The sequence below is a fragment of the Siphateles boraxobius genome, unplaced genomic scaffold, assembly GCF_051911475.1.
Source record: "Siphateles boraxobius isolate OS27281-9 unplaced genomic scaffold, OSU_SipBor_1 11, whole genome shotgun sequence".
Lineage (NCBI taxonomy): Eukaryota > Metazoa > Chordata > Actinopteri > Cypriniformes > Leuciscidae > Siphateles > Siphateles boraxobius.
This window is the reverse complement of record NW_027508711.1, coordinates 15,179,617-15,322,105: the sequence shown is the minus strand read 5'-3', so window position 1 is coordinate 15,322,105 and position 142,489 is coordinate 15,179,617. Positions and strand designations below refer to the sequence as shown.

General features: G+C 37.0%; 2 protein-coding genes across 3 annotated transcripts; one reads left to right on the top strand and one right to left on the bottom strand.

Moving 5' to 3' along the window:
* The first annotated feature begins 33,232 nt into the window (after window positions 1-33,232).
* tmem164 (transmembrane protein 164) lies at window positions 33,233-71,553 on the top strand. Its single transcript, XM_077197418.1, has 6 exons — window positions 33,233-34,299; window positions 45,554-45,603; window positions 58,261-58,327; window positions 62,151-62,229; window positions 66,422-66,522; window positions 70,099-71,553. The coding sequence occupies exons 1-6, from the start codon at window positions 33,862-33,864 to the stop codon at window positions 70,309-70,311; spliced, it is 948 nt and encodes a 315-aa protein (XP_077053533.1). The 5' UTR covers window positions 33,233-33,861; the 3' UTR covers window positions 70,312-71,553.
* A 75-nt stretch (window positions 71,554-71,628) lies between these two features.
* ammecr1 (AMMECR nuclear protein 1) lies at window positions 71,629-137,624 on the bottom strand. Of its 2 annotated transcripts, XM_077197401.1 has the most exons (7): window positions 137,276-137,350; window positions 128,737-129,817; window positions 118,443-118,553; window positions 100,125-100,239; window positions 85,218-85,308; window positions 84,984-85,080; window positions 71,629-76,214 (listed from the first exon to the last, which is right to left on the bottom strand). In XM_077197401.1, exons 2-7 carry the CDS (start codon window positions 129,207-129,209, stop codon window positions 76,100-76,102), a joined length of 1,002 nt encoding a protein of 333 aa, XP_077053516.1. In that variant the 5' UTR covers window positions 129,210-129,817; window positions 137,276-137,350; the 3' UTR covers window positions 71,629-76,099. The 2 variants fall into 2 exon arrangements, with proteins under 2 accessions (XP_077053516.1, XP_077053522.1); XM_077197407.1 differs by lacking the exon at window positions 128,737-129,817 and having other exon boundaries at window positions 136,237-137,624.
* Window positions 137,625-142,489: the final 4,865 nt, after the last annotated feature.

Here is a 142,489-nt window from a genome sequence, read left to right as displayed (position 1 = left end):
AATTACATTAGCTAGCAAGTATGTCTAGTCAGTATTATATGGGACTAACAATAGAAGAAAACAGCCGTTACTTGGACAAACTTAAATGTGATAACGTTACACTACCAGACCCGTTCAACAAAATTTTGAGGCAAACATTTTTTTCTACAGACCTGTCTGATTTACCGGAGGTCAGTCAGGTAAATATATTTGAATACTTAGTCGAGAAGGAATGTGTGTACACAAGGGAGGCGTTCAAGGCATATCGTAGCTTGGATGCCTATAACTATTTTCATTCCGGAAAAGTTAAACAAATTCTAACACACATGGATGGAAATACCTGTATCGTTTACGGGGAAATCGAGGCGGGTCAGACGCTTTCAAAGAGCTACTCCGCCTGGATCATTGCGATGAAGTCTGGCGAAAATCAGAGTGGGCATTGCACCTGCATGGCAGGGTAAGTATGGCTGGCTAGCTAACGTTACATGTATTCATGTATTTCAGTACTTCAAATTAAAAGGTGAAACTAATATATTTTGTGTATATATAACTATATACATATGCATGATTATACTTATCAGAGGGTCGACATTTCTGTATTTAAAATCCTTTTTTTATTGATTTCATGTAATATTCTAATTTTCTGAGATTTTGAATTTGGGGTTTTCATAATAATCAAAATTATAACTTTTGCACGATATTCTAATTTTTTGAGTTTCACCTGTATTTTAGGAAGTTGTGCCAGGCTGTGCTCTCTTTTCTGCCATGTGTGACAGCAGTGAGACAGACACAGCCTCTGAGTCAGGTAGTCAGGAAGAGCAGGATGCTCAGGGAAAGGAACTCTACGTGTTCAGCAGCTTAGCTCAGCCCCACAGTGAGCATGGTAGTGCTCTGTCCTGTCCAAAGTGCACAACATTTTATGATGCCTTCATTAAACTGAACCCAGATCAAGTGGTGGAACTAGAGAGAAACACTAGAAAACAGAGCATCGAACCACTCTGGCATGATGCGCGCAAGCTACGCATAACAGCAAGCACAGCCAGCAAGGTGCCTCAGCGTGAGACAACTGACCCGGCTAAGTTTCTCACTGAACACCTCTTCCCAAAGTTCCAGGGGAGTGTGGCCACAAGGCATGGGAAGGAAAGCGAGGGACTTGCTAAGGAGCATATTAGGGAGAGGGGCTGCATAGTGATGGACAAAGGGTTGGTAGTGTGTGCAGGAGACCCATGGCTGGCAGCAAGCCCTGATGGTATCATTGATGACAAGCTGCTAGAAGTAAAATGCCCTATCACACTCAGTGCTTGCACATCCCTTAATGATGCACTCACTGCCACAAACCAAGGCATAAGAGTGGAGGGTGGGCAGTACATTGTGAACCCAAAAGGCCCCAGAGGTTACTACAGGCAGATACAGTTAGGGATGCACTGTCTCGGGCTGAAAACATCCTGTCTTGTTATTTGGACCCCAGCAATGGTTTTGTCTCCAAATATATGCAAAGGCTACGTAGCTTTTACTTTAAACACATGCTGCCAAAAGTTGTGGATGCATTTGTAGAGGGAAGACTGCAGTTGAGTGACAGCTACATGAAAATAGTCTCAAAAGCAGCTTAATAGTGCTGATCTGAAATCAGGTTTACAAGAAAAATAGTTATTTTTCTTAAAGCATAGGTTGTTCCAGCCTTTTTGAGAACCAAGCTTTTTCACTTTTTACATCAAATACATAAATACATTAAAAACGGATATCGTAGTCTACAGTACTTTATTCATCAGTCAATAAATCAGTTACTCAATAGTTGTTGGTGTTCATTACTGCATATATAATTTCATTTTATAATTACAATCCATGTGAAACATTGTGATACAAGTGCAACACTACAAATATCAATGCATGTGTTTGGTATTTTAATATATTTAATAATAAAAAAGTAATCCCATAGGTAAAAGTATCAAATTAAAGGGTTAGTTCACCCAAAAATGAAAATTCTGTAATTAATTTCTCTCCCTCATTTCGTTCCAAACCTGTAAGACCTTCGATCATTTTTGATGAAATCCAAGAGCTTTCTGTCCCTCCATTGACAGCCTAAGTAATTAAAAATAGCTTAATTTGTGTTCCAAAGATGAACAAAGGTCTTGCAGGTTTGGAACGACATGAGTGTTTTTATAGGTGAACTATCCCTTTAAGTTGTGGTTAAGTCCTGCTTTATTTTGGTACAAGTGGTTTCCCCAGATTTGAAAGTGCTGCACAAACAATTAATATTTTATCTATTGTGCAAAGACTGTTATCATTTCTCCGTTTGACCATACTGACTGGCAGGGTGTTCCGCAGAATTCTGAATGTCTTCAGTTTTCCTATAGCCCTTTCCACGTGGATTCTCACTCGGGACAATTTTCTGGAGTGTGTCACCTCTAATCCTGTCAATTGTTTTCTTCCCTTTGTAGATGCTGGTACAAGAAGACGAACACATTTGGTGGCAAAATATTCAGGAAAATTGAAGCCTAGATCAGCCATTACATGGTCTCCTTGTTCAAGAAGGTCAATTAACCCTGAATTTTTTGTTATAACCTTGTCACTAGCACGACCACCCCAGACTTTTGATAAAAATTTAATAGCTCCAGTTGGACTAATACCAACAAGGAACTTCACAGTATTATGTGATTTGTAGTGGGAGTATGTGACTGCCCTTGTTTGCAAACTAGTTGGCCTCTCAATGAACACTTCAGTACAGTCTATTATACATCTAACTTGTTGGAAACCTGTAGTCTTGAAGAGGGTGGGGAGATTTCTTCTGATATCTTTCCTGGATGGCCACCGGACAAGGCATTGTAACTCTTTAGCCATTACATCGAGTCATTCATGAAAGATCTTTGAGACAGTTCCACAACTCACTCTGAAGCGAAAAGCGAGGTCTTGATGAGTTAAGCCTAGGCGAAGCTTCATCAGGACCACAAGTAACTGCTCAGGAAGGGTAAGTATGGTTGATGATGCGTTCCATGTTGTTGTCAGGTAAGTTAGGAGGGTGAAGAACACAGAAGCAGATGGTAGACCAGTGTAAAAATGACTGTGCTTGTCATCATTTAAAATAAAATCGGACGGACTGCCAAACATATGATCTTGTAGTCGTTTTTCTTGAGATTCCAGTTTCTTCTCCAGTGAAGCCATTTTTATTTTTAATTCAACATTTTCATTTTGTAGCTGGTCAATATCTGCCATTGACAGATCTGTACCCACAGTGCATCCTTCTTCAGGGTCAGCATGGGTGACCTCTAAGGAAGGTGAATCCATAGACTCAACCACAGATGGTCTCCTCTGTCTCTGGTATCGGTCCAACTTCTGTGAACCATCAATGGTGTTTTTATGAGCGAAAATTGATGGAACATAATCTGGATGGCATGGGTCCACTGGTGGCGCACCTAAAATAAAGACAAACAGTGTGTGTTGACAGTATTGCACCTTGCTAACCATCATACATGCATGATTTGCATAATCCATAACTTTTCTGATTTCATGTGCATTTCTATGATATTGATTACAACTTATTCATTAAAAAAAATATTAGTAGCCTACTAGTACAATGAAATTAGGTCAAAGTCAAATTTATTTCACAATGCACATTGTTTTAAAGCTGTTTTACAGATAAAATGTATAAGTGAAAATGTAGTAAAAGTCCATATTTAGTACTTCATTTAAAGCTTCATTACAAGAGCTTTATTCAGCATTATTGTATTTATGTCACCAGCGAACAAGCCTAAGGCGACTGTTATTGGTAAATGTATGTAGGTTATTTGTAAAGCATTTATGGAAAAACATTGTGGCTCTTATGTTTGATAGATATTAGGTATCATAACGCTAGTTTAAATCATAGCTAAAGCGTATCAACTACAACATTGTCGTTGCTGTGTAAAATTAATGTATACAATGTTAGCTACGTGTGTAGTAATCAATTTATTTAATACATAACTATTGCAGGTTTGTTACTGGTCAGCTAGCTGTGCACTTGTAATGACACATCAAGGATGTTAAGAGGCTAAAAGCAGGTTTAAAACTTGCCCCATTTAAAGCTGCAGTAGGGAGTTTTGAGAAAATGTTGACTTAGCCTGAAAATTTTAAGAAGCACAACTTACAGGTCCAACCCCCTTGCTCTCTGCTGCGCTACAGCCCTCCCTCCACAGCTCCTCCCTCCACAGCGGAGCCTGCCGTGAACGCGCAGGCTAGTAAGCAGGACCACCGATGACGGCGGATTATAAACAGTTATGGAACATTCACTAATAGGGACGAAACCTCAACAATATGCTTTACATTGACTATGGCCTGCCCATACTTTGTCTACAAACTTGGTCCTCAAATCATTATGTATTTTGCAATACATGTAACTTTATAAGGTTGCACTCTTTCTATAAGTTATAAATAGCTACTAAGATAACGTTAAAGGATTAGTTCACTTTTAAAAACAACTTTTGCTGATAGTTTACTCACCCCTATGTCATCCAAGATGTCCATGTCTTTCTTTCTTCAGTCGAAAAGAAATTAATTTTTTTGATGAAAACATTCCAGGCTTTTTCTCCATTTAATGGACTTCAATAGGACACAAACATTTCAAGGACCAAATGACAGTTTCAGCGCAGCTTCAAAGGGCTTTAAACGATACCAGACGATGCATAAGGGTCTTATCTAGCGAAACGATAGGTCATTTCAAAAATAAATAAAAAACTTTACGTTTTATAAGCACAAATGCTCGCCTTGCTCTGTTCTGTGATGCACGTTCGTGATCCTGTTTGAACTCGTTCATCCAAATGAACGAATCTTTTTTCGAGTCATTTCGTTCGTTGAATGAACGAAATGAATCGAAAAAAGATTTGTTCATTTGGATGAACGAGTTCGAACAGGAGAGTCACGAACGACGGTACGCGCTCGCGCTGTGCAAGAGAGGGGTGATCAGCAAGTACACGAGCGTGATTGACACTGCTAAGACATTCCTCCTGGCTCTGATTGGTTGTTTCTGACCGGGAGCTGTGTATTTCTGCAAATGGCAATAGGGCCACTGGGAGGAGCCAGAGGAGCTTGATTTTTTTCACAGATTATCTGTCTCATATTCTACTTTCAGGACATAATGACAGTTTTAACAAATATTTGTTTACAAAAGCTACCTACTGGAGCTTTAATTCAACAGGGTGCAAATTTTAAAAAGAGGATAACACGGCGTAGGCAACAGTGATGCGCGGGTTGATCCAAAATGAGCGGGTGCCTAGGGTCACCCACGGTTACGAGTCATCCAAATATATTTTTAATGATATTCGGGTCGCGGTCGGTCAGATCGTTTGAAATAAAGATGCCAATTAAACCTTTAAACGCGGGACAAAATGCCCGATTTCCCAACACGTTGAACTGAGCAATGCCATTGTACCATTTGAATAGGCTACTTTTAAATGCATATAGCTCAGTAATGTCAGTTTTATGTATTTTCTGAGAGGGGGCGGGATTTTTGTTGGGAAAGTCGGGGGAGAGACGCACACTTCGATAAGACTGGATAAACACATGCAGCATCTTAATTGTTAAGAAAATTAAATGAAATAAATGAATAAATCAAGCCTTTATTACATAACACTAGGCTATATCATACAGCATTCAGAAAAAGAACAGTTTGCGCTCCTAAGGGCTTTCACACTTTTCTCTCAGTTGACCTGCTGATGAATTCTTCAAGCAGGGTCGAAAGATAAACATCGCACACCGCACCCCTAGTTACTACGTCTATGGCCCAATGACGCTACAATGAGCATTTACATTTATTCATTTAGCTGACGCTTTTATCCAAAGCGACTTACAATTGCTATATATGTCAGAGGTCGCACGCCTCTGGAGCAACTAGGGGTTAAGTGTCTTGCTCAGGGACACAGTGGTATCTCACAGTGGATTCGAACTGGGGTCTCTCACATCGAAGGCATGTGTCTTATACACTGCGCCATCACCACCCAATTTACTACTTTAAAAAATGCGGGTTGGGTACAATATTTTCTTTCTTTTTTTGCGGTCCGAGTTGCGGGCGGGTTAGTTGAAAACGTCGGTCGGGTGCGGGTTGTTTATACATTGACCCGCGCATCACTGGTTGGCAACACCGATTTTTGTCGTTGTTCTCTGTACTGACAGCACTCCAAATTTACAAAAAAATGAGCTCAATGTTAAAATTGACCGGAGTTCTCCTTTAACCTATTTAAACTAAATATTATTATTATTATGATTTCTGAGACAAAAAATTTCAACTCTTAACTCCTAGAGCTTTAGTGCTAAAAGCACCTAACAAAGACCATAAAGGATCTCACCCAAAAGACATCCAAAAATGAGAAATATGCCCATGATTTACTCACCCTCAAGTCAATCTTGGTGTATATGACATTCTTCTTTCAGACGAATACAATCGGAGTTATATTAAAAAATGTCCTGGCTATTTCAAGCTTTATAATGGCAGTGAATGGCCGTTTCTGTTTTAAGTCCATAAAAGCGCATGCATCTATGATAAAAGTAATCCACATGGCTCTGGCGGGGTTATAAAGGCCTTTTGAAGCGAAGCGATGTGCTTGTGTAAGAAAAATATCCATATTTAAAACTTGATTGACTAAAATAACTAGCTTTAAAATAACTAGCTTAACATACATTTCTTTCTGCTTTTGAAGTAACTAAAACGTACAGCTTCACTTATAGGAAAGAGACGCTGCACTTACAGGTATGATTAATTCACTCTAGAAATAGTTATATCGCCAATGCATTCAAATGCAGTGCTACTTTATCTGTATCTGATTTAAAACAAGCAGAAATCTTTAAGAAATGTAACAATCCATAGACAATATAAGCGCTGTTAAGTCAGAGCAATAGCCTTGTGGGCAGCGCTGTGACATGCTGGAGCTGTGCTCACGGCGATCTGAGTTCGAGTCCTGGTTCGAGGTTCAGGGTTCTCAAGCCAACATCAACGTTTGTTCACATAATTTAGCCTCTAGTTGTGTTATTAACATGTGGATTAAGTATATTTTTTAAATTACAGAAACAAAAAAGATACTCACAGTGTATCCCACAGAATGACAGTGTAACTGTGGCGGCTTGGGGCTGCATCGATATTGACAACCAGCTATATACAGCATGCTAACCTCGAAAATGCAGCTGTATTCTAACAATAACTTAGCTCTCCTTATTAACTAGGCTCATTGCATGCTGGCTAATAACTTTTTTTAAAGCTGGGTCTCCAACATTAACAGCGCTGTGTTGGACTGATTTGTGCAGCGGTGTTCCATGAGGGAGAGAGAGCGCGAGAGGTAGTCCTGCGCGAATGCGCTACGGCGCTCTGCAATCAAATACGATTTTAAATGGGCTTAGTAAAAAAAATAAAAACATTAAAAAAATAAACTGTCGAAATTCAATGTGTGGCGGTCAGCGTTTATATTGTGGCGGGCCGCCACAAATAAATGAACGTATGGGAAACCCTGACTCATAAGGTATCATATTTATACTTTCAATAAATTAGTCTTTACATAATTTCTGATTACTAATTAGGCTGGCTAATTTTGAAAGTTTTCAATGTCAATATTGCTTGTGATCTTAATATGTATGTATTTGTATTATTTCTGTTTACACTGTCGCATGATCTTCTTTTATAGGCTATGAGGAAAAACTCTACCATGCACACAGAAAATAGACTTCAATGCTGCTAACTGGGAGAGCAGCTGGACTAGAAGAGAGAACGGTAGAACACATTAATACAGATGACTGTATTATTCTTCTGCCAGAACCAAGACAAGCAAAGACGGATGATGAGGGCTCTGACCAAACACAGCAGTCAAGATGTATGATTGCACATTGGACTTTACAGAGTTCTTCATTTAATGTTGGGCATTTACTGTACGCAGAACTTCTAATAATTTATGTGGATGCCATTTATAAACCTGTTAGATTTTGATGTTTTAGTTTTGAGATTAATAAAATTGTATGTTTTAACAATGTTATAGCTACGCATTTTTTTTGTTTAAGAGAATATTTTGGGAACAAAAATAAAACTTCCCGCTAAAAACTTTATAAGAATGTTAGGGGATGTAATGCTCTAAAAATGTTATGATTAAACCTTTATAGAAGGTCATCACAAAACATTTTTAGAGTGTTCTTAGAGAATGTTATGCCATCTTTTAAGAGAATATTCTGGGAACAAAAATAAAACTACCCCCTGAAAATCTTATAAGAACATTAGGGAATAATGTTCTAACAATGTTAGCATTAAACATTTTTAGAATGTTTTTAGAGAATGTTATCCGATCTTTTAAGAACATTCTGGGAACAAAAAGAAAACTACCCGCTGAAAATATAAGAACATTAGGGAATAATGTTCTAACAATGTTAGCATTAAACATATTTAGAATGTTTTAACGAATGTTATTCGAACTTTTGAGAGAACATTCTGGGAACAAAAAGAAAACTACCAGCTGAAAATGTTATAAGAACATTAGGGAATAATGTTCTAACAATGTTAGCATTAAACATATTTAGAATGTTTTTAGAGAATGTTATCCTAGCTTTTAGGAGAACATTCTGGGAACCAAAATAAAACTACCAGCTGAAAAAATTATTAGAACACTGCATGGTAATGTTCTCAGAACATTTTTAGAACAAAAAAATTCTAGCTGGGGAACATGGAAGCGCTGCACTGTGTTCAGGTTTGAGGTTAACTTTTTCCCTCACCAGCCAATTTGGCTACTAAATTTTTAGGTTACTGGCCCTTCAGAACTTTTACTAGCCAAAAAGAATGAAAGTTATAAACCAGATTAACTACGTACAGCTATATATATATATATATATATATATATATATATATATATATATATATATATATATATATATATATATATATACAGGTCCTTTTCAAAAAATTAGCATATTGTGATAAAGTTCATTATTTTCCATAATGTAATGATAAAAAATTAAACTTTCATATATTTTAGATTCATTGCACACCAACTGAAATATTTCAGGTCTTTTATTGTTTTAATACTGATGATTTTGGCATTCAGTTCATGAAAACCCAAAATTCCTATCTCAAAAAATTAGCATATTTCATCCGACCAATAAAAGAAGTGTTTTTAATACAAAAAAAGTCAACCTTCAAATAAGTATGTTCAGTTATGCTCTCAATACTTGGTCGGGAATCATTTTGCAGAAATGACTGCTTCAATGCGACGTGGCATGGAGGCAATCAGCCTGTCGCACTGCTGAGGTATAATGGAGGCCCAGGATGCTTCGATAGCGCCCTTAAGCTCATCCAGAGTGTTGGGTCTTGCGTCTCTCAACTTTCTCTTCACAATATCCCACAGATTCTCTATGGGGTTCAGGTCAGGAGAGTTGGCAGGCCAATTGAGCACAGTAATACCATGGTCAGTAAACCATTTACCAGTGGTTTTGGCACTGTGATCAGATGCCAGGTCGTGCTGAAAAATGAAATCTTCATCTCCATAAAGCTTTTCAGCAGATGGAAGCATGAAGTGCTCCAAAATCTCCTGATAGCTAGCTGCATTGACCCTGCCCTTGATAAAACACAGTGGACCAACACCAGCAGCTGACATGGCACCCCAGACCATCACTGACTGTGGATACTTGACACTGGACTTCAGGCATTTTGGCATTTCCTTCTCCCCAGTCTTCCTCCAGACTCCTGCACCTTGATTTCCGAATGACATGCAAAAATTGCTTTTTTTCTAAAAATTTGCTTTTGTCTAAAAATATTGGAATCCGTTATAGAGCCAATTGCCCTGTGTGGCAGTGAGATGAGGGGTCCATTCATTGACAAATTCAAATCAAGAATTATAAATCCCTGCAATACCAAGAGTTGAGCAAAGGAACCAGTCCCCTCTCTCTGCTGGTCCAGAGCTTCAGTCCTGATGATTTTAACTTCTGCTGACATCTATCATAATGATAATCTGGACCAGAACAATACTGTCAAACTAATTAAATCCGGACAAATTACAGCACAATTGAAACAAAATTACATCACTCATTGGCAGGGGCAGTTCTAGGCCTTTTTTAGGGGCCCCTATCTGTCGTCTCAGCCCCCGTAAAACTATAATCACCTATCTGAATGATCGGGCCAGTGCTGCTTCCTCAAGAAATTTTATAATGTTCACGTGTTTTTAAGTCTTGTCGGTTTAAACATTCAAGTGATTTCAAAGGGTTAATTCACCCAGAAATTAAATTTCTGTCATCAATTACTCACCCTCTTGTCGTTCCAAACCCGTAAGATTGTTGTATATCTTCGGAACGCAAATTAAGATGAAATCTGAGAGGTTTCTGAACCATCCATGGGCAGCAACATCATTGCTAATTTCAAGTCCCAGAAAGGTAGTAAATACATTGTTAAAATAGTCCATGTGACTACAGTGGTTCAACCTTAATGTTATGAAGCGACGAGAATACGCTTTGTGTGCAAAAAAACTAAAATAACGACTTAATTCAACAATCGCTTCGCTTCCACGTCATTCTCCTACGCTGTTCACATAGTAAACAGTGCAGAGCTTTCGGGTTCTACGCCAGAACGCATAAACAAGTATCCACATAAACACATTCTTAACTAAGTTTAAACAGTTAAGAAAATATCTGATATGTCATGTGTGTCAATATAAGGTGACATCATTAGATGTTAAAGTGACAGTATATACCTTCTGTTTTAATAATGTTAATCAAACAACAAAGGGAAGAGAGATAATCCCTCTGTCACACAAGGTTGAAGGAAGAACAAGAAGATGATGATCAAGTTTCAAAAGTCTTTAATAATCCACTTCAAAGGCAATCCAAACAGGCAGGCAAACAAAACAACCTCATGATGACCGTAATTGGAAGTAAGAGCTCACTCAGAGCTCACAACTAGGTTTTCACTGTTACTCAGCCTTTTCCTGTCTGCCTGAGTGAATTGCATTTGCAGCTCTGTATAACTTTGTTTTTAAATTCTATTTTCTATCTTTCCTGCCCTTTACATTGCTTACTATAATTTAATCATCATAATATAGCTGATATTATCTAATATTGTCTGTCACATTGATCTGACATCGCTAGCTTTAATCTAAACCCATTAGAACATCAAAGGGGTTCTCCCCACTCAGTGATGCACTCATTGAGAATCCTATTGAAAGTGCCCTAGTGATTGGCGATTCTATTACACATAACATGAAAATAGAGACACCAGCCACCATAGTCACATGTTTGACAGGAGCCAGAGCGCCTGACATCCAAGCTAATTTAAGTGCTGGCTAATGCTCATTGTAAATTCTCTAAGATTATTATTTACGGCACTAATGATGTTCGACTTTGCCAGTCAGAGATCACTAAAATTAACGTTAAAGAGGTGTGTGAACTCGCAAGTACAATGTCAGACACTGTACTATGCTCTGGCCCCCTTCCTGTTCGCCGGAGTGATGAGACACTTAGCAGACTGTCCTCACTCATTGGCTGGCTGTCTAAGTGGTGTCCGCAAAATAATATAGGGTTCATAGACAATTGGAAAAGACCTGACCTGTTGAAAAGAGATGGTATTCATCCCTCCTGAGATGGTGCCGCTTTTCTCTCTAGTAATATGGCACATAGTCTTAGAGCTCAAACATGACAAATTGGGGCTCAGATCAAGAAGCAGACAGACTGGCTAAATCGACCATCTGCTAGCTGTCTCACGTCACTGAGGTCAGATAAATCCCATCACATAGAGACTCTTTCACCTAGATATCATCATATAGAGACTGTGTCTGTTCCCCAAATTAGGAAGTACTAAAAACTCCCAAACCCATTTAAGGGTAAAAATGTAATTGATGTTGAACAAATAAAAAACAGATATAATACAGATAAACAAATGATAAAGCTGCTGAATATTCAATCCCTTACTTCAAAAGCACTTATTGTTAATGATATAATTACAGATTATAACCTAGATGTGCTGTGTTTGACAGAAACCTGGCTAAAACCAGATTATTACATTACTTTAAATGAGTCCAACCCCCAAGATTACTTTTATAAACATAAGCCTCGTCTGAAAGGCAAAAGGGGAGGTGTTGCTGTAATTTATAGTAATATCTTCAGAATTACTGGAAAGTCTTTTTTCAAATATAATTATTTTGAAGTGTTGGTGCTTAATGTAACACTGTCTAGTGTAAATGATATATCCTGTGTGATATTTGTGCTGGCTACTTTATACAGGCCACCAGGGCACCATACAGACTTTATCAAATAATTTTCTGATTTTCTATTAGAGTTAGTACTGGCTGCAGATAAAGTCCTAACTGTTGGCGATTTTAATATACATGTAGATAACGAAAAAGATGCATTGGGATTGGCATTCAGAGACATTCTGAACTCTTTTGGAGTTAGACAACACGTGTCAGGACCTACTCACTGTCGTATTCAGACTTTAGATCTAATATTATCTAAAATTACATTATCTAATATTATCTAAGATCTAATATTATGAGTATTTTTTCATATACTCAGATCATTATCTAGTCTTGTATACTTAATTTAGCCAAGGCTGCAAAGCCGACTCTGTGTTAGAAATATGTTAGACCTATCTCTTCTGCCACTAAAGATTGTTTTAATAATAATATTCCTGATCAGTTTCTGAATATTCCTATCCCAGAAAGCTTAGAAGAACTCGATATTGCAACAGAAACTTTTGACTCTCTCTTTTCCAGCACTTTAGACACAGTTGATTCTTTGCGCTAAAAGAAACGTGGTACAATGAGCACACTTAAGAGAGCAGACAGAAAAATGGTGCGCAACTGGAAGAAAACAAAACTTCGCATTTCAAGGAGAGAGAGCACGATTGCATACAGAAAGGCCTTAAAAATGGCTAGATCGGCTTATTTTCAACTCTCTTAGAAGAAAACAAACAAAACCCTAGGTATTTACTTGAAACAGTGGCTACATTAAGGAGAAATAAAGTTTCAACCCCAAATGTTTCCTAACAGCACAGCAGTAATGACTTTATGAACTCCTTTACTTACAAGATTGATAATATTAGGGAGAAAATTATAACTATGCAACCGTCTACTACAGCATCGCATCAGGCAGTGCATTGTAGTCTCCCTGAGACTGCACACGAAGTGGCCTAAGGCCTAACGCCTTGTCCACACGGAGAGGCGTTTAGCTGTATACATACACATTTTTTATCGGATCGGCGTTTCGTCCAGACGGATCCGGCGTTTTGGGAGACTGAAACCGCTATTTTTTGAAACCGGGTCCCAGGGTGGATAAATCTGAAAACGACACCTTTGCGTTTTCGTGTGTTCGGCCAATCCGTATATTTTGTGAAACGATGATGTCATCACCCCACGTGTCGACTAGTCAGACACGCTAAATCAGTAGTCTAACAGCAACAACAACTGCGACTACTTGCTTGAGTTCATGCTTCAGAAGCTACTGAGCCTCTTTTAATTCTTTATTATTTAGGCCTACTTTAATGTATTTTTTTGTTTTATTTCTTCATTTTACTTCTTTATTTATTTATATTTCTTTCTTATGCTATGATGCTTGTGTTTTGACGATAGTTGACAACAACTTTCAAATATTCGACGATCGCTCGGAATTATTTGATTATTATTCAAAAAACGCCCCTCTGCCCCTCTCACCGGTGACACGGCGTTCGCTCCGACATTAAATTTCTCTGTACTGTAGGCCTACATGTTATAGCCATTAAAGAAAAGTTAGTTTCATATTTATGTTTAAATAATATGTTATTTTTTCCATTTCATATATGTTGATTATATGAAAAGTTAACAGCGTGAGAAGCCTAATCATAAGATGCGCAATATCGAGACACATCATTTTGACCACTTCATTAAGTTTTGTTTTGTATAAAGCCTTTCTTTAAAGTGAATTTCGTTTTGTATAAATTGTATCTTAATTTTAATCAATGTTTCATCAACCATTTGCCTTGATATAATAAATAAGAAGCAAATATAGCAGACAATATACTATAATCAGGACATGGAGGCGCCGACGCAATATAACTTGCATCGCACGTGAACTGGAGCTTGTCTCATAAATGAACAGAAATATATCTAAGCTTGAAATGTCTACTTTTAAACAAAACAATTTTAAACGACAAGAAACAGACAACTTTAATAATCCGTATGGAGTGTGCATTTCTCTCTATAGGCGACTTCACAACACTGCGAAGGTGGCGAGTCAGCATCGTCACAGAAAACACTAGTTTATTAATAAACAATTAAAATGTCTCCTTAATATATTTGACACATACCGGTTCTTTGTGGCAAGCTTTATGCGTCTGCTAACTAATCGAATATCGTGACTCATCCCTATTTTGTAACTGGCCATTTATGGTTTTTCATATTGTTCAAAAAAGTTCTTGGTAAAAAAGAAAAGAAAAGAAGCTACTGTGCCTAATACTGTATATTATTGTATAAGACAATTCACCATGACGTCACAACAGTAATAGATGTTCTTCCGGGTTGCAAAAGCCAAAGCGTTCCTATGGCAACACTAGTAAATTGCTTGGAAGGGAGACACACCGTGGGCCAGGTATGTGTCACTATGGGTCCTGCCCCTTGTAAACTTCATGTTGTGAGTAATGGAGAGTTTGATGCATCCTCTGGTTTTGCTCTCTGGTGTGCACTGGCTCTTGCATTAGCTGCTAGTGTGTTGTCTCGTAAGCGGTGGCATTCTCATAAGGCGAGTGACGATGTGTAGTACAGTGCTGCAAACCTCCTGTGGTGCGACAATGTCCAAGGGTACCTGTGATTTATTTGAGGGCGGGATTTAAACCTTCTAATGTGACTGCAGTGCTGCTTTGCCTGGGTCTCAATTGAATGCTCTTGTTGGCGAAGCTTGCTTTATTTTTATTGTTTTGAGTTTTGTCTAAACTTGAGAATTTTGTTTCTGATCAAATGTATTTGTTATTTTGGTTTATGAATGTGCACTTTTGTTTTACAAGTATAGAATCTTTTGTATGTCAGTAGTTTGTGTATTTTCTTTCCATTGTTTCATTGGATCGCTGAGTGGGAGGGGTTGGCCGTGGTTATAATTTGATTTTGTGTATTTGCACATAGTGCGTTTAATACTTTATCACTGTGTGTGGGTATTGAGTGTGGGGTGGAAATCCAAAGTGTCTCTGCTGGCCATCTTCCTCTTTGTGTCTTTAGTAAATGTTGTTATTTGGTACGGTTTACTAGTGAGACTTGGCATTAGGTATTGTATGTCTTCATTCTTGTTCTTTTGTATTTTAATAAAGTGACTTGTGTATTTAAGTCCACCCATCCTTGCTCACCCCTGCATTTGGCAACGAACCTGTGTGCCCTGGAATAGGGCTGTTATTTTCCTGGTGTATTCCAGGTGGCGGAGTCTAGCATTGATTATAGGATCTTTGGTCCCTTTGCAGGTATTATATATTTATTTTCAAATGTCCTCCGCTTCGCCACATATATAAACATTTCATACACAGTAACTGCCTTTCATAAAGCTCTTACTCTCTAACTTTTGATTTCCATCTCTTTTAGTTCAGTTTTATAATTTTTTTCTATTATTTAATCCAACTGATCTTAATGGTTAAACAATTAATCGTTGAGTACACCTATTGATTACAGATTCAATAGATATAGTTCCTACTTGTTTGCAGTTTACAAGATGGATAACCAAATGTAATGAAAATAAGTGATTTATCTTAGATGCATCAGAATTGCATTTAATGCATTGTTGCTTTTAAATGAACAATTTTTCTCAATCGATTTGGCACATTTCTCCAAACTCAGGTCACTGTTCTCAAAACAGTTTTAACACCGTAATCTGAACACTTTGTAATTGTCCTAAAGAGGTTGTAAATTTTCCTTCATTTCATGCAAATCACATGCACCATTTTCTCAAAACACTATGCATAAAATTGTCAAATATTTTCACAGTAGTTCATACAGCCAACCAAAATTTTAAAATATCAGGAAAAAACAATTGCATTTCTTTTAATTCATTTTACAAAAATCACAATCATTTGTGCACCATTTTTCCAAACGCAACAAACAAAACTCAGTTATTTGTTAAATTCTCAGTTGCACATGAGATGTTCTCAATTAGCCCCAAATAAATATCTGCTGAGTCAGTAATGCAACACAACACAGGAAATGCCAAATTCCTAATTGTTTCTCAATTACAAAAACTATAAAAGGGGAAAAGAAAAACATAACAAAAAAGAAGAATGGGAAAAAGAAGGGGTGTAAGAGTGAGATGTTTTGGAGAGGATAGAGAACGGTTAATATTTAGAGGGAGAGGAAAAGTGGAAGAGGTAGAAAGATATGAGAGGAAAGGAAAGGAATAAATGGTGTAGGAAGATGAGATGGAGCAAGAAGAGTTGAGGATGTAGGAAGAGGGAGAAGAGATGGTAGAGTGGCAATGGTATTAGTGGAAAAGGCAAGAGTGTCACGGTGGATGTATTCGCTGGTTCCTTCTAGTCTTGTGTTTATGTTGTTGTATGAGTGCACGTGTGCAAGGGGCGTGTCTGTATGTCATTACCTGATCCACTCCAGCTGTTCATCATTACAATCACCAGCTGCAGTTCATCTCACCACGCTTCTTAAACTCACCGCTGTTCTCTCACCTTTGTCAGATCGTTGTTTGATGTTCCCCTGTCTTCTGGTTCGTGTTCCTGCCTGGTGTTTCCTGTTCGTCGTCTTCCGTGTGGATTTGGATCGTCTCACCGTTTGTCTGCACGTCACCGGTATTGACCATCGAAGTCCCTGCGTCACCTATCTCCACCTGGCTCACTGCACCCTGGACTTGTGTGTTTTGTGCTAAAATAAAAATTGTATTATACTCGCGATTGCTTCCTGTGTTTCTGCTTAACATGACAAAGAGAAGAAAATATAAGACATGTACAGAGGGGAAGGGGAGAGCAAGGTGTAAGAGGAGGGAGGAGAGTTATAAGGATAGGATACAGAAAATCAGAGCCAACCTAATTGACCATGATATAAATTATGGTCTTTCCTTGAGGAAAGCTGGACAGAGAGTTCAGCCCAATATAAACATTGGGCCATAATGTCCCTGGAGAACAAGTGCTGCAGTCCACTGGTGTTGTGGCACACAACACTGTCTTTGGGCCGCACAATACAGAAGGGCTTCTAAGGCTTCTCAAGGCTTTATAAAATCCCTCAATGAAATCCACTTTCCGCTGGGTGATCAGGAGCAAATTGAGGGAAATTGTGTAGTTGTTTGGGACAATTTTCAGTTTCACAATTAATCGCTGGAATTGTGAAATCACTGGTTTGAGCATCATCCACATTTAAGGATGGTGTTCCTTCCAGCATATTCTCCTTCCAGTATATGATCCCAACCTTTACAACCAAGTAAGTCTTCTTCAAGCGATGGAAGAGGCCAGTGGAGAAGTTGGCACAAGGATGGATCCAGCATTCACAGGTTGTTTTCTTTTTTTTTTTCATGATGCATGACTCGTGGAAATATATGCTGTGATGTTGATGAAATTCTTTGACCAGATGCAAATGAGAGGCAAGATCTATACATTTTATTTTTTGGACGAAAAATTATTGTTATACAACTAAACTCATCATTAAAGAACTTTGAAGAGGACAATTAAAGAACACGAAAAGCATGTATTTTAATTGATGTATTTGTCTATCTACAGAGAGCACACTTGTAGTTTTGATGTTACTATTTATTTTTGATAAATGCATTACTAGAATAAAATGCAGTGCTTCATTATGCAGTAAATGTAAATGAAATGTTTTGCCACAATAAGAGTGTGTTTAGTTTGCTGTGTTAATTGTTTTGAGAGCAATTACATTAATTTGGAGAAATGTGTCAAATCAATAAAGAAAAACTGTAAAAGTTCTAAATTGAAAGAAGATCATATTGTTGTGTTTCGGTGATTAAACCAAATGTTAGCGTTACATATTATAATAGTCATGTGTTTTGAAACAATTACGTGGACTGAAAATGTGTACACCTGTAATGAAATCATGGGATCAGGTTTTGAAAGAATAACTAGCGTGATCAGTGTGATCAGTTTGGATTTTTGTACTAAGAGTTTTGAAAATGCACACCTTACTTGTGAAAATAGTCCCAAGGCGAAAAAGAAAAAGAAAAAAAAACTTAACTAAACCATAAAAAGGGTTTCTTGAACGTTTGTCTGTGGGACAGCGTTTTTCTTAAAGGAATGACTATAAGACTCATTTTTGACAACATTTTATTTTGTTACATGAACTGGGTACTAAATCATTGATTATAAAGCATAATCTTACAGAAGCAGTCATTGTTTGCCTCATTCATGTCAGTGCGAAAAAGAAAGAAAGAAAGAAAAAAAGAAAGAAAGAAAGAGGTACGAAATATAATTTCTAGTTTTTTTGAAGAACATTTGATTGAAGCATATGAAATCTTTACTGACCCAGTAATCAAATGTAGCTGCATTTTGATATCAAACAGACTCTACACTGAGTACTGAGTGAGCAAATGACATCAGTGCAATCCTCCACCATACCCAGTACATACTCGTTTCCCACGTTAGATACATTCAGAACAATAGTGAACACAAAAAAATTCAATTAAAAGATTAAATAAATTACTCATAGAAGCATCTCCCATGTCCACGAAACATCCTATAATTATGTCATTATTGTTTTATAAAATAATTTACTGGTCCACTCCAATAATTCAACTTGACAGCAATTAAAGTGTCACACTATTCTTCTGTGGCTTTTTTTCTTTTTTTCTTTTTGGTTTCTCTTTGAAAGAGCTGTTCAGAAAAAATGAAACTGATGGTGTCTGTAAGGGGGAATACCATGTCCTAATTATGCATGTATATTAGGTTATTTCCAAAAGCATCCACACTTACTGGGTACAAACTGAACATAAAATGTGAAGTAATTCATAATATTTGTGACAGAGTAGACATTGCTTATATGTTGCTTTTATAGCATTCTTCTGGAAGACTTCTTTCTTTGTTTATAAACAAACAATTTCACTTTTTAAATATAGCTGTGTATGAAGTTAACAAAGAAATAGTTACAGCTGCAGGTAGCGGTAATCAATAGAGTTACAAAATGCACAATAGACAAACAACAATTTGATAACTAGCCCCTACATTTTCAATTTTAAGTCTATCTAGAATTGACTTACTTCATCATGAGCCATTCATTGTTGCTTCTTGTGTTGCTACATCTTGTTCCTGCAGCGCTGCACCTCTCTGAGCTCTTCAACAGACATGTTCAAACACTAACAAAGACATTTGTTGGCTCAGAAACCTACCTGTTGTACAACCACACCAGTTTCCACTGAACTCCTCACTTGACGTCTCTAGCAAACTGTCTATTGCTCCACATCCTTCCTCCTGCTGCATGTAGTCTAATCCGAATTCTAAGAATACGGAAAAAAGTGACTTCCTTGGTTGCAGAAGCGCTTCAGCATGTTTGTCTGCACATGGTAGACGTTTGTGCTGGTCTGTACGTCTTTTTGAGAGTGTGTCGGGTGTGCGGGTGGACAGAGTTTATCAGCCTTCTATAAATTTCCCCTGGGTCTCTCCCTTCACCTGGCTGGGAATTGTGTGTGTTAGTCACCTTACCAGGGACAGTCCCTTTAGACCATTTCAATAAGCATCTTAGCTCACAGGCAATACCTGGGACAGGGACACTTGCACAATTCGAAAGACTTTGGTTTGTTTCTAATTTATTACATTTATTACATTTTATACCCCAAATATTGAACAATAAAAGACAAACATAAGTACATAAAAATTGATACATGGGTAAAAAGTCATAAAAGCAACTATAAAATCATCTGAACCCATGACTTCATGTGTCATACATTTTGGTGCATACATTTTTTGGGTGAATAAAACAAATAATTAAAATGAAAGATTTTAAATACAACAAATTCTTTTTTTAGGACACAATTTTATTGAAAAAGAAGAATTGTAATAAAAAAAAGAAGCTTTTCATTAATTTTTCATTCTCATTTGGTATGAAATTAATTAATATTTCATTATCTCATCAACTCTTTTTATTTGCTTATAACTGATAAATGAGACAACAGAACAATTTAGAGCCAAAGATATTTTATAACAATTTCTTTTAAAAAAACAGTTGTCTATTGTGTGTGATGGAACAAAATGATGATGAAAAGCAGTTTCAATAATGAAAGGCAAGGAAAGCATGTGAAACAGTTATATCTGGTCAAGTCAAGTCAAGTCACATTTATTTATATAGCGCTTTTTACAATACAGATTGTTTCAAAGCAGCTTTACAGAGATAACAGGAAAATAATGCAAAAAAGTTTGTTTCCAGAAGAAAATAGCGTCACAGTCCAGATTAAGTTCAGTAATGTTTCATTTTTGTTGTAAAAAAGTTATTAATATAGTTCATTTATATATACATCCGCTCTGGAGAAAACCGTGATGTAATCGTCCAGCTCAGTTCAGTTCTCATATAATGGCGTCAATGACGGCAGATCAATAATATTGTTGAATATTAAATTAAAATCGAACGTATGCCTTGAGAGCATTACATCATTCTGTATCTCATTCTGTTCATGTACTTATTTGACCTTCTGTGGGTTCTGCACTGATGTCATAATTTTGCTGTCCCCTAGAAGGCTTCTATTTGCATAAACATTTTGGTGAATCATAAAGTACCTTGCCATCTAAAAGAGGGAGTGTGGCATACAGGAAGTCAAAGCAAAATGTGCGTGTATTGTGTACAGGAAGTCAGCGCAATGTTCATCACCACCCATCCTCCTAACTGGTAGATGGGGCTTTTTTTCATCTTTGATGTTGCCTGGTCAGGTCTAAAGTCAGGATTATTTGGATAATCATTACCGGTATCTTGATAGAATGATAGTAATTTGATAGTAATTTGATAGAATGATAGATTTTTGATTAGTTCTGTCCCCCAGTGAGGAAGCTAGAGGCAATTGTGGCAAGGAACAGAACTAACAAAACAAAAAACAAAAAATGGTGGAGAAAGCCTCATGGGATAAAAATTTTGGATGACCCAGGCTACACTGAGGGCCAGTCAAAATTAGTTAGCTTCAGTATCTTGACGTACGTACAGTATCTACAGTAGCTGTACAGAATGGACCATAAGAATTAAATGTCTGAAATTTGTGAGGTTACACATGAAAGACTGAAAGGGCATGCAGACAAATAATCCTTGAGATATGACGGCCACTTAGCACAGGTTGCAATTGTAGTCATGGGACAGAGATATATAGTAGGGAGAGTCCTCATTTTTTGTTAACATGGTTTCAGTTTCACACCTGTTCCGTGTTTCATTGATCATCATCCCTGTGTATACACGCACTTAGTTTTCTCAGTTTCGGAGTTGTTAATGGTAGTTGTGTTGTGTTGTTAAAGTATCTTGGTGTTCATTATAGTCTCCTTGTTATTTTATTCTGCGTTTATTGTGGATCGCACTACACAGCCCGTGACACATCGCTGACAATAATTCTCCTTGAGGGCATGTTAATATTTTAAAGTAATTGTCAAATGACATCAGAGGAACATCTGGGGAAAAGACTGAATAGTTAGTTTAGCATAGATAGTTTTTTCTTTAGCTGTGTTGAATTGACTGTACTGTAAATGCATCAGTGGTAATCATGACAGCTTAGGCTAAAACTAACAAAATGAAGAAGTAACTATCTGCCCCTAAAATTTCCCAGCTCAAAAGTAGGGGGCAGAATTGTGGTTTCAATGAATCTACATTGAAAAGCAAAGAAAAAACACAGTATTCTGCCCACCCTAGAGGAGCCAGTAAACTCAATGCAAGTCATCTTTACTCTTGAAATAACTGACTTCCCACCATTTACAAAGATATTTACTTGCTTGTCTCTGCAAAAATAGCATCTGCAATCGAATTCAGTAGTAAATTTCTTCAATAAACCGACACAGTCTATCCCAAATATACTCTACACACAAATTGACATGTATCTGCTACATATATTATGCTATACTATATTATTTTAGTCAAAAGATCTGCACTTGCCACTTAACAAATAAAGAATAACATCTTTAACAATAAAATTAAAACAGCAGTGTGTAACACATATAAGGAATTTATATACCCGCACAATGGAATTTAGACTAAAGTGCATTCTAGTGAAAGAGGTGAAAAGAATGTAAAAGAATGCTGTATATGCTCTCAAAAAAAAGAAGCAAACAGTCCCTCATGCCTTTCCAAACCCGTAAGACTTTTGTTTATCTTCAGGAACATAAATGAAGATCTTTTTAATGAAATCTGATGAGCATTCTGTCCCTCCATTGACAGCCTTATTATTACTACCACAGAAAGGTATTAAAGACATCATTAAAGTAATCGGTAACACATTACAATAAGGTTTCATTTGTTAACATTGGTTAATGTGTTAACTAACATTATTAACTAACCACGAGCAATGGATTTGTTAGGCTACTGTATTTGTTAATCTTTGTTAACAGTAGTTAATAAAAAATACAGCTGTTCATTGTTTGTTCATGTTAGTTCACAGTGCATTAACTAACGTTAACAAATACAACTTTTTTTAAACAATGCATTAGTAAATGTTGAAATTAACATTAACAAAGATTATAAAATGCTGTAGAATTTCAGTACATTATTAGTTCATGTTAACTAATGTAGTTAACTAATTTTAACTAATGAAACCAAATTGTATTGCCAAGTAATTTGACTCCAGTGGTTTAACCTCAATTTTATGAAGCTTTCCGAGTGCTTTGTTTGCGAAAAAACAACAACAAAAAAACATAAATTAATAAACTATTAAGCTCTCAGATTTCATGAGGGTGAGTAATTAATGACAGAATTTTTGTGTGAACAAACTCTTAGAGTGGTATAGGGATCCTCCATAGGGAGAACCTAGTTGCCACTTCAGCACTGCATTGTCATCAGGTCCAGGCGAAAGTCCTTCGTCAGATCTGGAAACGGCCTGGATCCGGCAGGCTGCGGGAAAACCTCGGGATAAACAAGACACTAAAATTAGCGTAGATGCCATTCTTCTTATGATGTAACGAGTACATCAGGATTTAAGGGAAGTGTTCCCAGTTCCGGCTGACCTAATCTAAACAGCCTAATATTGAATTATAGAAGTCTATAGAGTGTTATGTGAATGCTAGGTCAAAGAGATGTGTTTTTAGTCTAGCTTTGAACTGACAGACTGTGTCTTCTTCCTGGACAATGTTAGGAAGATTGTTCCAAAGTTTTGGTGCTAAATAGGAAAAGGATCTACCGCCAGCAGTCGATTTAGATATTCTAGGTATTATCAACTGGCCAGAACTTTGAGATTGCAATAGACGTGAAGGACTATAATGCGTCAAGAGCTCGCTCAAGTACTGGGGAGCTAAACCATTTAGTGCTTTGTAAGTAATCAGCAATATTTTAAAATTTATACGATGTTTAATAGGGAGCCAATGCAGTGTTGACAGAACCGGGCTAATATGGTAATACTTCCTGGTTCTGGTAAGAAATCTAGCGGCTGCGTTTTGAACTAGCTGTAGTTTGTTTATTAAGCGTGCAGGGCAACCACCCAGTAGAGCATTACAATAATCTAGCCTTGATGTCATGAACGCATGAACTATTTGTTCTGCATTTGTCAACGAGAGCATATGACGTAATTTAGATATATTTTTAAGATGGAAAAATGCGGTTTTACAGATACTAGACACGTGACTTTCAAATGAAAGATTGGTATCAAAGAGCACACCCAGGTTCCTAACTGACGACGAAGACTTAACAGAGCAACCATCAAGTGTTTTTATATCAACTATGCATTCCGATAATTTTGTGAATTGGTGAGTTTCGTTATGTTTGGAAGAAATATAGAGCTGAGTATCATCAGCATAACAGTGAAAGCTAATTCCATGTTTCCTAATGATATCTCCTAAAGGTAGCATGTACAGAGTGAACAGCAGCGGTCCGAGAACTGAGCCTTGTGGTACGCCATACTGAACTTCTGATCGATAAGACATCTCTTCATTTACTGCTACAAACTGATAGCGGTCAGATAAATATGATTTAAACCATGCTAATGCAATTCCACTAATGCCAACATAGTTTTTTAGTCTATTTAAGAGAATGTTGTGGTCAATGGTGTCAAATGCAGCACTAAGATCAAGTAACACTAATAGAGAGATACAACCATGATCGGATGATAAGGTCAAATCATTTGTGACTCTAATGAGAGCTGTCTCAGTGCTATGGTGCGGTCTAAATCCTGACTGGAAATCCTCGCAAATATTATAATTTCCTTCAAGAAGGGAACACAGTTGTGAGGATACTGCTTTTTCCAATATCTTTGATAAAAAAGGTAGATTTGAGATCGGCCTCTAATTGACTAATTCTGTAGGATCAAGTTGCGTTTTTTTAACAAGTGGTTTAATCATAGCCAGCTTAAAGGTTTTTGGTACGTATCCAATAGAGACAAAGACGAATTAATGATGTTAAGAAGAGGATCTATGACTTCTGGAAGCATCTCTTTCAATAGTTTAGTCGGTTTAGGGTCTAACATACATGTTGTCGATTTAGATGAATTAACGAGTTTGCAAAATTCTTCCTCTCCTATGGCAACAAATGAATCAAATTTTACCTCAGGGAGACTATAATGCACTCCCTGATGCGATGCTGTAGTAGACGGTTGCATAGTTATAATTTTGTCTCTAATATTATCAATCTTATAAGTGAAAAAGTTCATAAAGTCATTACTGCTGTGTTTCTTGGAAACTTCTGGGCTTGAAGCTTTCTTTTTCGTTAGTGTAGCCACTTTTTCAAATAAATACCTAGGATTATGTTTATTTTCTTCTAATAGGGTTGAAAAATAATCAGATCTAGCAGCTTTTAAAGCCTCTCTGTAAGCAATCGAGCTCTCCTTCCATGAAATCCGAAATACCTCTAGTTTTGTTTTCTTCCAGTTGCGCTCCATTTTTCTGGCTGCTCTCTTAAGGGCCCGGGTGTGCTCGTTGTACCACGGCGTTGGACTATTTTCTTTAATCTTCTTTAAGCGCAACTTTAATGCTTATTTAATGAACCTATGTGTGTTGCATGTTTTAATTTTCTGATCCAATAAGTTAAAATACAGAAGTTTACCATTGAAAAGAATGATACATAGGCCTACTCCTGCTAAAAAAATAAGATTAAGTCATCTTCATCTTAAACCAGTTTTTAGCTGCTCACATCCTGGTCAAACTGGTGTAGCTGGCCAGCCAGGTGATCACAAAATCCCTCTGCAACCAGCCACTAACAGAAATGATTACAGCTACTCATGAAGAAGGTATCTCACAACATAGGACTCCTACAGGAAGCTGAAGTCACACAGGACTCTTACAATCTCCCACTGGAATCTTACAAGAATCCTACAACAATCTTACATATATGTAACAGTGATGTTAGTCTCCTGTAGAACTGAGAGGAGGCAAGGTGCTGGCCACTATGCTGAAATAAATAACCATATAAGAAATAACCGTATCGGAAATTATATGTATTTAATTATTTATTAAAGTTTCACATAAAGCCGCAGAAAAACAAAACTGGAAACAAAATAAGAAAAAAAAAACATTTAGTAGTGGAAGCAAATAATTAAACTAATAAAGCAAATAATTGTTATATGTTCTTTATGACATGTTTATCTTCTGTCTTGTGTGCCATGTTTGTAGTTTTTTTTCTTGATTTCCCCTTGATGGTCTCCCACAGGTGTTCCTCATTTCCTTAAGCGTGTTACCTTCTGTCTATATATACTCCAGTGTTATATGTTCATTGTCAGATGTTGACCTGGTAATACTTTAGAATAATGGTTCATTAGGTGTCGGTCAGGTGTTGGGTATGTGAAAGGATCGAGGACTCAAGTGCAGGACAATGGGTATTTATTAGGTACAAAATTAAAACAAAACAAAAACTACCCCATGGGGGGAAACAAGACAGGTGGAAAGACTTCAACTAGACTCGACATGGACAGGAAACATGAGTCAACGTCAGACAAGGTTGGACACCCAAACCAACACAGGACTGAAAACACAAGGGCCCAGTCCCAATTCGCCTACTTATACTACGACCTAAAAGTATGTACTCTTTTTGTGAAGAAAGTACATACTTTTGAGTGTGTAGCAAAATAATGGGCAAGGTTTGGGACATACAATCACGTCATATTTAATGGACAGATCTGTTGCGTGCATCCTGTAACTGTAAACTGCCCTGTCAATCATCTTGTCACAGTTAAAATCCTCCATTCAATCTAATTTGATTTCCTACAGTTTCGGAGAGCACGTTCACCCGCCAGTCGTGGGTCTTTCATGTGTTTGCAATTTTAATATTGATGCATTTAAAAGGTAATGGCTAAACATCTTTACCAAAGTTCACAATGCTGCTGCAGATGCAATATAATGTAGACAACGTTGAATAAATTTTCCTCTGGTTAGATACTGATAATTAATCATTCAAACCCCTTCATCTAAACCTCTCTACATAACCGCGTCCTCCATGTCTGTAGTTTAACACTTCACTCGTGTTTGTAGTTCTAACCGAATCCTCGTCCAACACGTGATGGGTTGTGGGCAATATTAGCAGTTAGAGTTCGGATTCTGACCGGAAATAGTAGACCATCCGGGTATCTTTGGAACACTCATTTCAACATAATACGATTTGGGACGTACCAATTCTATTTTTGAATACTATTTAGGACGGATAGTATGCAAATTGGGACTGGGCCACTGAGAATAAATAGGTGCTGCGTTCCAAACCGCATACTTCCCTACTATTTAGTATGGGAAAAGAGTAGGCGAGCGAAAAAGTATGTATTAATCCAAAAGAGTAGGCGGGAATTACCTGGGTGACGTACCAATTATCGCGAGATTTGGACTTAAGTGCGTTCGAATGTGCCTACTTTCCTACTATATAGTAGGCGAAAACAGTACGTGAAGGAAGCAGTACGTTCGAAACATCAGGCTTGTTCGACTTGAACCGGCGCTGCACAGACCGATCGGTTGATGACATCAAAGTACCGCGAGAGCGATTAGAGAGCAGACGGCTCCTTATAGGCTTGTTCGACTTGAACCGGCGCTGCACAGACCGATCGGTTGATGACATCAAAGTACCGCGAGAGCGATTAGAGAGCAGACGGCTCCTTATAGGCTTGTTCGACTTGAACCGGCGCTGCACAGACCGATCGGTTGATGACATCAAAGTACCGCGAGAGCGATTAGAGAGCAGACGGCTCCTTATGCTTTTGAATCGCTCTCGCGGTACTTTGATGTCATCAACCGATCGGTCTGCGCAGCGCCGGTTCAAGTCGAACAAGTATTCATAAAAGAGTAGGGGAGAAGTTCCCGGATGGCTTACTGCTTCCGGCCCGATTTTTGAGTGCTAAACCGATGGATACTCCTCTATCCCAGGAGGTCACGCGAGAGCATACGTCATTATCAAACATCACGGAGATCAGCGACGCCGGGGGTTTTCAAATGTGAGTAAACACGGTTCCTTATGTGTTAAACTACAATAGAGTAGACGTTTTAACTGTTGAAGGTGTAAAGTAGTTAGACAGTATAGTATAGTTGTGATTTTGCTGTAAAAACATGTTTTGTATAGCTAGCTAACAGGGGAGCTCTAAGCACACGTAACGTCTCTAAATTGGATTTACAAAACCATATACATCTTAAACACGCTTATTTAAAATGTCTATTTACATCTGAAAGGAAAATATTGTAAGTATTGACATATTGCAGATGAGCACATCACAACATGAAAAAGACATCTGAGTGATGTATGTGTGGCATTATCATAGGATAGGATAACGTTAATTCACTGTTGTCAACACTGTTGACATTAGACTAATGTGCTGTAAATAAGGTAAATAAACAAATCTATAAAGTAACTAAACATGTTTTTATTCAGACTGGTGTGAGCACTGAGGATGAGGAGCCCAGAGCTGAATCCTGGAAACGGTGCCATGGATGAGACTGTCATAAGATCTCTCCATCTGCCCTTATCGCCTCAGATTGTGAAGCGAAGCGAAGCGCAGCAACAAGCTCCGGCACGAAGGCACGGTCACCTCTGGTGAATTCATCAGAATAAAGCCGCAGAATGGGAACCGCTGTGTTGAGATGGCAGTAGGATGTGGGCTTCAGCGCCCAAATACATGCTTGTAGTTTGAATAAAGATTTGTTTCATGTGCATGCATTTGTTTATTGTGTGATGGTTACTTTTATTTGTTCTTTTACTCATTTATTCATGTTTCTTATTGTTGTCAGTATATAAATATAATTATTTAATGTATGCATTAATTCATTGCTTGACTGACAATTGAGATGTTCACGTGTATTCATTCATAACTCATATGACAAAACAAATTACATTTTGCTTGTTTTATTAAATTATATCATTTTTAGTATATAAAAAAAGTAATATAATTAAGTATTGGTCAGCATTTAATATTATTTTGTTTAAGTTTTGGGGTGGGCTAACAATGCAATTCATTCTGAGGTAATATTAATTTTTTATGAGCGATACTTGCATTTTTCGAGTATAAAGTCAACAGTTTCTCCAAAGGAGATCTTCGAGCAGCGGCCCGTCTCCTTGTGCACTGCAGACAGTAAACGCAGAGGAAAACTGTTCTAGGTTGTGCTGTCGAGTTACTGATGTTATGAAGTGTTAGTGCACCTGTCGCTCAAATAATTTAAACTTATAAACTTATTACATAAAGATCATGGAAAGATACTAGTTGTATCTAACAATGAACAATCATAATGACAAAACAGAAAACATAAAGATCATTGGTTTGTGTACATCATAATATGATATTTATACACAGGAAAAAAGAACAATAACAAGGCTAAATATCTTTAAATATAAATAGTTCTTCATAATACATTAAAAAATAGTTTTGTTGTTATTGTCTGAGGGATGAAACGAGAGGTAAATTCATCAAGAAAAGAGGAAAACTTGAAGGAGAAACTTTTGGGGTATAAAATAAAGAAATTAACAACATATTCAAGAGATAACGATTTTGGGGTTTCTTAAAAAATCGTTATAAGGAACTGTGGGTCACATTAGAAGGGTTTAAAATATAACAACTTAAATCAACCCTAAATGTATTCACAAAATAAATTGGCAGCTGTTTCTTCAACAATACCACAAAATGAGCAAGTTTCATCAATATCAAGATATTTACAGATAGATGAATTAAACGTGTCGTTCATCTTTTAAGTTGTTGCGTTTGTGATAACGTGTCGTAGGTCACATGATAACGTCAACATGGCGGATGATGTCCGGATCGCATTCATACTCAACGAGATTTGGCTATAAAGTACCTACTCTTTTAGCGCTCGTTAAGTAAGTACTCATTGAAATTAAGTAGCTACTCATTGAGTATGCGGTTTGGAACGCAGCCAGGGAGAGCAAACAAAGCAGGTAACAAGGGAGGACAGGTGGGTTAAATGAATTACCAGGTAACAAGATGGGAGGGGCTAGACCAGGTGTCTCCAACCCTGCTCCTGGAGAGCTACTGTCCTGCAGATTTTAGCTCCAACCCCAATCAAACACACCTGGACCAAGCTGTTCAGGGTTGCTTGATAATTATAGGCAGGTGTGTTGGAACTGAAGTCTGCAGGACAGTAGCCCTCCAGGAGCAGGGTTGGAGATCCCTGGGCTAGACAATCAACACGGCACAAAGAAACATGCCCACACAAAACACGACTAGAACACAAGCTTATGGCCAGTAAAACAAATCACAAGCTATGTGCTCACATGACATGAACCAATAAGGACAATCATAAGCCTCATGTTCACACAGAACATGCACACTGCTAAACAAACTATGTGCTACAACACACAAATGAAAGCACAACACACAGACAGAAGAGCACACAAGATTGAGCAAATAAGCACTCATTCATTGCAAAGTCTTTAAAGGAACTGTATAGGGTGATGGGAATAGTTCAGGTAGAGTGAGGGTTTGGTGAGCAAACAGAGTCTTGGTCAGAAGACACCAGGTGATACGAGAAGGCAATGTTTTTTTTTTCCAACACCAGGAGTATTTTATTTTATCATTCAGGTTAACTTTGGTTCAATGCATTGTCTGTGTGCTGCATCAGGGAATAAAGAAATAATACGATTAGTAGTCAATCAACACAAATTGAACAATTACACAAATGAACAAAGGAAATGTGAGTTTACTAATCACAGCTGAACAGGCTTTAAAACATAATTCAAACAAACAATCTTCCCACATGGCTCATGGCACATGTCTGGCAAATAAAGGAATCAATCAGCAGTGCACATGTCAACAGAGTGACAGTAAACCATAAAAAAATAAAAAATAATAGATGGATTCACGTTAATTCATAAAGACACACACAGTATGCATCAAAGTGCCAGTAGAGAGTGCAAAGAAAGAAGCAAAGGGTTCCAAATCAATTTATAGGCAACAAGCGAGGCGGGCGTGGTCAGATGGCAGGTGGCAAAGGTATCCTTGAAAGAGCGAAATGGAGCAGAAAGGGAATGGAATGGCAGGAGTCTTTTCGGTCTTGTTATTATGAGAGTTCTTTCCTTCTTTTCTTTAGATTACCTTGTTTGCCTGTGTTTCTTGGACCTTGTTGTACATGTGGATCGTTTTTTGTTTGTTTTTTTACCCTGTGCCTGTTTATGGATTACGACTGTGGATTACCCTAAATAAAAGCTGCATTTGGATCTGTGCTTCAGAGCAATATTGTAACTATAGGTAACTATGCAGGACAAATTAGTTACATTAACACTTCAGCTACTACTATTAACACATATGGAAAAAAAGCTTAACTAATCAGTCATTAATATCAAATTTAGGACTAGGAGTTCCTTAATTAATAATTTCTGATTCTGAATGAAATTGGCCTCATTAAGAATTAATAACTAATGATCACAAATTATAAAGAATTACTAATTACTAATGATCACAACATTCATGTGTCTGAGATGTGAGTAATTGTCTTTCTTTTTTTACTCTCAAATTGGTCATAAAATGCATCAATAATTACTTAACTTTTTTCATTTTAAAATAATCTTCCAGATCGCTAGTAGTTTCTGCATAGTGACTAGGTAACATTTGTGTAATTAGTGATGCATTTACTTACTGATCGTTTCCATATTAGTTTTAAGTAGTAGCTGAAGTGTTTAATGTAGTACTGCTCATTAGTCCTTCATTACGTTCTGCATAGTTACCTATAAATGACGGATCATTGTTATAAAGTGTTACGCTTGTCCTTATCTGGATGTGCTGTCTAGTTCAGTACCTGTTCATCTCTGTTCTTTGCCGTTTCCTTCGTTTATCTTGTTTGTAATTTTTTTTATTATTATTTGTAAGTTTTGTTAATAAATGTACATCTTGTGCATAGATCTTGTTCTCTCTGGTTTTCTATACTCATGGCGCATTACAATAACATAGATCAGGGGTCAAATTCAATATCTGGAGGGCCACTGTCATTCAGAGTTTAGCTCCAACCAGCCACAAAACACTTGCTTAGAAGTTTCTAGGTTACAGGTTTGAGTAGCACTGTTTTAATGCATTGGTTCTTTTAAAGATGGGTTATGGGCTTATAAATCATAAACCTCCACTTTAAAACCCATTTTTTATTTTTTTTATTTTCCGTTTTCAGTACATTGTTGTTGTGTAAACGTACCTTCAGTTCAGTTCACTGATCTCTCCTTATGAGCTAATGATCTGAATAACAGCGACACCTGCAGGTAAAGTCACGTGAGAGGAGGCAACGCCTCCATCAGTCTCTGATTGGATATGATTGGTTTGAGCGATTAATCACTTGTTCCCCTACCCACTTAGATATCACCGCTTTATATCACGTCACAATCAAACTTGAAATGGCCTCAAAAGATGATGACTGTGGGGGGTTTAGTGAGCAATCACATACACAAAACATACTTTTTTAGGGGATGTGAAGTAATTACTTATTCAAAACAAGTACCTACTCAAAAGAGTATGTGATTTCGGATGCAGCCAGTGTCTTTGTGAGTGAGTCATTGAGTTATTAGCTAATTATTTATTAAAACAATTTGTTAAAGTCTTTTTCAAAAGCAAGTGGAGGCCCCTTGTGTTGCAAGGCCTGTTTCAGGTGAAACGGATGAAACATAGCAAAGGCCACTACTGTTAAAGGTAGGCCTACATCTCTGTGTCTGTGAAAAGTTTTCGGAGCTTGATGACTGATGATCTGAAAACAAGTTGACTATTTAAAAAAAAAAACAGCTGCTAAATTGTTACTGCCTTTAGTTGTTTTTCGGAATAAATATAAAAATGATTAAAAAATACTTGATGAGATACTTGGTTTTAATAAACAGAAAATTATTTACATTGTTGTCATGTAGTTTACATGTAAAGTGATGTTTATTTAACCAGGAGAATGTGACAACATTAAGTGTAACTAGGGCATGAATTACATCTTATTAAAAAAGGGGAGCGAACGTTTCAGTGCCCTGGAAGGATTCTGTGACTGATACAGCCCTTAAAATGGCAGACTCCCTGATCAGCGCCCTGACAACTGAATTAGGGAGCTGATTGAGACGCACCCTTTGCTAATGTCTTCCTGGTTTCCCCTGTGCGGATTCTGTTCCTGTCTCTGTTTTGGATTATTCTGGTTTGTGTTTTTTGAATAAACTGTTGCTGCACTTGGATTTTCACCTCTCCTCATCCCTGCTTAAAGTGTAACAAAATGAAATCTAAAAAGGAACAATTTTATATATTGACATAGCTATAAATCAAGCCAATGTAAATATTATGTTAATGTGTATATATAATATATATTTTGAAGTATACACATATTTTTGTATTAATGTGTAATGTTCAAATTACACACATGCATATTGTTTACATGTGACATATAAGTCATATATATATAATTTTAAATGACATCTTTGTATAAATGTGTAATGTACAAATCACACAAATGCATAGCCATTGTTTACATACATTTGACATTTAAGTCACACACACACACACACACACACACACACACACACACACACACACACACACACACACACACACACTGTATATAAATATATATATTTTTTTCATATTTTATACAACTGACATGTCTCTGAATAAATGTGTAACATACAAATACAATACAAATACTTTTTATGCCTCTCCTTTCAATTAGTGTGCCCTCCACATTTTTTATTTGTGGGGACACTGTATCATTTTAGAAAATGTGACCCTAAAAAGTACAGCTACACCGGCAGTGAGAGAGTTAACAACTTGTGGAAAAGAAGGAGGGGCCACCGCACTCAACCAGACCGATTCCAGGAAATGTGCGGCAGCACTCAGCCACATCAATATGCTGATGGTTTTCGGGGGAAATAGCGCGCAGGCGTGTCGCAGTGTGGGTGCTGGGTGGATGTGGGGGCCCGCGTGAACAGGGCGGCGTTTCTATGGTTTCTCTTTTATTCGTCACATGGACCTGGGTATATCGCATCTTCTGCATCTGCTTTTAACGCATTTTATCGGATGATAGGTTGCAGCAGCGAGCTAAGTTACACCGAACTCTGTTACAACGGTCTCGGTCGTGTTTTACAGTGTTATTGATATATTTAAGGCCTCTCGCTCGGAACAAGAGCCTCTTTTAAGCTTTTATGTAATGGTCCGCTCTGGCCAGGAATATTCTGGACTCTCCCTTTAGCGAAGAAAACGTTTCTAGTCAAGACGTTACGTTTGGAAATGCTTCTTCATCCTTGCATACAAACTACAGCGCTGACGATCATCTGTGAATAACACACCGCATCAGAGTGTGTAACGTTAGGTCTCTACCACAGGTGTCTTTCACATAAAGGATGCCGATATGTTGAAACCGCTGAGTCCGCCCTCCTCCTTGACCATTTTATTATTCTTGCACCGAAGACAGATTTGAAGTTAATGTTTCGCCAGGAGGTTGGTGTCTTGTCCTTTATACCGTCTTGTTCGTACCTTTTTCAATACGAGCAGAGGAACATGTCTCGGTATAATATCTACAGTCTGCTGGACTGGATCTATGGAGGTGTGGACCCCATGTTTGAGGGTAATGGAGGGCCAGAGTGCGCAGCCTTCCTCTCTCCACAGCAGAGAATACTGGAGACTCTGGTCATTGTGTTGTTCTCTATTCTGGAAGTGGTGGTGGCCATGAAGAAGCTCAATGTCCCTAAAGAGGTCCGAGATGTTGGGAGAGATGGCAGAAGGAGCAAGGAAGACAGCTGGGGCAAGAACCTGTTGCTTGTGGCTCTGTGCATGACTTTTGGTGTTGAGGTTGGCTTTAAGTTTGCCACAAAAACGGTGATCTACCTCCTCAATCCATGTCATGTAGTCACAATGGTGCAAGTAAGTTTATTTATGAAACAATCATAAACTATTTTAAATTGTGGAGATGTGGTTCTGCTTTTATTGCATATGATTTGGGCTGGTAACTGAAAAATTGCAGGTTCAAAATCCCAAGAGGGTTTGCTCATCCATCAACCCTGTGGCCTTGAACAAAACACTCAACTTACCCCTATTTAGTGTATCATAAGTTGCTTTTGTTAAACTAGTTAATGATTTTGAAGTAGTGAAGGCTTGCAGCAATTTATTTCCTTTAGTTTCCAAGCTATGAGTGTCATTGGATGCACTGGTAATTTAAGATTTTTTTTTTTTAATTGCATACCACAAAGCTAGAGGCGAATTATAACTTGTTACCTCACCATGGCTCTCAAAAACACAAGAAGGAAATGATAGATCGGTTGTAAAAAGGAGGGAGTATACATTTTTGCAGCGGTTTAAACTGGTGTATAATTTCCCCTCAGAAATTTTACTAGCTGAATGAAGAGGAAATTTGTTTCCCATATAGTCATGTTTTTGTTTTGTTTTTTGCTTTTTTTCTCAACAGGATGTAATAACTACATTCCAAAAGCAATAAGGCACTCAAGACCTAACTATATTAGTGAATAATTGCCATTCGTCTATAATAGTCACTTAAAGGTACAATATGTAAGAATTTTGCAGTAAAATATCCCAAAACCACTAAGCCAATGTTATATATTTTGTTTAGTTGATTACTTACAATATCCCAAATATTTCCAACTATTTGTAAATCGTGAGAAAATTCCGATTTCAACCAAGGAAACGGGGCGTGTGAGCAGGGGTGAGGAGTCGCCAGTCAATGACGTCATATCCGCGTTACCCTCAGTTTCCGCCAGGTTTGACCATGCACTGCCATAGTAACCATGGCGACAGACGTGGACAACTGGGTTATGCCCATTATGCCTAGCAGGACGCTCACGCTGTTGTTGTTTTGTTCAAACATTATGGACCATGGCAAGCAGACTTTGAGACAAAAAAAGGACTAAAACAAAGATCAGCATCTTTCGAGATGTAGTTCAACATGATGAAATGTTAGAATATGATCTGTATGTTATTCTAATGTTGATCTAGCTTAGTTAGTCTCATACAGCCAACACACAACCTAACTAACAACATTCAACACACTCAAATGCCGTTTAGTGTGATAGTGTAACTGTTAGAGCAAGTGAAACAGCGCTGCGTTACCTCAAGTTTAACTCGTTTAATAAACTGACCTGTGTGAGTATTAATTCAGCACTTGCGTGTAGTTCGGTAGAATGAAATGTCCTTATTCCTTTATATCCGAGGGACTCACGTTGTGTGTGGCGCTGGTATACGTCTAGCAATCGCGCCCTGCTTCACACCACAGTCTTCTTAAAAACATCAATGTATTCTCTCATCCATAAAAGATCCATCAGCTTGACGACAAGATCCATACTTGCGCTTAATGCGGAATATACGTCATCAATATACGCCTTTGTTTCTGTAAGAGGTTAGCGACCCATGGTGGCGAAAAATCCTTGCATATTGTACCTTAAACCGCAGTCTTTAACTTTGACAACATTCACTATATAATATTACATCTCGTTCCTTATTGTTATAATAATAATCCTTAACTTTCAGTTTGATTAAAAAAAAAAATATATATATATTTATCTAAACTTATGTCCATGTTATTTGTGATTGATTTATGCCTAAATATATTTGTCTAAAGGTCAACAGTGGTAGCACAGATGTGTGTAGGTTGACACTGGACACATATGAGTCCAAATCAGGGCTTGCCTCTACAATTTACGGTCCAATGTGATGTCATTTACAGGCCTACAGTTATAGACTCCCAGCACAAAGCATTCAGAATATTTTGACTGTAGCACCTTTAAAGCTGAGCTCTATTACAACCCCTCTACAAACATGTTTGTTAATGCTTCAACGACAGCTCTGTTCATTATTGAGAACCGTATTTCTTTCATACTTGAAGTAGAAATTGTGATGCAGAATACCCTGAAGTAACGCATCCATGTAACTGGCCCAAATTTGTATACAGTAGTCAACATTTGAAGCGGATCAAAAACTTTCATCAAAATTATACATGAATTTTGAACAACACTCGTTCTTGTCTTTGGACAACTTTGATAAACTTTTTTGATCCACTTCAAATGTTGGTCTACTACTGTAGTTACTGGTCCAAATTAAAATATGAATTGTATGGCCCAACCAGATGGACATGACAGTCGAAATAAACATTTGTGATGGCCTTCCTGCAAAGTTCAGCTTCAACCCTAATCAAACACCTGAATCGGCTAATTAAGATTCCCAGAAACAGTTGATAATTGCAGACAGGTGTGTTAGAGAAGTGTTGAAACTGCACTCAGGAATGTCCGTACAGGATTGGGCACTTCTGGTTTAAATGATCTTGCTGTGTGACTAATGCAGTTTAAAAAGTACAAATATTCTATGAAGTGGTACAATTAGTTTTACAGAGTGTCCAAATAGCCCATCTTGTTGGCAAAGGCTATTTTTAGACCATCTCTGTCTTGGTTGAGCCACACAAAATTGCAAAAGGAATTAAACCGGTAACTGGGCAGTGATTGGAACATTAGATTTAGCTTTTGATGCAATGGCCCGAGTTCAACTCTTTTCCTGATCCCATTCTTCCCCCTTTTCCCAATGCATATCATCTCAGAGAACTGTTTATTTTAAATAAAAATGAAGAAAATATTTGAAAAGTGGATGTTAAATGCATAACGGCTATTTACTAAGCGTATAAAAGAAATTGGAAGTGGTGTCCTTGTGTTGATCGGACATCGGCCATAATTTTTACATTTTACTGAATAATCACACTATATGTATTCCATACTATTTTATAAGTACTACAATAACACCGAGGTGCAAAAAGTATTTGCAATAAAGTATAAATACCATCTAATACTATTTTTACAGTGCAAAGAAAAGACTCCAATTTTCACTTACCGGTAGTGTAAATAGGATCTTTCACCACTGCCTCAATTTTAAGGTTGTGAAAACCGCGTACTGTTATAATTCTAAAATTAGATAACACTATTTTAGATAAAGTATAGCATCTCACTGCTGTCCCTGTCATCTACACATTACTGATGTATTATATACGGATGTTTAACCATCATATATGCGTCTTAAAATATACTCTTAAAATATAGATGATACCAGAAACATAGTTTCTATAAACAGTTTATTTTTATTTTTTTCACAGCCAAGCTCATTTGGCAATTGAAAAGGGCTGGTACTGGTAGTAATTCCTCTTTAACCTCTCAAATATAATTTGAACTCAACTTGTTCTGTTTTTGGTTAAACTGGCTAAAAACAGAAGTGGTTAGATACAGTGCCTATTTGTAAGGAGTTGTTTGTTTTTTCAACAGAAATTCTTTGAGAAGTTTTTTTTTTGGACAAAGATAGCTAATCTTTTCACCTTTGCTGTAAATGATCAAAGTGGTCTGTGATTCAGTTGAACTAACAATGAGTTGATGAATAATAGGCTATATTTAACATTATCAACAAATCATATCAAATGATTAACAAATAACAAATCCCTGGGGGTTTGTGAGGGAACTGCAGGGGCTTCAGTGCAGGGGCTTCATTATCATGCTAATTATTACTTAACATGTAACATTAAAATAAACAAATGCAAAATGAATTGAATTAAAACTGAAATAGTAATATTTATTTTCAGGTTATGTGACCTTTAACCAAAATTAGAAAACCGTGAGGATGCAAATGTGTTAAATATATTAAAATATTAACTTAAAATACCCTATACTTTAAGTAAATATTTAATGGTTTTGGGGGGAAGCTGACAAAAAAGTTTGGTAACACCTGACCTGGTTCAAACCTTATGCGCTGTTTGTTTAGGGTCTTTGTAACAAAATAATGTCGTCTTTTTTTTTAAACAATGATTTTAAAAATTATTTCAATCATTTTATTAATATTTATGAATTTCATTTTTACTATACTGTCGTACAGTTTTGGGAGGTTTATTGTATCTTTCGCCTCAATTGGTATCAATGGTATATCATTTATTTGCCTTAATTTGTAATTATTTAAATATGTTCACTTATGTAAAACTGCAACATTTTATGTAAAATTCACTTTAAAGAAGATCTACATTTTTCTATTTCATTCATGTGATAACATGAAAAATGTGCCATAGTTGATAATAGTTAACATAGTAAAAAATAATTGCTGCCATCTACTGGAAAACGAACACTTTTAAATTGAAAATAACATGAAATGTCAAGTGCAGCCAGACTGCAGAGTCTCAGTGTCTCATATGCCATTACCAAGTTTTCATTTAGATTTGATTAGACATTATAAAATCCTTATTTTAACAATAATAATGGCTAAAATAGTAACTAAAACTTAACACATACCACATGGAAACTTATGCAAACAATTTCCAGTGATGGTGCAAACAAATAGTTATGCTAAAATACGTATCATTGCTAAAACATTTTAATATATGAAAAATGCCACATGCAAACTTTTGGAACATCTCTCTGTCTTAATGTTCTCATATTTAATGATAACTCATACTACAAAAGACAAAGATCGCAAAGCTAGTCTAATGACAAGCGTTTTTAGGATATGTAATGGACAAATGAGAAGCACCATCAAATTCAAGTGTTCCTTAATTTTATACTATCAGCTATATTAGGTGTAAATACTTGATATATTACCCAGTCCTTATCAGACATAAGCATTTTTTATTGTAAGCATTTTTATGACTGTTTATTGTAAAAAACCTCACATAGATGACAGGAACATTCTCATAAACATGAGAATGTTCCTGTCGTCTATGTGAGGTTTTTTTGTCTATTGAGCAACTAGATCAGGAAATCCTTGTTCCGTTTGCGCAGCCCAGCCCCCGGTTGCCCGTCTTTCACTGCACGCTATGATGCCTCTTTACTAGGCCTCCAATATGTGTTCTCGCCTCGGCACGTGTTCTCAAATGCAACATCTCATAGTAACTTCATAGTTCCACTAATGTCAATAAACTTATTTGTGCAAGTCTTGCAGTATTTGAACAAGGTCACAGTCTTATCATCTGGTAAATAGTAAAGCCAGAACAGTGTAAACAGATTCAATGAAGTGCAAAACCAGTAATACGTATCCACAAGTAGTTAAGGGAGAGTAACTTGCTATATAAATCCTTCGGTGCATACAGAATTTAACTCAAACATTATAGACTTTAGCAATAACAAACTTTAAAAAGTAAAGTACCTCCTTCCTCCAAACCTTATTGTCATGATATTTTCTCTTCTGTCTCATGAAAAACAAAGCAATCTAATTGTTAATTTGACAGTGTAATTGCACCAGATAGCAATAATAATAAATGCAAAGCAGAATTATATCAGCCTCAATAAATGCCAAAAAACGGAGCAGGAGTAGCTAAAGGTGTAGTAGTTAAGGAGACGACACTGATGTACAGTAAATGCATACAAGGACTATAGATAGACAACAATTGCTTTGTGTTGTTGTTGGATGAGATCAGTAGGCCCTACGCTAAGTTTCGGTTCATTTATGAGACGAGCCCCAGTTCACGCACCGGCGCCTCCGTGCACCGTGATATCTAGCTACCTGCTATATTTATTTCTTATCTATTAAATCCAGGCAATTGGTTGATGAAACAAACATTGATTAAAATTAAGATTCAATTAATACAAATCGTAATTCACTTTAAAGAAAGGCTATGTGCATCTGTTTGATGTCTCTGTGAAAGTTTTAAAGCAGTCTTTCAGTGCCGCTTTTAGAGTGGTTACGTCCGTAACATTGTTTTTTCCTCATAAATGCAAACAAGAAAAATAAAATAAAATAAATATTTTATGTTCTGTGGAGAGCCAACCCTTCTTCATCCGTAGGGTATTTTGGTTTTCGCAGTGTAGCCTAATTCACAGAAGTACTAAAAAGTATTTGGCCTAAAAGTTAAATATTTTTTGTGTCAAGCATATTTATTTCCCTCATATTAAATATAAAACGCATGTGTAGATAGATATGTTTCTAATGTCTGGACTCCATTATTAAGGGAGTATGTATATATAAACAGACGTTTCAATATATTGGTATTAAATTAATTTTCTGAGAATTTATATTTCAAGTTTTTACTGCAAATGTCACGTCCAGAATGCTGGAATTGCTCAATTTTAAATAATTATTCCTCAACTAGTTTTGTGGTGTAGGTCTACGTATTTTATAATGTTAACTTCCAATAATACTAATAGTAATCTAAAGATGTGGTAGCGTTGGATCTGGACGGGAAGGATAACTCTGGGAGTTGGAAGGGGTGTCTCACGATTCTGCCTTCTCACACGCGACACAAGGTCATGGATCTGAGTGTCGCGATTTCAGTTTCATATTGCATATCCTTACAGCCCTGTAGCAAGTAGCCTACCTGATACAACTATAAAATAGCAAGGTGACCAGTAGAACTACAGCAGACGACTACCCATGGCTAATAAAAAAATAATAATAAAAAAAATAAGATGCTTCTTCAGGTTGGAGGTGGAGTCTTTGGACGCTGAAAGGAGGATTGTTGCTTGCAAGCAGAGGTTGCACTGCACAGTTATATTTGTTCTCCCTTCTCTTTCTTTAATGTGAAATGCTGTTTGAATTTCCAAGATAGAAACGCATTCTTGCCCTGGCTCTGTTGTTTTGGCTCCATCTCTACCTCTAGCTCCTGCTGCTCCTCTTCCGACTCCATGGGAAATGCATGGAGTTGCCTTAATTTAATTACAGAGTGAATAAACTCATGAAACAGAGAAGTATCATCATGTAATCCATTGATTTCAACAATGTAACTGTATTCTAAATACCAACTATTTAAATTGTAACTGTAACGTAATACAGTTGCTCATAATTTGTATTCTGAATACGTAACGCCGGTACATGTATTCCGTTACTCCCCAACACTGGCTATTGATAACTTCCTTGTCACTATTCAATTCTAATCTTCTCCTTCATCAAAGCTCTGAAATATCAATCATGTTTGCACATATTCAAATAGGCGCAAACATCATTGGTGTGTGATCTCATGTCTCATAACTGTCATGACACTGACATTCAAATGACACAAATTTCAGGATATATGGGTAACAAACCAGTTTTATATTCTTTTTATTTTGTTTAACTGAAGAGATTGACAGACTCTGCTGGCTGGCTAACGCTGAACACCATAGGCCTATAAAAGGTAGGCTATAGCCTACTTGCCTCACAGAAATGTCTACTTTTAAACAGAAAAATTCAAAACGAAAGAAAACAGAATGCTCTCTGTTTATGTAATCCGTATGAAATGTGCATTTCTCTCTGGCGTGTTCACTAGACTGCTGCGAAGATTGCGGTCAGCATCGTCAGCTTCATCTTTGCAGCCGGCACTAACATATTTAATCATTACTTGTGCCGGTTCTTTGTGACAGCTTTTAGGTGCTTTATTGGCAGCGCCACCCTTACATGTTACATGAACGCCTCACCATCGCATCGCCGCTCCGGTGACCGCAACATACACTTATAGTCTTTGTTCTTCTATAGCAAATTATAATAGCATATTGCACTTTCAGGCAGACATGGGCCAAACACATTCAGCCAGTTGGAACAGAAAAACACACCAGTATAGGCCTGGGGCCTGTACCATGATGGTAGTTGAACAAACTCAGGGTTACAGGATTAGTTTAGAGTTGACAAAACCAAACCAATCCAACCAGGCTTTGTTGGTACCATGATGCTGATCATGAACTTTCTCTGTCAACTCAGGCTTTGATCCTGAGTGTAGGAGTTTAAGTGTGACATCAGTAGCAAACAGCCAATCACATGTTGAGAAAGAGTGAAACTGAGATTAATTTCTCGCGAGAGAAGCAGCGCAATTCACTTATTAAATAAAAGTATTAAAATAGTACGAATTAAACAAATTAACACAGCAAGAAGAAAGCAGCTGTCTATGAAAGAGGACAACTAAAAGAAAAGGTCTTGCTACTGTATATCAGTGCAAGTAAAAGTTCTGAAGTTATTTTATACAGCTGATAAAGGTAGAGAGAGAATTGAACATTTAAGCTCACATGTAGTCATTTTATAGCTTCATCTATTGATGCTAAAGCGTATTTATATTACCTTTATATATTTATTAATTTAAACTGCGTAATAATAATTGATGAACTAAAATTGTACATGTGTGATTGATAAAGGGTATAATAATTACATAAATAATATCTAAATCATACAAATTTATTATTCTAAATAAGCATCACTAAAAACCAGACGATTTTGTCTGTAAAAATCATTTGCTATGTAGTGACCTTTAATTTGGAGTAGAAACAGGTTGGAGTGACTTTATCGCATCAGACATGTGTCACTTTGCTCACAGCTGATTGGTCCAAGTTCGGTTTGCAACCTCTTACCTAGAACATAACCTGCCCCGGACCAGGTTAGCCGTGGAGTGTAAGTTACTATGGCGATGAACACTGCTAAAAGCCAAACCACTTTCATGGTCCCTAAAACCCAGGGTTGACGCAAACTAAACTGAAACATAGCTGGCTAGCCACCTAAACCGGCTTCATTAATTTTTGAATTATTATCGTTAAAAAAATATATCTGCCGACATTCGGACTGCCAAACAATACGGCTCGCACCTCATGATGAGAAATGGAAACAATGAGCGCAGTTCACACAAAGAAACTTTGAAAATACACCGGATAAAAGATTCATGTGGAGTTTTTATATTTATAACGTATGATACAGTTAAGCAACATCACAGGACCACGAGTGCTGAATAGCCTACCGTCACAATTGAAAATGTGACACTGATTTCATATGACAGTTCAATAAACAAGTAATTAATATCAAGTCACTTACATTTTAGACACAATATTGACTGTTTTTGTTCTATTTAAGCAGCGAAAATAGTTCAAAACAAAGATCACAGCAGAATCACAGCGCATCTCATCGGAAAACATAACCGAATTACTGAATGATTCGGCGCTTTGAATGAATCGGTTGAGTCAAAGATTCAATGACCCATTAAAAAACTGCCTCATTCCTGAACGATTCAGCCGTTTGAACGAATCATTTGAATAAATGACTCAATAACTCACTCATTAGACGGTCACCTGCTGCAACCTACTGGTAGTTTAGTTTCGTGTTTAAAAGTAGCCGATCATTCTTTCCAATATATCATATTTGTAGATTCAAAAAATATTGAAAACAGTTTCAAACGTTATTTAATGCAGTTGTAATATTTCAGTGTAAATGTATTAATTTGATTGGTAACAGCCATATAGTTTCTTATTATTTCAATTTAATTTATTGATCAAATTTAAGAATTTAAAATGAAAGATGAAGCATATATTTAACCAGATTATGGAAAAATGCTCTTTATAAAGGTTAAAATATCATAAATTTGCAGATTTAAATATGTAAAAGCTGACTGAACACTGATGAGAATATTGCTTCAGAATAAATTGTAGGTTATTTAGCCTGGCTACAACACAAAAAAAATCCAATTTTTTTCTGGACAAGCAATTTCTTTACTTGGACAAGTGAATGACCGATTTACTTGTTCGAATGACAAGCAAATGAAATGCCTTAATGTTGAGCCCTGAGTTATATTTTATATAGTATTATGTTTATGTGCCGAGCCTGAGTATAGTTTTACACATCAGCCCAGTCTATTCTGTAAAGTTAGTGATACGCCGGGTCAACAATGTCAACCTGTGATTTTATTAACCCTAGGGTCTATACCATTAAGCCGGTTTAGGGAGCTAGCCCAATACGTTTCAGTTTAGTTTGTGCCAACCCTGGGTTTTAGGCACCATGAAAGTGGTTTGTCTTTTAGCGGTGTTCATCGCCATAGTAACTTACGCTCCAAGGCTAACCTGGTCCTGGGCAGGTTATGTTCTAAGTAAGAGATCTCAAACCGAAATTGGACCAATCAGCTGTGAGCAAAGTGACACATGTCTGATGCGATTGTCACTCCACCTGTTTCTACTCCAAATTAAAGATCACTACACAGCAAATGATTTTTAAAGACAAAATTGTCCTCCTTTTAGTAATGCTTATAAGTAATTCTTATACAAATTAATAATAATTTTGTGTGATTTAGATATTATGTAATTATTGTACCCTTAATCGATCACACATTTACAATTTTAGTTTATCAATTATTATTATGCACAGTTTAATTGAATAAATATCTAAAGGTAATATAAATACGCTTTAGAATCAATAGATAAAGCTATAAAATGACTACTTGTGAGCTTAAATGTTACATTTTCTCTACCTTTATCAAATTTATAAACTAATTTCACAACCTTTACTTGCACTGATATAGCAAGACTTTTTATTTTAGTTGTCCTCTTTCATAGACAGCTATTTTCTTCTTGCTGTGTAAATTTGTTTTAAATTCTTTATATTTTTCCATCTCTTAATATTCTGTAGTGAATCGCGCTGCTTCCCTCGCGAGAAATGAATCGGTTTCACTCTTTCTCAGCATGTGATTGGTTGTTCGCTACTGTCACACCTAAACTCAGGATCAAAGCCTGAGTTGACATAAAGTTGATGATCAGCATCATGGTACCAACAAAGCCTGGTTGGATGTGTTTGGTTGTGTCAACTCAAAACTAATCCTCTAACCCTGAGTTTGTTCAACTACCATCATGGTACAGGGCCCTGGAGTGGCTCACAGCCATCCTTAGTTGCCTTTATCACTGAAAGAAAAGACTGCATGGACCACATTCTCATAGTGTTCGTAACCAACAAAATTGTTTTATCATATTTATCTGAAATTTATTTATGAAACATCAGAAATAATTCTTGAAAAATATTGTTTAAACGGCTCTATTACAAATGCAATTTTATTTTTAGATGTGTAATTTTAACAGTTTTTTTGCTGATGGTGTTGTTGAATTGGTGTGTTTGTATTGCTACATGAGAATAATTAAGTAAAATATACTTAATAGGTATATTTCTGCCATAATCAAAGTGCTACATAATCCAAGTTGGTTTGAAAGTAGTTCTGATGCAACACTGAACTGGTTCAGAATGGTGTTGTAATCTTCAGGTATCCATTTTTCAGTAGCCAAACATCTCTTTGATTAACACTTACTTAGCCACTGAATATGAGCACAATATGGTCCATAACTTGAGCACAACTTGGCCCATGGTTCAAAGATTGCTTTTATCTTTTATCTATATTTTCTTTTCTGAAAGGGTCCGTTATTGAGCTTTATTACTTCCTCTTTTGCAGATCTTCCTGCTTGCATGTCCTCCCTGTAAAACTGCAATGGTTATCTTTAGGTAAGTACTCAGAAAGAGGTTGCACTGCAGAGAACTGTGAGCTTTCTTTGTCAACTTCACACTTGGTCTTGTGCAATGTGATTCTAGTGACAGTAACTAATGTAACATGTGGCCTCTCCAGCTTATGAGGAATTCAAACCTATGTGTATCACCAGAGGCTGTTCTTAAAATATCCTTTGAAACTTTCAACAACTTTTTCTGTGGATGCTTAGGACAATCTAGGGCTGCAAGATTGACAAAAATCATAATTGCCGATTATTCCCTTAAAATTGTAATTGCGATTATTAATTATGATTATCACAATTTACATTGAATGATGATTTGAATAGCTTTATACCATTGTTTGAAGCAACTGTATGCCATATTTTTATATAAAAATTAAAAAAACAAGCTGAAAAACTCTCCCTAAAAAACTTTAATTGCTTTTATAGCAGTAAGCCTCAAATGTCAACTATACATTGGTTTGGTGTCTTCTTTAAATAATAATAAAAATAAAATAAAAAGTAAAAATATGCATGGTATAATAATAGGGGCTTTCGCATTGGGTAATTCTAGGAACTTAGTTATAGGATCTAGCCACCAGGGTAATTCCCTAAGAACTAATGTTCCCCTTTGGCTATTTTCCAAACTCTTACGAACTCTACACTTACGTCACTGGTAGTTTCTATTGTGCTGGGTTCTCTGAAGTAGTCGTGATTCGCCTCTCACAACGTAACAAGCTCTAAACACACCTTATGAACGCAGAATAATGTAAGTGGACTTTTTTTTGTAAACGCGCTTTGAGCGATATTTAATTGTGGCATCCGTAATTGTAATCGCGATTAGAAATTTGATTAATTGTGCAGCTCTACTCTTAGCTAGTTAGCTCTTAGTTAGCAATGACTTAGTTAGCCATGTCAGATTGAAACTATATCTCTTATGTATTGATGACTGTGGTGGCGGCAGTCTAAACTTTTAGGGTACGTTTACACAGCAACAATGTACTAAAAACAATTTTTCCTTTGTGTCAAAATGTTGTCAAAATTATCTCTGTTCACACGGATCCACGAAAACGATTAAAAATGCTGAATTGTGCAAGCCAAGCTGGGTGTAGCAGGTGATGTCACTTTGTAAAGAAACAGTACACACCTATCTAACTTTTTCCTTACGCCCATGATAATTAGCGCAAATTTTGGAAGTAACTTCCATTAAACTGTAAACAATGAGCGAAAGGTTCATTCTATGAATGCAATAAAATCTATGAACGCAAGCTTTTCAAAAACTCGGTACAAGGAGATGACATTATTCAACTCACCCTCCAACCATCTAACATTAAAAGGAAATTTAAAAATCTAAAAGCATTAACAAATTACTACAACAGAATAATGAATGTAAATAAGTGATTAATGTTCTTTTAAAGGGTGAGTAGTTTTATTAACATCTCATTGCACCAAGGTTTTTGAAAATGCTTATTGCGTTCATGGAGCTAACCTTTCACTGATTGTTTACAATTTAACAGAAGTTGCTCCCACAATTTGCGCAAAGTGTCATGAAACAGGAAAAAGGTGGATAACGCATTACAATTACACTTTCAACTGTGAACATATTTCTCACACATGGTTGTTACTGCCCCTTTTTCAAATAGGTTAGATATTTGGACCATTTCTTGTAATATAAGTTTAGTTTGTCAGTCTGTTTAAGGTTTCTTCAAATGCATCCACTCAGTTCTGCTCAGTTCCTTGAAAAGACTTATCTGACTTCCAGCTCTAAGAATTTTTTCTGCCAATCATTAAACTGGTTTGGACCTATTATCTTACATATTTATCTCTCAATGTCCACCTAATATGAACTGTCTAGGACATAGTGAAACATTAATATCTAAAACCACACAGATGTGTTAATGAACTGTGAATAATTTTTTTTGTACACAACCATAGAGCATAAGCTAAATCTCCATCCTCTGCCTTACATATCCAGAAATATGGTGTATCTTTTAACCCATGCCTAAACAATCTGGAAGAATCTAGTAAAACGGTGCATTTTCTTAAATGGTATAAGGTGTTCTATTGCAGGGGTTTCCAAAGTAGGGGTCGCGACAGCGTGAGACAGCGAGGGAGGGTCGCGAGATGATTTCCAAAAAAAAATATATATATATATATATATATATATATATATATATATATATATAACGATTAGAAATAGCATATTGTATCCATAATTTAACAAAATACAAAAATAGTAATTAAATAAAAAATTAAAAAACATCAGCCTTTTAATTTTCCTTGACCGTTGGTCCTGAGCGGCTCCGAGTGGCGGTCTCCAAAATTAAACCAAGAATGGACTTGCTGTGCTCCAAGCATTGTGCCCATCCATCTCATAAGGTGATGTTAATATTTAAATGAAAATAATGAGTAAATTACTATAAAACCATATTATATTTTTTGATTGTTGTGTTCTTTTTTGTTTTAAACATGCTCGTGTTTAGACCGTTCTATTTATGCGTGTGCGCAACGGAATTGTTCCCACCCATCTCATTAGGTAATGTTAATATTTAAATGAAAGTAATGAGTATATTACTATAAAACAATATTAGGGGAGGATTTTTAGTGTAGGCCGATAGTAGGCTGTGTAATGTATCCTGATTGACTTTATGATTAGTTAAATCTGTTTTGCACATGCATCGCCACAGAGTTAACCATTTCAGACAGCCTCTGTCTCGTTCACTTCACGTCTCTGGGCGTTACGCACAGCTCAGTGTGGCCGCTCCAATTTTCCTTCAATGAAATCTAACCTTAGTGTAATTGACAGAATTACTAAAAAATATTTTGCTACCTAAAAGTTAAAGATTTTTAATAAAACTCAAGAGATGGTTGATGTGTGAAATTTCATGATTTATGAGTGACGTTAGTAGAATTTTCAAAAAAATATTTTGCTACCTCAAAGTTAAAAATGTTTTTGTGTCACGCATGCATGCATGTCTATTTCCCTCATATTAAATATAAAACGCATGTGGACTGATATTTTTCCAATGCCTGGACTCCTTTATTAATGGAGTAGGCCTATATAAACAGACGTTTCAATATATTGGTATTAAATGCAGTTTTTACTGCAAATGACAAAATGCGCGCTCTCTGGTCCATCAGTGCTTGAGTCACCATATATCGGAAAACATTTGGAATGGGTCAGACATAATTCTGACCACTTATTAAGTTTTGTTTTAAGTAAATTTCGTTTTGTATAAATTGTATCTTCATTTTAATCAATGTTTTCATCAACAATTTGACTCGATTAATAAATAAGAAGCAAATACTATATTAGACAATACAATTAGGACACGGAGGCGTTGGCGCGTGAACTGGAGCGCGTCTCATAAATGAAACGAAAACTGACAGAAAACACTTGTTAATTAATAAACAATTCAAATGTTTAATGCATAATCCTTACTTTGGCCGGTTCTTTATGGCAAGCTTTATGCATGCGTTGAGATGCAGAATAGGCAATATTAAAATGCTGTCATTATAAAAGGTTTCTAGTGTCGATGTATTGCTTGTTTTTCTGTTTACATTTCATGTTGTGACACTTCTCTTCTCGCGAACATAATGCTGCTATGTCAGAGCGGCCAAAGCGTCAACAAGTTTTAACAAGCGTCAACAAGCTTCAACAACCTTCCCCGTACTTTTTGACAAGCGTCCTCGACAGAGCGGCCCACAGCTTCTTTGCCGCTCAACTCGGCGGCGGTGTGAACGTACAGTTATGCTTCTTGTACGGACTTTTGGGACTCAGTTTTGAACTGGTGTCAAGGCGTAATGAATGAAATGCACAAATGGTAATTAAATAGAACCCCTGAAATGAACGAGGGAGAGCTGTGTTTTATTTTTCACAACATTTCATATTGTGTGGAACATTTACAACACGTGAATTCATCCACTCCCGAAATACTTAAAAGTAAGTGGCTGGTGAACTGGGAGAAGAATAGAGTAAACATTAGAGTTACTTACACAATGTGTATCTGATATGAATAAAACGTGTCGATAATGGAATAATGGAAATGATTATTATTACCTCTTCCATAAACATCAGTGTGTATTTTACAAACTCTAAATGTATTGTTTTTTTAGTACTTATGTGAATTTAGGGGGTGGTATTTATTTAGAGGTATTTTCCACCTCCGAGGATATAGGGGTCGCGAGTCACTCGCACCTTTATTTTGGGGGTCGTGGGCTGAAAAGTTTGGGAACCCCTGTTCTATTGCATCCTAGTGTTTTCACCCTTGAGTCCTCTTTAAAAGAACCGAACTCAGACCCCTGAAAAAGGATCAAGTGTGAAAACACCCCTAGATGCTGTTTTAACATTATTTAAAATTGCATTCCATTCCTCGCCATTGAATATCAGGTTCAGATCTCTTTCCCATATTTCCTTAAAGGGGTCATATAATGGTCCATGGACTTTTACAAGTTGATTGTACTGAAATGTGTGTTGGCAGTGCCTGTACACAACCATCATTTAATGATAAAAATCCATCCAGTGTTTTTGTTTTAATCTCCTTATGTTTTCCCCTGCCTCAAATTGAGGCGTTTGATCTTTTGACGTCACTAAATCGGACGCCCCTCCCACGATTCTCCCACAATAGTAGAGCAGCGTTTCAACACAGACCCGCCCTGAGTGAGCTGTCATCGTAGTCCGCCATTGTTGATACGCTGGAGCAGAATGGCGCAGAGTAGTTCACTGATGGTTCACGACCCTTACCATATGCCGATATTACCATACAACAACCCAGGAAGTAATCTTTGCAAATCGCTTGCACGCTTCACGATGAATGCGGCTAATGTTTACACTCAGATATTGCCGCATGTTTTCTATGGAACGTTGCGACGTTCTCAATATAATTCATAATCCCACGTTTATAATGAACAACGCGTTATGGTTAAGGTGTTATTAAAAACCCTGCTAGTACAAACAAAAATAGATAAAAGTGACATTACGTTAACCAACCATTCAGAAACGTCCTGTTCGAGAATTGTCGAACTTCTTCGAGGCCGTCATCTTGTTCCGGGTCCGACTCCGGTTCAAATTTATACAGTTGCACAGATGTGTCCTCAGAGACTCCCGCTGCCATTCTTTCTCCAAAATATATCCTCAACTGTTGTCAAGGCAACACTCCACCTGTGGTTGTGTCAAAACGCCCCAAAGAACAGAGGGGCGGAGTGAGCAAAGCTCATTATCATTTAAAGGCATAAGCACTGAATCGGCATGCTGAAAACAGAGCGTGCTGAATATTTTTAATAAAAGTATATTACAAAGTTTTCATTTAGACCGTAAAAATTCATATTAACTTGTATAAAAATGGCATTATATGACCCCTTTAAGAGCTAGTAAAGCTCATAAAGACTTTGAATCAACCACGAGTAGTTCACTGATGCTTCACGACCCTTACCATATGCCGATATTACCATACAACGACCCAGGAAGTTATGTAGTAGAACCAAAAGTTGTACTTGTACATAGTAAATGTTGTAACTAAATAGCGGGAACAATTGAGATCTAGATATGACATAGTTAGGGGTGGGAGATATGGCAAAAAATATACCCCCCCCCCCCCAGAAAAATCAAGATTTTAACTCGATTCTTTTTCATGTTGGTTTTACTATTTTGCAAGTGACTGAGCATTTCAGCTAAATAAATGTCCCCATTTTAAAAACAAAGCCTAACAAAGTAACAAAAATATAAAACAAAAAAGAATGGCATACATTTAGGCCGAAGTGGCGAAGATAAAAATCTTTGTCATTATTTTCTTATTAAAAGATAAGAACAACGATACACATTACATATACACAACATGCAATATACAAAAGAAATAAACAGTGCTTAATTTTTTCATCTACAGTAGGTGTATTTAACAGCATTCAAGAAAGATATTAAATTAATAAATATAAAAAAAACACTACATAGACTTCACTGGATATTATACATTGACAAATTTAAAAGTAGTTTTAATGAGTATCAGTCAAGAGCAGTGAGTGATTCTCTTTGTTTTTTGTTGTTTTATTAACATTAAATGGATAGTTCCCCCAAAAATGAAAATTGTCATTTGCTTTCTCAAGTTGTTTTAAACCCAAATAAGTTTCTTTCTTCTGTTGAAAATAAGTTATTTTGAAGAATGTGGCTAACCAAACAGTTGCTGGTCCCCAGTGACTACTGACTACTATGGAAGTCAATGGGGACCAGCAACTGTTTGGTTAGCCACATTCTTCAAAATATCTTCTTTTGTGTTCAACACAAGAAAGAAATTAAGAAATTATAGGTTTGATATTAGGAACAACATTAGAGTTAGTAAATTAGGACAGAATTTTCATTTTTGGGTGAACTATCCCTTTATGGACAAGCGGCAGCACATTTACTATTAGGCTACTGTCACTTTAAGACCGGCACGCATCTAATATACATGCAAATGACACGCACCCGATTTTCTCTCAAATGTTTGCTTTCACTTTAGACATAATCAACTGTGTTTATGTAAACCTGGTGTGTTTTTGACAGTATTAACCCAATAAGACTCAAAAGATAACTTAGACCAGGCGCTGTTTGACAGGCTTTAAGTGCCTGAGCGCTTTGGGTGTATGCTCTCAGAAAAGCACATGTTAGAACAGCGCATCAGCTCACGAATTAAATGTTTAATCGTCAAGGGTTTAAAGCAAATGCAAATAATGAACTTTTGTTTATTGCAGTGTCCCGTGAGTGTAACTCGCACCTCTGCATTAACATGTGATGTGATATTGTACAGCGCTACTGAAAACCATTTTGAATTTTGGCTCTTTCCCCGTCATTGATGGAATTTTCCGACATTTATGGCACGACGCTTCTCCGCCAGGTAGGGGGCGCTATTACACATCTTCTAAAAGAATACAGAATCTCTGGATCAAAACACGGGTGAAGAAGAAGCAGAAACAAGTATCGTATCTCGGCCAGATTGCGTTCGTTACTAGGCTACATAGATGCGCGAACACACGGAAGTCGGCGGAACATTCTCGGCCACTGTACGTTCTTAACTAGGTAACAAGTAACATTGCGAGAACACACGTCGTGATGGAGAAGGTAAGTTGGAAGAAAGCTTGTCTAACATTTTTAGACTAGAACATTTAATATATAGCCCATCGTATACATTATTATTGATGCAGTCAAAAACTCTACAATTACTTTTCAACCAGGCCAGAAGCTTTGGCTCAGTTTGGCTAGCTTACGTTATCTGAAACTAAGGGAAATGTTAGTGGGTATGGGAAGGAATGAAGATGTATTTCTTCATTTTATTTTAAATTTTATATTATACTGTATTAATAGTCATTCTAGTTACATTAAGGCTAAATGTATTAAAGCAGAGTGCTCTGGGTAATATTTTATATCACACAATAAATCATTATACCATTTCGACTAGACACATTCAAAATGCAAAAAGATTTGTTTTTCCAAACTGTTTGGAGCAATTTATTTTTGTAATTTTTGTATATTTGTAATTTGAAATATAACATTAAACAGTATGTTTGATGTGATGAATTGCTCTGTCATTTATCAGATTTACCAATTGTTATAATTTCAATTTGTGCTGGTTAATTACGAACAATAGGTAAAAGTGGGGGTGGGGCTCCATTTGGGCTCCTCCCCTAACCGCATGTGATCTCACTCCAAGCTTTTGATAAAACTTGAGAACCCTGTACATGTCAATTAAAGGAAACAATGTTCTTCTAACTGTGAACTCTATGTAAGCAAACAAGTCTATTCCATGAATGGATTATCGGTCTAGAGTGTGTATTTTGAGTAATTTTAAAACGATTAACATTTGTAGTTAATTTTGTGGTCATTTTTCAGCCATGTCGCGTCTGGTGTAGACAGACAAAATGCTTATCTTATCACATTGTGTCTGGATAGGACACAAATGTAAATCTGGTTTGAAGTGGATCAGTGTTGTATAAAGCGATATATAAATAAACATGACTTGATAATCAACATTGTACCGCAAGTGCTGTCCATTAAGCCTAACTTGTATTGAAGCCGCATTTTCCCTAATTCTTCCGCTGGAGAATTTAGATGTGTAGATTCAGCCATCGCGTCTGTTATAGAAGATGTAGACAGCGCATTCATTTTAAAAGAGGAACAGAGAACCTCGATCAAGGCATTTGTCGATACAGTTTAGTGCTGAGGCATTTTCTTTCCTGGTTCGGTTGAAACGCCCCATAATCACAGCACAATGGAGCATAATCATACTCACATTCTGACTCGAATCTGAGTATGACGTCAGGCTAGGTAATGTCACCAGATGTCAATAAATAATAAATAAGCTCATGGATGACCTGAATTTTGGATTAGTCGAATTATAAATTGATTTCTTTCAAAATGGAAAACGTGTGCTTGAATCTAGCCCCCTGAAAAACTATAGCACGTACTGGAGACATTTACCTCTTTAGTGACTGCTGCGGCTAAACATTTTGAAATAGATTGTGACCCTCAACTCTTGGGTGAGGGTTAATGCAATTCAACATTAATTCACCAAAACACCGTCAAGGAACTCTACTGGGTGACAGATTAATGTGTGTTTTTGCATGTAAACGTGTGTTCATGACATCAGATGCCTGTTAGCTTGCATTTGCAAAGGACGTTTTTGGGACAAGCATATTGAAACTGACTTAAACTCAACACCAGAGATGTTGTTCATGTCCCTAACGTGGTTTCAAGAAATAGTTTTAACCAAAGTCCAACTTCAAATGTAAAGAATTTTGGAAAAGATAAATAATATTACTTCTTTAATATTTAGTAATTTAACTGAATTATAGGGATACATTGATCATGATTTTTCATGGCCAATTCCGATTGGCATTTTTTTTTTTACAAGGAAATAGCAATTGCTGTTGTTATTTTTTTTTAAGCAAATGCATTTGTTTATTTGCTCTCTTACAGGCCAAACTGACCTTGAACAAAAACATTTATAAAATGTATCATTTCAAATTTTGGAATGGCCTGACTTTCAGCTTTGTGAAATTATGCTGCATAAAACATACCTGCACAAAACAAAAACAAAACAGCAGATGAACTGAATGAAAATGCAAATGTACTCTCTGACAGTACTGTGATATTGTTCCCTTGGTTACCGCTGTACACAAAGCAGCGCTGCACTTACTGTACAAACACTACTGTAATAGGCATTATACGGAAACAGGAAAAGAAAATGGCATCAAAACATTTCGTTAGACTGTCAGTTCCTATCAAAGATGCATTCAATTAACCCCCAATATTATATATATATATATATATACTGTGTATATGTGTGTGTGTGTATATATATATATATATATATATATATATATATATATATATATACTGTGTATATATATATATATACTATATATTATATACATGTATATATATATATATATACTATATATTATATATATACTATATATTATATATATATACTATATATATATATATATATTACATTTATATTTTTTTTATTCAAACATCGTGAACAGTTAGCTTGCTGTGCCTGGTACATCCCTCTTTTTTCTCTTTTGGCACACATGTGCTCTCCTCTCCTCTTCTCACATCTTCAGCTTGTCCCGTCTCTGGCCTGTGTCAACGTACGGTTTACAAACTTTCTAATATTTCCACACAGTTTACATTTTGCGACATGATTGCAATGCAGTTTGTGTGCAAGTCCGAAACTTAGATCGGCCTAAATGAAACAAGCAAAAACCTTCCGGTTCCAATTGATAGCCAGTCAACCGGTGCATCTCTGCTGAATTTATTTTCTCTATACGCATTTAAAGCAAATGGGGTGCCTACGTACTGGCTTTTGTAGCGTATTTTTTCTTCAAGCAAGTCGTTTAATAAAAATTGTGCGAACAAATAATACTGCAGTGGCTGTTGGTGACTATTTAAATCTAGCAGGTTTGGAGTCTCGTGTTGCAAATCCAATGACGATTGGTAGTGACGATTCTCTCTGACCAATCATTTATCTGTAGTGTTGTCACATCACATTTTAGTGTCGGTACGGTACTCTTGGAACCTCAACAGAGGTGGTACCATTTAAATCGAGCCGTACCATGCAGTGGAAAAGCACCACAAAGTGAGCCGAGCTGCACCATACCATGCAGTGGAAAAGCGCCATTATAAAGACCCTCAGAAGTGACCACTTAACCACTGCATTTCACAGTCCCCCCTTTGAGAGTTCTAATATCTCCTCACACAATGCAAATTTAAACCATAAGTCCATTCGCCTATGTTTTTTTAACATAATCTCCATCTTACAGTCTTGTAACTTTAAATAGTTGCAGGCACATACAACTTTTTATGCGTCGTAGAGTTTATTAAAAGATTCTATGGATACTTTAACAAACTGTTTACAAATTTACAACAAGGTGTGGTAACACATCATGTATACCTTGCTGATGACACAGAAAACCATGAAGCATGAAAGTGGAAGCACTAAATATCCATGAAGCGTGAATAGCTGTGAAGTCTGTCTTCTGTGAGGGACACTTCTTGTGTCAATGCAGTTTTCAATGCAGAATCGCTATGATGATTCTTTGTGTCCCTCATGATGCTTGATCATGGATGTCTAAGGTGGTATTCTACCCAGGTAATCTACCCCTCTTAGGGCATTTACGTTTTTGTTTGTTTTCTGGGTTTGATTTATTCAAGGATGCTGCTGCAATCTTTACTTTTGCTTTAACATCTTTCACAGGTGAACTAATTTGAAGTTAGTTTGAAGAGATGCAACAGAACATGTGAGGTTTATGTAGGACAATGCATTCTGTACTCTGATTAAAGGCCGTCAAAACAAGTAGAGACTAACGGACCATTGTCAATAGCCACTATCAGTCACTAATAGCCAGGGGTTTTTGGCCTGCTGAATGCCATGGTCCAAAGCACCAGCTGTGTCTGAAATAACTTCCTATTGCAATCCAATGGGGATTCTGATCACCAAATATGGCAGAAATATATTTAAATGCTATGCCAAAGGCTACTTATGTTAACTATTGCATAATAAATACACATACACGTATGCAAAATAAGTTTTAAGAACTTGGACAAATCATATGATTACATTCTTATATTTGTTTGGTTTCATGTTTCATTTGTTTCTTCCCTGTGCCTTTCTGACTTGATTTATACTAGACTTTTGCATCCGCATATATCATAAATTACATATACTCTGGTTAACGTCTTGTTTTCTGTCTGTGAGCTTCTTCTGTTGTTCTGATTGCAAGTATAACAGTATAAGTTACATGGGAGAGATCACTCAAACTTCCTTAGATCTCATAATTTTGTGGAAAATTAATAGAAGTTTTCATTCTTTCTAAAGATATGTGATGTAAACATGGTATTTTATCAATATTTTTCCATCTAAGCCTTTGGACTTAAGTCTTCATAGAGTTGTTTTGTGCGGTTTTCTGTGATCACAAATAAATGGAAGCAGGCGTTTCTGAATAGGTACTGCATGAGTGTTCTCTTTATGTGTGAAATAATGATAAATACTCTTTGATTCAGCATTATTAATGTGTACTCCTGAGGCGTGTAAAGGGCGGGGTTTAGAGTAGCACTGTGGGGCCGGAGAAATATTAAAATATTTGCTTAATTATCAGAAAAGCTCTTGTCTATTTTGGTGCAGATCATTAAACTGTTTTGCTGTCCTTAAGAAATCCTTCCAAAATCAAGTTTTGGGAGGTACCTTCATGCGTAAAGAGTTCAGTTTGGCTAGACTTTATCAATGATAGCCTGTGATTTGGTTAGTTTAATGTAATTATTGAAAACGTTAGGGGTTTGTTTTACTTTTCTTCGTTTTTGCTTAAATAACAGAAAACATTAGCTTTACTGTTATGTTGGTGTTTCTAATCATTCCCACTTTGTTCTTATCAAATTTGTGCTTGAAATTAATTTTGTTTCATGATAACTGTAGAAGAAATTTGAAACTTAATTTTAAGTTCATGGTAAAGGTGGACATTTGGGTGATGATTGTAAGAATAAGTGCATGTTGATGTCACAGTGCAATGTGTCTTGAATAAAATGGGCCTTTTTTATATAAGGTGCAATGTTTCTCTTTCTTTTTGAAGTTTAACCTTTTTAACACTGTTTCATTTCCTTGGGTTCCTGAGGTTTTTAAACCCGTAGTCAAGATATAATGTAGCCTATTTGTTATTTGTCACGTACGTATGTCTAAAATCAGGAATTTTTCTTTCTGGTTCCGAGTTCCGACTCCCCCTTGACGCAATAATCTGCGTAATGTAACTGCTGTTCACCTTCTGGCAAAGCAGAGTATCTATCTATCCATCTATCTATCTATCTTACTATCTATCTATCTAGGCTATCTATGTATCTATCTGTTTGTTTGTCTGTCTATCTGCTTCAAGGCAGCATAACTGCTGGCAATGGCAAGCCATATAAATGGGTTTGTTTGTGATGAAATAATTTTTGTGTTGGAATTTCTTCTGGCCTATCATAGCCTCAGGTTTTGAATGACATTTCTGATATTGTCAGTTTAATGATATTTCTTAGTCAGTTTAATGTCACTGTTTTCCCTTGTTTGGCCTGTACTGTATTTAGAACTGTGTGATCCAGTAGTGTTGATGTAGATGCAGTCTTGCTGTGAGCTTTCTACTGTAATTTTTAACAATCTTTTCTGTTTTGAAGACTTCAGGTCCACATGCTGAATGGAGCCCTTCTAGCTCTTCTTTTCCCAGTAGTCAACACTAGACTGGTGAGTATATTCATTATAATAATGTAAAGTTATTAAATAAAGTTACCAAGTTACTTGATTAAAATTACTCTATAGTAGTTGTTGAAAACACTTCAATTGCCAAGTATTCCTCACTGTAGACTGTAGCACGATGACGTTGTGTAGTGACGTAACGTATGTTTAAGTGCGCATTTGCAATCTGCCAAATGGTGTTGTAAGGTATATCTTCAAAATGTATGCGCCATATTGGCTTTTACTATTGGCTTTTGGTTTTAATGCACATGCACAAGTTAATTTGTAGCCATGCTTAATGTTATGTTCAATAACAAGGATGGACAACAGAGACAGTCAATGAGCATAATCTGTTTATATTCTAAATTAAAATTGATTTTAATTTACCAGTTGTTTATATTCCACAAAACCTAGAACCCAGTATTTGTTTTGTGGCTAGTATTCTTTTCAGGATTCTAATGTTTTTAATGATAGAGGGGAGATCCATCTTGAAGAGCAGGAGATAAACTGAATTTTTTAGTTTTTGTTGCTGTTTTGGATGTTTATTATATTTTAACAGAATAGGGAGGACACTATTTTTTCTGACATTTTAGACATAAACGGGAGATTTGAGATAATCTGTTCTCCTGGGTCAAGCTGGGGCTTCTTGATAAGGGCTTGATTACTGCCAGCTTGAAAGTTTTTGGGACTTGTCCTAAAGAAAGGGAAGAGTTAAAGGGCAAATTTGCAATCTTCCACCTGCTTTCTTAAGAGCATGAGTGTGCATTTTTAGCAATATTTGGGGGGTTTCTCTTTAACTTTCTTCAAGCAGAGGGGTGCAACACTATCCAGAGTCTTTATTCATAGTTTCTATCCTCACATCAAGTTCTACAGATCTTTTGGGCACTGTACAGTAAAAAGTAAGCACACTTCAAGCACTTCCACCACTGTAATATTTCACTGGGCCAGTAGTCAGAGAGATAAAATTGTGTGTATTTATTGCCACTGTCTTGTGGAGGTGGTGATGGTTATTTTGATTGACTACCTACATACTAGGTTAAATTGGTGCTTTATGTTGATGAAGGCTGATCACATGTTCGACTTTTATTGTTTTCCTAGAGCCGCCAGGTGGCGATGGTACCGTAGTGCTCATCACTGCTTGCATCGATACTATATTTTTACTGGTTTAGCTGTTTGTTTAGGGATGGGCAATATGGCCTAAAATCCATATTGCGATGTACATTGCAGCCTCATGCGCAACTGATCTACGGCTGTGCGACAAACACAACATTTATCCTCCATTTTTTATTTCAAATCTCTATTTTTATTATTAGTGTTTTTTTATAAAATAATATAAAAGTTTCACCATTGCGATTCTATTTGTACACAGACAGTAGGCTAGTAATACGTCTACACTCTTTCACAAGACTTAGGCTATTCACGTTTAAACTTAATACACTTAAACTTATTATTACTTCTATATAGATTTATATATTAAGTTGCTCAAGCAAGTGGCAAAACATTTATACATTTATTTTAAGATTTAACACAATTGACAAAAAACAGCTCTCTCGTACCTTTTCTTTTGCATTTTTTACAAGAAATATTGCGGTCTCAAAAAACTTGTTTTTCCACCTCCACGAAGAGACAGGTGCATCCATTATTGGCGCTTTTCCACTGCATGGTACGGTTCGGCTCGGCGCGGTACGGTTCGGCTCGCTTTGCTTTTCCGCTTAGTGGTACTACTCGGCTCGGCACGGCTCGGTTCGCTTTAGCTCGGTTGCTTTTCCACTGCAGTTAGTACCTAGCCTGGTTAAAACCAGATATTCTCAGTTGTAACTGAGTTATGGTCTGGCAAAGCGTCATAGACAAATCATTTCCAGAGGGGCGTCACCAACAGACGTCGCGGAAAGACCTAAAACCAATCAGAGCGATGAAGGAGATTACATATGCAGAGCGGCGGAGAAACATCTCCGAGTGTTGTTCTTTGCTCTGTTTTTAACAAAAAGGAAACGTTCAAATCGCTTAAAACAGACGCGATAGCTGATTCGAACGAGCTATGTTCAACGGCGGCATCCATCTTTGTAATGTAGGCTACAAAATCTGCTTGAAAATCCCAGCGCTGTCGTCATCGTGTAAATCCCGCCCCAACGTTTCTGATTGGTGCCTCGATTTCGACGGATTGGAAATGGGTTTGAATGAGCTCTTTGCCGGACTAATTTTCAGAGCAAATCTAAATTTGCTGGAAGTTGTCTGGGTTTTCCCAGGCTAGTTAGTACCGCTTCAAAGAGGGTGGGATTATGACTGATCGTTATAGTTTATCCGCTCCTCGGCAACTAACAAGAGGAACGTCTGCGCTTCTCGTCCACTGACCACGATTCAGCCATTTCTTTTTTGGAAGTTTTTTTTCTTCAAGCAAGTCAAGCAAGTAGTTTTAAAACATTGAAGGCTGTTACTGGCTATTTAAATCTAGCGGGTTTGATGTTCCGCAAATACAATGACGCTGGTAGTGACGATTCTGTCTGTCTGACCAATCAGTGATCTACAGTGCTTCCACGTCACATTTCAGTATCGGTACGGTACGCTTGTGGCGCTTTCCCACTGCATGGTACGGCTCGGTACGGCTCAGTACGTTTCGGTTCGCTTTAGCTCGGTTGCTTTTCCACTGCAGTTAGTACCGCTTCAAATTGGGTGGGATTATGACTAATCGTTATAGTTTATCCGCTCCTCGGCAACTAACAAGAGGAACGTCTGCGCTTCTCGTCCACTGACCACGATTCAGCCATTTCTTTTTTGGAAGTTTTTTTTCTTCAAGCAAGTCAAGCAAGTAGTTTTAAAACTTTGGAGGCTGTTACTGGCTATTTAAATCTAGCGGGTTTGATTTCTCGCAAATACAATGACGCTGGTAGTGACGATTCTGTCTGTCTGACCAATCAGTGATCTACAGTGCTTCCACGTCACATTTTAGTATCGGTACGGTACGCTTGGAACCTCAACAGAGGTGGTACCATTTAAAGCGAGCCGAAGCGAGCCGTACCGTACCGTACCATGCAGTGGAAAAGCGCCACAAGTGAGCCGTGCCGAGCCGTACCGTACCATGCAGTGGAAAAGCGCCAAAGCGTGCCGTACCGAACCGAACCGAACCTACCGTACCATGCAGTGGAAAAGCGCCATTGGAACCTCAACAGAGGTGGTACCATTTAAAGCGAGCCGTACCGTACCGTACTATGCAGTGGAAAAGCGCCATATGTCATGTTGTTGAGGTACTGTGTAGTTTTCCTTGCTTTAATTACCCCGAGCTTAAAGTTAAAAAGAAAATGACTGAAAAATAGTATTATAATTTAATTAAATGCATTTAAGAAAAGATTACTATATTTTCATATCAATCCATGTTCATTTTGACAATGAACCATACGCTGTCACTTTAATTCAGCGCGTGTAGCACAGCAGAATTAGACTGCTCGTCGGATGGCTTAAATCTGAACCAAGTCCAAATAATGGATGTTGCACCGGTCGTTTTCACCAGCTCCTCCGTTTCGCTTTCAGCCATGTTTACTCAACATTTGTGAATACGATGATGCGTTGCAGCCGGTTGCAGCTCGTGGCTCTAAATTTTGCGGGTAGATTGCGTAAGATACATTATCGCGATAATGCAATAGAATTAAAATCAGTATCGTAGGCCAATTTTGTATCGTTTATATTGCATATCATTTCTATTGCTATGTTTGTTTAGATGCTTATTGCATAAGCATATACAGTAGTAATAGTGAAACATGCTGACACCAAATAAAACTAGAATGCAAGGCTCTCTGTATGTTTTTGTTATCTAAACATACTTTTTTCCCCATCACAGCTTCCATTTGAAAAGGAGATCTATTATATTCAACACTCCATGCTGTATCTTGTGCCTATCTACCTCTTCAGAAAAGGAGGTGAGTTTCTGAAGTTTGGTCAAACAGTAGTCCTGGGGGGTATTCCAGAAAGCAGGTTATGTGTCTAAGGGCAAGTAATCGGATAACCTCAATTTTTGGTTCCAAAAGAGAGATAGCTTTCAGGCTATGCAAGTAGCCATAAGAACTTTACCCCTGAAACATGAGCTGCTCAGAAGCAGGTTATGTTCAGAGAGTGTTTACTTCAGAGAGTGTTTACTTCAGAGAGTGTTTACTTCGGAGGTGTTCAGGGTTAGTTTACTTCAGAGGTGTTCAGCACATGCGTGATCTATTGATGAGGCTCCAGTGGGCGTGACAGATTGTGCTCAATATTTTATATATATATTTATATAGTTATATAGTTAAATTGATATATAAAGCGCTATTAAAACAAGGTAATGTTAATTTTATTATAATATAGCTAAATAATTATCATCTCACACATCGTTGATCTGCATTCAGATGTTTTTATTTTTCTATGCTAAAATGTATTTCTATAATAAAAGACATAAATGATATGATCTGATATATCTTACCTTTGAAGCAATGTTGAAGCAAAATGACTAAACAAAAAATAAACTTATACAGCCATGTTATCTTTACAAGCACAGACTGCATTTAGTTTAATCAGTCTTTCTTTTTTATATAATTAGTATCAAACAAAAATATAGTTCTTATTCACAGTGATTAAAGATTGAAAAATTATTGCACAACCATCAAATAGGTCAAGTCACATTTATTTATATAGCGCTTTTTACAATACAGATTGTTTCAAAGCAGCTTTACAGAGATAACAGGAAAATAGCGTCACAGTCCAGATCAAGTTCAGGGATGTTTCATTTTTATTGTAAAAAAGTTAATTTAGTTCATTTATATAGCCGCTCTGGAGAAAACCATGATGTCATCGTCCAGCTCAGTTCAGTTCTCATATAATGGTGTCAATGCAGGCAGATCATTAATATTGTTGAATATTAAATTAAATGTCCCCAACTAAGCAAGCCAAAAGCCACTGGCAACAAAGGTGAAAAAAGGCGACAGTGGCAAGAAACCAAAACAATGGGCGCCGCCATGACGACGACTCCGGTTGCCTATTTCCGGTTCGTACTGTATTAGCATTGAGAGAATGAGTTCAGGCTCTACATGTGCTGTTGTTGGTTGTTTTAACAATTCAAATAAGATAAAAAACTTTTTATAAACTGGGTGCTTTGAGCATAAGATAAAAAGGAGAGAATGCCTATGTCCGGTTCGTATCAGCTACATTCAATACCAGAGAGTAGACGTTTTTGGTATTAAGTATGCATTTCTGTCTATAGGCGCGTTCACTACTGCGAAGATGGAGAGTCAGTATCATCAAATTTATCTTTGCAGTCGAAACTTACAGAAAACACTAGTTATTAATAAACAATTAAAATGTTTAATGCATAATCATTACTTTTGCCGGGTTTTTTTGTGGCAAGCTTATGCGTGCGTTGAGATGCAGAATAGGCAATATATTACGAAAACGCTCATTATGGTTTAGCATTCTCTCCCATATAGTATACATAACTCCCAACCCAACTTCAGTCGTGCACGGGCATGGGCAGCCCTACTTATTTCACATATTTTCTAACCAGCACATCACTGCGGCGTTCTGAGCAAGCGGTGCTCAATCTTCATAATGCCTCGAACCGGAAAAGGACAACCGGCTTCCGGTTCAAACCCGCTATGAATCATGGGTAAATTCGCTAACCAGGAAAAAGGTGGATAGCGTGTCTATTCTTAGCGTCCGTTTCCATGGTGATTCGTCGCTTTGTTGAGAATGTCTGGTGTCTTAACCATGAACATACTCTGAGTTGGATGAACTTATTCCCGGGAGAACCAGCATATTGTACCTCTAGTAAGCAAGGGTTGGTTGAATCAACCTGAGAGTTCAGGGTATGTTTGACGGTAAGATAACCTTGCTTTCTGGAATACACCCCTGGACCCTTTTACCCCACTGATTATATCTTCCATTGTCCACATGTGCACCACAATGTCATTTTAGCTTCGCCTTTCAGGTGAAAAATGAGTGATGTAAATACTATTGAAATCAGTAGCACGTTATTTATAGAGCTCTACCAACTGCAGATCTCCGCCACAGTTTTGAGGAAACAGCTGAAAACTCGTCTCTTCCGTGAGCACTTAACTGTAGCCTCCTAAAAAAACTATTCTATTTTACTACCTCTTTCCCTATCCCTTTGTCTATGCTCTCATTATTTCTTAATCCCCCAAAAAAATGAATAAATGTAAATTTAACGGATATGTCAAATTTGAAATGTTGATGTCCGAATGGTCTTCATGATCTCATAGTAAAAGATACATGAGTATAGCAATGACGCTCAGAGAGAAATAAGTAAACCTGTAGTGTCTCCTAATGTTCAGACAGGACAACTACAGCTCCACAGTTTCTGGGATATCACAACTACAGTTCCACAGTTTCTGGGATATTGTGTGAAAGAAGGATTGATAATGTACAATTATTTTTTAGGGGAAAAGGGTATCATTAATTAAAAGTATTACATTAAATATTTAGTTGAATAATGACAGGTATATCAAATTACACAATCTTAGTCTAAGAGATTCTTCTGAATTACATTATATAGGCTACAGCCCTATTTTTTTAGTTGATAGGATATAATACATTTAAATTTACATTTATTCATTTAGCTGACGCTTTTATCCAAAGCGACTTACAATTGCTATGTATGTCAGAGTTCGCACGCCTCTGGAGCAACTAGGTGTCTTGCTCAGGGACACATTGGTGTCTCACAGTGGATTCGAACCCGGGTCTCTCACACCAAAGGCATGTGTCTTATCCACTGCGCCATCACCACCCCATAATAGCAGTAATAGTAATAATAGTAGTAGACTATTCTGATTGAATGATTCTCTTTAGTTGGACTGTAGTTTATGATGAATAATATATGAGATACACTTGTATTTTATGGAAATATTATATAATAATTCCCTGAATTTTAATAATTATTAAATATAATTATGAAAACATGTCACTGTGGGCCGCCTTGCCCAATTCTATCTGGGAATGAACCTCACTTTATCTTTTCACTTCAAAATAAAACGGTAATTATTACCATCATACCCTATACATCTTTTTTTTATTTTTGAAGTACTTGAAGTTGAAATTCTGTGTGGTAACAGATTTGGTACTTTGTAAATTGTACTGAACCCAGAATATTTCTTCAGGTCATGAAAATAAATCCAGCACTAAGCATACTACTGTGACTGGGAGAGTCCTGGGTAGGGTTGCACCAGCCGTTCCAAAGCTCTTTCTTAAATTGGAACGTAAAGTCCACACTAGAGGCTTAGTAACTACTAGCTAGTTTGTAACTAACTCTGTGCTTAATTCCGTTGCACCATTTGTTCGTAAGGCAGAACGTAGCTAGTAGGTCTTAAAATCTCTGTAAAGTAATGCGTAGTCGCATAATATGATGTTTAGCCTCGATGATCCAATAGCAGCCTTCAAATACGTGAGCAGAAGTTGTTTAAATGCTGGGAATTTCAGTTTATCCTTTATTCTAACTTCTTTTGCCTCACTTAACTAACAGTAAAAATACGTTTCCATTACATACTTAAACATCTTGAATTACATAAGTGTTTTTATATGTAAATAACATTTAAAACCTGTATTTGAAATTAAATTATTATTATTATTGATAAATAAATAAGTACTGATACAAAAAAAACCCATAAGAAATAACATTTATTGATTCTGACTGATTTTATTTGCCATGCACAACACAGACCGATGGGACCGATGCACACCACGGTGCTGTAGGACAGGTTGTGTTGATGAGCCGCTAACAAAGTAATCTATTCATATATGATAATGCTGATATTTACATTCGCTTACATTTTAGGAGAGAGAACATTATATGTCTAAAGAATTGAAGTCTCAGGTAAAAGAAGAGGTTATAGATGCAGTTCAGTCTGTCTGCTATTTTATTCCAACCGTTATCGGAGGCTTCCCTAAATATTTAGTTTATTCATAGTTACGCTTCAATGGTGCAACGCAAAAATATTTAGTAGTGTGTAAGTTGTATCTTAGTGCCCATTTACATCAAAACTAAGCTAAGTTGTAACTTCTGCACAGCTGGTGCAACCGGCCCCTTGACTTTACATGCATTTTAACATCTGTGTCATGTGTCTTGTTTGTCAGGTGTGTATAAGCCAGAGCCGCTGGGTGACATGTGGTGGGCGCTGCTGTCCTCAGGAATCCTCTTCCTCTACCACTTTGTATTCCTCCAGGGCCTTGGAATGGTACGACAATCAATCGCTATTGCAGAATCCAGAATAGCACTCTTACTGTTTCTACCTTATCTTTGAATGGCAGAAATACAAAGAGTTGTATGGTAGCTGATGTCAAACATGGAATACTAGCTTACTACTTACTGAATTGCCTCACAAAGACACACTGCATGCTTCCCACTGTTTTTAAGTAAGTGAAATAGCTGACATTTTTCTACAACATTCCACTACATTGTGACATGACCTCATCACATTGTGGTTAATTCAGCAAGTGGTTATTTAGCATTTTGAATCCAATATTGTGTAAAAATGTCAACTTCTGGCAGTCTAATCAAATAACATGTCAATTCATCACTTCAAGTGGCATTGTGGGACACAATATTCAATTCAGTATGCTGTTTTTTACTGTTCATTTTAATAAACTTATTAGATTATCTTGGTATTTTATGAATGACAATTTGCATAATTTACATATTTATATATATATATATATATATATATATATATATATATATATATATATGTGACAATAGTAACTACTACGGTTCCAGTATGTTAGTATAGTATGTCTGAATATAGCCTTCATTACTAATGTATCTTGCACAGCAAGCAAGGTGATAAGATGATCAACTATCAGCTAATGACTTCCCGTATATGCTGAAAATGTCCTTAAATATTTCTATGGCTGTTCCTGGTGACAGTTGCCCACTGTACACATGTTGTTGAATGCTGTGACAGCGCTAGGTTTCTATGGTCTCCCTCAAAGCTGCTCGATTATGTGGACACAGAAAGGTGAATGTGTGCTGTCACCATTACACTACCGGTCAAAGTTTCGAGTAATTAAAAAAAAAAAGTCTCTTATGCTCACCAAGGCTGCATTATTTGATCAATTCAATATTGTGACAATTTAAAATAACTAGATATTCCTTCTGAAATGCTGATTTGGTGCTTAGTTATAAATTATAATTATTGCTAAATAATTATTGTTTATTCATTATTATCAATGTTAAAAGTGTTTTAATCAATTTAATGTACCATGCTGAACAAAATGGTTTATTTTCTTTCTTTCTTTTTAAATCTTACCCCACACTTCATGGTTTGCACAAAAATATTAAAGGGTTAGTTCACCCAAAAATGAAAATGATGTCATTAATGACTCACCCTCATGTCGTTCCAAGCCCGTAAGACCTCCGTTCATCTTCACAACACAGTTTAAGATATTTTAGATTTAGTGCGAGAGCTTTCTGTCCCTCCATTGAAAATGTATGTATGTACACTGTCCTTGTCCAGAAAGGAAATAAAGACATCATCAAAGTAGTCCATGTGACATCAGTGGGTTAGTTAGAATGTTTTGAAGCATCGGAAATACATTTTGGTCCAAAAATAACAAAACTACGACTTTATTCAGCATTGTATTGTCTTCCGGTTCTGTTGGGGATCCGCGTTCAGTGACGCTGCTGACGTAAGACGCTGCTGACGTGTGTCTGGTGCGCCCGAGCTTCGTTTACAGTCTGAGGGAGACGCACGCTGGAAACAAAACAATCTTCACAAACATGTCTAAGGATTTCCACACAGAGGAAGACTTGCATTTTTTTGCCCAGCCATATTTATTTGAACCCGAATACACGGACGCACCAGATACACGTCAGCAGCGTCTTACGTCATCAGCGTCACTGCGGACTCGTGAACGCGGATCCCCAACAGAACCGGAAGACAATACAATGCTGAATAAAGTCGTAGTTTTGGTTATTTTTGGACCAAAATGTATTTCCGATGGTTCAAAACATTCTAACTAACCCACTGATGTCACATGGACTACTTTGATAATGTCTTTATTTCCTTTCTGGACAAGGACAGTGTACATACATACATAGATTTTCAATGGAGGGACAGAAAGCTCTCGGACTAAATCTAAAATACCTTAAACTGTGTTCTGAAGATGAACGGAAGTCTTACGGGCTTGGAGCGACATGAGGGTGAGTCATTATCAATATCATTTTTGGGTGAACAAACCCTTTAAGCAGCAAAAACAGTTTTCAACATTGATATGAGAAATGTTTATTGAGCACCTAATCACCATGTTAGAAGGATTTCTGAAGGATCATGTGACATATTCACATTTTAAGAAAAAGAATGATTGATTTATATATACATATGACCAGTAACACTCTACATGTATGTATCATGTTTGTTACATGCCTGTTCTAAGGGTTTGTGTTCTGCTCAGCTCCATTCATTCAGCAGTTTCTCACAACAGGCTCCAGAATTTAGTGGGTCTCACAGGTGTTACGAAATTAATACCCAACATCTTTCTAGAGACCTTGGCATTAAACTGTTATTTGCATTCCGCTTGTACATGTGATAAGTGTGTCCGGTGATGTCTTCCGCCGGATGTGCTGGGTCACATTGCAACGGAAATAAAGGAGCTGGACTCCATTTAAACTATAAGACTGAAGAACGCTAAACTCCTGGAGCACAGACAAGCTTCTTGTCTTTCACCTTCAAGGCTTCTTTCCTCTGCATGTTAATGTTCCGAAGAATAGGATGTCTGGTGCAACCAGATCTGGATCATCTGAAAAGAAGTCTCAGTAGTTGCTGCAGAAGGTCTGGGAGCACATGCTTGGTCGTTGTTGCTATTGCTTTTTCTGTGCTCTCCAAAAATTCCCTTCTTGCAGAACTTTTTTTCTCTGCTTAGATTTAAACTTGCAACATTGCAACAGCACAGAAACACTTTTTCTTGTGTCTCAGTGAATCGTTCTATTCTTCTTGAGCAGGAGGGATTTGGAAATTGACGTGATAATTATTTGCATAGTTTAAAGTTCACAGTTAGAACCTAATAATTCATACAACAAAATCCACTTTTCAAACCAATTCCAGATTCACCTAGGCATTGTACGGAACACGACAGGATTGTGTAACTTTCAACTGTGCATTTATGTATAACTTGTGACCCAAACAGCACTCAAGTGAATACAGATCTGTTAATGGAAATGGAGAGGATTTCCATTTTGTCTTCTGTGAAGATCTGTCCTTCCTTTTGTTGCAAAACTTTTCTATTCCTGGGAGTCCTAAGAAATTTACGATCATTCACACTTGTTGATAAGACTGAGGAGAATAAACCGTTCCTGTGATTGGCTCACTGTGTTAATAGACAATGTTAAAACTGTTTCACTAATGGGTGCTTTATAACAATCTGCATCTCATCACATCAGGCTCCGTTTAGTAGCCTGATCAAATTTCCACTTGTATTATTGTCAATGGACGGTGGCTAAATTTGACAAGAAAATGAACTTAAATTGACTATTTCAAAATATTTAGCCTTACTTGATAACCTGATACAGGCTAGAGCAGAAGTTATATTATGTTTTTCGAGCGTTGGAGTGTGATAAAGGGCTATAGCACCCCTTGTGGCAGTGTTGAAAATGCAACTTGCACTGCACTATTAATTGCATCCTGGTACGTTTCGTAAAATGAAGCATGAAATTGAGCAAATTCTGTTTGAATAATCTGCGTTAATAGGTTTTGGATATGCATGTTTAGTTATTGTGTCCCTATACTAACTCAATCTTGTATTTTGCTTCCCACCAGTTGACCGAAGTGAATTTGAACAACATGCTGTGTCCTGCTGTCTCTGACCCCTTTTATGGACCCTGGTATCGAGTGTGGGCAACGGGCCACCAAACGGCCTTAACTTTACTGCATGGCAAGGCTCTGACCATCCTCTCGCAACACACTGCTCCCACATGCCGGGATTTCCTGGATTTAGCACGTCTACGTCTACGCAACAAGAAGATGGACTAGTGTTTTTATTAGCAGTCTCACATGGACAAAACCTCATGCTCCTGAACCGAAACTTGTCCAGCATCCTAGATAAAAGCGTAACGTTAGTACATACCTTTATTTTTCTATTTGTTGTTGTTTGGTCCTAACCTGTTTTCTCATAGCTGGATCGAAGAATTTTTACATCATAGGAGCAGGGGACAGCAGGATTCAAACATCAACCTTGCCTTTTTTCTTTAGTTTAAATGTTTAGCTAAATGAAGATTCGGTGAACTCTCTACAGACGTAACCTTTCTTCTCATGTTGCCGCCTTTAGTTATGCTGAACAGTGAAATGGGGCCAACTCATTTGCTGAATAGCGGTTGCAGTTCCTCACGCCTTGCGTCCTGGAAATGCAGTTTTAAAAGATTGTCTCAAAATTACACTTTGTTATTATTGTTGACCTGTTAAGGAAAGCATAAATGTGGCGGTACTGTATGTCTAGGAGATTTTCCAGGGCATTTTCAATCCCCTGGCAGTATATTTCATTAACACTGTTATGTAAATAGTCCGAACGCTACATTCTACACTGAAGCCGTTGGCTGGAGGTGTTCATTTGATTCCATTTGCCACATTCGACTGATTATGTTATTCAAGGGAAATGACTGTTGTTTGTAGATGGACCGAATGATCGGTTTATTTTTATTTTTAACCAATAGTTCTTTAGATGTTTCTTACTGGGCCAGTTGAAATTAAGTTCCCTTTATTTTACAAACTTATTTTTTACAGTCTCAATATTTAGCCAAACACAGTTATCTATAAATTACTCGATTCAGTTCTGTGGAAATTTATTTTACAAACAACTAGATTATTAGAACTTGAGCATGGCTGTTTCAGACTTGCATTGAAGTGTTTACCTTATACTGTACATGAATGACTGAGTGTTTACCTTATACATGAAAACAATGTACAAAGAAGTCCAATGTGTAGCCAAATGAGAAGGAAAAACAAGTTCCATTAGGAGGTTCTTTTGGTCCCAAAAACTGCTCAGCACTTGAAGTGTAATCCATCATTTCCATGTCAAAGATCCAAACATAAAATCGAAGCAGGTTGTGGCTGTAGAGCAAATGTAAGAAATCCAGTGCAGTCTAGTGAATTATGAGATCTCTCATTTCAATGTATGCAACTTGATTGAAAGGGAAACCTTAGTTCTGATCTCAGTTTTGTACAAATGTTTTTATGAAAAATGGTCAATATTAAAGGTCTTCTCGAACGTGTAGCATACATGAGGATTGTCTTGGTTTCATGTCTGTTCATCAAAAAGCATAAATTCTGTGAAGCATAAAAGACACCCAATGCTTGTTTTCAATTTATTTTTATTGGATAAATGATTTAAAAGGTAATAACAATAATGCTTTAAAACTACATTATCATTGCCACAGCCATAGCTCACATACCCACATCTAACCCATCTATTTGCCACCCTCCCCCCAACACATTTGTTTTTGTTGATTTTGTCATTTTTGTCTTTTTTTTTTTTTTTGGAGCCATACTACCATATTCATAATAAATGCCCATTTCAAGTCTCATCACTCTAACAGCAATTCAATGGGGTAAAGGATCTAGTCTACAGGATACTTTTTTTTTTTGTTTCTATTATTATTTTTTCACCAAGTCTTTACTTCAAAAATGTCAAGTTCGTAAAGCAAGAGAGAATCGGAACTCAAAACAGAAACCAGTGGTGGGCATAGAGGGCAGTGCCCGCAATGACAACACTGCAAGATGTCAATCATCGAAGGGCACGTTCAAAACTCATCTTCTTAAAGTTCCAGAACATAGAAAACCACTAAAATAATAATTAGAAACTAGGTCCAAAATATTATTATTTTTTTGGAAAAAGAATTAACTTGATGTACAAAAACAGTCATTATGTTAACTTTTTTAACTTGCTTTTTTACAAAAAAGTTTTCAAACAAGTTTATTGTAGTTCTTACATTTATTTTTATCATCATCATTATTATTATTATTATTATTTATAGTCCCACCCCCCCTCCCTCCCTATATCTACCAGTGCGATTGTATGCCAGTGCAGCTACTGGGTCCAGAGTAAAGAAAAAAGGTTTTTTTTTTCTCCTTTTAAATGGCATTTAAAAATAAGGATTAGCTCATCTTTTGTATAAAGTATAACTGCTGGTCTTAGGGGGGGAAAAAACATTCAGAAACCCATAAATCTAAGAGGCACGCTATGGGGTTTTCTTTCTTTACAAAAATAGATAATAATAACAATGATGAAAACAAAATAAAAAAAGTGCAACCTAGTATTACGGTCGTAGACACCGTGCAAGGTTTCAAAAACAGCTACAATGAAAATTCATTGAACTTAGGTAGCTAAAAACCTAAAACAATATTAGAAATTGTACAAAAGAAAAAAATACACAAAAACAAAAAGACATTTCTCTTGCAGGGAAGGTTTTTGGAAGGACAGGAAGGCAGGTCTGTAGAGCAGCATTTGGACATGGCTGGAGGCATCTTTGGTTCGGTTGAACACACAAAGGTAACATGAGCCTAACTTCCAAATGACTATGGTTTTAACAGTAAACGTGAAGGTGTTACAACCCAACATTTATGCCTAAAATGAGCATTAGCTATACTTACCAAACACTATATCCCATTTGAGTTAAAGGTTATAGAAAATGAAGGAGAGTGTAATGAGAAAATGTGTAAAAGAAAAAAGGGCCACGGCGAGCAAATAAACTGATCTTGAGCAATGTAACTGTAGGACAGGTGCTGAGAGTTTTCTACAGTGTACGAATGTGCCAGAGATTGCTAAAGTTAATGTCCCCAAAGTGCATGTTCAAACTACACTAGGAATCACAAAATAATTTAAGCTCTACTTGCAGTCGTTTGACAATTAGATCACAATTTTTCAAAACCTTGCTTAAAACTTAATGTATAGACATATACATATAGTTCTATGAAAGAAACCAACATGTCTTTCATCACTGCAACAAAATGAACCAATGATATTTCAACAAACATTTTTAGCAAAGTAAACCCAGCACATTGACCATCATTATCGCTTTGGCGATATTTCGGCAACAGCGTTCAGCCAGTTAATCCAGCCGTAGTTCAAAATGGCAATGTAAATGAACGCGAACATTAACGGATACAGAGAGTGAATTTCCAGGGTAATCGTGTATTGCGTAAATGTGCACATCTATAACAGATGATATAAGCATATGCCCGAATCCCCCAGGCCATGAGGGAAAGATGGGGTTAGACTCGTCACTACTTGTCCTTTCAAACCTGCAGGAGATTTTGTTACACTGGTAGGAAAAAAACACCTGTAAAACAGATCTGCATATTTTGAGGATAATAAAAAGTCTGATATGATCAATGAGTCCGCATGACCAGTCACATTTGCTGCGACCACCCCCCAACATGAGGTCCAATAGCACCATTTTATATAGTCTGTTTTCTCATATCTATATAGCAGTGAAACAAGCATGCCATGTTTAACAGGAGGCCTCCAATTCATGCAACAAATGTATTGCAAATTTGTATACATCAAATTTTCTCAAATGCAAAGACTTGGTTTTGCAGCAGAAAAAAAAAAAAAAAAGTTCAGTTTGTGCTGTTTTAATGGACCAAAAAAGAGGCCAGGATTGTCCAACTATAAAACATTAACTGGGTTCCAAACCGAGGCAGTAAAGTAGAGATATTTAAAGGGTTTTTAAAGACTGAGACAGTGAGACACCACATATGTGTCTTATTGGTAGGATTTAGATAAGCAAATATTATTATTTAATAAGGTCATAACTGGGCAGTGGAGGGCCCCAATGAAAAAAGTAATGAACACTTGACTGTTTGCCAAACAGACATCTTTGCTCAAAAACTTCTCGCACAATTGCTGAAGTCGCTGGTCAAAACCTTCCCGTTGTGATGCTGGCCAAAATAACCAGTCTTGCGCTAGTTGAGCAATCTGGGCAACATTTGCTGGTCCAGGTCTTAACCATTTTTAAGGCAACACAACTGAAATCAGGTTGTTTTGTTTTTTAGGTTATAGTGAACTGAATAATGACTGTGGATGGAACCCCAAAAGCCCTTAACATTTTGCATATGAAAACAAATGACAGGAAATAGTTTTGCGATTTTCAAAAGAACCTCACCCATTTTCCTTTCAGAGTCAATCTAAAAACTGAGACCTCGAAAAGCTAATTTACTGCATCTACAGATAAGATGCCGCACGATAAAAAAAATAAAAAAAAAGAAACACTTAGACATGGTCTTTTCAGAATGGACCTAACATTGTCAGTGAGAAAACTATGGAGACAGTTATAACGATCGTAAATAAATTAATTTCCTGGTGTGAAGTGGCAGATCCGACAACATTAATCAAGCAAACTTCAGTTCAAGATATTGAGGGGATTAAAAAGCCACAATAGCAACAGTATCTACTCAATGATTTTCTGAATTACAGCAACTGTAAATATAGTGGCTTTAATATGGAGATGTAAACATTGTTGCTATGCGAGACAAACTATCATAATTATCCATAAGACCAGACCATTAAAAACAAAACAAAAAAAGAGCTTTCTAAAGCATTTCCCATGCTAGGAAAAAATGAATTTAAAATAGCCATTTAGAGCAACCACCCTGCCACAGCCTGCATTAAAAAAAGAAAAAAGTATGGCTTTATTTTAGCTTGTCCCTGTCATTTGACCTTGGTCTCTCAGAAGGTTTTCCTCTCTGTGTGACAAAATAGGAGCAAAACAAATTCAGACAGCTTTTTGGCCATGAGGTCAGTTGTGAGCCCAGTTGACCTTAACTAACTTCAGTCTTTGACTCAATTTACTCCCTTATTCTGAATACAGACTTAAACTTGCAATCTCACGAGCAACACTAATACAACACGTCAACACGAGAAATTAAATAAAGTTGAATTACTAACAGATTAATATGCTATTTTTCCTTAAGAGTAGCAAATCAACACAAAAAGGGCTGACTGTTCATCAAAGTAAATTCAATTCAAATCAACACCAATAATGCTAAGAGCAACAGGCCTTTGCATTATGGTGAATATTCTGGTATCCCCAACAGCAAATTCAATATAGTGGTTTCAATTATCTGATGAGTTTGAGTCAAAAGGAAAAAAATGAACAAGACTTAACTAGTTCTTCGTTGCCTAACTCAGCCACACTGCATAACCCTACAACCCACAACACAATTAACAGAAAATCACCCCTCATAAAGAAAAGTTATCAGAGGAATAACAGAGAGGAAATGACATCCCTTAAACCCAGTGGTTGCCTGCTTGATAAAAAGTCAAACGAAACGATGAAAAAAGAAAGAAAGGGGGATTGCGCCAAATAAAGCAAGTCATTAAAGCTTAGCATAGATAAAATCTGAGCAAAATTTTACTATCTTCAAAACTAGCCCATCATTTAATATGACTTATTTCCATCCACAGACTAAGAAACCTGATTAGGAAATTTGTTGAAACAACAAAAAAATGTAGTACTTGTTTATTTGTAAAAAAAAAAAGAAAAGAAAAAAAGGAAAAAGAAAAGAAAAAAAGGAAGGGGTTGATATATATGCTGCAAAAACTAAATTAATACAAATAATAAAAATGACAAAATGAATTTTTCGCTTTATAATCACCTAATGCTTATTTGCACCCGCTGCCATGCCTCCATCTGACTGTGGACATGGCAACGGAAACTATCATCATAAAATGGTACAGTAGTACAGATAGCTAGACCACGAGGAGGCGGGCTCTCCGGGGAAGATGTCCGCAGAGAGGTCCAGTGACTGGTCATGCGGCTCGCTGTCAGGAATAATGGTTGTATGGAGGGAGAGGGTGCCCGATGCCATTCTGGTAGTGATGATGCTGGCGGTGGGCGATGTATTCTGCGTAGCTCATTGTCATCTTTTCACTACGGTACCTAAAACAATGGTGAAAAAGGGTAAGCATCAGAACCGTGGACTGTCAAAATACTGTTCACAACACAGGCCTGTAGATGACTGTAAAAATGATGGAATCAAATCACCTTCATGTTTCAAACATTAAACTTTCCTCTGTGGAACACGAAAGGAGAAATTTCACATTTTTCTCCAAGGTTCTCTTTTCCATGCAAAAAAACTGAATGAGAATATCAAGCACCAAAACAAAAAATAATTTTATTGGTAAAATTCTCATTTAATAAAGTATTTCTATTAAAAAACACAATATCAAAAAAACGATTAATCACACAGATTTCTGCATTTAATAACACCAAACATTACAATTTGTGATTACAATAAATCTCCAAATTAAATTGGAAACAAATTTTTTTATATTTTAAAATATTTGTTTAGTGGCATTTTTAATACGGACTATGAATGAAGGCCATTATCACAGATAGAATCCCTCATGTCTATTAAATTAATTTTGTTTTTCAATTAGTGGTTGTAAATATAGCCATTCAACATTACAGTATAATTGAAAGCCGGTCTTAAACTGCAAATTATGAGATTTTTTTTAATTTATAATTCATTAACAGTTACAGAACATTTCAGATTTAAAAACTTTTAACTTAAATTAACTTAAAACAATACTTACAAACCCATAAATAAAGCCACATGTATGCATGTTTGTATGTATGCATGTATGTACAGTATGTATGCATGTATGTACAGTATTCATGCATGCATATAGATATAGTAAGGACAATCTAAGTTTGGACATTGTGTTCGGCAGAAATAAATCAATTTGTGCAAATGGGCAAATCTAGTGAAAATACACATGCCTTTAAATTTTTCTTGTTATAAATTGTTAAAGGGATAACTCCACCGTGTTTTCATATTAAACTATGTTATTCCCTTAATTAAGACAAGTTGATACATACCATAGCAGAGAAGCGACCAAACACCTCCACGTTTTCCCTATTTAAATACAGTTATTCGAGTAGTGTAACTCGACCTAAGACGGTGACAAAAATAAAACGTTGCGCTTTTCTAAGCGTGTAAAATGGATAACTATATTGTAAGGCAGAATTTAAATAGGGAAAACGTGAAGGTGTTTGGTCGCTTCTCTGCTTGGCCCCTATTGAATGAACTGGGCTAAGCTAAGTGCTAACAAAGTTTCGCCGCAAGACAGAGCGATTTTGTGCACGCACTGAGACGAGAGAGGTATGTATCAACTTGTCTTAGTTAAGGGAATAACAGTTTAATATGAAAACACGGTGGAGTATCCCTTTAAACAGCCATCACAAATTAAAATATATATGCCTATTGGACTTAAAACCAGTCTGATGAATAATTGAACGTAATAATCAGTCTATTTTACCTTTAATCTTAGATTCAATTGGCATAGGAGAAAATAGACGATAGGAAGACATTTACAACTTATCTTGCCCAGGTTTCAGAATGAATACTCTGTATATTGTTGGTGGAAATTGACTATTGATCATTGGTTCAAGATTATAACTGAATTTTTTTTTTTTATAGAATTCGGCACTAAATCCAACAGATTTGTTATTAGATAACTGTGAAATTGCTTCATTTACTTTCTCCAGTGTAATTTCTACATCCAAAAATTTTTTTCTTCTGTGCTAAGAATGGGAAGGTCTAAGTCAGCAAAGCAACAGTTTATTTCCTTTACTGAAAATTAGATACAATTTTTGATAAAAACGTATCGGCCAATGCCGATATTTTAAAAATGCCAAATATCGGACAATATATATCAGTCAACCACTAGTGGAAATATTAGCGAGTGATTTGTTCAACTCAAAGTAGATGAAAGGACATCAAACTTTCTGTCAAAGGAGCCACTCAATTTCACTATTGCTTCAATAATGTCTATTTGTGGGGACCATTGCTTCTATGCTAGCTTGTTCAGCATTAGCCAGCAACTCCTCTAGAACATTTTCTGTACCTCCCTTTTCTCCAATATTCTTTTTTTTTCAGCTTCTGCCATTTCAGATTTTTTCTGGCATTATTCAGGAGAGTCAGAGACAGTAACTTTTGTTTGTTATTTTATCTACAGTTCATTAAGATCCCGAATTCTGAAGTAAAATAATGAAGCGCAATAAGATTACATTTATTAGAATGAATTAACAAATAAGATTGCGAGAAAGAGTGAGAGAGTGTGAACTACAGTAGCTAGTCAACATTTGAAGTGGATCAAAACCTTTCATCAAAGTTATACATGAATTTTGAACAATACCCGTTCTTGTCTTAGGACAAAATGTCTTGTCATGTTTACTACTGTAGTTACATACACACAGCTCAAGCGGGTACTGCGAGTCAACTTGAGGTAATAATATATCAAATTAATATTTTGTTCAATTATTTGTTTACGTGGCAAATAGCCACATTAATGTTGAGACTGTCCTCTATCTGTGCGCCGAATTTCATAATATTCCCACAAATGGTTCTATGGGCTGCCATAGACTCAAGAATGGATAATGATAAGACATTAAACTGAGGTCATGACTCTCAGTGGTCAATAAAATTCCCATGGCATTTCTCATAGAGTAGGAGTTTAACCCCAGTGTCCAGGCCAAATTCACTCCACTGGCCCTGGCTCAATCATTTCTTCTAAATAATCCCCATCTACTCAATTGGCTCCATCACTCTCTCTCCTCTCCACCTATAGCTGGTGTGTGTTGAGCGTATTGGCACCGTTGTACTGTGGCTGCCGTCGCATTATCCAAGTGGATCCTGCACACTTGTGGTGATTGAGGAGATCTCGTTCTCCGTTCTAAGATATTAAAATATGACAATATTTCTTGTGGATGTGAAAAGCTGTCTCGTGATATTAAGATGACAGAGTTGAGTTTGTGGCAAAACCTTTTACAGTGCTTGCAGGGCTGCCAACGCTCATATATTCAGTGCGAGACTCACGCAATTTATGCTTTTTTGTCATGTCTGTATGTGTATTCCCCTCATATAAAATATAAAACATGTTCATTGACTGATATTTTTCTGATGTTCTACATCAGAGTTGTTTAGGAATATATAAACAGATGGTTCAATATATTGGTAATGAATATTCTATGAGAATTTAAATGTAAAGTTTTGACTGCTAATGTCACGTCCATAACACTGGAATTGCTCTTATGCTTAGGTAAATCAAGCCAGATTTACCTGATTTTCGGTAAATCAATCCCACAGTAGCTCGAAAATCACCTGTTATTTAAACTGTGATTGCTTGCTTTCTGCTGAAATGTAAAGAAAGTGTCTAGGTTACGACTGTAACCTGTTCCCTGAGAACAGGGAACGAGACACTGTGTCGATGATGTTATGGAGAACGTATTCCACGTGAACCGGTGTCTGAAAAGCTATCCAAATCACAGCAATGGAAATTGACCGGCGACAGCCAATGAAGTCACCTAAGCCCCTTTCACACATCGAGTTGATCCCGGGAAATTGCCAGAACACCTTCTGTGTGAACGCAAACATGACCCGGGATTGATGCCGGAATTGATGCCGGGTTGGGGATCTAGTAACATTGCCATGTTCAGTCCCGGAACGCGCGCTGTGTGAATAAAAGCCGTAATCAATGCCGTGTTGTAATGATGGCGCAGAAGCCGGGATCGTTCGCCAGTGTGAAACGGTACGTAATGCTCTAACTTGTGATCAAATCAGAGAAAAAAAATGCACAAGCGTGGTTTCGAGAGAGAGAGAAATCGCAGCTCATAAGCAAACTATAGACGCTGCCGAGACATTATATGTCACATCGATGTCACTTGTCTTTACGGAATTTTTACGGGTTGTGTTTGAACGCACTCTGATTCCGGAAAATCACTGGCAGTGTGGATGAACCAAGTCAAACGAACCCGGGTCAAATCCCAGGTCACTTTATCCGTGTATTTTCCAGAATCTCTGTGTGAAAGGGGCTCTAGAGAACGTCATCCACTTATCGTCTGAAGGGAGTGTTCAGCAGGCATCCCAATGCATGGCTAGGGATGCAGTGTCTCGTTCCCTGTTCTCAGGAAACAGAGGTTACAGTCGTAACCTAGACGTTCACTTTCCAAAAGGAAATCGCACTGCTTCGATGGCGCTATGGGGAACGATGTACAATCCCACCATGCTGAGGGGAGTGCATGCCAATTATGGCTCATGACAAACGTCAGAACTGTCAGTTTCACCCTGAAATGCCAAGAAAACACTCCCCCTTCGGGTCACATACAGGCTGTCAGTGACATTATTCCCTACGCTCCCGATACAAAATTCAAAGAGGCCATCAAACAAGGAAAACCCAACCAAGGCCGCTCAAAGTCTTGGAACCAACAGCTTCCATGGAAGGGGTTCCTTTAAGGGAATATGGCCAGGGGGTCCGAAAAGAGACCCGCCCAGTCACTTTCTAAGAGGGACATAAAGTCAACCCCATATGCCATCATGGAGGCTGGCCTGATCAAATTTACTGACCTAGTCTTGCCAACAACCTGTCCGTTTCCTAAACAGAGTCTCACAAAAGCCAATAGAGAAACCGGATTCATAGAGACAGGCATCCTGGAGAGTAGAACTGTGCATAGCACTTTATAACGCTTGCAACGAGGGGAGTAACTCTACTGAATCCTGGATCTACACAGTTCTTTGAAACATTGTGGAGGCTGGGCACTCTAACAAGGGACCTAAATAAGGGGAGCACCTCCAGTTCTAGGGCTGATCTAGCAGGGAGGCCTCATGAGAGTCCTTCGAACTTCTGACCAGACGTTAGGGTTAGCTAGGAAATTATAATTATATTTGACCAGGCTCCGGGATAGAATCAGGGAGGCTCTAAGGGAGCCTACAACGTGATGATCTTCGTTATTGCTAAAATCCACTTGATGGTGGAGCCACATTCAAGGAGGCCTGTGAAGGCCTGCTACTTGATAGCGATACTTGTTAGCAGAACTAGCCTCAGATATCATGTGTTCTCACAGAAATACTGTGTGTCTAGTTTTTCTATTTTTACATTGCCAATGGACAGTGTACTCAGCCAGAGCGCTATCGACCCTTTAAACAAAGGGAGTACAATCTTACACTACCTGACTATCAATGAGGCCTATAGAAAGGCCTACAACTTGAATTATCAAAAGCATCAGCCCATGGCATGCTTAGGCTCTAAGGGAGTGTGTGCTCAAACCCATCCCAAATGGGATGGAGTACTAAACTTGAGCTGTGGGTAGCAAAAATACACTAAGCCCAAGGGAAATTGAGGCCTCAGCTATGAGGCCAACGACATTTTAGCCTCATAACTTGAAAATGAATTCAAGGGGCCTAGATAACCAAATTAAAGTCTAACTGGGAAATTCTAGCAACAAGTTATACAACTCTGAAAGCAGAGACCTCAGCATTACTGCTTCCAACTCTGGCCTAAGCCAGATATTAAGGCAGCCCCCGTGGGGATGACACTTGAATATCATGTCTGAAATTCAAAGCTAATGTCTCAAACAACTCTCAGAAGTGAGAGGAGACCTGCTATACAAATACAAGGTGGCCATCCATGTGGTCCGAAGAGGGCCAATGCTTGGTTGGTCTATCTGGTGCTTTTTACAAAGCAGTAGCCTCAGAAGAAAACCCCCCAAATGGGAGGAAGCCATCTCATGCCGAACAGAATCAGTTTGTAGCTCCCATTCACGGTGGCCTTACTAGAGATTTGCCAACCTGTACACAACTGGGTGACCAAGATTGGCACCACCTACTACATAAACCTGACGACTAACACAAGAGGAGGCCTATGAGAAGGTATGCAAGCCTACCTATAAAAAAGGGAACTTCAGGGCGCTAATTCCTATTTTTACATATCCTATCAAACATTCCCCTTAATACTTTCTAAATAGGGAACAGAGGCCTAAAGTTTAACAACCTTATAATTAGTGTTGTCAAAAATATCGATATTTCGATAAATATCGATACTGAAATATCTGAACGGTACCAATACTAATTTCCCGAAGTATCGATTCACCAATACTAGCCGAGCAGTCACTTTCACTTCTCTCCAAAGGCGCGTTGAAAAACACCACACGTGACGCACTCGTCTCATTCGGTCTGGTTAAATAGCAAAAGTGAATGGAAAGATGGCGAGTGCGGCGTCCCCGCGACCGGCTTTGGTTGATTGATAAAGAGCACCGCGAGCGGGCATGTCGGAGACGGAGAATGGCGTGGACAGGACACGCGCTACACACCGCGAGCGGGCATGTCGGAGAATAGCGCGGACACGCGCTTCACACACTGCGAGCGGGCTGCGGGCACCCAAAAGATTGTTTGACTATCAATATCCCTCTCATCACTCATTTTGTAAAATTATTTTATAGATGAAAACATTTAAGGAATTGGCTCCAGGGGTACCATTTAGCAGCATATGCTCAGCATCAGGGGTGTTTGTTTTTTGGACAGACCTGCACCACTGCTAAAAACATCCTAAAACACTGTAACTCTTCTCATTTTAACTTTTCTGAAACGTTAACCAAGATAGCCTAGTATTGTTGTTGATATGAGTCTGTGTTTCGTTTTTTCACTGTAATTCTTAAAGTTAACATAATCTGACTGAGGAATCGTAGACAAGTAAATATTGTAACTGTGGTCAGATGTAAATTAACTTGTGTCTGTTTAACTTTATTCAAAAATTATTATTTAATTCTGCAATTTGCCTTCATTAGCGATTATCATCAATTTGATTACACATATACTAATTAAACTAAACTGAGCTAGACAATGGCATCTCTGAATTCAATAATGAAATGCCTTTAACTGAAAATTGAATGTTTAACCTTATTATTATACATTACTGACACTCTATCCTCCAATTTGATACAGTTAAGTGCTTCGACACAATCTGTATTATTAAAAGCAATATATAAATAAAGGTAACTTGACTAGATGCTGATCCAGTGAGCATTGTTTCCGCGTGTGATGCACACACGTTTGCGTTTAAATCTGTTCATCAAATTAAGTTAATGTATTAACCAGCATTTATGACCGATGACCAATGCATTTGTTACAGTATATTTTAATCTTTGATAACAGTAGGTAATAAAAACACAACGGATCATGTTAGCTCTGGTCCAATGAAAAAATATTAACAGATAGAACTCAGGACATTTTTGTTCATGTAAAATATACCTCATTGTCATGTTCTAGACTTGTAATATTTAGCTTTAAATAAAAATAAGACCCCCTTAATATTGTGGCAGTTTTTTTCTCTGTGGTATCGAAAATGGTATCGAATATCGATATTTTTCAAGGTATCGTATCGAAGTTAGAAATTCTAGTATCGTGACAACACTACTTATAATAAACACCTACCAAGATCTTACCTTTTTCAGGTGATAGCAAATCAGACAAAATAGTCCCTGAAGACGAAAAGAGAATGACATTTTCTCTAGGCACCCCTTTTATACTTCCGGGCCGCACTAGTAGTGAGGTCATAGGCTATCGCCGGTCAATTTAAATTGGTGTGATTGGATAGCTTTTCAGACACCGGTTCACGTGGAGGGCATTCCACATAGCGTCATCGACGCAGTGGGAGTTCCTTTTCAAAAGGATACTCCCTTTGTATTTACAGGAACTGTCAAGTTTATCAGTGAATGATTCCGCACCGCCACCAAAACTCCTGTTATAATCGACATGAATATCTTATTTAAAAGGTTTTTGCACTTTGTTAGTTATTATGAAAGTATTTGTGAGAGTGCAGAAGTCGAGTTGGCTACAATGCTCAGCAGTGCAATAGGAGTAGATCTAAACATACTGCTATAGCCAACATTTTTCACGATTAGTTAATCTTGGCAGTTGTAATAGTAAAACCGTAATAAAAGTTTTCCAGAAGAGTTCCACGTAATATTTACAAGCAAAGACATTATTATCATAGCCCAATTATAGCAGTGGGCATTCACATTGAAGTCTTCAAGGAGACACGCTTCTTTAACCCCTTAACCAGCAAGGACACAAGCTGAAAATTACATACCCAAAATGAAATGGCTACATTTCATGAACCCTTCAGTCTACAGGCATAATCCTGGTCTCATTTGAAACCAGACACTTGACAATTTAAGAGAACCTCAAATCGAATGTAAAGTGACTACTATTTATTTGTATGATATACTTTTTAAATTCTTTCATTAATTACTCACCCTCAAGTCGTTCCAAACTCGTAAGACTTTCGTTCATCTTCAGAACACAAATGAAGATCTTTTTAAGAAATCTGAGAGCTTTCTATCCCTCCATAGACAGCTACGCAACTGACACTTTGATGCTAAAAGTTCATTAAGTAAAACTACATCCATATGAACTGAGCGGTCAAAATTTTCTGAAGAGACTCATTGCTTTTATATGATGAACAGACTGAATTTAGTCTTTTATTCACATTTAAACATTGATCAGCTAACATAAACAGAAGCTCAAACCTGCTTGACGCGAAAAACAAAAAACAACGGAAGCAACAGCAAAAAATAAATATTACAATTGTTTAGAGCTTATATATAATTACTTAGTCAAGGTGCGATACCAAACAGGACCACATGGAGATGCCAAAAGACGGTTCAAAAGAAACAGATCCATTTAGAATTGCTAAACAAGAAAATACAAATGAAAAATAATAACCTTCTAAATCTGCTGCCTATCACATCCTGTGAAAAATGCCCTTAAGAGACTCTAGTATCGTTGGACACAAGAACAAAAAGATTCACTAATATAGCCTTGTATTGCATTGTTATAAAAAATTGTTTAGAAAAAGGTAATTCTCTCACCTGGTCAATTTAATAGTCTTCCTGAAGTCATTTGTGATGGGAGCTTTGTAACCTCCCTTTCGAAGTAAGGAATCTATGGTCTGAATGTGGTCCCATCCTATGGAGAGAGAACAAATTCAATCCTGTTTTTTTCATACTGATTGGGTGTTACCTTTTGGCCTATACTTCATCTTGTTTCTGCTGTTATATTGTAACTGAATCCAGACAAAACTCAGGCAAGTGTACTTTTCTCACCTTGCTCCTTCGCAACCTCTGGCAGGTAGGTGGCGGTGCGCTTTGATCCTTTTTCATTAAAAAATTCTATCCTAATGCCGTGAACACCCACCTAAGAAATAAAGACATTTTGAAAAATCTTTTTTCGGTTTGATCTCCATGTAACTGATAAATACTGTCACTTTGGTTCTGACAATGACATAAAAATTGTATGTTAGCTTTTGGAGAGGGGACCAATTTAATCAATAAGGATACGCAGTTTCAGAAATAATTATAAGACAACAATAAGTCATCAATGATGTAAGAAAATGTTGAAGTTGACACAAAGACTATTTTAAACCCAGATGATGAAAACAGCAAAATAAATCTTAAAATGAACTAGTTTTCTCCTACAATTAAAACGGATGGTACCATTGTCTTCTATGGTGTGCAACGCATGACTCTCAGAAAATGTAGTTTAGTGTTTCATGACCATTAATGTTTATCAGACAACAAAAGAAAACAAATAACTGAATAAGAGTTGAAGCTTTTATAAGAAATCAAAGCAAGTTTAATTCATACAATGAAGACTATGCTGTGTTTTATTCTACATTTGATTATTGAATTTCTGTAGTAATGGCTCCCCAAATGAGCCTCGTTTCTCCCAAGGTTTTTTTTTATCCATTCTGTCACCTGATGGAGTTTTGGTTCCTTGCCACTGTCGCCTTTGGCTTTTGGCTTACTTAGTTGGGGATAGGGGTGTACCATATCATACAATCTACGATAACACCGGTATAAATGTTTACATGATATTAAAAAAAAGTGTCATATCACGATATCAATGATTGATTTACATGTACATTCCCTAGCGCGCACAACACCACCTGTCTGAGAGTAAGAGCAGCATGTCAGCCTCTGATGACGATTTAGTACCTAAAAAGGGAACTACTTTGTATTTTAATAATTCCCCCATGTCTTATAATGTGGGAAATTCCCCCGCTAACATTGATTCATTTTAGCATGTAGATTGTATGAGTAGCCTAAATGAATCCACACATATTATAAAATCAAATAAATCATTTTAAAACTTTCTCTGAGACGCAAGTTCACAAACCGCGTGAGTGTTCAGCTGTGCTGCGTCTTCTCTCTATCGGTCTCTCAAAATGGGTTGCTCAAGGCAAGCGTCGATACTGAACTCTCGCGTTTAGGAGTTGGGACATGACGGAATTGTCACTTGCACAATCGGGCCAGCATTGCAACGTAACTAAACTTTATCATTTCACTTAAGTCTTATCAGTTTAAATGTTCAAGCGATTTTAAACTATTTAGTACTCGCGCGCTCTCAGAGAGATGTTTACTCTGCGTGTAAACACAAAACGCATGTGTCTGTGACGGACAGTATAATGAAAACAGTAATGGATCCGTGCACTAGCACTAAAAGTGACAGCAGCCATATGTGTCTGTCATTAATGTTGTTGTCAAAACAACAAAAGATAGCTTTAATTGTAAGAAATCAGAATTAATAGCATATGTATTTAATTAAGTCAGGACACGGGACTAAATTACTATCAGTGTTATTTTACATTTGATTACCTTATTCAGTTTCTGTAGTATTTCTGAATACTAGTGTTAGACCTACCCAAAAACGTAACTTTATTTGTATCTTTATTATTTTGTATACATTTTTGCTACTTTTTTCAATTTAATTTAAAGATTGAAATCAAGCTTCGTGTTTTGTAACCTCTTAACAACAAAATTACCCAAAACGCAATGAGTGAGCAAACATTTAGGTGAGATAACTGTAATAAAAAAAATTACATTTTTTTCTTCTATATCGTCCTAAGTATCTTTATCGCAAATATTCTTGAAATATCATGATATAATTTTGAGGCTGTATCGCCCACCCCTAGTTCATCCATCTTAGTATTCAACAATATTGTTGATCTGCCTGCATTAACACCATTAAATGAAAACTGAACTGAGCTGGACGCTGACATCACTGTTTTCTCCAGAGCAGCTGTATAGATAAATGAACTATTAATTACTTTTTTACAACAGAAATGAACCATCACTGAACTTACTAAAGCTGGACGCCATTTTCTTCTAGATCTGCTGTACAGCAAAAACAAACTTTGTTGCATTATTTTCCTGTTATCACTGTAAAGCTGCTTTGAAACGATCAGTATTGTTAAAAGCTCTATATAAATAAAGGTGACTTGACTAGTAGCTATTAGCTGAATACAATTCTGTTAGACTTGCATGAAAAACTCAAACACTGTTTATTTATGTATTTTTCTATTGTATTTGTCCTAGTTTTGTTTTTATTATATTACTCTGAGGACTTTTCTTACATTAGTTAGCGTAGTGTTCGGCTGTGGTATGGAAATCTATACATGTATATTTATAATTTATCTATATGTATATTAATATAGCTATCTAAAAATAAATAACCTATTAGGTTTTTATCACCCACTTACAACCATTTAAATAAATCATGATTACAATATTGACTAAAATAATTGTGATTATGATTTAACACGACATACTTATTCAGTTGATACCGTTTACAGTAAGGCCTTGTTCACACAGGATGCATGTTTAAAATCGCATCTTGAGACCATGCCTTTTTCATTCATTAGTGATGCGGCTCTGCAGCAGGAACAAGTGTGCACCATCTTACGTCTCGGTGTGAATGGGCCATTAAGCCTTTCACTTGTCAAATAAATGGTCAAATTGGACTTTTCTACCCATCCGCTCAGAAAACAGAGCAGCGGTGGAGGTCATTTTTGATGACTGACATCACAGAGTTTATTTTATTTGTTTATTACTCGCAAAGTGAACATTTCATAATAATTACAAGATATTCTTTTGCATGCACGTGCAGCCATTGTGTGTGTGTGTGTGTATATATATATATATATATATATATTGGACTTTTGATCCATTTCATCACTTAGAAAAAAAAACAGTACACATTAAGAGTTTATTTAAATCCCTAACCCTAGGTATGAGCAATAAGTGTTTATTGATAAGTGTATATATAAGTTATAAGTGTTAATCAATAAGTGTATATTGTATATAAGTTATAAGTGTTTATGCTTGCATTACCAAACACCACTGATGAGAGATTCCTAAAGCAGCTGCTACACTTTACTTCTAGTGAACTGTTTTGCCTCTGGGTTTGTGATGTGTAAACACAGTCTAGCTCCAAACTGGGTCACTGTTGACAAAAGGTACAAATGCATATGGAATGGCAGCAGAACTACATAACACGAAGACTTCGGTTCTAATTTCCAGGATCTGAACAAAAGATGTTTTTGTGAACAGAAGGGAAAAGAATGCGAAAATGATGTGGCAAGAGGATAGTGACTGGTACCTGCATGACACACATTCAATCAAACGGTCATGCTATTTTAGTTTTTTTAATGAAAGGCGGTGTGAGCGGAGAAACAGAAAACAAACCCATTATTATTAAAAATGGTGATTATAGGTTTATTTTACTTGAATATTCTATACAGGTTTGAATGTATTACTATTCGGACAAGATATGTTTTCTAAACTTCTGAGTGACAATTACAAACATTTTAACAATTGCAAAGTTTTTTTTCCCGTACTGATTTCGATCTCAGTATTTATCACTAAGGTGATAAACATTGTTTATTGTACTTTTCGACTAACGCATTGTTTGCATGGCCCGAATCATTAAGTTTCCACAGTATGACAGGCTAAGTCGGTGACATACTGGTTTCATTCTCCAGTGAATTCTCTGCTAATTCTGCACAGCCCAGATTCGCTCTCTGATCATGCAATTTGCAAGCTGCGCTTCAAGCTGCAGTGACTGGACCATTTGTCAAAAGTGGAGGCTGAGGGCCGATGGCTTTTTGTGCGTTTGTAAACAGATCTTGAAAGTGTCTCATCTCTGAAGGTGTTGTGAGCTCCACACTAAAGCTGCAGTGCACGCTCAGTGGCTAGCTTGAAAAGACTAACCAAAGCTGGACTTTATACCAAGGATGTCTTTACTAAGGATGTCAAACGGTTCTTTAAATAAGTCAACACTAAAATAAAAGACTAACACCGTGTCCTAACCAGACGCGATAAGATTCCAGTGACAAAGAATTTGTCCACACCAGACGCGACGAGGCAAAATCAATAAAAACCCACAGCCAATCAGAACAGCGTGTGGGCGGGCTCTTGCGGCAAGTGCACGACACCAGAGATTAAACTTGACGGCTCTCACAAGAAAATGTACATAATCCAATTCACAAATATTACACCATTTAATCATTATTAAAAATACATAGTAACTAAAATACTGAGTTACTAAAATAATTTTTGTCATGGAATACAATTATTTGTTCACAGTTTGAACATTCTTGTTTCCATTTGTTTAATTTCAAAATCTGAGGTCAATTATCCATTGTTGCTATCAGTACGGCTGGGGGCAGTAAATGAACATGGAAAAGATACCTTTTGTTACGTCGTGGCGTCGAGCTGGGTCTGGTTAGGACACAGTGTAACAACAATACAAATTTTTATTAATACAGTACAGAATGAATAGTATCAGATAAAGACACAAGTTGCTTTTTAGACACTCTCATGCATTTGTGAACATATTAGCACTATTCGCCATGATAGAATCACTTCGAAAAGGAAGATAATTAAGTGCAACATTATGACAACACAACTGTAAAAGAATGTCGAGGATTCTTATTCGCCAGTGTTTCAGCGCGACGAACGCATTGTGACAAAGCATGCGTCGTATACGGAAGTCAAGCCTTCGTGACAAAACCAGTCAAGTTTGCTTGAGCTTTCGCAGAATTTTGTGCCATTGTAAGTTGTAATGCGTTTATTTTGTGTGTGTGTGTGTGTGTGTATATATATATATATATAAACATACATACAGAGGTGGGCTGTCAGGGCCATCAGGGCTTTCTCTGCTGGCCCTGTCAGAATCTAAAATATAAATATAATATAATATAATACATGTAAAATATATATTTTTCATTTTTACGATTATATTTTCATAAAGAATATGGTTATTTTTTGTGATGCTGAGCTGGATTTTCCATATGGTCATCTAAACGCATCACAGCTCCGTGAACCAGCACTAGTAGTATAGCTACCCTTCCGTTGAAGCTGCCATTTCCCATTTGATCATAACTTTGACTGACGTGTATCATTAGCCAATCAAATTTCGATGCGCAGTGACAGAACGCCCTCAGGGCCCAGCGATGTGTCGGCGCTAGCCCCCGCTGATGTCATCAACCATTTGAAATGTTGGCGGGTTGTGAGCAATGTCAGTGAACTGAGCTATGGGCGCTGCCTTCACACCTCTTACCGGTCCAGTTGACGATCTTCTTCGTGTGCCTTTTTCAAGGCGTATGTTTGGAGAGAAGATAGAGATCATTTAAAAAGGAAGATCTACACCTAAGCTGGATGGGCTGACCAAGGCCGGAAAAGGTTTTGCGCGGGTTTTGGTTCAGTGGGGTTTTGTACCCACTTCACTGAGGGTAACTATGACCGCTATGGCTGGCTAACAGCTAGCACTGAGCGGAACAGGTTATTTATCATTCAGACAGGAAGTGCAGTGAGGAACGGGGTGCAGCCTTTCTTTTACTGTCTATGGGTCCAGCTGACAACACTGTGAGGGGTGTTAGTAAGCTTGTTACCCTCGCAGTGCTGTCAACTGCCCCCTGTTCTCTCTCCCTCACATGCATGAACGCACGCACACAGACACACACACACAGTATCATTCACACAGGAAGTGCAGTGAGGAACGGGATGACGAACCAAAGTGCAGTGAGGAACCACGTTCACGTCTGTCTGTTTAATGCTGGAGCCAGCAGACTTGTTCAACATGTTGACGTTAAAGGCCCTGTTGGGACCAAGTTTTTGTAAATGTTTTGTAAAAGAGTAAGAGTAAGTTTTGTCGCTATGCAAGCATTTTCATTGAATAGCTTATTAATAAAAAAAGTTATGTTGTATGAATTATTTTTTATGTATATAAATATTGTAATCAGTTTTAAATACATTTGAATCATTTTAAATAAATGCACAAAAATATTTTCAACATTCATTGTTGTGCGTTTCATATTATTTTTAAATCCATGTTATATACACTTTTAAACTATAAGTCCTTAGCTAAACTATGAGTTTAATGCAATTGGTGGCTAAGAGCCGTTTGTTAAACAGAGAAGACTTATTATAAATACAAGCTGTATACAATAATATTAGGCACAGTAGCTTCTTTTCTTTTCTTTTTTACCAAGAACTTCATTGAACAATATCAAAAACCATAAATGGCCCGGTACAAAATAGGGATGTCACGATATTCGATCAGTTAGAAGACGCATAAAGCTTGCCACAAAGAACCGGCAAATGTAGCCTAATCATTATGAATGTGTCAAATATAACAAGGAGACATTTTAATTGTTTATTAATAAATAGTGTTTTCTGTGACGATGCTGACTCGCCACCTTCGCAGTATTGTGAAGGTGCCTACGGAGAGAAATGCACACTTCATATGGATTAAGAGAGTTGTCTGTTTCTTTTCGTTTTTAATTGTTTTGTTTAAAAGTAGACATTTCAAGCTTAGATATATTTCTGAGTTTCTGTTCATTTATGAGACAAGCTCCAGTTCACGTGGGATGCAAGTTATATCGCGTCGGCGCCTCCATGTCCTGATTATAGGCTATATTTGCTTCTTATTTATTAAATCCAGGCAATTGGTTAAAACATTGATTAAAATTAAGATACAATTTATAAAAAACGAAATTCACTTTAAAGAAAGGCTTTATACAAAACAAAACTTAATAAAGCTGTCAAAATGATGTCTCTCGATATTACGCATCTTATGATTAGGCTACTCATACTGGCTGATAGGCTGATCACTTTTCATATAATCAACATAGATTAAATGGAAAAAATTACATTATTTAAACATAAATATGAAACTAACTTTACTTTAATGGCTACAACACGTAGGCCTACTGTACAAAGAAATGTAATGTAATGAAATGTAAAGGGGGGGCGGGGTTTTGAAGAATAATCAAATTATTGCCAGCGATCATTGAATATTATTTTTGCTTGAAATGCCCATCCTTACAAAATAAGAAATGTCTTAATCAGACAAAATACAAGCATCATAGCATAAGAAAGAAATGTAAATAAAGAAGTAAAATTAAAATACATTAAAGTAGGCCTAAATAATAAATAAAAAAATAAAAGAGGCTCAGTAGCTTCTGAAGCAGGAACACAAGCATGTAGTCGCAGTTGTTGTTGATGTGTGGCTAACTAGTCGACACGTGGGGTGATGACATCATCGTTTCACATAATATGTTGGGGGGGGGGGGGTGCGTTACTGAAGGCCCTGAATGAAACCCCACGGTACGCTACTGTATATATATATATACGTATATATATATATATATATATATATATATTATAATAAAAACGTTGTGTATTTTCTGGGTTTAGTTGGCGTTTCTACTAGGGCTGTCTACTATAGGGATGTGACGGTGAGGATATTTTCCCACCGGTTAATCGACGTGTGACAACACCGGTAATACCGGTATCACCGGCGGGGGCTTTTAAATATCTAATTTAAAGGTAAACCTAAAATGCGCACATTTGCACGGGCATGCATAATTGGTGGTCGTGCAGAGCAACACTTTTTTGTTATTGTGCGCTGAATTGGCGCTAGTTTGAAAACGAAACTAATTTTTTTTTACATCACTTATAAAAAGCTGGTGCGTCAGTGTGCGCTTCACTTTTAAATTAGCGTCAATTCATCCTTCGCATGGAGTTTGATGCGATCTGACAAATCAAAATCCACCATATTTTGTCCGACAAAGCAGTCAGGAGTGTTAGTAGATTACCGTCTATGGATTTGAACTTGGCTTTAACTGAGGCAATCTCTCACGTCATGACACATTAGAGCCACAAAACGGTAGGCCTATTTATTGTTTAATTTTCTTTGACTGACCAAATTTGAAAGTTGAGACTTTGTTTCATATTAAATATTACCTGCTCGGTCCTGTCTGTCAGCGCGTTGTCAGTGTCCTTGTAGGCTACGTGAGTTGCACGTATAAAATGAAGTTAACGAACAAACATGATCCATCAGGAAACGCCATAGATCGCTGAATTTCTCTGCACTTCATGAAGAGTTTTTCTTTTGCGTGAAGAAGCCGCTCGCCGGAGATGTGTTAATAGATAGCCGAGTGCATTCATGATTATTAGGCTACTGGTATAATAATCATCCTGGCTCCGTGTCTTAGTGAGTAATTTACTCTCTTACCTTTGTTCTTTGATTAACATTAGTGACACTTTAAGACCAGCCGCTACTGACAGAGACGCGATCTGACACGCGTCCCATTTTCTCACAAATCTCTACGTTAATTTAAGACTTTATTTAAATCATTTAATACTGCTCTTATGAGGACACTCGACAAAACGGACATTTTGGCATAATTTGTGTGTGTTATGGATTGTAAAAGCCCAAAAGAGAACTCTATACTGACGTGCGTCTTTTCTGTGGGTCGTGTGTGTTTGTGTAATAGGCAGGACTTATAGCGCGGTCTCTTTAGTCTTGTCGCGCTTAAAAGCATTCACAATAATAAGAGTGTGATCATACAACGCTAGTCAACGGGTGACAGAAAAAAACGGATACTGCGTAATTGCGTTAAATTTTTTTTTTTTTCACCGCGGTGTCGCCGTGGGCAAGTGATGAAACCGGTGTTGCGACTGAACACCGTGTAACACCGGTAACACAGACTACCGTAGCAAGTCTAGTCTACTATTGACACAAATTTCACAAATCACAATACAAACACTTAAATTACACTTTTATTTACTTTTATAATAAAGTTATATGAAAAATAAACATTTAAATTGTGACTGTCATAAAAACTTGCCTGATTTATTCAAACATGCATTAAATATTGAACATTAAAAATTATAATGAATATGTTTTATGGTGCATTTACTTTAAAATGCTCCTCGCTTGAGTTAATTTTTCTAGCTGACCAACGAGTTCATGGTCACTGGATTTTTTTTTTTTTGTTGATTTTTTTAAGTAAATGTGACGTTACATGACATTGTTTACACGCTGTTTTACTGACTTCTTTCCACGGTTGAAACACTGATTGAGCGATTCCATGTAACATGATACGGATTGTTGTACTCTATCTTTTAACTCACTTTCAGATGCTCATTCATGTTTATTTCGTGCTGTAACTGGTATTAAGGTGGAAGAGAAGATCATTTGCTGCTGCTTCCCTTGAGCTGCGCCACAGCGATCTCACGCCACAGCGCTAAAAATATATTTATGTTTTTGAATTGCGTAAGAAAATGGACGTAATTTGAAATCTGAAACTTTGTTTCACATCAATAGTAACTAAAAGATTATTGCAATTTATTGGATGGCATGCGCGCTACAATGTTTCATTCATTCATCAACTGAAAACAGGATGACTAATCGATTCTTGGGATTTAAGAATCGATATTGATTCATAAAAATGAGAATCGATTAAAATCATTAAATCGATTTTCTACCCAGCCTTAGTTTCTACGCGTTGTGGGAATAGCACGTCCAGAACAGGGATTACACATTCTGACCATTCTGTGCATAAAGTCGTAATATTAAGTTTATGTAATATAAATATCTGATTAATCTCATATAGGATGCATTTCGTTGAGTTAAATAACCCGCTAGAAAAGTTCTTCAGTTTCCCGGTGCTCATTCTCTTCCATTCTCTTCAGCTTCAGCGTGCGCACTCAAACAGCAAAGCAAAACATAAAAATCTATGATTGAGATTGTATATACATGTAATTATTTTTGTAATAAAATAGTTTTAAAATCTTTGAGTATATAGTTGCAGTCTTCTTCAGCAACCGTTGAGTTCATTAACCTTCTAGCAAAGCAGTTCAGTTTACTGGTGTTAGTTCTCTTCAGCTTCAGCGTGCACCTCAAACAGCAATGATGTCATTTGAAACAGTAGGCCTAATATTAAAGGGGTTTACTATTACTGTAATATTAAAAATGTAAAGAAAAAAATTTGATGCGTTATTAACTAGCACTTTTTGTTCTCGTATATATTCATCAACAATTAATTTCCTTATTGTCCGTGCGTAGGCTATTTCATTTTATTTATCCATGGCACATGCATTTTGTTTTGTTTTTTATATGCAGCCCAGTGTTATCCAATGACTTGTTTGCATTATTTAAGTAATTTATTTTTATTTTACTTTTTTGTTAGGCAATAGATTTTTTAGTAACTTTACAATAAGGTCTCGTTGTTAATGCATTAACTAAAATTTACTTACAGAGAGCAATAACCTTTGTTAACTTTAGTTAATAAAATATTTGTGTTCATGTTAGTTCACAGTGCATTAACTAATGTTAAAGATACATCTTTGGATCTTAAAATGTCTTAATGTAATTAAGATTAATAAATGCTGTAGAAGTATTGTTCAGTCATTCTTGGTTCACGTTAACTAATGATAACTAAATGAAACCTGATGAAATAAAGTGTTACTATTTTTTAATAAATAAAGTTGGCCATAGGAGTGTAAAATTAATTTTAAAAGTTAAGGAATCTTACACTGCTTCAAACTAGGCTACTGTATGTATGATTTATGTTGAAGTGTTTTGGACATGGCTTTTAATGATAAGATTTTTGATTTAGTAATCAGGCTCTCAAAAGTAAATTAAATTTTACATTTAGATTTATCGGCTAATATATCTGTTATCGGCCTTCAAATGTAAAGAATTATCAGTTATCGGTGTCTGCAAAAATGTTCATATCGGTGCATCCCTATAAATTCCTGTAGATTGTTAAGCTGTCTACTGTTGTACTGTTGAAGGCAAGTCAACCTTTAATACTCCTCACCTTGGATCTTTTAGGAGCCGAAATCAATTTGACCTCCATAAGGGATAAATGGGAAATTGTTTTTTGTTTAAAAAAAAAAAAAAACCTATCCAGAACAAACACAGACCCAGATTACAGAGCTATCATTAGCCAGCTGTACATACAAGTAGATCTGCGTTATTCAGAGAAACCTCACATCTGAAGCTTTAACATAGCTTTCACTGTATATGATGAAATGTATTCAAAATGAAATTAGATTATTAACAATATAATTATAGTCATTTTAAGATGAAATATAACTTAACACGATTATAAGGCCGCACAGAGAAAGTGCTTTTTGATATGTGTAGTTTCAGTTGTTCCTACTTTTTTTGTAAATTTAGAATAAACTTTAGTACGAAAGTTTTTGGTGAATCATGATAAATTCGTGAAAATTTTTGTACGCAGATTTCACGCACAAATTTGTGCTTACGCATGCTTAGTGAATAAGACCCAATGTTTTCCACAAAAGTATGTCCGGAGGCTTTTTTCTACATGTGGGGCTGTTTTCAGGGTTTGCATAAAGTCTGGGGATAGTTATACTTCATTTTTGCAGGTTTACATATAGTTCAGTGTTTTTTCAGAGGTTCACATCCACCTCTGATTAGTAGCGTAAATGAATTTCCCCCTGCATTATTGTCAATGGATGGACACCACTTTTAAGAAAATTAATCTAATGAAGTTGAACAAAAGAATAAACATCAATATGTAAAACTGTTCATTTAGACTTACATCCTACCCTACAATGCATGTCATCTTTTATTTTATCGTGTAACATTATCTGAGAGATGAGATTGTCAGTGCTGCCTGTGTTGCCAGTCACGAGAGTAACAAGCAGCACAAAACTCAAGTTTTTTTCTTTGTTTTATAAATTAACGATAAAACTGATCCACTGATGATAAACTGAGGTTGATTTCTTTAGAAGTTTCTGTGCTGAATTCTACATAAATCACAACAATCCTGTGCTATGGGCACAGCCATTTATACAGGCTACAGAGGAAGTACACCGCAGCGCACATGCGCGCCAAACAGACGGAGAATACTAGAGCACTAGAATAGTAGCACAATAATTCTGACTAAAATATACATATTGCTAAAATATTGTTGTTGGAGACAATACATGTGCCATATGTGGAATTTTATACCTACAAGTATATTTTTATTAGTGATCGACCGATATTGATTTTTTTTATAACCGATACCGATTATTTGCATGTTTATGTGCCTGATAACCGATATGCAGAACCGATATTTATTTACTGTTATACTTCTGTTTTTGACAATTATTGCAACACAAATGAACTGAAACAAACCATTTTATCTATAACAATCACTCCCTCCTATATAATATATATATATATATATATATATATATATATATATATATATATATATATATATATAATATAAACACTCCCTCCTATATTATATATAATATCCCTCCTATATAATATATAAATATAAAACTTTATATTTATACACAAATAAAAAGAGGGGTCTGAGTCCAAAAAATAAAGTGCCTTTGTTAAAAGAAAAAAGCTTTGATGAGGTAAAAAATAAAGCACAAAAATTATTCTAACATACTGGGGGGGGGGGGGGGGGGGGGGGAATCTAAATTGCATGAATTTTAGTAGCTATTTTAGTAGTGTAACTTAATACTCCCAGTTAAGCAGAACTAGGTTGTAGTGTAGAAAACAGAGTCTTTCAGCATTCTGCTCTGTAAGCCTGCTTCGTTTGTTTTCATAAATGGTAAATAAATCAAATTACAATAAAAACATTTATATTATTACATTATATAACTTATATCTAAATTATACATATAATTTATAAGCATCAGCAGCAACAATGTTAACAATAGGCAAAATAAATGTTAAAAGTCTAATGTTTTCATATGGAAAAAATAATTGACAGGGGAGTCATATCACCTTTGCAGAAATGTAATTAATTTTAAACAGTTTTAGAAGGTTTATGTGCCGTTTAATAGGTTTAAACTAAGAGTGAGGAATAATTCACTGGGTAATATTAATTCACTGAATAATATTAGCTGGAATATAACATTGTCAGGAAAGTAACAAACAAAACAGCATATACATCATTGCATTTTCCAACTAGTATGTTATTAATTATTAATATTTTTGTAGGTCTAGATCATGAAATGTTTTTTGACAAAGTGCTGTTTATCTATGCGCATTTTTACAGAACTATATAGCTATAGGCTACTCAACCGCGATCGCGCGTGCAGATAATAAATAATTAATTTCCACAAAGCGGTATATTTAGGTGTATTAGCGAAATAATTGCTATGTAGTAAATGATAATATAATCTAGGTTGTTTAAACAAGATAATCTTGTCAAAAGTTTCATTCAGTGGCCGTGCTTGAGCATTCCTGATCATCAACCCAGTGAGTGCTCAGCAATATGAACGAACTTTTTTTCGAGACTAATGGTGAGCAAATACAACAGATAAATAATTAAATTCAGCGCTTTTATTTATTTTCAACATGCACTCATTCATGTCTGCTTTATTTAATTCATGTAAAGTTACGTCTTTATTGGGGCAGGACATGACGGATTATGCTACGTTTCTCCATGAGTTCGTCTCAATTTTTTAGAACCAAGCAGCATCTATATCAGGCATTTATGTCTCAAATCTCATTTCTGCATGCCTGTTATGTTAAATAAAGTTGAATAATTAAAGCAAAGCAAGTAGAACATACTTTACGTGTGCACAGAGTTGTTGTTGACTGATCTCCTCAGACACAGGCTGCAATGGCGGGATTCTCAAAACGGCCACAAGATGGCGCCGTTTATCCGCAAATCCGATACCCGATTATGGGAAAATGCTTAAACATCGGGAAAGATATCGGTAAACAAATTCATCGGTCATCACTAATTTTTATGAAAGTGACCATTATGTAAGGGATAATGTAGAACGAGGCGGTTGTTATAGCGAATACAACCTCGACAGGCTGATCAGGACCCCGAAGCGAATCAGAGGAATCAAATGCAGGCTAATATAATTAGTTTGTGCTTTTGTTTTTAAATTGCCTAAAGGCTAAACTAAAAATTAAATAAAAAAAAATACAAAAAGGTGGTTAAAATTACATTACATTGTAACATTACAATCTAAAAACAAAAATAATGCTTTTGTTTTTAAATTGACTAAAGGCCAAACTAAATATTCAATAAAAACAAAAGCATTATTTTTGTTTTTAGATTGTAATGTTACAATGTAATGTAATTTTAACCACCTTTTTGCACATAATATATTGCATAGCGTACATTATATTCACTATATTTGTTTCCATATCCTTCAATATCAACATTGTTTGTAAGATATCATTGGGTAGGGTGGGAGTTTTTTTGTTTTTTAAATAAATACACATTTTCTTTATCCAAATAGAAAAACGTAGAAAGTACCGAGATATATCGTACATCGCCATTTAACCAAAAAATACAGAGATATGATTTTTTTGGCCATATCGCCCAGCCCTAGTGGAATGTCAAAGTATTGTCAAGTTATGAATACCACAGGCTTGTTTTTACTCAGAAGTCAAAAAAAAAAAAAAAACCTTGTAAAAAGTAAAAACCCATAGGAAAATCTCGAAAGAACCACTGGCGAATTAGTCTTGCGGGCTCTGATGTCATCCCTGCACCACTCTATAACCATATATATAGACATATAATTTATTTTAATATAATTTATTACTCTTTAAACCATTTGTAATACAATCACACTGGTTAAACTGAGAAGTTTTTACGTTATTAAATAGTAGCTTTGTTTTAAAAGGGTTAAGTGACACTGTCAAAGTCAAGTATAATTGTCGGTTATTGGTATTAACCACAACTAGCTGTGAATTATCAGTTACTGGTATTAGGCCTGACATTTAATTTCAGTCGTCTCATTTATATTTAAAATGTGTGCAGCAAAAAACCTTAAGTGAACAAAGTTTTTGTTTGTTTAGTTAATTTTGTGAATAAATGATAATATACACAGCACGCATGTATTAATAACTGGTAGTAATTGCTTCTGTGCTCTTACCTCCCAGTCTAAATAATCCCCAACATCCTCAAAGTTGGTGAGCAGAGACACTGAGCAGAAGAGGCGCTGCAGCTCGTCCCTCGTCATGGGGGGGAAGCGACTGTCTTTAAGGGCACTGTGAAGGGGACATGAAGATGAGATTTAAGACAAAGCACGTCATGGGTGCAGTATGACAACCCCAATAGTATAATTTACATTAAGGTAACATTTTATATTTCATTTTTATTTATTGGTTTGCTTTATGCCAGGGGTGCCCAATCCTGTTCCTGGAGATCAACCTACCTAGAGTTCAGATCCAACACACCTGACTGTAATTATCAAGTGCTCCTGAAGATCTTAATTAGCTGGTTCAGCTGTGTTTGATCAGGGTTGGAGCTGAACTTTGCAGGAAAATAGATCTTCAGGAACAGGATTGGGAACTCAATTTATGCCATGTCACCATCTAAAGGTGGTCGCACACCGGGCGAGAAGCGCAGAGTCGCATTTAGTATCGCACACCAGACACTCACATTCTGTTGCCAGTTTGTGGTCAAAAATATTGTTATATTTTACAGACATCATGAAATTAAGATTATGTATGTACTGTACGTAATATGTATAGTAATGTACTATGTACCTGGTTCCTCCAGTAGCTGGCAGTACACGACAGTGAATGTAATTACGAAAGGCAAAAGTTACAAAAAGTGCTTTCGCACAGTTTAGACTTTATTCCAGCTGCAAAATTATTAATGTAAAACTAAATGCATCTTGCAGCACAGGGTAAAACCAGTATGTACATTAATGACGTTTTGGGACAAAAATAATGTAATTTAAAAGAAAACAATGTTAATGGTGCTCTGGATTTTAAACAGCCTCCTAAGTGTGTACAGTACACTCAGAGAAAACAATGCGTTCAAATTTTAAACATGGTCTGACACGACAAGGCGCTTCTCGTTCAAACACAAAATAAGTTAGCTTCAGTCTGCATTACATTTGTGTGTGTGTTAGGGGTGGCACGGTACATGAAAAAACATCCGAACCGTTCGGTTCGCTTGTCTCGATTCGGTGCGTGTGTGCGTCGCACGGTTCGACGCATGCGCAATGTAACCTCGTGCCCGTAAACTCACAGTGTTTACTTTTCGCGCGAAATTAGAGATGTGTGGACATGACAATGGACATATATATTACGCTTGTTCGACTTGAACCGGCGCTGCGCAGGCCGATCGATGAATGACATCAAAGTACTGCGAGAGCAACGGCTCCGTATGCTTTTCAATCACTCTCGCGGTACTTTGATGTCGACCGGTCTGTCTGTGCAGCGCCGGTTCAAGTCGAAGAGTATGGAGTGCTGCAGGTCTCGTCACGAATAGAAATGGCAAGTGGGAGATATAAGGAAGGCTAACCGGAGTTAAGTCTGGTGTGTGGGAACATTTTGGATTTCATGTTACCTATGATATTTAAAAATATACAGTGACACCAAGTTTAGATAAGAACTCCAGTCATATGTTTCCAAATACTGCACTTTAATTTCAAGTGAAAAAAATGTATCCTCACTCTCAGGGAATAGAAGGATTGTTGATACTGTTTTTGTGTTGAGGTTGAACTTATGTTTCACTTTATGGTTGTGCCTATGCTATTGTTATAGCCTCATTATAGGCAATGATGTGTAACATATTTTGACTTTTTTTAAAGAAAGTGCTTTAAGAGTTCCTCTCTTTTTCTTTTAAAAGATAAACATTTTGTAAGTGCTACACTGAAGTTGACAGTTTGATAAATGCAAGTTAATATTAATCTTTGTGTGCTAAAAATTTACATAAGTCCCTGTAGAGATAGCAATACACATTCTCCTTTTTTCCAAATAAACAAAAGCATTTCATCAATGTCTTCTCTCTTGCTGTATCAAAATGTCACCTAGCTTTCCTCAGAGATGGTCTCAATAATGTGCTTAAAGTCAAGTCAAATTCAGTTTGTGCATGATTACATGTTATAAATTTTTTTTAATACTGTATCCTGAATTGTGGATAATTAAGCTATAGCCTATATCATATGCTGAAGTAGATTTCTGGGGTGTTAAACATTAAAAGAAAAAATAACAACAAGAACCGAAAACCGTGACGCTAAAACCGTGATACGAACCGAACCGTGGGTTTTGTGAACCGTGCCACCCCTAGTGTGTGTGTGTGTGTTTGAATAAAGACTCTACCACTGAAAGTTTTATCTCATGTCTATGTTAGTTTTTAATTCCAAAAAGTGACAGATCTCTCTCTTAATATGACAAAAACGGCTTTATTCGCCACATTGCGACTGAACTCATCTGCAGCTGGAGTTTAGAATCAATAATGCTATTACAAGAAAGACAGCAGCAGTTTCTAATGCTAGGACTATTGCTATGGAGCCAGATATTTAAAACAGCCTTTATCACTTACTGTTTATACTCGGTACAAGGGATAATCCTACCAGTGCAAAATTTCAAGTAAAATAAATCAGGTATATATATTTAAAAAAACGAAAATTATAACAAAAATGAAACAATGAACAAACTTACTCGATAACAATAGTTATTATATCAAACCTATTGTGAATAGAACATAAGAGCTGAAAGCCAGAGTTCTTTAGAAGATATTATTTGTAATCATCCGGTTGCACATGATGCCTCTGCTTTGAAACAATCTACATTGTTAAAAGTGCTATATAAATGAGGATGACTTGACACATCATAGGCCTACATCGCAAGTGTATAAAAATAGAGTAAACCAAAATATGCAAATGTCTAAATCTAACCGCTTTTAGAATACCATTATGAATAAGCCCTAAATTTCCCAAAAAGAATGAAAATCTGTGTGGCCTATTGGTTAAGGTTTGATGAATAACAAAAATGTAACCTCCTTTCACCTTATTTTTCCATGTTCATTTTTGGTTAAAATAAATCAATTAAATGATTGAAATCAAACTTCCCTGCGCCTTTGAGTGTTGGGTAATTTATTGGGCAATGAAAATTAATCCATCCAGCATCCAAGTTGTACACTTAAAAAAAAATGTAATTCTTCCTAATAAGGTTTGTATATCTCTCTCATATACTGATAAAAATAGCTACTTTCAAGTGTTGGTACACTTTCCATGTCAGACGGTACAACCAATGTAAAACTAGGAAATGCTATTTTATGATAAACTTCTTTATTCTTTGTATGAACTTGCTACCATAATAGAAGCCTGTTCAATGTCAAATTAGTTGCATAAGTCGGATGGCGCAACCAGTAATTCTGGTTGTGCAACTGCAATGAATGTCCCTATATGAAAAAAAAACATTATTTAAGCTAAATAAATAATAAATTTAAGCTAAGATTGTCTATTATTCTTTTTTCTAATCATGTTAGGTTTAAGTTAAAGATGTTTTATACTTTCATGATAATTTTAAAATAATTTTAGATGCCACAATCATATCAAATAAAGAAAAATCGGTCACACTTTATTTTAGGTATATTTAACTACCATGTACTCACATATGTGTAGGTTTAAGGGGGAAAGGAAGGCTCAACAGTTTAATTATAGACTGTGCTGAAGGTACACATCAAAGTCAGGCAACACAAACCTGTTTCATCACTTGAAACAATATTATCTGTTAGCACATGCTAAAACGAAAAGAAATAATTTTTTCTATATTTTAAGGAAAGATTAGTGGAAAAGTGTAAAGAATTCAAATATGTGAAGTGTTTGTCGTGTTTAATGAATGGTCTGGTTTCTACAAATGTTACTTAAGCCCTATTCGGACGGGATTAACTACAAAGGTAGATGGAGTAATTTAAATTTACGACAGGACGTCTAATAATAATGGCCAATTCGCAAGGAATAAGATATCTCAGTAAAACCAGCAGAAGTGGGCGGGGTAACTCGATTTGTGCACCGCCGTCACCCTCCTGTGTGTATTACGTTGCTTCCTGATATCACGTGCGCAAACACAAATAACCTATATTTATATGTATAAAACAGTTTTGTCCGGTCGAACAATGTTTTCATTAACTTAAGATTGGATTATATTGGTAATGGGCACTTACCTAACACTAAAATATGTTTTGTGCCTCTAAGAAATGCTTTAGGATCTTCTTTTTGATCTGAATGGTATGTGGAAAACACTTGAGTTTTGCCACAGACTTGTCCCAGCGTATAGAACGCCACAGAATGCTTTTACAAGTGTCTCCATACTTAAAAAACACGGAAAACTACTTTTTCAACAGGAAATGACGGAATATTTCCATACAATTGTTTATATTTCGGTGTCTATTCACACAGGATTAGTATTAACTGAGTTCATTTTCCCAGACTTTTTTTACAGAAGGTAAAAGTCGCTGTAATCTTTACTGACATTGTCCGTAATGATTACTGAGATGGCACATTCGGACTAAAATCACTGAAAAGCTCTGGTTATTATTACTTTACCCCACCTCTCCAAGTAAAACTAGTCCTGTCCGAATAGGGCTTTAGGAGCAAAAATCTGCCTTTAAACTTGAAAGAGATAAAGATTGACATTTACCGTGATAATTATCGTTATCGACTGATAAGAAAAATGTTATTGTGCTTTTTTTTTTGCCATATCGCCCAGCACTAAGCAGCATCAAATATTAAACAATCGTCCACCCACTCCTTCACCAAAGACAAGATATGCAGACAATGGCTGATATACTAGATATCTGCCTCCTAAATTCATGGCTAAGAACATTTTCTTAAAAAGACGTGCTTAAAGACATGAAGAGTAAATGAACACAAAAAAAAGAAAAGTTTGGTAGTCAACATTTGAAGTTGATCAAAACCTTTCATCAAAGTTGTACATGCATTTTGAACAATACTCGTTCTTGTATTAGGACAGCTTTGATGAACTTTTTTGATCCACTTCAACTGTTGACTACTGTATACAAGAGTCAATTCAGTTCTATTGTCAAAGTTTTATCTTAGACTGTGTCTGGCAAATTTAGAAAGTTAACATGTACTGTAGGGTTTACCATGCATTTGTTTGTGATTGGATCAATTTAGACCACATTCATTTGTGGTTCGTTTAAAAGTTTCCATTTTAACAATTTTGTGTACATTGTATTTGCTAACATTTACCTGTATTTAGGGGACAATAGAACAAACAAATGAATAGTCAACATTGAGAGCACACTAGGGAATATATCAAAAATACTGATATATATTGAATATTATAATTTTGAAAAAAGGAGATATACATAATTATATCTCCCAAGCCTTAGGTGAAACGCCTCTTCAAAAAAAAAGAACAAAAAAAGGGAAAAGACAAATTTCTCAGTCACGTATTTTGACCTTCTATTTACCCCTAAGTGAGGAACAAAAAGACCTTCGCCATGAGTATATCCTATCCCACTTGCACATTATATGGACAGACCAAAGAACTACTACTACAGTAGACTGCTCATTTAAAGGGGTCATGAATTGAGAAAGTAAATTTTCCTTGATCTTTTGAGATAAATGAGGTCTTTGTACATTAAAAATATCCTGCAAGTTTCAGAAATCTAAACTTCCTCATTGAAGTATGACATAATGTGACGAAAGACCGCCTATGCGGAAGATCAATGCCCATTTCAACATCATTGCCTATTTAGCCCTGCCCAATTCGCGCATGTCATGTAGTAGTAAAGAGAGAGAGGGAGAGAAAGAAAGAAAGAGAGAAAGAGAGAGAGAGATGTAAGCACAGGATTACTCCAGCAACAAAAATGATAGAGATGCCTTAGAGGTTGCAAGACGCTCTGCAGTGCAAAGTTGTGGAAAAACACAGTCTTTGCATTGCCATCCTCGTAAAGATGCACCAATGTATTGGATATTTATCGGCCGAGTTTTGATCAATTTACACAATGGTTCATTATTTAACTGCGTAAAGGCACTGAACTGTTTAATGTCTGCTGCATAGTCCAAGATTGATCCATAATCTTATGTTTCTGCTGTGCTGCGGTCTACGTTTTAAATATTAAATCAAACAAAAAAATGAATCGCTCACTACTCATTTAACTGACAAAATAATAGGGGTGTCATGATTCTCCAAATCCTCGATTCGATTACATTTTCGATTCTAAGGTCAATTGCGTTCAAGAAATCAACACATATATGTCTGTGATTGGCTAAATCGCTCAACGCTGCAAACATGTTATAAATAGAATCTCTGGCCTGTAAATCATTTCTATTTTGTTTTAGTTGTTCTTGTTGCTTTTCTGCAACAGATAAATACAAATTTATTAGTTTTTATGTTTTATTCATAGATATTTCTAGTTTGCGGGAGTCTGTGAATCGTTTTATTCTCCCGCACACACAGAGCATTACCGCCCGCACTCGCACTCGGCCATCAAATCTAGTCCCGTGCCGCACTCTATTGCGTCGGGAGTGCACGTCTATAGATCAAGAGCCCAGCCCGAGGATAGTGACGGGAAATATCGGCCCGGGTCGGGCCAAGTTCGGACTCGGGCATAGAATCTAAGTCAGAGGAATCACAGCCTTTCAACACGTGTGTATTTTTCCCCGCGCCGTGATGAGTCGTTCATTGCCTCTGTCATGCGACAAATGAACAAAAGACTCGGAAGGTCAAGTAATTATTAAAATCGAAATCGTGACACCCTTACTAAATAACTTTTTAAACTTTCATAAGGATTAATATGTACGGTATGTATAGGACCCTATGATTTCCACGATGCGGAAAACGAGGACGGAATCACGGAATCCAGTCCTGTCACTTCAACATTGCATAGCAACGCTGCGGGAATGGTGTACAATTCCGGGTTGAGAAGCGAATATCAGCCCACCAATCACGGAGTAGAATAGCACACAATTCAACAAACAGTGAGAGTTTACAAGCTAGGAGTGCTTACAGCTGGTAGGTGGACCTAAACCAATGAACAAGCTCAAGTATACCAATATCAGATCAGATCAGCTCAAGCGAGCGGGCTGCACTGAATACAATCCAACTTGTAAAACCTGCCGAAAGTGTTCTGTAAAGACCAACAAGCCACAAAACATATGTCCCGAACAGACCAGGCCCATGAAGAGGCGCTAGCCCTCGTCGAGTGAGCTCTGATGTCGAGAGGGCATTCGTGTCCCTGGCTCACATAAGCCAAAGCGATAGCATCCACTATCCAATGTGAGAGCCTCTGCTTAGAAACAGCACATCCCTTAGCACAGCCACCATAGCACACAAAGAGCTGGTCCAACTGTTGAAAGCCAGCCGAGTGGTCTATGTAACCCCGCAAAGCCCTAACAGGGCAAACAGCGCTCTAAGCGTCATGCGAGGTCGACGGCTCAGAAGACAGGGCGGGTATAGAAATGACCTGCGCTTTAAAGGGAGTAGAAAGAGACTTAGGCATATAACCCGGTCTTGGCCATAGAGTAACACTGCAGTTACCGAGAGCGCATGTAAATCTCCTATCCACTTAGCCGATGAAAGTGCGAGAAGCAAAGCAGTTTTGAGAGAAAGCTCCTTAACAGCGATAGTTGCCAAGGCTCAAAAGGGGATAAATAAAGATTTCAGAACCAGCACTAGGTCCCATGGCGGTACCGAAGGTGAGCGGGGGGGATCAAAACTCCTCTCCTCCCTGAAAAATCTGACCACTAACCCATGTCTCCGCAGCACTGCCATCGCGTGCAGTGTGGAAGCCAACTTGCCCGCAGAGGTGCGTGGCGACTGTCTCCTCAACGGTGGGCATGACATCCACGGCAAGGGGAAGGCTCTCATCAGAAAAGGGGACTGGGGAATGGGGCAACGGCAGAGGGCGATGTCGGGCTGACAGTCACCCCAAGGGGGATAAGGTCCACCAGCGACAGTTCGGCGCACTGCACACAGTTGGACTCAGAGAAAGCAGCCTCAGCGTGTGCCGGGCTATACTTGTGCGGGTCGATGGGGCCCACGCAAAGTCGACAGAAGGAAGCCATCGTGTGTGGTTAAGAAGTATTTTGTGTCCGTCTTCAACGATGGCAGCATGAAGGAAAAGATTCTGACGTAATTGTCGCTCCCCCGCATTTTATACTGCCTGAGGGATTGTCAGTATTTGCATGCGATTTGCATATTAGCGACAATTGGCCGGTTATTTTACTGGCATTATCCTATAAGGTTTCAGGAATTTTGGAAAAGGGGAAGAGTTCTCTCAGCGTTGCTAAGCAATGTCGAAGTGACCGCTTTCGAAAGGGAACGGAATTTCCTGTAAACGCAGAATGTAATGAATTTGTCGACGGTTTGAATGAATAAATAAAAAGTCGGTCAGTACACTAAAATTAGATCACGATACAGACTAGAGTCTGTGAATATTGAGCTGCAAAAAGAGTATTTAAATATGAATCCTGCATGTTCTGCGTGTTTCTGTGTGAATGAATTGCGCAGACGTGCGGATCCATTTACCTCACACACACTGAAGCGCACGGTGATGCTCACTGTGTTTTTCAGCCTCTGCCGCCCCACTATATGAGGAAATAAATGCCTGAACTTTATCCCCAGTCACTTTGTGAGCATTTTACCATTTCATTTCAGAAAATCTATCATATCATAAACACACATAAACTAGGTCTTCACGCCAACCTGCCAAAATCAAAGTTCAGTTTAACTTGTAATTGTGCAGAAATATATTAGTTTTACAGTAGAATTTAGCTACATCTCAATGTAATTATTTAATTTATACAGTGAAGAATATGCAGTGTTATTTTACATTTGTTTACTTTATTTCTGTACCTGAAAACTGTTAAACCTACCTAAATGCAGTTTATTTCATATTTATCTTTGTTCTGTTTTTTTTTATGTAGGCCTGCTGAATGCTAAATAGATCCAATCCATGTTCATTAGAAATTATTTGATGGATCAGCAATAAACTGGCTAGTATAACTTAATGCATGGTTCCTTTGAACTTTGCGGGTTTAACACGTGATCAAAACACTATTTACTGACTAAAGTTTAAAAAAAAGAGCAAGTGAAAAATATCGGTATCGGACTCAGCCAATAATTGTTTAAGTCAGTATCGGCCCCAAAAAAACCTATCGGTGCACCCCTACCTAAGCATTGATGAAATATTTTTAACAAAGTTCCAGATTGCGTTAGTAAAGACACTTTGTCTGTTCGCTTCATTTTTAAATGAGAAACATTTTGACACAGGCTTTTAAGAGAGACTAAAAGATGATGCAGTGCTGACTATATTGGATCCGACAGTAATGCGAGTAGCAATGTTTTTACCAAGTGTAACTATTGCTTTGTCTCTTACAAATCGTTTGATATGTACTCATGAATATAAGAATGACAGTGTGACAAACGATGGTACATTCATTCATACTTCATTTATACAAAACCGCAAGTTATCCTGTCAACTATAACTGTGGTAACTCCACGTATTTAAACTTTATTTGTCACTACAATATGTAATAATGTAATAAGCATATGTAATATGCATAAATGTTTCACAGTTGGCAAATGTTTCTATGCAACAAGATAAACATCTTTCTGTAGTGTCTTCGTTTTAACACTAATATAATGTAGTAAAATACAATACTACCTCACAAATACATAATGAATAAATATAAATAAAGATATATAAATAAAGATGATTACCAAGCTGTCGCAGACTGCAGTATCCTTGGTATTTGAGGAGTAGGTTCATCTTCTGATTCGGGTTTAGACTCTGGCTCCAACATGTATGGCGAACATCGGAAGTTTTCAAAACAATTCCACACGTGTAGTGGGGACGTTGAAAATTATTTTAATATGCAAAACTGTTACCCAATCATACCAGTGGGCAGTTACTTCCAAGTCTTGAATGCGGCACGCCTATCAAAACGGAGTGTTTCAAAGAGAGGGTCAAAAACAGGATAGAAAATAACCTATTACTTCTAAATTAGGATGTTTTTTGTTGTGTTTTTTTTTTTAAATGTAAAAATCTTGCTAACATTATAAGTGGACCTCAAAGAACATTATAATTTTATTTTTGTTTGTTAAATGCAGTTCATGACCCCTTTAACTAAGTGTTCAAATAAGAGGGCTTAAATCAGGGTAGAATGTGGCTTTTTATTTCTAAATCATATTTTTGATGTAAAAATGCTACCAACAAAGCTCAGGAAACAAAATTTAAAAATCCAGTTCATTAACTGTTTAATGCATCCATCTAAATACACTTAAGAAACTTAAATATTGATATTTTCACTTTTTGTCTATTTTAACATTTTCCAAAACAACACTGGACCCCATTAACGTTTTATTGTATGGACAAAAAAAAATGACATTTGCATACAGGAAACAAATGCATACAGGTGATGATAAAAAATTTAATTTTTGGGTGAACCATCACTTTACAGCAAATGATTGTGTTAGAAAGACATGCAACGATTGTACTTATATAAAAAGTTTATGGCAGCAGCACCTGTGATGCTAAATTCTATCTACTCGTTACTACACTCAAAACATAAAATAAAAAAAAGAAAACAGACATTGTTATTGGTTATATAAGCTGCTTCAAAGTTAATGAGAGAATGGAGAAGTGGGAATTTGGCAGCGAATACTGGGTTGAACTGAGCCAAGGCACAAGCATCTGCTCTGGTGTCTCCGTCCCTGCTGCGGGAAGAATGTGGCTGTAGATCTACAGATGGATGACATGGAAGCAAGGTCAAGCAACTGCTAGAGATAGAGAGGTCTAAGATGTTCTTTATAGGCAATGCATGTACACGTGTAAGTTATATGCACAGGCAACTTCAAGTAAATCAACTGGAGGTTAACTTCCTCCTGAACAGTGTAAACCAGGAAAGTTTAAGACCGCACGTGGAGAAGTTCAATCCAGCCATGGTCCAAACATGGCACTCTGAATACGAGACTCATCAGGGCTTAAATTTCGGTGTGGGTATTGCGGATAATTTTAACCATTCTATTAAATTCATCATTAATCATTCGAGGTCTCGCACTTATAATGCGGGGAATTCCCGCAAACATTTAATCACTTTAGCATGTAGATTGTATGAGTAAATTAATCCACACAGAATATAAAATCAAATCAGTAATTTTAAAAACGGTGTGAGTGATTCAGCGGTAGGGCTGGGTGATAAAACGGTATCTGTATTTGTTGACGGTACACCATTGTCGGTAACTATATTAAAAAACTTCGATATAGTGCTCAATATTTTCATCAAAATGCGCGCACATCGCCCGTAGATCTTAGATTTCTAATCTAGATATTAGAGTTTCGCATCTAAAAACGTGGAAAGCGCGGCTGTCCCACGGGCTCCTTTCCAAATCGATTTCACTCCCATGGCGTCTGTCATTGCTATGCAACCATGAACCGCGCTCTACACGTTGACTGAAGGTGCGTTCCATTCGACTGTAAGTGGACTGCGAAGTTAAAGATGGCGCTACCACCACAACGTTGCATCAAATGGCTAACGTAATGAAAGCGGAACGAAACTGCGCTACTCATTACTTTGTGCTTCACGGACCGTTTATCAGTTTGGACCATCAATATCAGTGCAGCGCGAGCTGATTTTGAGCAAGCAACACTGTTACTACACAGCGCTAAGATATCCAGTAAAGAAAGCATTTGAATTCGCCACAGAAGTAATAACATTGCTGCGAGATCTAGTGAGAAGCATTTCAAATGTCTCTGTTATTAACTGTAGATCTGAACTAGTCATAGGCTTAAAGTCTACAGACCAGCAACATTCACCATGGATTTAATATAGTAACACTAACTGTAACCATGGAAGTTTGGCAGGAATAGTAAAATGCTTCAAGTATGTTTCAAGTCCATCTTTTTCCAGCACTTCAAAACTCAAATATTATCATAGTAAATATAATGTTTTGGTCAACACTAGGGTTGGGCGGTATTTCGGTAATATCGTATACCGCGGGGTCTTAAAATAGCAACGGTATCAGTTTCAATACCGTCATTACCGGCACTTATATATAATAAATAAATATAATTTATTCAATGCCTAAAAATGCTTATGTAGTTGTCATCAAGTGACAGTGTGGAGGAGAGAGAGAGAGAAGGGAGAGGCGGTAAATACTGACTAGGCAATTTGTAAATGTTGCAATAAAAAAGGTGACCGCGAGAGATGGAAACACCTCTAACCTAATGTCGCATCTCCGAAACAACCACCCACTCAGTGCTGCGAGGATGCATTTTGCCCCGAGTTCATTAAATAAGCGCATTCGTTTATATTTGTTAAAATATTATAATGTTATTTTTTTTTACGTTGATAATGAAAACTGAACAGCACGAGTAAGATGGGATGCATCGGGAGTCAGACATTGACCACTTAATTAAGTTTCATTTTGTAAAAGGCCTTTCTTTAAAGTGAATTTCGTTTTGTATAAATTGTATCCTAATTTTTTTTATTTTTTTACCAACCAATAATAAATAAGAATCAAATATAGCAGACAACATAATCATGACATGATCGTTCGCTGGCGCGCCGCGGTCACTTGCATTGAAATCTCATCATAAATTAACCGAAACTCACATGTATGTCTCACAGACATGACAGATATCTAAATAAAGCTTGAAATTTCATTAAACGAAACAATTCAAAATGAAAAGAAATAGGCCACTCGCTGATTATTTAATCCATGATGTGCATTTCTCTCTATGCGCGTTCTATACGGAAATGGCGATCATCAAATTAAACGAAACTATTCCAAACGAAAAGAAATCGGCTAGCCTACTCTCTGATTATTTAATCCATGATGTGCATTTCTCTCTATCGTTCACTATGGAGATGGCGATTCGTCAATTTCTTTAAACGAAACAATTCAAAAGGAAAAGAAATATAGGCAGCATACTCTCTGATTAATCCAGGATGTGCATTTCTCTCTATACGCGCGTTCACCACGGAGATATCAATCGTCAATTTCTTTAAACGAAACAATTCAAAAGGAAAAGAAAAAGGCTAGCCTATACCTTCTGATTATGTAATCCATGATGTGCATTTCTCTCTATATATGCGCGTTCACTACGGAGATGGCGATCGTCAACTTAATCTTTGCAGCACTGACAGAAAAGTTGTATTAATAAAAATCAATGGACGCGTGTCACCGGATTTACAAATGCACTTCTTGCTTGTTGCTTGTTAATTTAATTTAAATGAATTAATAAAATGAATACAATTGTCATAATTAAAATAATTAAATATTATTAATTTTCCCATTTTTGCTCATTTATAAATAGTATTTATACCTACCACCCCCTCAGCACCTGGGTTAAACAATTATTTGGCGCCACCATATTATAACAGCCCACGTATTAAAAATAGTCGAGTCTAAATAGGGCTACGGCTCATATTACATTTAATGCCGTCAACAGGGATCAGACACAACGTGCACGGGTTGGCCTTGATTTTTTTTTGTGCGTTTTTTTTATGCCCGATCTGGTATTCAGTTTCTGAACGGTGTAGACACAAGCCAACAGTTTGGTGACGCTGTCTGAGCCTTATGTCATAATTTTTAATTAGTCACGGTAATACCGTATACCCCGGTAAAATAGGGAGGAGGTTTGACGGTATCAAAATTTGGATACCGCCCAAGCCTAGTCAACACATTAAAAATAACTTGTTTATCCTTCAAAGATTACCCCCTTTTAGAAAACTAAAAGTTTCAGTTGCCGAGGAGCGGATAAACTATTTAACGATCAGTCTATAATCCCACCCACTTTGAAGCGGTACTAACTGCAGTGGAAAAGCAAACCGAGCTAAAGCGAACTGAGCCGTGCAGAGCCAAGTCGTACCATGCAGTGAAAAAGCAAACCGAGCTAAAGCGAACTGAGCCGTGCAGAGCCAAGTCGTACCATGCAGTGAAAAAGCAAACCGAGCCAAAGCGAACTGAGCCGTGCAAAGCCAAGTCGTACCATGCAGTGGAAAAGCAAACCGAGCTAAAGCGAACTGAGCCGTGCAGAGCCAAGTCGTACCATGCAGTGAAAAAGCTGCAATATATATATATATATATATATATATATACACACACACACGTATATATATATATGTATATATATATATATATGTATATATATATATATATATATATATCACACACACACACAAGTATATATGTGTGTGTGTATATATATATATATACACACAAGTGTATATATATATATATATAGGACCTGTATATATTACAGTGGATACCAATGAAAACACGATAAGTCTTTCCCTCACAGCCTCGGTTTCAGATGGCGCTGCTCTGAATAAGGTCTATAGGTTTAAATATTTATAAAAAATTAAATTTAAAACAATTCTATTAATTTGATACATTTACCTCATAGACATCCTTCTCTGATATATCCATTCTGTTCTCGATTTGCTCTGGTGTAACTTTTTCTTTGTCACAAACGCTGTACTGTACATGCTGTGTGGTATCGGTTGTTGGTAGGACAGGGCTGTTCAATCCTGCTCCTGGAAGGCCACTGTCCTGGAGAGTTTAGCTCCAACCCCAATTAAACACACCTGAAGCAGTTAATCAAGATCTTATTAGGCATACTAGAAATTTCCAGACAGGTGTTGTTGAGGCAAGTCGGAACTAAACTCTTCAGGAGAGACCTCCAGGACCGGGTTTGGAAACCCCTGGTATAGGAGCATTTTAATGTGTACGAGTGCAGTATCGGGCCTGATACTGAAATCGGTGCATCCCTATACTTAAGTATTAAAAGTAAAAAGTACTGATTGATGATTCTTACTGCTCAAAATATGTGGAGTGAGGGAAAAGAGGAGAGTGAGGGAAAATTGGAGAGAGGAGAGAGGGAGAGGGGGGGGGGGTTAAATGAAAATCATTGTGAATTATAATGATTTGTCAAGTAGCTATGCAAACAAGCGAAAATAAAATATACCATATAGTATACAGAATTGAGGAAAAACAAAATGTGTTTTAAAAAATATAAACAAACAATATAAAAACAGATGTCACTTAGGGCAAAACGTGTTAAAATTTTAAGAGGAACACTATGCAAACATACTAGGTTAACATAATTAACCATTTGAAACTGCTACGGCAGAGCAGATGCATGGGCCTTAATTTGCATTATTTTAAAGTTATGTTTAGTTTTTACCTAAAACCTACCAAGTTCAAACAGCAAAACACAAATGTGGACAAGTCCACATTCAGGCATTGCATACAATGGGCTTAAACAGCGCGCCCTTTTGCAACAGATTTGGTTCAAAAACAACTGAGTCAACTATGATTCTCATTTACAGTAATGAACCCTAAAATTCAGCATTAGTAACTTAGTAACTTAGGATCTCCCGTTCTGGGCTCATTCTAAGTCAGACTTATGAATTTTTTACCGGAGACTCACTGTAACCAGATCATTTGAATCAGTGAGTTGCTGACTCGAGAACAGATATAATTGGATAGGTCCAATTCAGGAATGAATTGTTCAGTGTGCTTTGTGAACCAATTTAACAGTAACTGAAAAGAATCAGCTTGTTCACAAATTGGACATCACTACTGCATCTCGGAGAGGGTAAAAAATTCTTCAGTTCAAAATAACTAGGAACGACACGTTTTTATGAAATGTAGCGGAGTAAAAAGTATGATATTACACTTTGGAATTTAGAGAAGTAGAAGTAAAAGTTTTCCTAAATCAAATACTCTGATAAAGTACAGATGCTTGAAAAACATACTTAAGTACAGAAACAAAGTAAAAAATATAGCTGCAAGCAACGATAACAGGCCCCAAGACCCGGCGCCACCGCCACCCCGATGGCTTTAAGAAAACTGTGCAAAAAGGGCAATATGCATTTAAAGCGAGTAAATATAAAAGGACTACGCCTTCGGGGTAGTAATTTGAAAGTAATTTGAATATGCCACATTTACTACAGCCAGCTGGTGCCACTGTGACCACAAATCACAATAGCCACATCCATGAGGCCAATTAAATTTAGATGAATTTAATGTTATAGGTCAGTTTCAAATGAGTGTTAAGTTAGTTTGCAAGTCCAGAAGTATTTATCTTAAGGTCTTTTTATATTTTTATTTACCTAATTATTGAACTAATTATATAAAACTATGTAGTAATTGCACTATAAATTAATACCATATGGGAGGGGTGGAGCAATGTCTATGGTTAACATCATACACCATAAAATTGGTGTAAAATATTTACAGTTCAACTACAGGTTAACAAAAACAAAAGGTTTTCTAAAATGATATGTTTCGCATTTCAGCCTTTAAACCTATTTTAAGAAGGGGGATGAGTCAACACGATAAACGATATTTACATTATTATGCTTATATTTAAATAAGCGATATGATATACATCTTTAGTAGGGATGGGGATGTGCAAGACAGTCTAAATGGAACTGCTGCTACTACTCGACACTGAAAACAATAGTCGATTACACAGGAAAAAAATACACAAGATTTTACGTTAGAATGACTGTCATTTTAATTTTAAGATGAAGAGCAGGGCGCAAGCCATGGAAACTGAGTGAGGCCGGTGGCACGAGTGCTAATGAACGTCACTGCGTGCTAAACCACTCTGAAGTCCCAGGAGCTCCGGAGGACAAGAGGAGGAGGGACGACAGAGAAAGACGAGAGAAGACCAGACCTGGGACATTTACGCAGCGTTTTGTCTATGTATGGGCAGTAGTCGGCTTTGAAGCACCTGCAGTTTACTTTTGTTTTATTTATTTTAAAACTTCCATTTACCGTTCACCGGTTCCCCATCCTTCCCTAAGCCTTGAACATTGTTACATTTATATTTAAAAGCATTTTAAAATTGCACATTAAGGTAAAACACTTGAAAAAATAAATAACAATACCTTAAGTAGGGCCTAATCTTTTTATTTCACCTCAGATCACAGAAATGACAGCTTAAAAGACAACTGAGGTGCGTGAGTATTTTGAATTAGAAATAAAAAAAAAGTTTTATGTAAGCTGTGCAATTTAAAAGTGGCATAATTCCACTAAAGCCAAGTGTAACCATATGCACGTAGGTGAGATAGCCAAAGCAAGCAAATGCCCATTGCGTATTCTTGAACACTGAAAAAATTACTGAGCTTACGAATCAGAATGAGCTTTATTTGGCAAGTGTATGACGTTTAGCTGCATTTTTTTGCCTACATTGCCAGCCCATAAAACCACTTGTGGGCAAGTTATGAAATTTGGCACACTCATAGAGGACAGTCTAAACTGTCACCATAGCAAATTTGGAGTCTCTAACTCTACCCTCTAGCGCCACCAACTGTCCAAAGTTGCACTCACACTTATGATAACAACTTCAGAACCTTAAAGGATAGAAACAAAATTCTTTTTTCCTCTGCTCCTTGACTCAAAACAAATTGACATGACGTCATTTTCCATCATAAAAGATTTTCCGCCATTTTGAGCTCCTCCTAGGCCGTTGCTTCAATTTTCACGAAAATTGAGCCAGATCATCTTCAGACCTTTCTGACAATTTTTTTATAAAGTTGATGCGTCTACCCGTTCTTGAATAAAGCGCAAAAGAATTTGACTAAATTGAATAGTATCATCTTCAGACCGTCCCCACAAAAAGTTATGGATTTTGTGTCGATAGATGAAACCGTTTTCATATAGCGCAGCAACAAAGTTGAGGCATGATGCCAAAATTACTCTTGAGGCTGTATCACTGCAGTGCTTTGGCATATTGACACCACACTTTGCATGTGTTATTGTCACCTTATTCTGATCACACCACATCAGTTTCATAACAGCACCACCTATTGGTCAAAAGTGATAAACCATTAAATCACATAACTAGTGATTGTATTTGATTTTTCAGGCATTTTGCCTAAAATCATCTTAATATGCTTTTAATTGGTCATTGTTACGGTTGCTCTAATGCCCAGCCATGCTTGCATGACTTAATGTGCCTTCTTTGTGCTTGCCCACTTAATTGCTGCTTGCAGCTATATCTATTATTATTATCATCAGTAGAGAGGGAGCACAATTAATGTGGAGATTTGGGTCACAAAAATTTGATTTGGGACACGTATGCCGTCAGTATAAACACAGCCTTCAACACCTCGGTGTAAACTGTGGCGCTTTCAAAATGTTACATTTCAAAACCTAAAAATTCTGGTTCAACCAATAGTTTATGGTGGGACAATGTTAACTTAAAAAAAGGAAGCTGGGCCAGTGCTGCAGTAATAACACCACATTAAAAAGGACAGGTCCTTTAGAGAAGTTTTCAGAGAAATTAAATCAAGATGCAGTAATGTGTTAAACCAGGTAACCCTCATATTTTAGTAATAAATCTAATTAGAAGTCCAAATTCAACCACCCCACCAGAAAAAATAAGCTTGAATAAGTAATTTTATGATATGAATGGAGACATATTAGAGAGAGAAAAGCAGAATTTCAAAGATGTGGCATACCTAGTAAGGGTGTACTCCCTGAGTCCTGAGTGCAGGTTCATGGCGGAAAATGTACCTATACAACCCCTTAACCGCTTGTCCCGGCCGATTTTCCAAGTGACAAACAGTGGGCTGTTGGAAAAGAAAAAGAACACCTATTAGCATCAGTAAAATCAGGACTTAAACAAGGGACCAAAAAGTAGGACATTAAGTGTGAACATTCTGCAAACAATGCATACCGACAAAACTAAATCTAATTCTAGAATCACAGAAGAAAGTAAAACCAATTAATCTTTTAAAAGCCAGGGTCTGTTCAGCTTCCACTAAAACTGTGGAGGTAGTTTTGTTTCTTTATTATTCAATCAAAAAATATATTTTCAATTAAAAAAACCTTCACTTCAATAAAAGAAAAACTTTTCAATCAAAGAAAAAAAGTATTTGAATCCAAAAATATATTTGAGACTCAAAAAAATACATTTGAACACTGCTTTTCTTTGATTGAAAATGTTTTCTTTGATAGAAGTCAGTTTTGTTTTGTTTAAAGCAACCTTTTTAATTGAAGTAACATTGTTTTTTGATTGGACCATATAATAGGTAGGGCATTTGTGTCTTTATCATTCAATCAAAAAAGAAGTTGCTTCAAACAAACAAACAACAGAATCAATAAAAAAGTCACTTCAATGAAAAGATAAACATTTTCAAATATAGAAAATCGTTTTTGAATGCAAATAAAATATTTGAGACTCCAAAAATTGCATTTGAACACTTTTTTTTTTTTTTTTATGTTCTCTTTGATTGAAGTAATCTTTTTTGTGTTTGGGCCATACATGGGTAGGACATTTGTGTCTTAATCATTCAATTCCAAAAAAGTTGTTTCAATCAAAAAAAATATTTTCAATCAAAGAAAAAACTGTTCAAATGCAAAAAAAAAAAATCACCCCGTGAATAAAAAAAGTATTGAAGAGAATGTGTTTTTTCGTTGTTTTTGTTTTTTTTATTTGAAGTGAAAAAAATGTAGAAGTTCAAATTGTTTTGATTGAATCTTTTTTTTTTAAGTGAAAAAAGTTTTGAAGTTCAGATTTTTTCGTTTGAATCACTTTTTTTAAGTGCAAAAAGTTTTGAAGTTCAAATTTTTTTGATTGAATCAATTTGACACAAACGTTCCGCAGTGGGCGGGTGCTTCTCTATTGGTCAGACATGTTTGATTGACAAGTGTCTACACCAACGACATCTTTCTGACAAAGAAGTCATGTTCGCCACTCGCCAGCAAGCTTAAAAGCAGAAAATAATCTAATTGCGATTTTTTAACCAATATTGCGATTGCGATTTAATATGCGATTACTTTAAGTTCTTTACCTTCTGTATTAGTCGACAAAGACAAGCAATAAATCATTGTACAGTAGGGATGGGAATCTTTAGGCAGCTCATGATCCGATCTTATTTTTTTCTTATTAATTAATCTTAATAATACTTAAAATATGTATATAATTACATGTGTAAATATACATACTTTAAATATATATATATTTTATAAACACATTTAATTAAACAAATTACATGTTAAGAATTTTAAATGGGCTATAAACTAATATAGCTTCAAAATATAAAAGCTAGTAAATAAAGAGGAACAAAAAAAAACATTACAAGCAATAAACAAAGAGTGCTTTCAGTATTTAAAAGTAGGCTGTCTGAACGTTTTCCATTCAAGAGCTGGAGTGATTTTCCCCCTATACGATAAGCTGCATTCACACTAATGCACATTTCTCTTTTGAAATTGTAAATGTGGTTTGTCCTGTTGGTTTAAGATATAACTGACCGTGTTTACATTAATTTCGCGTCAAAAGCATTTTGAGATGCAAGTACATTTAACCAATGAGTCGCTCACAGCCGCATGCACGAGCGCTCTTCACAAAGCGCGCGTATTTTAAAATGAAAGCAGCTTTCTCAGTGATTTTCATATTTTTAATATATAAGCCAACTGCATTCCATAAGACATAAATAATGCCTTTGTGGAGCATTTGTAAGGAAAATTCCGGCGGCCAAGACCGCGCACTGCAAGAGTAACATCAAAGCGGCAAAACCTGTGCAATGAAGCCCGTGACTGTCCTTGTAATTCGCTTAAACCCCGAACTTTATGAAAGCTTATTTTTCGGAACGTTCGAGCGGTGTCGTGTGTGTGTGTGTGTGTGTGAGAGAGAGAGAGATTAGAAGCAAGCAGAATACGGTTGTTTCTAAAGCACGCGCAGAGTCATCACCCATCTGTGTTTAAAAACTAAGGTCAGACTCGATTCTGAAATTCTCTGAATCGATCTAGAATTGTTGGAGAGAGAATAAATAACACAATATCACATACATAAAAAATAAACAGTTCTTTCCTGTATGCCAGACCTATGCGTAGCGTGCCAAGTTGATGCTTGATCTGCAGACTGCTTTTCTCTTGTGTCACGTGACCAGTGTAATCGCAGCTTTGCGGTTACAAAATCGCATTTCATCATATCGCGATATTATCACAAATGCAATTAACCGTTCAGCCCTACTTGTAATACTCACTATCACAGAGCTTTCACCCAGTTTCCGAACTCTGTCAATTCAGATAATTTTACACTTATAAAAAAATTTTGCCATTCACTATATCATAGCTACTTGTTCTATTGTCTAACAAAAATAATATAGGTAATGAGAACAGCTTTATTGGACATTCGGCTATATTATATTATATTATATTAAAATACAGAATGTGAGCATGAATTTAGAGAGAAAACACATTAGGCAGGCAGAACGCAAGTACGACGCGATGACGTCATGAATATGCTAATTAGCGTATGGCGTCATCTAACAACATTTAGGGTTAGCTACTTTCCTTTGAAAATAGTTGGCAACAGTGGCAGAGGGGTCTGCGGGGGTACGCCGTCGATTCGACGCAGAAGCATAAAACAGGCTTAAGGGAGCGCACTTTGCGCGCATTCAGTCATGCCAAACCATGCACGCACAGGGCTCTACAGTGCGACCATTTTGCTCGCATATGGCCCAAAAAATTGATACGTGCGAACCGGAAAAATGATTTACGAGCACAATGTCCGAGTAACTATAACCTACCATAATCGAAAAAAAGGCGATAACTAAATAAAAACTAGTCTGGAATGACAAAACTATGACGAAAATCTAGACATTTTCTTCAACGAATAAAAACTAGACAAAAATATTAGATAGTGACGATTTGGGAAGCGATCCAGTCAGGACTGATGTCCTGCGTTTGTAGATGCGCATATTTGTAGTAGGGACGTGCTGATCTACCAGCGGCACACGGGTTCACATGCGCTGCATGTCTCATAAAATATAAAAAAAAATGTAAACGTCTGGGAGAATGAGAAGAGCAGCCATATAGATCTGAATGAGAGTGACGACGACGCGTAGTTTTCTGTGCGCACACACCCGACTCGAAGCATGCAGCCACACACAGCGCGCGAGGACTGAATTTAGCTCTCTTTCGTGTCTGAATGGACAAATACACAACATTATGTCGAAATGTCCGTTTTGGAGAGTATTCATGTAAACTGTGTCGGTTAAGTCTTAAACAGTTTTGAGTGTATCGGATGTGCATCAGTGAATTGGATCCGCATGTAATTGGACATGATACGATTTCTTAAAGTGACAGTGAATAATAAACCTAATGCAGTCTGTGTCCTTAATATTTATCAAGCAACAAAAGAAAAAGAGAAAAGCATTCACTGCTCGTTAATGGCTTTAATAAGGATTCATTATATTTAATTCATACAAATAAATATGTCTGCTGCTTGAAATAATAAAGAATTATGTATGCAAGTAGTTACAAAGAATGCATATATCATTCATTGAAATAAGACTATTCTACTTTAGGAAAAGTGGTTTTATTTAATTTTAAGATATTTTTTTAAGTCACAGTAGTTAAATCTGTATATTTATTGCATGTTTAAACTTTTAAATCATTCATATTAACAGGTTAATAGATGTTTTCTCCGGGACTATATGGGTTTGGACATTTTAGAGAAATTCTAAATGAATGCATTACAATTGAAATAAACCCATTATATTTTAGTCATCTGAATTGTTTTATTTTTAGTCTAGTTTTAGTCGACTAATACTAGTAAATACTAATACACTCTTTTAAACTAGTTTCTCCTCCATGTTGTGGAAAAAGCCTCTGCAGTGAAAGATGCAGATTCACAGGTGTGCCGATGTGCTCCTCCTCCTGAGAGCAACTCGTTCCCCTTGTTCTGTTTTACTAAAGTGATTGTAAAGTGTGATTTATACTTCTGCATCAAAACGACAGTTTCATACCAGAGTTGAACAAAGAGGAGCACACACGTTGTATTTATAAATATATATATATATATATATATATATGTGCTCCTTGGGAAAAACCTTAGCGTAGAACCCTGACTTGATTTTGATTACCCCGCTTGATTTTATGTTATAACAGTGGTTTGTGTGTTAATGCTTTAATAACACATAATTTATCAGGAGCATTTATGCTGATGTGTATGATGGCGACACGTAGGCTAACTTGGAAGTATTTGGAGGTGCAGAACAGAGAAGGAGGAGGAGAAAGTAACATAGAAAGTAGTTGAGAACGTCAGTTATAACGACCCACGTATTAAAATGGTCAGGTTTAAATCGGGCTCGGGCTCATAATTATAGTTAATGTGTCGAGCCGGGCTCGGACACAACGTGCACGGGCTCGGGTAGGGTCAAAAAAAAAATTTTTGGGCCCGATCTAAGCTCTAAGTTGAGCACAGGCACTCCAATGTTTGGGTAAGATGACGACACACACGACTGGAAGTTCATCAAGTTCAGCATCACTGAAGATTAAACATTAAAAATAGCACTCATATTCATGAATGAATGTGTATTATATTATTAGCTTGCTAATCACTAGTAAAGCTAATTATCAGTGATGGGAATAACGGCGTTACTAACGGCGTTATCTTTTTCAGTAACGAGTAATCAAACAAATTACTGTTACCCCCGTTACAACGCAGTTACTGTTACTGACAAAATAATGTGGCGTTAGCCGCATTACTATAATTGAACTCACTGAAGCGGTTTTCATGCGAGTAGGCTCTCTCTCCGCCATAGGACCTGCAATGTTTTTTTCTCTGGTGTGTGTGTGTGTGTGTGTGTGTGTGTGTGTGTGTGTGTGTGTGTGTGTGTGTGTGTGTGTGTGTGTGTGTGTGTGTGTGTGTGTGTGTGTGTGTGTGTGTGTGTGTGTGTGTGTTCATGAGGCGCCGGAGTGGACAAAAGCGAAGCGAACGTGGCGAGCGCGCTCAACAATGTGCGAGAGAGACCGAGTGTGTCCGAGAGCACGCTCAACAGTTGCGCAAGAGAGTCTGAGGTTGTCCCACCAGCATTATATAGTTTGTTTATAAATAAATGACAAATTTCAGCATTAGAATAATCTCTATAGCCTATTGGTATCATCTGCAACGTTTTAATTTACATGGTTATACAAATAAAATCTAAAAATAACAGGGAACGTTCTGGGAACGTTCTCTTTAGGTTATAAAATAAAACCCGAAAATAACCTGCAGGGAACATTCCCAGAAAACATCTTTGTTTGACGGTTAATTGTAAACATGTGCTGCAAACATGCTTAGAATTTGGCTTAAATAACCTCTGATGATGACGTTCTCTGTAGGTTATAAAAAATAAACCCCCAAAATATTATATTTTATTATTATTATATTTTTTTTGGTAAATTGTTCAGTATTATATTAAGAGAGCGCTTCTTGTTAAACGGTTTACTTTTGTGAGGAAGAAAATACTTAGGCTACGTTATGTCTACTAGTTGTGAAGTTGTGTAACAGTTTTAGCATTTTAATATGCACTGCAAAGAGTATGTACAATTTTTATAATTATTTATTCATTTTTGGTACATTTCTTAAGTAGCATAATTTATTTTTAAACTTATTTGTTGGCCAGCTGTGGTCTGTTCAATATTAAGTATAAACCACCTATTATGTTTTATTGTTCTACTATAGTAATGATAATATTTAGAATAATATATTGAATTTAATAGGTGTCTCTCACATCGTCCCACAGCAACTTTAAAATAGTGTAGATTAGTGTTCAATGTTTTATAATAATAATTTATTCTATTAGGCCTAAGTGTCCATTTCATTCATTTAACATATTTAATACTGGGGGCATCCAAGTTATTTGACATAGGCCTATTTGAACATTTTTTTAAAAAGTAACACAATAGTTACTTACTCTGGTAATTAGTTACTTTTATAAGGATGTAACTCAGTTACTAACTCAGTTACTATTTGTGAGAAGTAACTAGTAACTATAACTAATTACTTTTTTTAAGTAACATGCCCAACACTGCTAATTATTAATTAGCCATCATGCTAGGTAAACTTGCATGAGTGCTATTTTTTAATGTTTAATCTTTAGTGATGCTGAACTTGCTCAGCCAGCTACCCATCGAGTTGTGTGTGTCATCATCTTACACAAACATTGGAGTGCCCGTGCTCAACTAAGGCAGAGACGGCATCTATCTAGGAGGTGAACCGAACACGAACAATGGTGTAATGCAGGGACGAGCACAGGGGGGTTGCTCAGGTTGCCCGGGCAACTGCCCATATGCCCTTCTCGACTCAAGTTGCCCTTCCGAGAAAAAAAAATCGTACAATGGCTGCAGAATTTCACATAGGCCTAGATACATTTTTTATTTTATTTTTTTTAAATCGCAAAGCCTCATTCACTTCCATTCATGCACCGAACTTGAAAGTCAGTAAGGTAAGGGCGAACTGTTTACGTGGCTGCAGCGCTGCACGCGACCGGTGCGTAAGACCCCACAAATTACTTAAGGCCCCGCCTCCATCTCGTGTCATAGCGTGTCAATTAATGTGTACAACATCCATGACAAAATGAAGCGAAACTATCCTTCTGGTCACGAAAAGAGGAAGAAGAAAAAACCCATGAGAGTGAATTGCGGGAACAACAATCAGGTAAACTTGTGTTCTCTCCTCTCTAAGTTTGATGTCAGCAAAGTTTGATGTTTTTCGGTCTTGCTAACCTAGCTGGGCAGGCAGTGCATCTCTTGCATCACTTTGTGCCTGACAAAAGTGAGAGTAAAATAAAAAAAAATATTACGTTTGTTTTTGATAAACGACAAAGTGCAACGGTGTTTGTTTACTGCAGCTTGCAAAACATAACCGCGTCGCGTGTGTTATCGTGCGTTCATATGCGCGTGCACGAAATGAAACTCGCATTTTTCAAGCAGAAATATAATCAAAGTCACATTTATAAAACAAGAAACTGATGATCTAGTCTCAGTGTAGTTAAAAACTCTAAACAACTGCACTAATTATGCAAGATAGAAAGCAATGTATTGACAATTTGACATTGATTGACTATTGATTTATAGGCTATATTGAATTTAAAATGTTGATTAGCTGGACATACTGGTCAATATGGATGCACATCCCTCAGTAAATAACCATAAATCAAGAATTGCTTCAACATGCATAATAATAAATAAAAAAAATGATACTGATGCCGAAAATACCCAGGCTGTAGAGAGAACCAAAGTTAATCCCAAAAGCCAAAGCTCAGGGTTATAATTTATTATTTTCTTCTTATTTATGTTTACGTTAATATTCACTTGTTATGTTAACATTCTATAGAAAATACTCTATTCAATAAATATTGTTTGTTTGAACCTCATTCTGTTCTATATTGTTGTACTTATTCTTTGACTGTTTTGTTTAAAGGAGGGAGGATTGTATTGGGAGCACTGAAGTGTCAGGTGTGATTGTGTGGCAATGGCAAATGGTTTACATAGCTCAAGGCGTCACAGGTCAGGTAGAGGGCCCCTTTTGCTTAGGGTCCCAGGGGGAGTTCAGGATCAGCCCTGGGTTTAGCAGTCGATTCTGTTCCCTACCGGAATTCCTGTTCCCTTTACGCAATCATACTACAAATCATGCGTAGTTGCCCGTAGCCTACCATCAGAACTGAATACGAGCAAGAAGCACAACTGGATGTAGGGGAAGCCCTTTTTTCAGGTCAGAGCAACTGCCCCTCATAATTCCTGTGCACGTCCCTGGTGTAATGATTCAGTTCGACTCCCAAGACAAGACGATGCTCACCCGACTGGCCAATAGGTACGTCCCAATAGGAAAAAAAGAACGTGGCCGCGCCCATGACACAATTTTCACAGCTTAAGCAAAATCCTGACACCAGAGCAAAAAATTGCATCGAGAGCAAAGAAAAGGGTTTTGAGAGAAACACTTTTTTTTTTTAGAGAAAATGTTTTTGCACTGATAGCAAAAAATATATATTTGAGATATATTTGAGATTGTTGAGGGTATTTGAGAGATTTTTTTTCTCTGAAATAATTATAAAAAATTCAAATTTATATTTTTTTTATGTTTTATGAGAAAATACTTTCCCTCAAAACTTTTTTTTAGTCTCAAATATTATTTTTTGCTATTGGTATGAAAACTTTTTCTCTCAAATATTATTTTTTCTCTCATGAAATGCTTTTTTGCTATCAGTGTGATAACTTTTTCTCTCAAACCTTTTTTCTCTCTCTCAGATCATTTATTTTCTCGCATGTAATAAAGACACATTTCTAGCTTCTAGCACAAGTTTTTATGACAGCCACCATTTAAATGTTTATATTTCATATAACTTTATTATTAGAAAAATAAATAAAAGTGTAATCTAAGTGTTTACATACAAATCAGTAAATCTTTACCTTCAATATTAGGCTATAATTAGGCTAATAAAACAATTTTAATGATACAACTGACTCCCATGCTTTTTTTTTATCTAATATGCATTTTTGTTGTGGATGTCCCAATTGGGATACAGAATGTGTAATGTTTAGAGAGTACAGTTAAACATTCATGTTACATATTTTGGTTAGCCTACATTTGTAAGTTTTAAAAAATATATATATATTTCTTTGTAAAATAGGCGCATAGCCTAAAATCAGAATATTAATCTATTGATCAACATACTCCAGAATTAAATCGAATTCTAATCGTCTCACGGAATTTGAGGTGTCAGCAAATAATTGTGTATGGCCAAATAACAGTTGACTATGACCAAGACAACTGTTTCATATTTTTGTAATGCAGAAACTTAAGGTACTGCCGGTATCCAACTTGAATACATGCATATGTGTGTGTGCACAGTCCAAATCTGGTCAGTGTCTATCAGTAACCAGCAGAGGGAGTGAAGACATACATTCATTACCTAATTCGACGAACCCTGACTAACCGGATAAGACATACATTCCTTTATCGTTCTTTAAAAAATAAAAAAAATAAAAAATAAAGCTTACCTGAAAGGGTCCTAAATAATAAAGATTAAGTGATTGGCAAGTGACAAAATACCAAAATATAAAACTATTTGTGATTTAACAGTTAACACGTGAAATGTTATTGTATCCTCCTGATAGCCAACCACTTTTTTTGCTTTAACTGTTACTGCTAACATGAATGAAAAATACCGTAAGAGAGCTTTCAAATGTAACGTTAAACCTCTGAAGGAAACGTAAACAACTCTGGGTTTTGTTAGCTTACTAGCTCACTTTGGCTAACCCCTAACATCAGCTTGGAATCAAAACGAAATATTACTCGCAGTTTCTTTAAAAAATCTAACGAATTAAAAAAAGAATTGGAACTGAGGGTAAATAAACAGAAAAAGTCAAGTATTGCCGAAATGTGAACCGTCTGAACTGGCTAACGTTGCTTAGCATGTTAGCTTGCAGAGAAGCTTGAATATGGAAGAGCAGGCTAACACCCTTTTAATCTCTTTCAGATAAAAAAAATACATCAGCTCTAATACCTAATTATCGGGTACATCAGTGATCGATAATTTCACCAGTCTTCTAAATCATACATCCTACATCTTTTAAACCTTCAAATGTATATTATGTCAAAATTAACATTTAACCATCAATAAAACTAATCTAACGATAACGTTATACGACCAACGTTAACGTTAGACTAGCGTAACTATACATTAACGATTTTTTTCTATAACACCTCAGAAACCTCGAGTTTGGGAACATGACAAAAGCTCATCGGGAGGGCTTGGGTTAGCGAGTAAACTGTTCCATACTGCATTTGGTTTGAACATCAAACAAAGTAATTAACATTACGAAAAAACACATTAGACCAAGATGGGCACGAAAAAAACTTCGCCTCAAGGCTAATCCAAAAATCCTCAAAACTTTGTTTGTTACTGCACAGAAAAAGGAAACAAGATCTGTTGTTGAGGCAAACCAGGTCAAGATAGCCATCTTGCTAACGTTACTTACTAGGGGTCGTTTGTAAACCTGGGTGTTCGAGGAGGCTGGTATCCGTATAGATGGCAATAAAGCACGTCGAAGCAAAAGCAACACATCTCCGCCGAAACGACCATTTTCCTGCCTCCCGAGCCAGGTCCGGGACTGAGAGTCGGGGAGAGGCCCGTTGAGTTGTAGCCTCCTGGAGTTGGGGACAGAACATTGGTGTTGCTGCCGCCGCTGCTGCTGCCGCTGCTGCTGCTGCTGCTACTACTACTACCCCCTGAACCCCCCAGGCCGTTCATCCGATTCACGTTCCCGGCCACAACAGTCGAAGACGACCCGATCCCCAATTCCGATCCACAATGTCCGGTCCCGGCTACCCCGCTCCCAGCCCCGCCGGGACCCCCCGCACCGGGGGATCCCGACAACTTCTGCTTCTTCACCCCGCAGCACCCGGCCGCCATCTTCGAACAATCTGCACCGACACACCGCTTCCGACCCATCACCGTCACCGCGGGAAGGGCGGGTCGAAACGCAGACCACACGTAGGAATCCCACTGCGTCAGCACGTACGACGGGCAATGCTCCACCTTCCCTTCCTTTCAAAGACGTAATAAGCAAGAAGAGTTTACGTTATATCTCTCCAACGGAGAGGGGAGAGACTGCAATGTCAACCGATATTATTCCTTCAAAAAGACGTAGGGTACGCTGAAGCCTTACGTAGTGTTCTTAGGGAGACGAGCAGCCGCAAATCTCCGCAAATTAAATACTTCGACGGATCCAATGTATATTTGCTAGAGTAAGAGCCCCTCCTTTGGATGCTCTGTGCCGCTGCAACGATGCACGCAGGATTCTGTCAAAGCATGCACGCGTCCATCCATACATGAAATGAGTCACGCTAGGCAAATATATGGGCCGTAAAGCAGTTCGGATTCAGGTCTCCCTATAAGGGAGTGGGGATCTTGAGAACTCAGGACCCAAACACGCCTCATAAACATTAGCAGACCCGAGAAGCGACGCAGTCTTTCAGTCAATCGATGTAGTTCGACTGCATGTGTGATATTAGCACCATGCTAGCCACAGCTCCTCGGTTCACAGCAACCCTCGGGACCTTGTTAGCCACACGACCTCCTTTTATTGCAAGCCCACCGTTTAAACTGAACTCGAAAGTTTTCCTTCGATGGATCGGAGTGCTGTCATCCGATTATTCGGGTACATTTTCAAGCGGCATAATATGGCCTCCGCCAGAAATCCAATGGATTCCCCCGGACTCTCTGAGTGTTCTGCTCACAGCTGCTAACATAAGCACGGTTGCGGTTGAGAAAATATCCTATGCGATCATCTGAAGCACTCGTATTCTCTACTTTCACGCCGGAGTACAGAGCCCAGGACGTATTTTACGAAATATTCCTGCGTATAATACGCATTCTCCGTATTCTCCAACTTGTACGTAATCACGGCGCCGTTTGTTCATCGAGGGACACAGACATACTGGCTGCATTTGTTATGCGCTGAAACGCATAAATCCGTTTAGTCATCCTTTTGTCTTGTCATCATTAGTTTAAGTCTTCAACCTAATGGAGAAAGAATAGCGCATTTAGTGAGTAACATGACCCAGCAGAATCCAGCCTGTCTGACACGAGCAACGCTATACTCGTCACTGAAACGAGACAAGTGATGTCGAATCTGCACTCATTGTATTATTTTCAAACTTTAATAAACGATAGGAAAACAGCTTATTCTCACCTGATCGCCTCACCACCCTTTAATAAACGTATGATGGGTTCACGTGACAATAGAAAACCCAGAATCTAAATTTTTAAATGATGCATAAAAAAATAGATACCGCCTTAAAATGTCACATAAAAGTCATGGGGATTTTTTTAGTACTTGTGTTGCTAGAACATTTAGTTTTAGTGTCTGAGCATGAAGCATTGGGGCACACCTTACAAGAGCTCCAGCTAAAAATCTGGCATTAACAAAGGCTATGCTGGGTATATCTGTTTTTATCACACACAAAAAGTGTTATGTAAATAGGGTTAGCCTTAAAGGGACAGTTCACCCAAAACTTTAATTTAGCCCATGATTTACTCACCCTCAAGTTATCCTAGGTGTATATGACATTCTTCTTTCAGACAAATGCAATCGGAGTTATAGCCTATAAAAAAATGTCCTGGCTATTCCAAGCTGTATAATGGCAGTGAATGGCCGTTTCTGTTTTGAAGTCCATAAAAGTGCATCTATCCATCATAAAAGCGCTCCACACCGGGGGGTTAATAAAGGCTTCCTGAAACAAAACTAATAGTTTGTTTAAGAAAAATAACCATAATTAAAACTTAGTAAGGTAAAATAACTAGCTTCCAGCCAAACGAACATACAGATTCGACTTAACTGTAAAGTGCAACTTTAAAGCTTCATTCATCTGGCTCTACTGGTTTCTCATACTCAGCTCTTGAGTTCTGTCTGTATGTATGTGTGTGTGTGTGTGTGTGTGTGTGTGTGTGTGTGTGTGTGTGTGTGTGTGTGTGTGTGCTCGCACGCGCGTGTGCATGTGTGTTGGGGGTACAAAGGTTTAGTTTTACTAAGTAAAATAAGTACACTTTCTTAATTTTTTTATGGGGGGAGGGGGGATTTGTTTGTTTGAAATGAGATAAGCCTAAGGGAAAAAACACAAATTAACAATCAGTGGAAACAGCAGTGAAGTACTCCACACTCTTTACACTGGAGAGGATCAAACCACAGGATAATTGCAAAAATCTTAAAGAAAAAAAATGGCAATACAAAATGGAGAAATATTGAAAACCCATTTACAAACACTAAAGAGACAAACACAAACTGTAAACAAAATCATAAAGCCAAACAATATGAAATACTAAAACTGGAAATCAGGGATAATCAAAAACTATTTGACTCCAACAATACTGTAAAAAAAAAAAATTCTATATATATATATATTCTAGCATCTAGATCGCAGGGGATATTCAAGTTACAGGCATTTGTATTTGGTCTCTGACTAAGAGGTGACTGACTGGGGGTCTGACCCATGTCATGAATTCAGTAACAGTGTTTACTCATTTAGCCCGGCTTCCAAAGAATAAATATGCATTGTTCTGTAATTAATTAATTCAATTAATCTGATCATATAATCCTATTACTCTAGAGTTACTCACACCGTTATCAGTGTGTAGCAGTAAACGAAGAGATGTCATATCGGTCAAAATTTCAGTATGGAGTTGGGACGTGAAGAAATACAGAGCTGAGTATCATCAGCATGACAGTGAAAACTAATCCCATGTTTCCTAATGATATCTCCCAAGGGTAGCATGTACAGAGTGAACAGCAACGGTCCTAGTACTGAGCCTTGTGGTACGCCATACTGAACTTGTGATCGATAAGACATCTCTTCATTTACTGCTACAAACTGATAGCGGTCAGATAAATATGATTTAAACCATGCTAGTGCAATTCCACTAATGCCAACATAGTTTTCTAGTCTATTTAAGAGAATGTTGTGGTCAATGGTGTCAAAGTAACACTAATAGAGAGATACAACCATGATCGGATGATAAGAGCAAATCATTTGTGACTTTAATGAGAGCTGTCTCAGTGCTATGGTGCGGTCTAAATCCTGACTGGAAATCCTCGCAGATACCATTTCTTTTAAGAAAGGAACACAGTTGTGAGGATACTGCCTTTTCTAGTATCTTTGACAGAAAAGGTAGATTTGAGATCAGCCTGTAATTGACTAATTCTGTAGGATCAAGTTGCGTTTTTTTAACAAGCGGTTTAATCATAGCCAGCTTAAAGGTTTTTGGTACGTATCCTAGAGACAAAGATGAATTAATGATGTTAAGAAGAGGATCTATGACTTCTGGAAGCATCTCTTTCAGTAGTTTAGTCGGTTTAGGGTTTAACATACATGTTGTCGATTTAGATGAATTAACGAGTTTGCAAAATTCTTCCTTTCCTATGGCAACAAATGAATCAAATTTTACCTCGGGGAGACTATAATGAAATCCCTGATGTGATGCTGTAGTAGACGGTTGCATAGTTATAATTGAAGCTTGAAGCTTGAAGCTTTCTTTTTCGTTGGTGTAGCCACTTTTTCAAATAAATACCTTGGATTATGTTTATTTTCTTCTAATAGGGTTGAAAAATAAGCAGATCTAGCAGCTTTTAAAGCCTCTCTGTAAGCAATCGAGCTTTCCTTCCATGAAATCCGAAATACCTCTAGTTTTGTTTTCTTCCAGTTGCGCTCCATTTTTCTGGCTGCTCTCTTAAGACGTGTGCTCGTTGTACCACGGTGTTGGACTATTTTCTTTAATCTTCATTAAGCGCAACGGAGCAACTGTATCTAAAGTGCTGGAAAGGAGAGAGTTAAAAGTTTCTGTTGCAATATCAAGTTCTTCTAAGCTATGCTGGGATGCTGAGACGATGAAACTGATTAGGAAGATAATCAGTTATCACTAGAGTCTCACTAGAACCAGAAAGTATGACCGTATCAGCCCGGTTCTGTCAACACTGCATTGGCTCCCTATTAAACATCGTATCAATCTTAAAATACTGCTGACTACTTACCAAGCACTAAATGGTTTAGCTCCCCAGTACTTGAACGAGCTCTTAAGGCATTATAGTCCTTCACTTCTACTGTGATCTCAAAACTCTGGCCAGTAGATAATACCTAGAATATCAAAACTGAGTGCAGGCGGTAGATCCTTCTTCTATTTAGCATCTAAACTTTGGAACAATCTTCCTAACATTGTCTGGGAAACAGACACGCTCTGTCAGTTTAAATCACTAAAAACGCATCTCTTTTACCTGGCATTCACACAGAGCATTATACATTTCTATTATTCAGATCAGTTAAATTATTATCAGGCTGCATACATTAGGTCAGGCAGAACCGGGGACACTTCCTGATGTACTTGTTATATCATAAGAAGAATGGCATCTAGGCTAATGTTTGTCTTTCCGTTTATTCAGAGGTTTAATGAAGTCAGCCGTATCCGGGCCGTATCCAGATCAAATGGTGGACCTGCGCCTTGACACGACCACAACGCATCCCTGAAGTGCCAGCCTCATCAGCCCTGTGAAGGCCTCATGGACACCTCAACAAACTCGTCTCCATACCGGCGTGATGACTCTGACCTCCAATCAGATGGAATCAGAAGTTGGGGACATTTAATATTCAACAATATTATTAATCTGCCTTACTTCAGGTGGACGATAATGCCATTTTCTTCTAGAAACAAACTTTGTTGTATTATTTTCATGTTATTACTTTGAAGCTGCTTTGATACAATCTGTATTGTAAAAAGTGCTATATAAATAAAGGTGACTTAACTTGACTAGAGTTCTATTTTGTAGAAAGAGTTTTCATTTAGATTTTTCTTATTATCTTATCAATATTATTCACAGCTTAAGCAAAATCCTGACACCAGAGCAAAAAATTGCATCGAGAGCAAAGAAAAGGGTTTTGAGAGAAACACTTTTTTTTTTTAGAGAAAATGTTTTTGCACTGATAGCAAAAAATATATATTTGAGATATATTTGAGATTGTTGAGGGTATTTGAGAGATTTTTTTTCTCTGAAATAATTATAAAAAATTCAAATTTATATTTTTTTTATGTTTTATGAGAAAATACTTTCCCTCAAAACTTTTTTTTAGTCTCAAATATTATTTTTTGCTATTGGTATGAAAACTTTTTCTCTCAAATATTATTTTTTCTCTCATGAAATGCTTTTTTGCTATCAGTGTGATAACTTTTTCTCTCAAACCTTTTTTCTCTCTCTCAGATCATTTATTTTCTCGCATGTAATAAAGACACATTTCTAGCTTCTAGCACAAGTTTTTATGACAGCCACCATTTAAATGTTTATATTTCATATAACTTTATTATTAGAAAAATAAATAAAAGTGTAATCTAAGTGTTTACATACAAATCAGTAAATCTTTACCTTCAATATTAGGCTATAATTAGGCTAATAAAACAATTTTAATGATACAACTGACTCCCATGCTTTTTTTTTATCTAATATGCATTTTTGTTGTGGATGTCCCAATTGGGATACAGAATGTGTAATGTTTAGAGAGTACAGTTAAACATTCATGTTACATATTTTGGTTAGCCTACATTTGTAAGTTTTAAAAAATATATATATATTTCTTTGTAAAATAGGCGCATAGCCTAAAATCAGAATATTAATCTATTGATCAACATACTCCAGAATTAAATCGAATTCTAATCGTCTCACGGAATTTGAGGTGTCAGCAAATAATTGTGTATGGCCAAATAACAGTTGACTATGACCAAGACAACTGTTTCATATTTTTGTAATGCAGAAACTTAAGGTACTGCCGGTATCCAACTTGAATACATGCATATGTGTGTGTGCACAGTCCAAATCTGGTCAGTGTCTATCAGTAACCAGCAGAGGGAGTGAAGACATACATTCATTACCTAATTCGACGAACCCTGACTAACCGGATAAGACATACATTCCTTTATCGTTCTTTAAAAAATAAAAAAAATAAAAAATAAAGCTTACCTGAAAGGGTCCTAAATAATAAAGATTAAGTGATTGGCAAGTGACAAAATACCAAAATATAAAACTATTTGTGATTTAACAGTTAACACGTGAAATGTTATTGTATCCTCCTGATAGCCAACCACTTTTTTTGCTTTAACTGTTACTGCTAACATGAATGAAAAATACCGTAAGAGAGCTTTCAAATGTAACGTTAAACCTCTGAAGGAAACGTAAACAACTCTGGGTTTTGTTAGCTTACTAGCTCACTTTGGCTAACCCCTAACATCAGCTTGGAATCAAAACGAAATATTACTCGCAGTTTCTTTAAAAAATCTAACGAATTAAAAAAAGAATTGGAACTGAGGGTAAATAAACAGAAAAAGTCAAGTATTGCCGAAATGTGAACCGTCTGAACTGGCTAACGTTGCTTAGCATGTTAGCTTGCAGAGAAGCTTGAATATGGAAGAGCAGGCTAACACCCTTTTAATCTCTTTCAGATAAAAAAAATACATCAGCTCTAATACCTAATTATCGGGTACATCAGTGATCGATAATTTCACCAGTCTTCTAAATCATACATCCTACATCTTTTAAACCTTCAAATGTATATTATGTCAAAATTAACATTTAACCATCAATAAAACTAATCTAACGATAACGTTATACGACCAACGTTAACGTTAGACTAGCGTAACTATACATTAACGATTTTTTTCTATAACACCTCAGAAACCTCGAGTTTGGGAACATGACAAAAGCTCATCGGGAGGGCTTGGGTTAGCGAGTAAACTGTTCCATACTGCATTTGGTTTGAACATCAAACAAAGTAATTAACATTACGAAAAAACACATTAGACCAAGATGGGCACGAAAAAAACTTCGCCTCAAGGCTAATCCAAAAATCCTCAAAACTTTGTTTGTTACTGCACAGAAAAAGGAAACAAGATCTGTTGTTGAGGCAAACCAGGTCAAGATAGCCATCTTGCTAACGTTACTTACTAGGGGTCGTTTGTAAACCTGGGTGTTCGAGGAGGCTGGTATCCGTATAGATGGCAATAAAGCACGTCGAAGCAAAAGCAACACATCTCCGCCGAAACGACCATTTTCCTGCCTCCCGAGCCAGGTCCGGGACTGAGAGTCGGGGAGAGGCCCGTTGAGTTGTAGCCTCCTGGAGTTGGGGACAGAACATTGGTGTTGCTGCCGCCGCTGCTGCTGCCGCTGCTGCTGCTGCTGCTACTACTACTACCCCCTGAACCCCCCAGGCCGTTCATCCGATTCACGTTCCCGGCCACAACAGTCGAAGACGACCCGATCCCCAATTCCGATCCACAATGTCCGGTCCCGGCTACCCCGCTCCCCGCCCCGCCGGGACCCCCCGCACCGGGGGATCCCGACAACTTCTGCTTCTTCACCCCGCAGCACCCGGCCGCCATCTTCGAACAATCTGCACCGACACACCGCTTCCGACCCATCACCGTCACCGCGGGAAGGGCGGGTCGAAACGCAGACCACACGTAGGAATCCCACTGCGTCAGCACGTACGACGGGCAATGCTCCACCTTCCCTTCCTTTCAAAGACGTAATAAGCAAGAAGAGTTTACGTTATATCTCTCCAACGGAGAGGGGAGAGACTGCAATGTCAACCGATATTATTCCTTCAAAAAGACGTAGGGTACGCTGAAGCCTTACGTAGTGTTCTTAGGGAGACGAGCAGCCGCAAATCTCCGCAAATTAAATACTTCGACGGATCCAATGTATATTTGCTAGAGTAAGAGCCCCTCCTTTGGATGCTCTGTGCCGCTGCAACGATGCACGCAGGATTCTGTCAAAGCATGCACGCGTCCATCCATACATGAAATGAGTCACGCTAGGCAAATATATGGGCCGTAAAGCAGTTCGGATTCAGGTCTCCCTATAAGGGAGTGGGGATCTTGAGAACTCAGGACCCAAACACGCCTCATAAACATTAGCAGACCCGAGAAGCGACGCAGTCTTTCAGTCAATCGATGTAGTTCGACTGCATGTGTGATATTAGCACCATGCTAGCCACAGCTCCTCGGTTCACAGCAACCCTCGGGACCTTGTTAGCCACACGACCTCCTTTTATTGCAAGCCCACCGTTTAAACTGAACTCGAAAGTTTTCCTTCGATGGATCGGAGTGCTGTCATCCGATTATTCGGGTACATTTTCAAGCGGCATAATATGGCCTCCGCCAGAAATCCAATGGATTCCCCCGGACTCTCTGAGTGTTCTGCTCACAGCTGCTAACATAAGCACGGTTGCGGTTGAGAAAATATCCTATGCGATCATCTGAAGCACTCGTATTCTCTACTTTCACGCCGGAGTACAGAGCCCAGGACGTATTTTACGAAATATTCCTGCGTATAATACGCATTCTCCGTATTCTCCAACTTGTACGTAATCACGGCGCCGTTTGTTCATCGAGGGACACAGACATACTGGCTGCATTTGTTATGCGCTGAAACGCATAAATCCGTTTAGTCATCCTTTTGTCTTGTCATCATTAGTTTAAGTCTTCAACCTAATGGAGAAAGAATAGCGCATTTAGTGAGTAACATGACCCAGCAGAATCCAGCCTGTCTGACACGAGCAACGCTATACTCGTCACTGAAACGAGACAAGTGATGTCGAATCTGCACTCATTGTATTATTTTCAAACTTTAATAAACGATAGGAAAACAGCTTATTCTCACCTGATCGCCTCACCACCCTTTAATAAACGTATGATGGGTTCACGTGACAATAGAAAACCCAGAATCTAAATTTTTAAATGATGCATAAAAAAATAGATACCGCCTTAAAATGTCACATAAAAGTCATGGGGATTTTTTTAGTACTTGTGTTGCTAGAACATTTAGTTTTAGTGTCTGAGCATGAAGCATTGGGGCACACCTTACAAGAGCTCCAGCTAAAAATCTGGCATTAACAAAGGCTATGCTGGGTATATCTGTTTTTATCACACACAAAAAGTGTTATGTAAATAGGGTTAGCCTTAAAGGGACAGTTCACCCAAAACTTTAATTTAGCCCATGATTTACTCACCCTCAAGTTATCCTAGGTGTATATGACATTCTTCTTTCAGACAAATGCAATCGGAGTTATAGCCTATAAAAAAATGTCCTGGCTATTCCAAGCTGTATAATGGCAGTGAATGGCCGTTTCTGTTTTGAAGTCCATAAAAGTGCATCTATCCATCATAAAAGCGCTCCACACCGGGGGGTTAATAAAGGCTTCCTGAAACAAAACTAATAGTTTGTTTAAGAAAAATAACCATAATTAAAACTTAGTAAGGTAAAATAACTAGCTTCCAGCCAAACGAACATACAGATTCGACTTAACTGTAAAGTGCAACTTTAAAGCTTCATTCATCTGGCTCTACTGGTTTCTCATACTCAGCTCTTGAGTTCTGTCTGTATGTATGTGTGTGTGTGTGTGTGTGTGTGTGTGTGTGTGTGTGTGTGTGTGTGTGTGTGTGTGTGTGTGTGTGTGCTCGCACGCGCGTGTGCATGTGTGTTGGGGGTACAAAGGTTTAGTTTTACTAAGTAAAATAAGTACACTTTCTTAATTTTTTTATGGGGGGAGGGGGGATTTGTTTGTTTGAAATGAGATAAGCCTAAGGGAAAAAACACAAATTAACAATCAGTGGAAACAGCAGTGAAGTACTCCACACTCTTTACACTGGAGAGGATCAAACCACAGGATAATTGCAAAAATCTTAAAGAAAAAAAATGGCAATACAAAATGGAGAAATATTGAAAACCCATTTACAAACACTAAAGAGACAAACACAAACTGTAAACAAAATCATAAAGCCAAACAATATGAAATACTAAAACTGGAAATCAGGGATAATCAAAAACTATTTGACTCCAACAATACTGTAAAAAAAAAAAATTCTATATATATATATATTCTAGCATCTAGATCGCAGGGGATATTCAAGTTACAGGCATTTGTATTTGGTCTCTGACTAAGAGGTGACTGACTGGGGGTCTGACCCATGTCATGAATTCAGTAACAGTGTTTACTCATTTAGCCCGGCTTCCAAAGAATAAATATGCATTGTTCTGTAATTAATTAATTCAATTAATCTGATCATATAATCCTATTACTCTAGAGTTACTCACACCGTTATCAGTGTGTAGCAGTAAACGAAGAGATGTCATATCGGTCAAAATTTCAGTATGGAGTTGGGACGTGAAGAAATACAGAGCTGAGTATCATCAGCATGACAGTGAAAACTAATCCCATGTTTCCTAATGATATCTCCCAAGGGTAGCATGTACAGAGTGAACAGCAACGGTCCTAGTACTGAGCCTTGTGGTACGCCATACTGAACTTGTGATCGATAAGACATCTCTTCATTTACTGCTACAAACTGATAGCGGTCAGATAAATATGATTTAAACCATGCTAGTGCAATTCCACTAATGCCAACATAGTTTTCTAGTCTATTTAAGAGAATGTTGTGGTCAATGGTGTCAAAGTAACACTAATAGAGAGATACAACCATGATCGGATGATAAGAGCAAATCATTTGTGACTTTAATGAGAGCTGTCTCAGTGCTATGGTGCGGTCTAAATCCTGACTGGAAATCCTCGCAGATACCATTTCTTTTAAGAAAGGAACACAGTTGTGAGGATACTGCCTTTTCTAGTATCTTTGACAGAAAAGGTAGATTTGAGATCAGCCTGTAATTGACTAATTCTGTAGGATCAAGTTGCGTTTTTTTAACAAGCGGTTTAATCATAGCCAGCTTAAAGGTTTTTGGTACGTATCCTAGAGACAAAGATGAATTAATGATGTTAAGAAGAGGATCTATGACTTCTGGAAGCATCTCTTTCAGTAGTTTAGTCGGTTTAGGGTTTAACATACATGTTGTCGATTTAGATGAATTAACGAGTTTGCAAAATTCTTCCTTTCCTATGGCAACAAATGAATCAAATTTTACCTCGGGGAGACTATAATGAAATCCCTGATGTGATGCTGTAGTAGACGGTTGCATAGTTATAATTGAAGCTTGAAGCTTGAAGCTTTCTTTTTCGTTGGTGTAGCCACTTTTTCAAATAAATACCTTGGATTATGTTTATTTTCTTCTAATAGGGTTGAAAAATAAGCAGATCTAGCAGCTTTTAAAGCCTCTCTGTAAGCAATCGAGCTTTCCTTCCATGAAATCCGAAATACCTCTAGTTTTGTTTTCTTCCAGTTGCGCTCCATTTTTCTGGCTGCTCTCTTAAGACGTGTGCTCGTTGTACCACGGTGTTGGACTATTTTCTTTAATCTTCATTAAGCGCAACGGAGCAACTGTATCTAAAGTGCTGGAAAGGAGAGAGTTAAAAGTTTCTGTTGCAATATCAAGTTCTTCTAAGCTATGCTGGGATGCTGAGACGATGAAACTGATTAGGAAGATAATCAGTTATCACTAGAGTCTCACTAGAACCAGAAAGTATGACCGTATCAGCCCGGTTCTGTCAACACTGCATTGGCTCCCTATTAAACATCGTATCAATCTTAAAATACTGCTGACTACTTACCAAGCACTAAATGGTTTAGCTCCCCAGTACTTGAACGAGCTCTTAAGGCATTATAGTCCTTCACTTCTACTGTGATCTCAAAACTCTGGCCAGTAGATAATACCTAGAATATCAAAACTGAGTGCAGGCGGTAGATCCTTCTTCTATTTAGCATCTAAACTTTGGAACAATCTTCCTAACATTGTCTGGGAAACAGACACGCTCTGTCAGTTTAAATCACTAAAAACGCATCTCTTTTACCTGGCATTCACACAGAGCATTATACATTTCTATTATTCAGATCAGTTAAATTATTATCAGGCTGCATACATTAGGTCAGGCAGAACCGGGGACACTTCCTGATGTACTTGTTATATCATAAGAAGAATGGCATCTAGGCTAATGTTTGTCTTTCCGTTTATTCAGAGGTTTAATGAAGTCAGCCGTATCCGGGCCGTATCCAGATCAAATGGTGGACCTGCGCCTTGACACGACCACAACGCATCCCTGAAGTGCCAGCCTCATCAGCCCTGTGAAGGCCTCATGGACACCTCAACAAACTCGTCTCCATACCGGCGTGATGACTCTGACCTCCAATCAGATGGAATCAGAAGTTGGGGACATTTAATATTCAACAATATTATTAATCTGCCTTACTTCAGGTGGACGATAATGCCATTTTCTTCTAGAAACAAACTTTGTTGTATTATTTTCATGTTATTACTTTGAAGCTGCTTTGATACAATCTGTATTGTAAAAAGTGCTATATAAATAAAGGTGACTTAACTTGACTAGAGTTCTATTTTGTAGAAAGAGTTTTCATTTAGATTTTTCTTATTATCTTATCAATATTGTAGACAACTCTGATAGGGTCATGTAGATCAATAACGCACAACATGTATATCCACTTACACATGCACACTTTGTAACTCTTTTACAGCTCAATTGGTCACTATATGTTAAAATATAACAATGAGTTTACATGGATGTTTTTTTTCAATATGTTTATTGTTCATGTAAACAATTACAGAGGTAATTCAGAATTAAAGTTAACAATCTTTTCTATACCACCCTCTGACAGCACACTTAAAAAATAAAGTAAAAAATCCATTGAAATAGTAAATATAAAAAAAGGGTAACAAATGGAAAAAGGGGATTATCTAACATACATAAAGTATATTACTTGTACAAGTACTTATATAAAGTATAAGTACTTGTAAACTTCATTAATTTTAGGAGATCACAGTTTTACATTACCACATCAGCATTGTCTTCCAAAATAATTTTTCATATAATTGATCAATTTGACCCTGATCTTCTCAAATAAAGTTTTCTTTTTATAGATTAAATTAATTTTTTTCAACTGGAACATAATGTAGATATACATTTCTTTGCTCCTATCAGGCCCATCTTCATAAAACGTAAATTTACCCTCTGTTCAATTTGCTAGACTGATTCGTCCCCTAATAAAATATATTTTCCCAAGAGGTTTTAAGTTTTTTTAATTTAATTTTCGTAGTCCTAAATACACAATTTGCCCTGGATTACATGTAAAGGGGAAATTTCTTAAGGACATTTTTTCAGCAGCTAAATTCATTGCAACTTATTCATATTAATTTTATAGCCAGTTATAGATTTAAATTTTTCCAATAATTGTGACAAAGTAGGCAGGGAGAATTCCGGATTAGTAATATATAACATTATGTCAACAGCAAT

Excerpts from the sequence above, each read along its gene's own strand:
- tmem164 (XM_077197418.1), top strand. The coding sequence starts at position 33,862 with ATGTTTCGCCAGGAGGTTGGTGTCTTGTCCTTTATACCGTCTTGTTCG. Across the intron at positions 45,604-58,260 it reads ACTGCAATGGTTATCTTTAG|ACTTCAGGTCCACATGCTGA; the intron begins GTAAGTACTCAG and ends TCTGTTTTGAAG. Across the intron at positions 66,523-70,098 it reads TCCTCCAGGGCCTTGGAATG|TTGACCGAAGTGAATTTGAA; the intron begins GTACGACAATCA and ends GCTTCCCACCAG.
- ammecr1 (XM_077197407.1), bottom strand. The coding sequence starts at position 136,709 with ATGGGTCGGAAGCGGTGTGTCGGTGCAGATTGTTCGAAGATGGCGGCC. Across the intron at positions 100,240-118,442 it reads AGGGAGTACACCCTTACTAG|TGCCCTTAAAGACAGTCGCT; the intron begins GTATGCCACATC and ends TCCCCTTCACAG. Across the intron at positions 85,081-85,217 it reads AGAGGTTGCGAAGGAGCAAG|GATGGGACCACATTCAGACC; the intron begins GTGAGAAAAGTA and ends CTCTCTCCATAG.